Source organism: Podarcis liolepis (assembly GCF_965112155.1).
Source record: "Podarcis liolepis genome assembly, chromosome: 14".
Lineage (NCBI taxonomy): Eukaryota > Metazoa > Chordata > Lepidosauria > Squamata > Lacertidae > Podarcis > Podarcis liolepis.
The window spans coordinates 37,279,270-37,401,165 of NC_139569.1; the positions used below are offsets into that span (position 1 = coordinate 37,279,270).

Below are 121,896 nucleotides of genomic sequence, written 5' to 3' on the forward strand. Positions count from 1 at the left end.
CAAGTCCGAGCCCAAGTCCTAGGCCATCACACTATTAATGGCAAGGCACAATCTTGCAGATGAGGAGAACCATGGATGCCACCTTGAGCTCCTTGCAGGGAATAAATGCAATAAATAATACAACACAACAATGCGCATGAACATCAGGATTGTAAACTGCTTTGTGTTCTTCCTTTAGCAGTGTGTCATATAAACCTATGCAATTGTGCGCATTTCTACATGTGAACGTGTCCATAAATCTGCTTGCGGAACACATGTCTTGGGCGTGCATTTGCAGGACTATTGAACCTGACGACACCAAACTACTTCAGGGTGTCAAGCAAGCCCACACTCCCTGGTTTTCTCCTGCAGTGGTGGCTCCTCTTTGCCAGGAAGGGAGAAGGAAGGAGAAGGGATAGGATAGAGAGGGGTTACACCACTCTGATGTCATAATACTTCTGCTGACATCACAGCCCTGCCGCTTAAGAGGAAGTCATTTGCCAGTCAGCAGAAAGAAGGAAAAGAACGTGAGAAGCAGAGAGGGAAGAAAGATGAAGAGGGGGAAGGGGCATGGAGAAGAAGAGAGGAGACGCTCTAAAGATCTGATGTTCTCAGATGCCTGACACACACCTTCAGCTGATAGCTGTGCAGTTTTCTTCGTGGCTCTTAAATGTTTCGGCAAGTGTGATGTTAAGGACAAGCGGTACCATCTCCACCCATCAAATTCCTCTCCTCTATGCTTCCTGCACATTTACATGCAAAGTCCAGGTGGGCATGCGTTGCGGATGGTTGATGTGAGAACGGTAAGTGTTCCCCCTGTTCTATTGATCGGCCATTCTATTGTAAGATAGGGTGGGGTGTTCAAAGACTGAACAGAGAGTTCTGAAGCAGACCTCCAAAGGCCACCCAAAGGCCAATGGTCTGTAGCCTGGAAATATGCAATAGGCTTGAAATGCTTGGTACATCTTCTGCGATATTTTAGCCCAGCTGTTGTGGGTTCGAATCCTACTCACTAGAGATCATACCATTTGGAAAGGCTTCAAAGTTTAGGCCTTGCCTGTACAGTGGTACCTTAGTTCTCAGACGCCTTGTTTCTCAGACGCCGAAAACCTGGAAGTAAGTGTTCTGGTTTTTGAATGTTTTTCAAAAGCCAAACATCCGATGTGGCTGTCGGCTATTGTTTCCGGGGCGCCTGCACCAATCAGAAGCCACACCTAGGTTTTTGAACATTTCGGAAGTCAAACGGACTTCCGGAATGGATTAAGTTTGAGAACCAAGGCGCCACTGTATTTGGTGCTTTTGTTTTTGCTATTTATTTTGCATTTTGGTTTTTGAGGCTTTTTCGGTTAATTTGTTGTTGTGACCGTGTGGAACCCAGTTCAGCTACTGATTGATTGATTGTGTGACTGCGGAAATGGATAAAAGCCTCCCATCCAAACAATGACTATCATCAGTGCAGGTAAGGGAAAAAAATATTTTTTATTTTTATCATCTACAATACTGTCTTGTTGATTTTATAGTACATTGATTATTGCTTTCATTTTATGGATCAGTTAGATAGTAGAATTCATGTTAAATTCATGTTAAAAGTCTGGAATGGATTAATCTGTTTTGCATTACTTTCTATGGGAAAGCACACCTTGGTTTTGGAACGCTTTGGTTTTGGAATGGACTTCTGGAACGGATTAAGTTTGAGAACCAAGGTACCACTTCATGGTGGGATCTGTGTCTGAGTTGCCGACTGAAGAGGCCCAGAGGGCTTTCAGGCAGAGCAAACGGTACAGGGTTAGATGTTAGATGCTCTGCTGATGGATCTTTAAATTAGCCTTTGGACCTAAGTTTATGGCAAGAGATGAAGAGGATTACTACTACTACTACTACTATTAAGGACGGCAGCTTAATTTTGCTTCTGGGGCAGCCATAGCTTTATGTTGCAGCATCTGTCTTTTGAACGTAAGCGCCCAGGTTCAAATCCCGCTGCCTCCAGATAAAGAAAATAATAATAATAATAATAATAATAATAATAATAATAATAATAATAATAATTTATACCCCGCCCTTCCCAGTTCAGAAAACTGGGCTCAGGGCGGCTAACAACAAATTTAAAACACTTAATTGATGCAACAACAAAACAACATAAAATACAGTATAAAACATGAATAACAATAAATTCGGAATTCAAAAATCAATTTAGGGGGGAAATCCATCCAATAAACATTAGATGATCACCAGGGCTAGCTGGTGGAATTAGTCCTATTTGAGCCAGTGAGGAAACCAGGGGAGAATTAGCTGTGGGATCCCATAGCGGGTAATCTTCATAAAAAGGGGAGGGAAGGAAGGGGGGGGGGAGATCAGACTAAGTTCAAAATTGAAAGCCAGGTGGAATAGCTCTGTCTTACAGGCCCTGCGGAAGGAAGTTAAATCCTGCAGAGTCCTGGCCTCATGGGACAGAGCATTCCACCAGGTCAGAGCCATCACTGAGAAGGTCCTGGCCCTGGTAGAGGATAATCTGACTTCCTTAGGGCCCGGGACCTCTAAACTATGATTATTCATGGACCTTAAGGTCCTCTGTGGGGCTTACCAGGAGAGGCAGTCCCATAAATACGAGGGCCCTAAGGTATCAGGATCGGGAAAGTAGTGGGTTATGTGGACTAACAGAATTATTCTGCATTAAATAACTTCAGCTATCAGCGTTCAGCAATAAGGGTCAGCCCCAAAACAGGTTGCCACCAAGTCCCATTGACACAACCGCTACCCCTTCCACATATTCTCCTGCTTCTAAGCTGGCAGCTGGAGGAGGGGGGTAGCTGGTGCTTCTCAAGAGCATAGCTGTCAACCGTCCCTTATTTGGCGGGAAAGTCCCTTATCCCAGCGCCGTGTCCCACTGCTGTCCCTTATTGATGATGTCCCTTAAATTTCCAGGGTTTCAAAGGAAGCAGCTCCTCTCCCTCCCTCCCTGCCGGCCAGGGAGGAGGGAGGCTCCAACTGTGTTGCTTGGCTGTGTTGCTCACCCAATAAGGAGTCTAAGAACGACTGGGGGGTGGAGCTTGCATGCCTTGTGCCGATCAAATCGGCCACGTTGCCTGGGGACTCGCCTTTGCTCAGCGCTTCCCAGCGGAGAGGTGATGGTGGTTTTCCTTGCTGCATCCCCTTTGCTGGGTTGCTGCGCTGTGGGAACCACTGCTTGAGGCTTCATTTCTGCTTTTGGCTTGGAGGGGCTCAGAAGTCGAACATACCTGTGCTCTGAAAATCCCTTATTTTGGCTGCTGGTCCCTTATTTCCGAGGCTGCTGGTCCCTTATTCTCAAATCTGTAAGTTGACAGCTATGCTCAAGAGGGTTGGATTTGGCCCTGGGACTTCCAGTTGCTGATCCTCGCCTTACAAGGATATGATGTGCTGGTTCAGCACAGAAGAAGCAATAAATGACACAGCCTTCCGGGCACACCTTTCCGGGAGTTATGTTAATAGGGGTCCTATAGGGGAGGTGATGCTGACCCCCATCATTGTATTTCAGGCCAGATGTTATTTTCCCGGAGAACATCTCTATCTCTGAGCAGCTCACAGGTGAACCCCCTGGTGCCTCTGTAAACAATACAAAATATGCTAGGTATGAGCAAAGGCAGGAATAGTTGTCCTTCGGGAGCCAAATTGCTTTTAAAACAACAGTTGTGTGTCAGCAATGTTGCTACAGTTTGATTGCAAAGTCTAATAAAAGAAAAATTTGCAACGAATGTTCTTAAAATTTGCACTCTCAACCTTGAATGTATCCAAGAGCTAGACTTTCAATGCTGCAGAATTTAACCTTCCTGGCTCCAAACTAGTCTGAAATGGAACTGGGGCTACGTTAGAGTGGGACAAACCTTGTCAGTTGCAGGTTTTCATATTTCAGTTTGTGACGTTTCTGGATTTGTTTGCAATTTAAGCAAATAAGTCCTCATGAGTGTCTGTCAGCATTTTGGGGGAGCAATGTTATGCATAAGAAGCTGGAGGAAAGCAAGCCGGTAAAAGCTAGGGTTGCCATATGTCTGAAATTTTCTGTACATGGCCAATATTCAGCCATTGGAAATAGTGTCAAGAAGGAATTACAGTGGTACCTTGGGTTACATACGCTTCAGGTTACAGACTCCGCTAACCCAGAAATAGTGCTTCAGGTTAAGAACTTTGCTTCAGGATGAGAACAGAAATTGTGTGGCAAAGGCGCGGCAGCAGCAGGAGGCCCATTAGCTAAAGTGGTGCTTCAGGTTAAGAACAGTTTCAGGTTAAGTACAGACATCCGGAACGAATTAAGTACTTAACCCGAGGTACCACTGTAGCTGAAATCCAGATGTATGGCAAACCATGTCAGAAGTGTAGAGTATTCATCAACTTTGGGCAAAACTTTAAAAAGCTCAAAAAAATTGACCAAAAGGGGGGGGGATAATCTTCTGTGTCCACATTTTCACTTTTTGAATTTTGAAACTTGCCAACCCTAGATAGAGTTAGGTAAAGGTAAAGGGACCTCTGACCATTAGGTCCAGTTGTGGCCGACTCTGGTGTTGCGGCACTCATCTCGCTTTATTGGCCGAGGGAGCCGGCATACAGCTTCCAGGTCATGTGGCGAGCATGACTAAGCCACTTCTGGTGAACCAGAGCAGCACATGGAAACACCGTTTACCTTCCCGCCAGAGCGGTACCTATTTATCTACTTGCACTTTGACGTGCTTTCGAACTGCTAGGTTGGCAGGAGCAGGGACCGAGCAACGGGAGCTCACCCCGTCGCGGGGATTCAAACCGCTGACCTTCTGATCGGCAAGTCCTAGGCTCTGTGGTTTAACCCACAGCGCCACCCGCGTCCCTTAAGCCAGTGTAAATTTACATCAGCTCCAAACTCTGTTCAGCAGAGTTTATATAAATATCTGTATAAATATATTTGCAGAGCAATTTCCCCTGATATATCACATTTTCATATGCTGTTTTCACTAATATATGCATTTTCATGCAGACTGTACTTCAGTATATACATATATGTGCACATTGCTTGGCTGGAGAACTGCATTGCAAAATTCAGAGAATTCAAAATTTTAAAGATGGCTGAGTTTGGGGAAGAGCTCTGTGGCTCAGCATCTGCTTTGCATGCAGAAGGTCCCAGCTTTGATCTCTGGCTTCTCCAGGTAGAAATGGAAAGTTCCCCTGCCCCAAACTCCAGAGAGCGGCTGCCAGCTAGTGCAGACAATTCTGAGCTAGATGGACCAATAGGCTGACTTAGTATTAAGGCATCTTCTGTGTTATGCTATGCTATGTTTCAGTTCGCTGATCATTTCAGAGAGCGCAAAACAGGTAGGCTCACCTTTAAAAGATGTGGAAATGCGGAGAACCGAATTTAAGATTGGCAAAATGAGAAACTTGATATATTTGCCTATCCCTATAGCCTATAGGTGCTGGAGGAGACTCTTGAGAGTCCCATGGACTGAAAGAAGATCAAACCTGTCCATTCTGAAGGAAATCAGCCCTGAGTGCTCACTGGAAGGACAGATCCTGAAGCTGTGGCTTCAGTACTTTGGCCACCTCATGAGAAGAGAAGACTCCCTGGAAAAGACCCTGATGCTGGGAAAGATGGAGGGCACAAGGAGAAGGGGACGACAGAGGACAAGATGGTTGGACAGTGTTCTCGAAGCTACCAGCATGAATTTGACCAAACTGCGGGAGGCAGTGGAAGACAGGAGTGCCTGGCGTGCTCTGGTCCATGGGGTCACGAAGAGTCGGACACAACTAAACGACTAAACAACAATAGCCTGCATAGGATCCATAACGACATAGGTGCAGGGTTCCACCAAACTTGGGGGATTCGAACCACCAACCTTCTGATCGGCAAGCCCAAGAGACTCAGTGGTTTAGACGTAAAAGGGGAAAGGGGAAAGGAAGCAAGCTCAATTCTTTAAAGGTTATTTGTTTGAGCCTGCTAACATCAGATGCAATTTTATGTTTCACCTCACAGTAGGTTTGCAACTAACGGTGGGTTTTTATTTTACTTTTTCGGGAGAGTGAGGTAGTAGCAGGATGGCTGGCATGAAAACGGAAAACTGCAAATGAGTTGAGCAGACAAATGAAGCAAGCAGGGACATTCACTGGATCAGAACCAGAAAATGGCCAGCACAGAGCGTAACAAATCGGCAATACAGCTGTGCCCCAGGGCATTCAGACAGGAATCTAGCAGCTGATGATAAGAAAACAAAGGCAAAACAGAATTGGAGGAGATGGCCTGTGCAATTCGGAGATTTTTTCCCTTTGCATTCCTACATGGAGTCAATTTAAATATTAAGAACATACGAAGGTTAGCATAGCCTCCTTGCTGGACCACACCAAGGTCACATGAGACTGGCATTCTGTTTTCAACTGCAGATGCCTCTGAAACAGAGGTGTTGACTGACCAGGAGAACCAAACCAGTTTGTCCTGCTCCTGTGCTTTTTAAATAGCAGCTTGATCTACACAAATCAGTAGGTGGAGCATGTTTACCTACTAATAATTGCAGATCATGTCTGCTTAGAATCAGTAATGGACTGAGTGAGGACTAGAGAACTGAAGCTTCGTCCGGATAAGGCAGAGGAATTGCTGGCAAGCTGTTCATCTTCCCAGGGCAGGAGGGTTCAACCACTTCTGGGTGGTGTGTTCTTCTTTGGCGATCACTCATAGCTGAGTAATATTGTCTTCCATGAACACGGTCTTAGTACTGTGTCCAGTGGCGTAGCGTGGGTTGTCAGCACCCGGGGCAAGGCAAGTAATTTGCACCCCCTAACCCGTGGATTTGCGCCCCCTAACCCCCAGATGTTGCGCCCGGTGCGGCCGGCCCCCACTGCACCCCCCACGCTACGCCACTGACTGTGTCCGAGGTGACTGTGGAGGTCAATTCTGGATCCACACATCCTTCCACAGTGGGGGCGTAGCTTTCTGGGTGGGAGTTGATCATGGTGAGGGTTTGCCAAAATTGCCTTCCTCTTAGCTCGTTTCTCCCTCGTGTCCTGAGTCCCCATGTCTTCAAAGTCCATGACACTTTTGGTAAAGGCTGTTCTCCAACTGGAGCACTCGCAGGCCAGTGTTTCCCAGTTATCGGTGTTTATACTACATTTTCTTAGATTTGCCTTGAGAGAGCCTTTAAACCTCTTTTGTTGATCACCAGCATTACGCTTTCCATTTTTAAGTTTGTAATAGAGTAGTTGCTTTGGGAGACGATAATCAGGCATCTGAACAACATGACCAGTCCAACAAAGTTGATGTTGAAGAATCATTGCTTCAACACTAGTGATCTTTGCTTCTTCCCGTACACTGATGTTAGTTTGTCTGTCTTCCCAAGTGATATGTACAATTTTTCAGAGACACTGTTGATGGAATCTTTCAAGGAGTTGGAGATGGCATTTATAAGTGGTCCATGTTTCACAAGCGTACAGTAAGGTTGGCAGTACAATAGCTGTGTAAGCAAGCATTTTGGTTTCCCTGCGAATGTCCCAGTTCTCAAACACTCTGCACTCTCCTTAAATCAGGAATGGGGAATCTGTCACCCTCCGGATATTGCTGGACTTCAGCACATCATTCTTGGCCATTGCTGATTGTCTCAATACTGATTGCAAATCTCTACCACAACTCCCCATTTAAAAAAACAAAACAAACAAAGAAGCCCTAAACTTTGCACGTAGCAAAGGCACTGCAGCCCTTGGATCATTTTGGGGTTTTTGGTGCATTTTTTAGATAGCACAGCTGGAACTGGCCAGATCATTGCCTCAGTCTCAGCCTTGCTCCGCCTATTGCCAGGATGTGAAAGATTGGAATAACGCAAGTAACCACCAGTCTGATTACAAGGCAGTAAAACATTTGAGTCTATTGAAGTGCTGTTTGAATGATAAATAATAACACTGGAGAGGATGATTACAAAAACAAAGGACAAATGAAATAACGAAGTAGATAAACTCATAAAAATGACTCTGATATCATGCGTGGATATTTTATGAACCCAACTAAAGTTAACTGCACATTTTTAACGTCCAAAACACAATAAAGAACAAACAGAGAGTTGCTTCTCATTTTAATAAGACACAATTATCCTTGTTTCTGGTAAATGCCAATGTCTTCCTAGACAGAAGTGTGCAGAGTGAAAAGCTGAAAGTCCGGAATGATATAAAAATCTATGGAGCTGCTCTTCTATAAATTATGGATGTAAAAGGGAAAACAGAGCATACTGATGTAAAATGAGCAATCATTTCTTTTTACTCTGAGGGACTTCAGAGGCAATGCTAGAGGAATCTGGTCTCCTCTACTGACAACAACCAGGTAACGCTTAGGTATCTTGATTTGCAGAGAAGATAAGTAACACCTTGACATGAGGTCAAGCTATTTGTCTGTCCAGCTCAGCACTGTCTACTCCATATGCCGCAAGTGTCCTGGAAAAAACGAGACATCCCATTTCTCGCCCGAGAGCACAGCAGCCATTTTCGGTGCCATGATCTCACCTGATTTCACACCAAACTCTCCCCCTCAAAGCATTTTTTCAGCACCATGATCTCATGTGGTGCCCCCAAATATGCCTTTTTGGGGCACAGCTCCCCCCCCCCCCAAAAAATCTTTTGAGCTCCATGATCTTGTGCAGGAGAGCACGGGAGGAAGATGCATGTCCCAGTTTGGGGACTCAAGACGTTGGAGGGTGTGTTGCTTTGACAACCAGCAGCATTAAGGATAATGTTTTAATTTCCTGAAATGAAAATGTTTGCTTATGTTGAATTGCTGTGTATTTTTAGTATGGGGTTTTCCCTTTAGCAATAGCTCTCATCTGATTGGCGAACTGTGAGTCACACGAGAGAGGCATTCCATTCTGTTGTGACTATTATTCAAGTCACTGTCGTTTTTAACTGTTCTCAGTTTTTTCTCTGTGTTTGAGGGAGAATTGATGCTGAGAGACTTCTCAGGATACTGCAGGGGACAGAGTTTCAGGAAGAGGCCCAAGAGAAAGGGTAGCTTGTTTGAAGGCCCCCTCAAACCTAGAGCCAGCCCTGAAACCAGATGCAGTTATTGAAGCTATTGAAGCTATTCTTTTAAATCACATCTGAAGCACATTCTTCCCCTCAAAGGATTCTGGGCACTGTTGTTTACCCCTTGCAGATTTACTATACCATGCAACACTCAACAAACTACAGTGCCATATCCCACAACTGTCCCAACAAAACTGGAACATCCCGTGTTTTCCTGCAAGAGCACGGCGGCCATTTTGGGCACTGGCGTCTCATGCAATTTTGGGATGCAATCTTGTTTTCTTTGGGGTTGAGGTCTTGCATGGCACCCCAAAACACATTTTTGTGGGGTGCCATGCAAGAAAAGTGTTTTCTGGGGTGCACGTGATCTCACGTGGGTCATGTGACCCAACATGGGAGTGCAACCCCAGAAGATGGTCTCCAAGTTTCCCCCCGTGTTGCAATGGAGGATATGTCGTGCCCAGCCTTAGGCCACCTTCACACCAAATATTTAAAGCACTATAATACCACTTTAAACAGTCCAGAATCTTGAGAGTTGTTAAGAAACTCCTCTTTCTTTCCCAGACCTGCAATTCCCAGTGTGGAGTGACAACCAATCCCCCTTCACAGGGCATAGCTGTCAACTTTTCCCTTTCTTAAAGGGAACTTTTCCCTTTTTTAAAGGATCTGATTTCTTTCCGCAGGGCCTGTATGACAGAGTTGTTCTGCCTGGCCTTTGGCTTGGAGCCAATTTGATTCCCTCCCCCTCTTTCTTTTTCCTTTCTCCTCCTGTGATAAGGCTGCATTTTAATATTTTAATGTTTCAATATTTTAATGTTGTATTTTAATCTTGTTTTTAAGTTGCATTCATTCAACTTGTTTTTATTATTGCTTGTTAGCCGCCCTGAGCCCGGCCTTGGCTGGGGAGGGCGGGGTATAAATAAAAATTATTGTTATTATTATTAAATTCCCTTATTCCGAATAGGATTTCTCGCAAGAAAAGGGGAGAGTTGACAGCAATTAAGGTCTCCTAAAAACTCTCAGCGCCCTTAAGAAATCCCAGGATTCTTTGGGGGAACGCATGACTGTTTAAAGTGGTATTGCTTTAACTCTGGTGTGAATCCTCATTCAGAATCTGATAACAAGCCACCTTTGTTGAGGAAAACCCATATTGCTGAGAACATCATAAAATAGTTCTCACACCACTGACCGGAAAGGGAAGGTGAGTCACACACACTGACTGGAAAGGCATTACTGGCTGCTGAGAGACCATTTCTTATTTTATTTTGCGCAGCTGTACCCTTCTTTTTGGAGAAGGGCTGGTAACTTTAATTAATTAACCTGGGGATCTAAAATGTTCCTTGTAAAAATGCAAGCTGATTAATATGAGGCAGACTGCTGTACTGTTTTTGACACCTCCAAACCCATTTTATTTATTATGTTCAGTGAAACACTATTGCATTCAAATAATTACAGAGTTACCTGTCAATTACTGATTATTAACTTGACGAGCCTTTCCGTTTTTACCTCAAAAGCACAAAAGACAATAGCGAGTTGTAAAAATTAATACTATTGCAATACTAAAATATATGTATATATTTGAAACATACTGATATCTTACCACAGTTGGTTTTGACGTACGAAGGGGGGGGGGAGAGAAAGAAAACAAACATAAGTCATCTCTAGCTGAAGTAAGAGTTTATTAACTTGAAACATTTCAAAACCATGCTGAGAAAAATTCATTTGACAATAAACTGTAAAAGGGGACTAAATTTCTCTAAACACTCTTTGGCCATATCCTTTTTGTTTACTTGTTTGGGGCAGGCATACCCAAAAGCTCTGCCACTATGGCCCTATCCCATAATAAGCAGCAGGTCCCAGGAGTTTGGAGCCCAAGGGTTGAAGGGCTATTGGGCAATAAATAGGAAAGGGAAATATAGGTAAACGTATCTTCTTGATTGGGTGATTGCATTTATATCCCACCAATTTTTCTCTGAGGAGATCAAGTTGGTTCTCCCCCTCCTCATTTAATCCTCACAACAACCCTGAGAGGTTCCAGGTTCGATCCCCAACATCTCCAGAAAAAGACTTGAAACCCTGAAAAGCAGCTGCTGACCAGTGCAGACCATATTGAACCTGATGGGCCAGTGGGCTGGTTCAGTATATATGGTGGCTTCCTAAATGAGGCAGAGAAGCAGGGACTGGCCCAAGGTCATCCAGTGAGCTTCACGGCTGAGTGGGGAATCGAACCCTGTTCTCCCAGGTCCTAGTCTGACACTCTAACCACTACACCACACTGGCTCTTCTATGCTATATGGGGTTGTTGTTAGGCTGTGGATTAGCTCCTCTCTAATAGCTACTGCTCTAATGAACAATGAAGTCAGCTAGGTAGTCATTCAGCTGGACAGGGGTGTGTGCCTGTGTCACTAGGTAGGTCAATGAAATGTCTTCTATTAGGACAGCAACGTAAAATGGAAGAAGTGCTATTGAACAACACAGGACTTGACTTCCATTTGCAGTAGATTGTATAGGATTGCACTGTGAGGCAATGAAGGAAGCCCAGTGATGTGCAATGGGGCGTACGCCCAAGTAAATGGATCTAGGATTGCAGCCTTTTTGACTCATAAAAAGTGACCCAGTTAAGCGGGTAGCAGTTAATTCAAAAAATGAACTATAAATTCAATACAATTGCACTTGGGATGGCAGGTGCCTTTGTTGGACTGACACACAACAGAGAATTTCTCTTGCAATTTTTTGTTTTGTTTTGGTATTATATTTGGATGTGCGTTTTCCTCCAAGGAGCTCAGTGTGGCTTGTCTTCCCTCGTAATTTCATCCTGTGTTACACTGGGTGTGACTCACCCAATGAACCTCATAGCCTAGTGGGGAACTAAACCCAGGCCTCTCAGGTCTTAGCCCAACACTATAACTACTATGCCACACAGCCTCTGATGATTAATTTGCATGTGTCATCTTATGTTTCCCCACTTCAGAATGATTGCTTTTATTCCTTTGTGAAGGCTTGCCGTTTAAACCAATTAATTCATCGATGAATCAATTAAAAATCATCTGATGAATGACTAATGTTTCTTTTGTCATGCGGCAGCCTTATTTTCTCATGCTTAGTGTCTAAAAAAAACTCCCACTGAACCTTGTGGCACCGGAAAAATGAATGGCATGAGCTTTTGTTAAGTATGCTACCATCTTGTCCCGCTGTATGCTTTTGAATGTGGACATGATAGGTTAGTGGGAGACTCTAATTTCCCTTATAGAGCTTGCTTTGTTTATTGAATATATTTCTTCCCCAAGTCTGGATTCAGACTTCTCTATGAAGAATTGGTTGTTAAACCACTCTGAGAATTGTAGCTCTGTGTGGGGAATAGTGGGTCTTTTAACAACTATCAGTGCCCTTAACAAACTACATGTACTGTAAACGTATGAATTGTATGTGCTGTAAACGTATGAATTGTAGAGTTGGATGGGACCATTAGGGTCATCTAGTCTAACCTCCCGCAGTGCAAGAAGCTTTTGCCCAACAGGTGTCAATGAGACCTCACCCTTCTCCAGAATGGAGATTAAATGGCAGGAAAAACCCCACCTATTAAATAGCTGCCAGACTAACACACAGGTGATAAATACACAGGAAAGCAATGCAGGCACAGAGGAAGACTATTGGCACTTCTAGTAAGGGTAGGCTGTAGCGTCTCAAGGGGGTGGGGATGGGGGAAAACATATTTTGCACATACTCAGAGATAAAAAAAAATTCCATTATTATTTTGCATAGTCAGCCAGGATCAGTATTTGGTATAAAAAACGATCTCAGGCAAAGCTCAAAAGTAACCTCCACACCATACATCAAAGCATTTTGATAACACATCAACGATCATGTCGGCCCCCCCCCCAAAGCCTGGGAACTGTAGTTTGTCTCGGAACTACAATTCCCAGCACCCTCCACCAAACTACAGTTCCCCAGGATTATTGGCAGGAAGCCGTGACTTTTAGCTTCGGTTCCAGGCAAGAGTGCAGCCCCAGCTTAACCGGGAGATGTCGGCATTTGAATCGGGGACCTTCTCGGGAAGCCTTGCCTCTGAGCGACAGCCGTTCCCTTATCTGTCCAGAGCATAGCTGTCAACTTTTCCCTTTTCTTGCGAGGAATCCTATTCGGAATAAGGGAATTTCCCTTTAAAAAAAGGGAAACGTTGACAGCTATGGTCCAGAGCCTAGTTGCTTGCAGCTCGCTTGTTTTCAAGAAACATTTAAGTCCCTTAAAAATAAACAAAGATCCCAGAAAACGCTGCTTCAATCAAGCGTTGGACTCCAAGTCCCATCAGCCTCCCTCCAGCGCGGCCGCTACTCAGGGCTGATGGGAGTTGTAGTCCAACGAGCATCTGGAGGGCATTAAAGCTGGCTTTCAAGCCTTCCCTTCTTCCCATTCAGCCCGCCCCACTCGCTCTTATTAGTTTGGTTCGCGTCGCGCGCCGTCCCCGGCAGTCGCTGCCAGTCACCAGGAAGGGAAGAGGAGGCGGAGGCAGCAGCCGTGTCAGAAAGCAGCGACAGCGCCGCCTTTCTCCCTCCCTCCCGGGTTTTCTTTACCCCGTCCCCGCCCCCTCCTTTTCCTTTCCGCCCGCCCGCCCGGCTTCCGCCAATCAGCGCCCGCCCGCGTCGGTTTCTGTCGGACAGGGCGGGGCCGGGGAGGAGAGGAAGGGAAAGGAGGAAAAGGGGGAGAGAGGGAAAAAAAAGTTTATTGAAGACTCGGAGGAGCCAAGCGGCGGCTGGAACTCTGCGGCGCGAGGACCCTCGCGAGCCCCCCTCCCCTCCCGCGGAGTCAGGTGAGAGAGCGAGAGCGCGTGCGCGGGCCCGTGGGCTAGTGGCCGCCTTTTCTCCTCACTCCCCCCCCCTCCGTGTGTGTGGGGGTTGGGGGAAAGAGTGGGTCCCCCCCTTTTTCTCTCTCTCCTCCCTACCCAACACGCATGGGGTGGGGCTCTTCTCTCTGCCCCCCATCCCCTCCCCAAATTACCCCCCCCCCCATATTTACTTAAGCTGCCCCACTTTCCCTGGGGGCGAATTCAGTGGGGCTTACTCCCGAGGAGGCTTGGTTAGGGTCGTGTAGGAGAGGGAGGGGGGGGTCTCTTCACATTATTCTTCTCACTGCCTCTCCCCCCACACCCTGTCCCCCACTTACATAACCTGGGAGAGGGGCGAGGAAAAGGGGGAGAAATGATATGGGAGACCACCCCCCTCTTTTTGCCTACAGCCCCACCTTAGGAAAGAGTTGGGGCGAGCTCCCCCCCCCCTACAAAGAAAAAGGCTCTTTGGGCCCAACTTGAAGGAAGGAAAGGGGAATTCTATGGGGATGTAACAGGCTCTAGGGAGGGGTGCATGTGTTCCTGCCCCCCACCAGGGGACCTTACTCTTTTTGGTGGGGGGGGATAGGGGTCTTAGGCAGCCCCTCTTCCCTTTACTTCCCCCAGAAGGAGGGTTAGAGGAATATGTGGGGAGGGTGAAATATTGGTGGGGGGGTATAATCCCCTTCAGAGGACTTTGCCCTATGGAGGGCACAGGGCTCTAAAATTGCTTGTTTATTTGTCCCCTTCACACACAGGAAAGGAGGGTGAAAGAATGACAAGGGAAGCTTTTGCTTAAATACTTTTAGTTCCCTTCAGAGCACTTTACACTAGAGGAGGAAGGGGGTTGGGGAATGCTTCCTCTTCTTACACCGCCCCCCCCCCCAAAGGGTAAAGTTTTATGCTCCAAGTGGTAGACTTCAAGGAAGATAAGAAGGAAAAGGGTATTGGGAGAGGGGAAAGATCTTAGCAGTGCCTTCTTTTTCTTCTTTGACACCCCCTCCCCAAAGCTGAAGGAAGGGTTAGGGGTTATATGGACAGCTGCCACTTAAAGACTGAAAGGTTTTTGGCTGGGTAAGAGGAAAAGGGAAGACCAAGAACCTTCTCTCTCTCTCTCAAATAGGGACCGACCCCAGTTCACACACTCATGGGGTAATTGAGAGGCAGGGGGTTCACTGGGAAACCTCCGCTTAAAGGCAAGGGTGGGTATCAGAAAGACCACAGGGCAATTTCTGGTGGGCCCCTTATTTGTTATTTTAACTTGCCTGCTAGTTGCTGCAGTTCCTTACTAAAGAGCCCAGGCTAGATGGGCCTTGATATCATCTGGCAAAACTCTTTCTAGCCTCTTAAAATGGAGAGCGCAGATTTGGGATACCTGGTTAGTTGTACCTTAACCCTTTGGAGATCCTGAAAGTGCACTCCTATTCTTCAACTTAGAACACATCATGGAAAGGTAGGGTTTCTAGTTTAAAAAAAAGTATGCTATGAAAGGCTAAAGTCAACTTAACCTATACTGTATGTAGGGGAATGTTTACCCCTTCCTCATTTTCAGAAGATTGTACATACCCCTGTGGTAGATTAAGAGAAACTGCAGCAGGGGCATGAAGAGACATCTTCCTTTGCCTTCTAGGTAATATTAAATATCTCGTAAGGAAGAAAATGGAATCTTCGTTGTATCAGGGAAGGTAATTCCCTGTTTATTATTTGTGCCTGTGTTCAGAGATCTCAGCTGGTGGAGTCTTTTACAAAAAACAAAAGCTTCACAACAGCCCTGTGAGGGCATTTAGGCTGTCAGAGAGAATGACTGCTTCAACGTCTGTCAGTGAGCTCCAAGTGCGGGAATTAGATTCCGAGTTCAGTCCTTATGCAAACCTTAAGGAAATAGAACGAGGTTCTTCTATAGCAGGCTTCCTCAACCTTGGCCCTCCAGGTGTTTTTGGCCTACAGCTCCCATGATCCCTAGCTAGCAGGACCAATGGTCTGGGATGCGGGGAATTGTAGTCTCAAAACATCTGGAAGGCTGAGGTTGAGGAAGCCTGTTCTATAGCCTGTGGTCCTCCTTATGCTGTTGAACTACAACTCCCATCAGCCCCAGCCAGCATGATCAATGGCCAGGGCTAATGGGAATTGTGCAGCAACATCTCAAGAACCACAGGTTCCCCATCCATGTACTATATAGGGTACATTAACTCCTTGAAGTTCTCTGACAGTTGTTCCAGCATGGGGCCTTCAGTCATCCTAAAACTGCTATGGGAAACCTTTGGCATTTTGGCCCTCCAGGTGTTGCTGAACTGCAGTTCCCATCAGTCCCTGCTAGCAAGACCAATGGCCAAGGATGATGGGAATTGTAGTTAAGCAGCATCTGGAGGGCGGAAGGTTCGCAATGCCTGTCCCAAGGAACTGAGGAAGAAGACATTAGGATGGGGAATGAAATGTGATGTGACGTTACACTCTTCAGTAGCTTCTGAGCAGGCAGAGAACTCTGCTCGACATTTGGGACAGGCAAAAACAAAACAAAACAAAATGCTGCCAGAAGGGAAAGGGTGCTAGGTGATTGGTATCTTCTTGGAAATGGGTTGGGGACAAATTGTCCTTTCTTAGGCCTGCCTACTGGATGTATAGAGGAATCTTACAAAACGGGTGGACTAGATTCATGGGAGGACAAGTATTTTTTGTGTGTGTGTGTGTGTGTATGTGTTTGTGTGGCAGTGGTGGTTATCAGCACACCAAGGGACCTATTAGAGCCCTGGAAGGAAGTAGCAAAGGAATACAGAGACCTTATCATGGGATGTGGGAGGCTTGGTAGAGTTTTAGGAGAAACAGGAAATAGCAGCTCCTGCCTCCAGCAGGTTCTGGAAGGCAGGGGCATTCCCCAATGGGGAAGAGTTGGTATGTGATTTGGGAAGAGGGGAGGTGATGTGGGCTGATGTGCAGCCTCACTGCCCCCAACATGTAAACATGCTGAGGGATGTGAGTTTAACCTCAAGCAGCTGTTGTTTTTGTCCCCAGCTGCCTTGCCCTGTGGAGTATGAGTCAATCAGGTGACGGGATATCCAGGAAATAAATAGACCAGTTAGAAGTGCCTGTGGTTTGGGGTGCTTTGGTTAGAGCTGTGGGGCTCTGAGCTGGCCTGGGGGCCCCACAGACTTTGGCAAAGAGACCACCTGTAGGGTTTGTTTGCGGTCACTGTTCATTGTATTTACTTCTGGGCTGATTTTTCTTCTGTTAACCTGCACCCTGGTTCTAAACTTTTCATTTGATCTCAAGAGAATTAGATTCTAGGTAAGTCTGCTTTGGATTGTATAGCCTTCCTTAATGCCTTTCATGAGGTGTATCATGTTCTGCATTATATGTTTAATCTTGTTAGAACTGGGAGCTTTGTCTTTGGCTACAAATTCCCTTTTTTGTCCAGGTGGTTATTAAACTCATGGCAATGCTAGACAATGTGATTTAATTTTATTAATGTTTAGCCTATTACAGGAAAGATCAGAATACAAGCTCTTGGGCAGAAGAAGGTCAAAAGTGATTTAACTTGCCTGGAGCTGTCGACTGGGACATTTTTTTAAAGTGAATTTCTGCAGGTTACTGTTCCCTGTTGTCTTAGACCTAAATATGGCAATGAATTGAGCCCCCCCCCCCACCCGCAAAGTCTATCCAATGAGAACACATTTGTGTCTACTTTTCCAGACAGCTGCAGTTTATTTCAAGCAGTAAAGTTCTTCATTTTTGCCATTTTTGCACTGTTAGCACTACCACTTTTGTTGTGGGATGTATGCTTAGCCTGTTCCTTCTGCTTTGCCTTCAGGCTGAGAGGAAAACTAGTGACTTGTATAGTATTAGTCTTTTGTATTGCATTGGGGTTAGAGTGGATGGAGAATTGTGCCTCCAGCCAGCTGTTTCTGCCCAGGAGGGCAGAAGAGTACACTACTCCTCACTTTTTTTCACATTGGTTCGGTGTGCACATTGCACTAAGCTACCCTATGGCTTAGCATGAGTGTGCGAGCTCCCAAAGAGGATAATATATCTGCTTAGCTGGATCTCTTTTGGTCCTGCTGATGCTGTACTGCTGGGAGCTAAGCCATGGTTTGGCTTAGTACCTCCGAAACCGTGATTTCCCTCTTCCAGAGTTCATGGTTAGGGTTCATGGTTTGCCTGGGAGACTAGGAGTGGGCTCCCTGCAGGGTTGTGGGAGCTTACAATTGCAAGCCTGATGTTGACCTCGTTTCCACCTTCACAAGAACTCAGTCATAATTGGGTTTGTGTGTTTTTTCACTCTTGTTTTGAGTGCTGTTTGTGAACGTGTGCCATAGATTTGTGCCTTGAATTTGGACCTGGAGAACCTTTTAGTTGTTCTTAATGATCTTCTGACACGTGCGTACGGTGTGCTGTTTATTGTTTCGTTGAGAAAAGAATGGGTGGCTGGCAACCGTATCCAAAGTTTACAAGTGTGCCATGCACAGTTTTTTTTTTTTTAAAAAAATAAATAAATCTGTGCCTGGACTTGTTTCTGTCTGCAACCTTGCCCACGAGGTATGAGAGCAGAGAAGACACCCAGAGCCGAGGGTGATTTGCTTCCTGTAAAGAATCATTGTGGTACTGTGCCATTGCTGACTCCCATTTAATGTTAGTAGGTGACTCCTGTGGTTTAAGGCTGGTACATAATCAGACTTCGTAACTTTTGCTCGGAAGCCTTAAGCAGAACAGTAAAACTCCTTGTGTAATCCCTATAAGAAACTGCATTTAAATAACTTAGTTCCTTTCTTGAATTGTAGATGCTTATTGAACCTTGGGTACTTTTAAAAAATGTGCTTTATTTTTAGGCCTTATAATTTATTCCTCACTGTCTTTTGGCTTTCAACTCATTGATGGCTTTTATTGCTGCTCTTTGAATTTTCTCTCGTTTGACAATGTTTTTCGGTTGTGGAGACACCCAGAAATGTAAAAATGCTTCTAGGGTACAAAATATCAGCCATAAAGGTGGGGGAATATCTTTCTGCCTCATAGTGACTGTTAAGAATGCTTTGTTTGTACATATCTCATGTAATGTTCATCCCTCACTTGCAAGGAATTGATAATTCATTATGGCAGCACCTGGAACTCCCTACCTATTGATATCAGGCAGGCAATTTTGCTGTATTGTGTTTGGCACCTGCTAAAAAGATATGTTTCAACAAGCCTGCACTGGCATGCATTCCCGCCCCCCTTATAATAGTTTGTAAATTGCTGGTTTTGTTTAGTTTTTGATACAATTTCATGTCAATTTGTTTTTAATGTTTGCTTTCATTGGTGTTTTAAGGAATAGTTTAGATTGCCCTTTGTAAACCATTTAGAGACTTTCTGAGTAAATGTATAAATTTTGTTAAGTAATGCAGAAGTTCTAAGTCTAGAGAGCTTGGTGCTTATCCCCTTGAAAGTTTTGCTTAGGGTAGCAGCCTTGAAACAAAATGGAGAATTTTGACACTTTACAAAATACCTGGTTTATTTATAGCTTTACTTTATTTCTGATAAATATTTTGATATGTCGTTCAGCCATGCTCCCGAGACTGTAGTGTCAGAAGTTTTTCTAGAATAAGTGATTTGGGTTTCTTGCTGCCTCAACTCAATGGCTTATCTCTGTCCAAAAGATGTTCTTTCGGGCCTCTGTTGCTACTCCCTCCTTTCCTTCCAAAGAACTATTATTTCTCAACTGTTTGCTTCACCATTTGATTGCAGTAGAAACAAATCTTTCACAGATCCCACAGACATGAATTTCAACCTTAACATCTTCACTAATTCCTTTCATTACGTCTTCCTAAAATTTTCAGTATGCAAATTGCCACAAAACTTCTTGTAATAAGCAGAGTGCTATGTCTTTGAAAATAGACAGCACTTCGTATTAAGACCACTTGCTGCACAGTATAACTTTTGGGTCTCTCCCCCCCCCCCTTTTAATTGAGTGACTTCTTGTATGAAAAGGGGCCAAGGTGGTGAAAGCATGTTGTTAGAAGCCGTTTTTACTTGGATGGTGCCTTGACCTGGATGGTGTTATTAGATCAGGGGTGGGGAATGTTTTTCAGCCTGAGGGTGGCATTCCCTCATGATCAACATTCTGGGAGCTGCATACCGAATGCTGAGCAGGTCAGGGACAAAAGTGGTTGGAGCAATGAATTGTTATTATTTTATTACATTTACACCCCACTTTGCCTCCTCCAAGGAGCTCAAGGTGGTGCCTACCATTCCTCCCTTTCCCATGTTTTCCTCACAACAACCCTGTGAGGTAGGTTAGGCTGAGAGATGGTGACTAGCACAAGGTTGCCCAGCGAGGTTTGTGGCGGAATGGGGATTTGAACCCTGGTCTCCCAGTTTGTAGTCCAATGCTCGGACCATTACTCCACAATGGGTGTGACCATTACCCTTGTGCAGTAGGCTATATTCCATCTGCGCAGAAGTCAGAGGTTTATGTATGTACCCACTTATCTTCACAGCCCATCCAAACAAGAAGGTTAGTTATCACAGTCCGAGGAAACAGCCCGCCAGACAAAAGCAGTTGAGCAGATCCAGTCCATCAGGGGCATGGCCCAAAGAGTGTCCTGGGGGCTAGATTGAGAGGCTGGAATCTGAGGTCCCTCAACGCTGTATTAGATCTTGCTCACAGAATTGTCCGCGAACAAGGTGGATTATATGTTGCATCATATCCATTCGTATTGATAACTGAAAAAGTCATCCCGTTTGAAATGTACCTTAAATGAAATCTTGGGCCCTATCTGCACTATACATTTAAAGCTGTATCATAGTGCTTTAAATGGCCACAACTTCCCCTAAAGAATCCTGTAGCTCATTATGTGTGCTGAGAGTTGTTAGGAGGGCCCTATTTCCCTTACAGAGCTACAGTTCCCTGATTAGTTTAGCATTCATTCCATCTTCACAGGGAATTTTGGGCAGTGTTACTTTAAAGGAATAGTGGAGGAGGGGTCTCCTAACAACTCTCAGCACCCTTAAACTAGGTTTCTGTGGAAGAAACCATGACTGTTTAAAGTGATATGATACGGCCTTGAAATTATAGTGCAGGTGGGGCTTAGCTGTTTTTAAAACACATTATTCCACTTAAAGAGATTCGAAAGAGGGCATGGCTAGTTATCAGCAGGACAGTAGTATTATGGATTTAAACCAAAGAACTGAAGAATTCTTAATCTCTCTGGCTGTTAAAGCAATTGCCCAGTTGATTAGGCAACAGTTAAAATTGTTGGAGGCAAAGTATTTTTAATTAAGAAAAAGCTTAATTACAGGGCAGTGTTTAATAATAATAATAAATTTATTGTTTATACCCCAACCATCTGGCTGGGTTTTCCCAGTGTGGAATGAAACTCCTAAGTTATCTGATAATGATAGGTATGAATACCTTTTTAAAAGTCATTTTATTGTTTCTGTTCCATTGAATTTAGGTCAGAGAATGAAGCATCTATGATTTTTTGCTTTTTATTTTTTATTAATGTATGAATTGCTTTTTACATTTGTATTTAATAAATACAGGGGTGTTTTTTCCAGTTACCAACGAAACCCCAACTAAATGCAAGTTTAAGAAGCCCAAAGTGAAGATCTTTCACACACACCCAGCTTGTTGAAACAAAAATGCCTTCATTTGTTTCTGTAAAGTACAGCTAGTGGGCACTTGTCTTATCTCATTCTGGATGTTATTCCACAAAACAGGAGCAGCCACACTGAAAGCCCTGCTCTGAATTACAGTGTTGGAGCAGACTTCTGATATTTGAGGGACTTTAAAAAGAAATACTCTTGCAGAACACAGTGACCTGCTGGAAAAGGGCAGTCTCTCAGGCTGCAGGCCTCCTTGACTCAAGCTATCAAACCTAGACCCCAGGTAGTCAACACAAGAGATTTGTGATTGTATTCCTGCCTCTTAAAAATAGTAGCTGTAGGGCACTTGGTCCAAACACATAGTAGCTTTTTTCTGTTGAGGGTGGGGGGATATTTATCAGCAAAGTGGCAGGAAGGGAAGCTTAAACTCCTCCCTCCACACCGTGGTACAAAAACCCAGACAAATCAGAAGTGCAGTCATGCATTTTCTTGTCACTTCTAGTGTTGTTACGTGCCCCATATACCCTCCAGTTTGTTTCTTAAAGTCTTTTCCTAATGGTATTTTCAAAAAACGTAAATGCATTGCTTTTGAATCCCTTGACATCTGCTTTTGACATCTAGAAAATGCTGCTTAAAAATTGGACGCTATATTCCATGCCAAAGTGGAGACATAGATCTCCAAAACTTCTCTTTTCATTGTAGTGGTGAGAGACCTGCACCTCTCCTTGAACCTTGAACACTGATTTATATGCCTGGTGTACAACAGGGTATATTATGTCACCTGTCAAAGATCACAAGGGTCAAGGGGTGCTCCAAAATGTTTTGAATTCTTCAAATATTGCATGTGAAAGGTACTGATGAACAGCCCCTTTTGTAACTTCCTGGTTCAGGGAAACTCTTAATGCATAAGGAAATGTTGGTTAAAGATGTAATTGAAGGCACCTTAAGAGATGGAAATGTGGAGGTAATGTTTAGATTTGCCATTGTTGTATTTGGCTTGTGAGCCTCAGGAAAAGTTCTTGGCATCCTTATGTCTCAAGAGACAATGGTGTGTGTGTGTGTGTGTGTGTGTGAAGCCAAGCCAAACCAAGCCGCTGTTAGCAGCATGGAAGTGACCTCCCTGGAAGTGTGGGCATCATATATGGAAGTCCTGGGCTGCCCAGACAACAAGACCTCTCTCTCAGCCTCGCTGATTTGATCCAAAGGAAAGCAGAACAATTTTTTTGGAACCAGCTTGGCTGGAAAAGTAGTGATCCAAATTCTTCAGAGTTGTGACTTCTAATAGTGGTAAACAAATGCCATCTCATCTGATACTTCATTTGCTGGGTCTTTGACCTGTTGGAACAATTCAGTCCCTATTCTGAAGAATGGGTAGGACGTGGGCTATCTGAAAGAGTGTCTTAACCTCGGGGAATGCGAAACCTTAATCCTATTAAGGTATAAACATCATCAGCACAGAAGATGAAGATGAGGATCAAGTTTGAACATACCTGTAGAAATTCAGCTCAGCCAACAGGACAGTGCAATTCTGTGGATCAGAAGAAGATCTGAACTGCAGCTGGATTTTTCTGCATCCCGTATAGCTAGTCCTAGCCCTATATGCAGCTGTTAAGGTGTGGGTATGGGATGTGACATTTTTGTTCTTCCCACCATCTCTACCCATTGGCCATGCTTGCTAAGGTTGATGGGAGTGGGAGTCCCAACAATAGCTGAGAGTTGCAGGTCTCCCCTCACTTAAGGCTACAGATTGATAATGTCATTTATCTGAGCTTGGTTATAAATAATGTGTCCTCCTGGCTTATGCATATAAATATTTTTATCCTGCTCTTGTTATCATTAATTCCTAGGGTGGCAAAAACCATGTAAAGCCGCCTTCATGTATTTGTCATTTCTGGTTATTCTGATGCAGGTTCCCTGTGCATGTGGGATTCTGAAATATGAAGCAAAACTTGCTAGGTAGGGCACCTGGGGTTGCCAAGGGAGAGGCCAACCATTCTCTGCCATCACCCTCAAGCCCAGTTTCTGTTTTGGCTTGGCTGGGCCACAGTGCAGTGTGCCAAGAAACTTTGTGCCTGTTGGGTTAATTTCAGAGCTCAGAAGTAATGGAGCAGCTTGCTGGGATTCCTACCCCCACCCCACCGGCCACTATTGTTCTTGTTTGTGTGAGGATCTGCTGCCTAGTCTGAAGCTTGTCTTGTTGTGCACTTGGGCTGTTGATTACTTAAAATAGGAGGGACCTACATCTGAAGACTCAGTCTGGCACCCTGCACAGCTCATGATTCTCCCTGCTCCCCACCTCGCCACACACAGCTGCTTTCCTTCCATGTCCAAGGCATCTGTGGACCTTGCCACAGGACCCTGTGGTCAGGCGCTCTCCCTCTGCTGCTAAATTACGGGCTGAAGATGAGAGCATGCGCTGCCAACTTTGTTCAGCCTTGCCTTAGGTGCCCCCAGAAAGGCATATTTGTTCCTGCTTTGGGAAAGTTTTGGCTTCCACACAGTTGTCAAATGAGAGAGCAGAGCTACGCTTTCCCCCTCTTCTTTGACTGGCAATGTCAGCAGCAGTAGCAGAGAATAGATTTATTTTTCTCTTTTGGTTTTCCCAGAGCACTATCTACAGATCATGGGGTTGCAGGCTCACCACTCACTTCATTTCGTTTGTGCATTTTAGTTTCACTTAGTGGTTGTATAATAATTCCTGAAAGCTTTTGAGAGGCTATGGGCTTAATGCCACACAAACTTTGCCTAAAATCCTAAGAAGTTGAGGAAGCTGCTCTATGCTGAGTCAGATGGTTGGTCGTTCTGTTTCAGCATTGTCTACATGCTCATGTTCCCAAACCATTTTTCCCCGTGGACAACTTGGAAATTTGCTGAGGGTCTTCGCAGACCACATAATGATTTTTCTGCTCGTTGTAGCAATAGTAATGCAGTACGCCGTGCTAGGTGCTGTATGCTTGTTAATTGCTGCTTTTACAGTGGTACCTCGGGTTACAGGCGCTTCAGGTTACAGACGCTTCAAGTTACAGATTCCACTAACCCAGAAATAGTACCTCAAGTTAAGAACTTTGCTTCAGGATGAGAACAGAAATTGTGCGGTGGCGGCGCAGCGGGAGGCCCCATTAGTTAAAGTGGTACCTCAGGTTAAGAACAGTTTCAGGTTAAGAACGGACCTCCGGAACGAATTAAGTTCTTAACCTGAGGTACCACTGTATTTATTATACACTGCATTGTGTTCAAATGGTGATACTACGAAATAACTTACGAAATAAAAGAAGCAACAGAATGCAATTAAAAATAAATATGATTATTTAATGGGATGGAGGTGCTTCCTCTCATCTTCAACTACAGAAATGCCACAGACCACCTGAGTAAACTTCATGGGCCACTGATGGAGCACGGTTGGGAACCCCAGATCTACATGGTCTGGCAATGGCTCTCCAGGATTTCAGACAGGGGGCGTTCCCATCCTTACCTGAAGATTGAATTTGGGACCCTCTTTTAAGATGTAAAACATGTGCTATAGGGCCTCATTGAGCTATGGGCCCCACAAGGGTAATTCAGGGCTGAAGCGTGCGGGTTTTTTTTGCTTTGTGAGTTGAGATAAAATGACTTTTATGTTCTTGCTGGTCTCTGAGACTGGGCAGAAGACCAGATAGCCAATAAAAAATAGAAATCCAGTCTGTGCATTGTGTGGTCCTCGTGTGTATACTTCATCTGATCATTATAATGATAGGGAGCAGCTGTAAACTGGCTTGGAATCTAATTCCCACCTCCCTAATTCAGGGCCCTCTCTATCTTCAGATTGCACCACAAGACCAGTTAATCTTTGCAATAGCCTAAAATTACAGCGTGATTGGATAGCTTCCTCTCCCCCCCCTCCACAATCCTCTTGACCCTGTGCTTTATGCCAGTTGTGCGTCCATATGTTGCAGTTCGTTTGGAGGGATGAGGCAGCTACATTTCTAGTGCCATGTCTTCGGGAAAGGACTTCACGGAGCCAATCTCATTTTGGAGTATGATGCTTTGAAAAACTAATTTATTTAAATGTATAGCCTGCCCTTCCTTCCAAAGGAGCCCACTTTGCATTTTATTATATTGATTTATTTGAAGCATTTCTATACTTCCCATCAAGTCACCCAGACGACGGAGCAGTCACTTCGAAATAAACAAGCAGCAGCTTTAAATTGGCAGTGTATAAAATCCAGCATGCCTTAAGGTGCTTATAAGTCAAAGTTAGCCCTGTGCTGTGCCCAGGTTATCATTTACTTAATTTGGGTTGGGATAGGCCACTGGGCTTTCAAAGAGGACAGAGAGGTATTTTGATGGCATCCATCTGTCTGTCTCGAGAGACAATGGAGTACATCTCCAGGGGTGAAGTGTTAACAGCACCAAAGTGACCTCCCCAGGGCATAAGCCTGGGTAGTGTGTTCGGAGGTCCTGGGCTGCCCAGACGACAAGACCCCCCTCTTGGCCTCGCTGATGTGGTGCAAAGGAAAGCATTACAAGACACTTAGCACCAGCTTGGCTGCAGGAGTTGCACAGAAGGAGGCGTACAAGGCACCATCCAACTGTCTTAGGGGCTCCACTCCAGATTTGTGTAAGGTTTACTCCTTAGCCTTTTCTTCTCCTGAAAATGTCCCACCAGATAGCAGAGGTTTAGGGTCAGAGTTTTCCTTGTCCTAGGTGGGCTTCCTTCCCAGGTTGACGAGCCCCATTTGCCCCTGCTACAAAGAGGTATATGAGTGCAGAAACTAGCTTACTGTACAAAGGTAAAGGTTGCATCCATTGCTGTTCTTCCTTTTACCCCTGGCTTACCCAGCACGGGCATGTGGTCCCTGAGAGGTTGGCCAGAAGGGGAGGCATCCCTAGGACTGAAAAAGGCCCCCCTCCCCTACTGTGTACAGCTGTAAAAACTACGTAGGGGGGTTCCTTGTAATGTACCTCAGCTGCCTCATCTCATCCATGAGCCAAGGCAAATGGAATTGAGCAGCTGCAGTTTATAAGGGGAGGATTCTGAAGAGCAGCAGAGGCCCTAGCACATTGGAGAAAGGAGGAATAAAGAGTCTTATGTCACTCACAGCTATGAATCAAGACAGCTGAAGTGCACCATGGGGGCTACTGCTGCTTTTTCTTTATTTATATTCCACCTTTCTCCAAGGAGCAGCTAAAGGTGCCTTGCATAGTTCACCCAGTGTGATCCTCACAACAGTTCTATAAGGTAGGCTAGGCTGAGAGAGAGAGAGAGAGAGAGAGAGAGAGAGAGAGAGAGAGACTGCTCGCAGGTCACCCAGTGAGTTTTTATGGCTAGGATTTTAACAGGGGTCTCCCCAGCTCTGAGACAAAACACTCTAACCACTGTACCATACTGCCTGTCAATCAGGATTTGCACTCTGGATTGAGTTGGGACAGGCAACTGTGGGTATCTGACTCTGATACGTACGACTTGGCAGGGCAGCCAATGTGATGCCCTCCAGATGTTCAGGGCTCCAACTCTCATCTGCCACAGCCAGCATGGTGAAAGGGTTTGCTGTCACTTCAGCCTCTGGAAGTCACAAAGGCCACAGTGTCTCTCTCGCTCCCTCCCTCCCCTCCCCATCTAGCTGAACATGGCATACCAACCTCTGAAGACAGCTTAGAGGAAGTCCAATGATATCACAACTGGTGCTTGAGCTTGCTTGTTTTCCTCTTTCCTCCCCACCCCATTTTTCCTTTTGTGACATGTCTTTTCCCCCTTTTAGATTTGGCACAGGGAATGTCCTGTCTTTTATTGATCTTTTCTGCTGAATAGCTGGGTAAAAATGCTTTAAGCGAATAAAACAAAATTGACCCTGTAACTTAAAATAAGCAGGAACAGATGCACTTACAGTGCTTTTTCACTTGGCAAAGTTTCACATAACCTCTCTCTCTTTCTCTAATAATAGACTGACCTCATTTTTCACACCACTGTTTTGTAAGGCTTCTTCACGTTCCTTGCTTAAGTGTTGTGCTTCTTGAGTAAGTGTGTAATTACTACGTTCAGGTTCCCCAGTGATGATCGCGGTTTCATTTGCGTAGTTTTCCTGCAAAGGCTGCCTGATCTGTGTGTCTGTGCTGTTTTGGCACCCAGTTTCATTGAAAGCTGCCCTTTGCCTCTCTACGAAATCTGCGCATTGTTCCTTTAAGAAACCAGCTTGCTCAGGGTGTCTTAACCTGCTTAACCTACCCTGCTAGCAAGGAAAAAGTTCTTTAAATAATGGATATTAGCTTTTACCAATTAGGATTATAAGCTTCACAAACAGGGTGGAGTTTCCCCAGTTCAGCCAGTCACATTTGGAGAAGGTGGGGCGTAATGTTCAGGGTAGGTTGCACGGGAGCACAGCTTCAAGTGAAGTTAATCTGGGGTGAAGCAAACAGAAAATTGTGCAGATCTTGTTGGTAGGTCTTTTTTTGTTGCTCTGAGAGTGTCTGTGTTTTTTCCACTTTGACTCCGAGACTGTTTGGTCAGCGTGCTTTCGGCTGATTTTGCCATTGTTCGTTTTGTGGTGCTGGCAGGATATTAAAATTTATGCAGGGAAGCAGAACAAAAGGGGTCTTTGGACAGGAAATCAGGTGTCGAGACACAAACTTGACTTGAGTTTATTTTTTCACCAATCTCCAATTTAAACCACCTCCTTTATACAGAAAAGTGATTTTTCTGTGTATGTGGCTATTTCTACAGTGTTGTGGGCTGTGTTTTAATTTTAATGTGGCACTGCAGCTCTTAAATCTCCTTGGTCTGTGTTTAACCTCTTAATTTCTTTTGAACTGATGATTATTGTTATTGCTCAGTTGGGGGGGAGAGAATGACATTTTTTTCCTTACAAAATAGAATCAACTGCTTTTAAATGCTTTCTCCTTTTCACCTGCATCTTCAAGATCGTATTTATACAGATAAATATATTATTTTGGCATGTTTATTTACAAGAGGATGGAGGAGAAATTTTCACAAAGGTTCCTGTGTATTTTGGGGGGTTTGGGATGGGTTCAAAGTTGACATTCCTGAGTGTGTGCCTCTTTTTAATGCTGATTTCCCAGAATGAGGCTTACCCAGGCTATCATCCTACCTTTTCAGTGTAAGAATAGAATTTCTCACAAGCATTGGTCAATATCAGCCGCACATGAACCTCAGAAACACTGTTGTTCTACATATTCAGGTTCTCTCTGTTTGTGGTGTGTAATGTGTGCCTGTGCTTTGTTTTTGTTTTTCACCAGTTGGTTTTGACTTGAAGAGTGGGTGTTAAATGTCTCTTCCTTGGCCTGACTGCATGATTAGTGCCCCAAAGACAACAGGATATTTGTGCTTCTGTAGTGTGACCAGGACAGATTAGGCAAATATCAGACCTTTTGCCTGCCCTAAGCAGCATAAAACTTTTTAAAAATTATTTTAACCCGAGGTACCACTGTATGAAGGGACGCGGGTGGCGCTGTGGGTAAAACCTCAGTGCCTAGGACTTGCCGATCGTATGGTCGGTGGTTCGAATCCCCGCGGCGGGGTGAGCTCCCGTCGTTCGGTCCCAGCTCCTGCCCACCTAGCAGTTCTTAAGTGCAAGTAGATAAATAGGGACCGCTTTATAGCGGGAAGGTAAACGGCGTTTCCGTGTACTGCGCTGGTGCTGGCTCGCCAGCTGCAGCTTCGTCACGCTGGCCACAGTGCCCGGAAGTGTCTTCGGACGGCGCCGGCTCACGGCCTCTAGAGCGAGATGAGCACGCAACCCCAGAGTTGGACACGACTGGCCAGTACGGGCAGGGGTACCTTTACCTTTACCACTGTATGACTTAAAACTGAAGGGAAAGCTGAAATGGGCCATTCTCACTTACTTGGAGCAGACATTTCTGTATTTAGGATTAGTGTTTGGATGTTCCTTGGAAGTGCCTTGGAAGTTCCAGAGTTTTGGAAGGGGCTTGTTGTTATTGTAGCAAAGGGTCAAGTAGAGAGGGCTTTGGCATGCTACACTCTACCCCTCCTCAAAAAGGCATGCCCATAAAGTTAGTGGCTGTCACCATAATCTTAGGGGCATTCACAGGTGTGCACAATAGTTAAACTGTGCAAATCAACAAGTGTGTGCATTCTCACACCAACACTTGTTTTCTGAAGTCTCTCGGCCTCACTCACCTCACAGAGTGTTTGTTGTGGGGGAGGAAGGGAAGGAGAATGTTAGCTGCTTTGAGACTCCTTAGGATAGTGATAAAGCTGGATATCAAATCCAAACTCCTCCTCCTCCTCCTCCTCCTCCTCCTCCTCCTCCTCCTCCTCTTCTTCTACATGCATAGAGCCAACTTGTACCTGTGTTCATTGTAAGCTGTGAATGAGCCGATTGAGTTAGACTAAACATGCAACTGTTAGCCTTGAAACTCAGACTTTCCCCCTCTATTCACTTGGTGCTGCTGGAATCTTCCTATGCATGGGTAGAGTTCAAGCTCAAACTACTTGTGGAAGCAAAATATGCCCTGAAAAATAAACTTAGTCTGCTGGCATGGATGGAGAGCATCTCTCTGAGATAGGGCCAGCCTTCCTGCCCCTCTTCACACAGAGCTGGTATTACTCCACCATGCCAATATACCAGTAGTCCCAGAGGGATGCGCTACAACACTGTTTGCCAACCTGGTGCCCCCCAGATACTTTGGACGGCAACATTCTTCCCTTACATTTTCAGTGCATTGGGGAAATTTTGAGAAGCAATCTCCATATATGTTTTTTTTCAGAAATCATGCTTCCGTGGGGCAGGCGGGCTTTGAAATGAATGGAATCTTGAACCTTTTTTAAAAAATGCAAGTCCACATTGGTGAACACAGGGCTATTTTAATCTGTTTCCTAGCCATTAGTGGAGAATGCAAGTGGTGGAAGAAATTGCCCCCAAGGGACAGGCAGTTTGGGTTTGCCTCCTCTGCAAGGGGTCTCCGGGGTGGGGGTGTTCTCTGGTGGGATCCACACAATTAAGGCCCTCTTGTTAGAAACAGAAAATGAGATGGTAAGCCTAGGTCTGGGCCATACAAGAACATAAGAAAATCCTGGTTGGCTTAGGCAAAAGATTTTGTGGTTGGGGGAGGCTTGCATGACTGAATGTTCATCCCTCCAAAACTCCAGGTTCTTCTAAAACAACTTTGTCCAGGAGAAGGATTTGCTGATTTTCTGTGTGCAAAGAATTGTGTGCTGTCAAATTTTCTTAAATGGAGGAACATTCAGTCATAGGAGTCCCCATCCTGCGTCCCATGCAGTCTGATATGGTGCGGCTCAGACCAACTCATCTGCTTTCTTGGGAGAACTAGCTCTGGTTTTGTGTAGATGTGGTATGTAGTGTCAGAACTGGACTGGGCAGATCTGGGTTCAGATTGCCACTAAAGATGTATGATTTCTGGAAATTGTGAAGCAGCAGAAAAACAACAACTTTTTTTTTAAGGGAGATGAACATTTTGTGGAAAATTGTTGCTTCCCTATCTAACCTAAACCCTACTTAACCACTTTAACAGCACGTATATAATTTAGTTGGTATATAAAATTGTATTATTTGGCAGTCATGAAAACAGAGCAGACCTACTTTGACTTGGAAATAATATCCATTCAGTTTGTTGGTGCTTACCTCCCAGGTTTGAACACATAGGATTACTGCCCATGAAGTGTAACAGCAGCGCCTTCTGTCTCAACTTTCAAAAGCTGCTGAAAACTTTTCATTCCTTCAGGCATGTGCAAGCAATGAAGAACACATCCATCCATAACAGTTAGCTGATTTTTTTAAAAAAAAATTGTATGGTTGTACAATTGTACAATGGTTGTAAACCACTCTGGGGTTTGTTTTTTTTAATAACTAGCTGTGCAGGCATTCCCGTCCCCCCTTACATGCATTTTACTAATGCGTGACTATAGACATGTGGCACCAGAAAATAAATAAATGAATAAATGGAATCACACCAGGAAATGGTGGAAGAGAGCTAGGTAGTAATCAGTGACTTGTGAGAAGGCCCTTCCTGGAGCCCAAAAAGGATGTCAGTGAGGGTGGAGGAAGTCCCAAAGAGACCATAGGAGTAGCAGGGCTTAGTTTAGGCTGCTCAGCTTCCTCGCCTAGCAGCTGATGCATGCAGTAGCGCAGCAGAAGCCACTGTCCTGTGCATCCTCCAGCCAACCCCAGAACTTTGACTCTAGTTGAAGAGAGAGCTGGAGCGCAGGAAAAAAGGAGCGTTTGGAGACTTTTTAGGGAGTGCTTCCCAATTTACGCACTTGTGTGCATGAGGGCCCGTAATGTAAACCCCAGGTAAAGGGGGGGGGGTGCTGTATATAGATAACTTTAATAAATAAATACAGTAAAACTCCATTAGGCTGCAATCTCACACTACAACCCTGCAAAGAGGAGAGGGTTAGAACTGTGTATGCATGCTTTCCCTGCAGGAAAGGCAGGATATAAATGTAGTTTTAAAACTGTCACATGGGAAATCACTTACCAAACAAACAGAGCTTTTCAAAAACAGTTTGTGAGATGCCATGCATGAGGGGCTGCCGTTTAAAGATGGAAGAAGTACAATAGCTTGGGCATATCTTGAAATTTATCTTAGGCACATATATAATATACGTGTGGGTACTCTCTTAGAATGGTTTGTTGAAGAGGGTGACATCCAGAGCTGGAAAAACTGCAAGCAGCAAGTTGCTTAGGAGTTTGAAATTTGTCTGGCAACTGTTTCTAGATCTACTTATTCACAGTGCACCTGGGTTCCTTGTCCTGAATTTGTACGTAATTGTGAGACTGTTGTCCATAGGACTTTAGATGGTTGATATTGGGGAAAGGCGCTCTTTTAGATACCCGAGTCCCAAGTCATTTAGGATTTTGTATTTGTAATGTGTTCTTTTCATTGCAAGCAAATAAATATTTTGGTGATTATTACAAGTAAAGACATAACAGTCATTATGGAAACAAAAGTAACACTCCAGGTCTCTAGCTGCCCACAACACACTGAAATCAAAACTGCAAGAATTAACTAAGAACATTTTGCCAAAGGTTATCTTGCCTTTCCAGCAGTTGTATATCTGCTTATTATTTTTCACTGTGAGCAATAAATATGCACCAAATCTTAATGAAATCATTATCTGTTTGCAGCAAGTCTCTGTTCTCCCTATCAAAAATCATTAACAGAGCTAATTGTGGGGTACAAAGAATGGACTATTCAGTAATGAAAGATTGTCTTCCAAAAAACGGTTGCAGAGTCACATAACCACCACATGTGGTAGGAAGTTCCAAGATGGCTGCATTTTTAACATTGAAGGAGTGCTTGATGTGTTCCAGTTCACATGAATCTGCAGATTAGACCTTGAGGCAACCGAGGCCTTAGATTTCTGATGGGCTTTTCTCACGCCTAATCTGTGTTTGAGTTTGTTCTAAATAAGGGTCATCAGCCTTCACGTACAGAGCACATCTTACATGACTAACACATTGAATTGGGCCCAGTAGCTCACTGTTGTCTAGTACAGCACTTTCAAGACAGGAGGCACATGATTCCATTAGGCCAGTGTTTCTCAAATTTGGGTCTCCAGGTTGTTGGGACTCCAACTCCCACCATTCCTGACCACTGGTCCTACTAGCTAGGGATGATGGGAGTTGTAGTCCAACAACAGCTGGAGACCCAAGTTTGAGAAACACTGCATTGGGCTGTCGCACTCCTAGCCACAGAAGCTGCTTCAGACTCCAGTGCCAGATGGGAATCTAGGAATACTCCCAGACAACTGCAGAGTGAGCTGGGTTGGGTGAGGAGCAAAGTTCGGTTCCAAATGTGGTAGTGAAGTTTTTTCCTCAGGTACATATTGTCAGACGCTCGTCCTACTCTCGAGTAGGACCCTGGCAGAGACACATGCCTGACTGGCATGTTCCCTCCCTCCTGGTCGATCGTTTGGGAGCTTCAAAAGCTTTCTTCTGCCCGAACATCACAGCGACCGATGCCAACAGACATCGGCACACTTAGGGATCCCCAGAGTCTTCGCAGCTTGCGTTACAGACCTCAGCAACTCAGCATTTTGGCTAATCTACTTTATTTACATATAAACACACACGGAGCACTGCAACGTGGCTCCCTCTCTCTCTAGCATCAGACAGCAAAGAGAAAAAACAAAGGACAAAAAACAAAGGTCCCAGTTCACAGACCACAGTAACACAAACATCCTGTCTCCATCACTTCCCACTTTGTGGAGTCAAAACATACACCGTCATGTGAAAGACAACAATCCCATGACTGCAATCATGGAGCAGGAATTCTAACACATGCACAAACCCTTGATGCACAAACCCTGAAATGCCCTTGCCCCTCCAGCATCAGCTGTCACTGATGACCACTAGAAAAAGTCCTGTCTGCGGGGAACCAAATTTAACTCCCAATTGCCCTGTGAACTTTCTAGGATCCTATGCACATCCATTTTTCATGTTTCAGTTCCTATCTGTGAAATGGGAATAATAATTGTCGGCAGCAGAGGACGACAGAACAAATGAAAGGACTGTGAAACACTACACTTGTTAAAACTAACTGAGTGATATAGTTTAAGAGGTGTGGATAAGCAAGAGCTAAATTGTGGACCTATAGATGCTGTTGGAATGTAACTCCCATCATCTCCAACCCAGCATAGCCCATAGTAATGGACAAAGGGAGTTCAACAGCAACTGGAGGACTGGAGGTTAACCACTCCTGCTAGAAAACAAAATTTTCAGTATGGGCACCATATTATTTTAAAAATCTCTTAGATGATGGTGGTGTTTGTTCCTTGCGTTGCCATCACCTATCTGAATGAACGCTCTAAAAGCATGGCTTGAATTCTGAAAGTTGCAAAACTGCATTTCTTTATGGACTTCAAAAGTACTGAACAGTCACCTTCCTTGTAACTTTAAAAACACCTTAAAGTAGGGTTAGGCCAACAGGGTTCCCATCAGATGCTGTCGGAATCCAACTTGCCTCAGCCAGCCTGGCAATGGTAGAGGATGATGGGATTTGTAGTCCTACAGCATCTGGAGGTCATCTTAAACACCAACAAATTTAGTGTTTATTATTATAAACAAATTATATTTATTAAAAGCTCAACAACTTTGGGGTTTTTGTAAAGAAAGCTCAGCAATTGGGGGGGTTTCCTTAAAAAAGACAGTTTTGGGGTCTTCCTGAAAAAAAGCTGAACAATTTCTGTAGTGTCCTGGCTTTTACTTTTGGAAATATGGCAACCCTAACTAATACTTCATCCTATAGAATTCTATCCATGGTATTTTAACTTCACAATCAGAATGAATTTCAGGAACCAAAATCCTTTTTCTGTGCGGCTTGAGCAGGAGCCATAATTATAGTTAATTGTTGTCACTTGCCTTCACTTACCCAACCCCACTGCCCTGCTCACAATTGTGAAGAATATTATTACTTTATGAATGGTCTGTGTCACCGTTATGAAAAAGAGGTCGGAATAGGCCAATATATATGTGGGCTGTCCCTGGATCAAGTGACTTTTCTTCAAGTTCTCAAAGCTCTTAACCTAGATCAAGGTTGTCATCTGAACTAGCCAAATATTTAACAGATAATCAATCATAGACAGTCCATAAGACTTTAGAGCCATCTTGTCCAAAAATGGCAACTAGACATTCTGTTTTGGTAACTGTAACCTTGGTTAAAGAAGCCATTTGGTGTCTAGTTTATATATCTGAGCTTCTAACACTGCACAGGACACCTAGTCTGTTGCAACAAAACCAGGAAACTCAACTACCCCTCTGGAAGTTCTTTAAATGAGTAGACGGAGGAGAGGAGGAATCAGGTTTTCCTTGCTGCTTGTATCTGCTGACCTTGCTTGCCTTGTTTTTCCTGAATTTCGATTGTTTAGAAATGGAGAAGCAAAGGTCTATTAGTCGGTTATTGCAGAGAAGTGAAAAACCTCCTCCTTCCTCCACTCCCTTTAGCTCTCCTCCAAAGCGGCTTTGTGAGTCTGTTCTCTTGTGTCCACAAACAATTGAAATCTTGAACTTTGTGTTCGGATCAAAGTGTAGGGACTGGAATCCTCTGTGTTGCTAGGAGAGGGGTGGGGGGCGGCCCAGCCCTTTGGAGTGTGTTCTGCTCTGCCAAAACAAACACCTAGAACAAAAGGAGTTCCTTTGCTAGCACAAAGCCATGTCTGAATAGCTTAAAACAGCTATCCTCAAACTATGGCCACACTGACATTATACGTTGAAAGCAGTATAATGCCCCTTCAAAGTCACCTTTTCCTCCAAAGCATTCTGGGAAGTGTGATTTGTTAAGGGTGCTGAGAGTGGTTAGGAAACCCCAGTACTCTCACAGAGCTACAGTTCCCAAGGAAGAGGGAGGTTCTTCTGGCGCCTTCATTATACGCAGGTGGCGCTGTGGTTTAAACCACCGAGCCTCTTGGGCTTGCCGATCGGAAGGTCAGCAGTTCAAATCTGCGACAGAGTGAGCTCCCGTTGCTCTGTCCCAGCTCCTGCCAACCTAGCAGTTCAAAAGCAGCACCGTGCAAGTAGATAAATAGGTACCGCTGCAGTGGGAAGGTAAACGTGTTTCCGTGTGCTCTGGCTTCTGTCATGGTGTTCCATTGCATCAGAAGCATTTTAGTCATGCTAAACATGACCCAGAAGGCTGCCTGTGGACAAACGCCGGCTCCCTCAGCCTGAAATGTGAGATGAGCACTGCAACCCCATAGTTGACTTTGACTGGACTTAACAGTCCAGGGGTCCTTTAACTTTTTGACCTATAAAGCCTTAAACGGCTCAGGACTGCAATACCTCAAGGACTGCTTCTTTCCATATGAACCTACCTGGACCCTGAGATCATCTTCTGAGACCCTTCTTTGTGTGTCACCTCTACTAATAGTAGTACAGTCATACCTCGGGTTGAAGTAGCTTCAGGTTAAGCATTTTGGGGTTGCGCTCTGCAGCGACCCGGAAGTAACGGAGTGCGTTACTTCTGGGTTTCACCGCATGCGCAGAGGCTCAAAATGACGTCACGCACATGCACAGAAGTGGCGAAACACGACACGCACAGATGCGCAGTCGCATGTTATGTTCTACTCAGGATGCGAACGGGGCTCTGAAATGGATCCCGTTCACACCCAGAGGTACTACTGTAGTGGTAATAATAATAATAACTATAATAATAATATAATACTGTAATAATATAACAATAATAAAATAATACACCGTTAGGTACCAGGCAAAAACATTTCTCTTTAACCAGGCCTTTGGCTGATTGACATCCAGTGCCCTTTTAAAATGTGTTGGCGGGGGGTTATTGGGTTGTTTTTGGTTTTTATTTTGATTACGTATTTTTTGTTTTGGTTTTGTGGACCACCCTGAGACCTGAGGGCATAGGGCAGTATACAAATTGAATAAATAAATGAAATAATAAAAAGAGGGATCGATAGTTAAACCACTCTGAGAATTGTAGCCCTTTGAAGAGAATTGGGGGGGGGGGGAGTCTCCTAACAACTGTCAGCATCCGTAACAAACTACACTTCCTAGCATTCCTTGTGGGAAGCCATGACTGTTTAAAGTGGTGTGATACTGCTTTGAATGTATAGTGCAGATAGGACATATGTGTTTAGGGGGCTGCCAGGGTGATGTGAATGGGGCTGAACTGCCCTTGAAAAATGAATGTCATCATCCGTGGACTAGAAAACCCCCGAGAACCATAAGGAGAGCCCTGCAGGGTCAGACTATAGGTTCATGTGGTATGCAACCAAGTTTTACTCAGAGCAAACCTGTTGAAATTAATGGACCCAACTCCAGTCATGTTCATTAATTTAAGTGAGTCTACCACCACAGCAGTGGTCTCTCATGCAGTGCAGCTGATGGACATAGGAGAATCCCAGAAGCACCATCATTGCCTTGAGAGATGGGTCACAGGTTGGGGCCCCCATAATTAATATTAACTATCCTGCAATAACAAGGAAAGTTGGGACCATCACTTAGTGGTAGAGCATTTGCCTTTGCTGAAGATTCTCTGCCTGAAACCCCTGTAGAGCCACTTCCACTCATTGTAGGCAGTACGGAGGTAGATGTGCCAATGCGTCCGGCAGCTTCCTGTGTTCCTAAGAAGAATGCTTGTTCATTGTGTGAAGTGTGTCCAATTTCAGTCTGGGAGTCTGTGTTGGTGCTTTGGGTATCAAAAGCTTGGGAAACACCAGCATAAAAGCTTTGCCAATGCACCTCAAACTTGTGATATAAATAGGGCCTGCTTGTTTTGGCAATCGGGTCTGCACTTGGTAGGAACCATGATAATGCAAGGTTGTCCTCCACCACTTATTTTCAGTTTAAGGGATGATGACTTGTCTCCTGTGGCTTGGAACTGGTTCAGAGACATGGGAAATTAACTTCATGATGTGGTACAGTCCTTCCAAGACTGAGGTTTTTGGGGGGTTGTAAATGGAGGGAATAAGTGTTTGGATGTTCCCTTGTGTTTTGAAATGACGACTCATTATCCCTGGAGGGCTAGTGTGTCAAGAGAAAGCAATTGTAATTGAGGGAAGACTGGATGACACTTAAGCCACAGCCATTCTCAAGGAATTAGTTATGTTAGAGTCTCAGTTGTGTGTGTTACCAATAGCTACTTGTTCATTTATTGATTGAACAAAATAAATACAGTCGTACTTTGGTTGTCGAACGCCTTGGTACTCGTACGTTTTGGCTCCCGAACGGCGAAAACCTGGAAGTGTGTGTTCCGCTTTTTGAACGTTCTTTGGAACCTGAACGTCCAACACGGCTTCTGCGGCTTCCGATTGAGTGCAGGAAGCTCCTGCAGCCAATCGGAAGCCGTGCCTTGGTTTTCGAACATTTTCAGAAGTCGAACGGACTTCCGGAACGGTTTGAGAACCAAGGTATGACTGTATCCTGCTTGCTTGAAGAGCCATAGTGCAGCAGCTTCCTTGTTGCTGCATGGATTGGGTTTGAATTGGCACAAAATAATTTCGGGCAGAAGCAGGAGACTGGGCAGGCAGCCTCTGAATTCGCAGAACCTGGAATTGGGACTTCTGATCATTAAAGGTTATTCATTTTATATAATGAGACATTTGTAGCATGTAGTTCAAGGTTAGAAAAGACCTAGTGGGAATGATCAGCTGCTTCCTGGGAATCTCAGCACTTTTATTCAGAGGCCCAAATCCAGACCTAATACCTAAAACATTATTATGCATTTTATGAGTGGATCTTTGGAATGTAGTGGGTTGATTCAGAGGTAACACATGATCTCTGGTTGCGCAAACCACAGTTTAGACTCCAAACCATGACACAAATTGCAGACATGTAGGCGGACAATGATTTGTGCAGTGGTTTGCCCGGGATCCTATAAGGCCAAGCAACTTCCCATGGTTTGCACTTTGGGTGCAAGGCCAAACCACAGTTTCCTCAAACTGTGGTTTGCAAATCAGCTTCAAACTGTAGTTTCAGTTCCTAGTTTGATTTGGCCACTCAAAACCATGGTTTGTCAGATGTTGGTTATGTCACAACAAAACATGGTTTGATATTGTGTCTGAAGTCAGGGTAGGAATATCCTATTCAGTGTTCTCACGCTGGCCTAATTCTCACTAAAGTTGTAAACCTCTCTCTTGGCTGGTTCAGATAGAAGAGGTGCCCAGTTTGGGGAAGGTCTTTCCTCCCCGTTGCAGTGCTGCCATAGGAAGAGGCTTTCTTCCTAGCCCAGTACTGGAATGAGGAGCTAAAACACAAGCATATTTAACAGCTTCTGCAAAGTAACAGGCTTGCTGGCTTGAGTTCTAGTGGCTGTGTTGCTCCTCTGTTAAAAGTATATCGTGATTGTGAATTTTGATGTCTGTTTCGAAATGTTTTTATTTTACATTTGTATGGTACTTTTGGGAAATATTTATACTTTGCAAGGTGGCTCAAAAGTGCCTTTAAATAATTAAATTACCTGTTTTGGTGTTTGGAATAACCAAAAATTTGCACGAGTTCACCAAGCTTGCCATTCACTGTAATGTATAAAATGACCTTTTTAAACAATCCATTTTGTGTTAACTTATTATCATAGGTCTGTTTAGCGCCGAGAGATAGAAGGTTTGATACCAGACAGCACAAAATGTCTTTTCAGCTGTGTGTGTGTGTGTGTGTGTGTGTGGAGCAGAAGCCGCCAGAACAAAAAAATCCTTCCTTCTTCCTAGCACAATCTCATAGTCTTATCGTCGTATTATCTGTCATACTATTCAAAGCAGCTTAAGCTGGACAGAATGGAAAACATACTGGGGACACTTCTTTTCATTAATGAAAGCTTTTTTATGTCTCACTGTCTCTGCTGGTGAAAAGGCAAAATGAGCAGTAAAAGGCCTGCTTTTCTTGTCTTGCCTCTTTCACCTCGGCCTCTTGACACCTGAGCTGCGTATTTTTTGAACCCACCCTAGTTTTTGTGACTTTGTCTGGTTTTTAAATTGTTTTTAATGTTGCATTTTTAAATGGTGGCAACCCTCCCCATAGGGCCTTAGGGTGAAGGGCTGGTAATAAATTAAAATTAAATCTTAATATCAAATCAGGTAAACAGTTTGTGTGATGGCTTGTGTCATTAGTACAAAAAGTTTGTCCTGTTGTTGTTTTTAATTGAAGCAAGTACTCTCCAAGGCTGTGTTAGCTAGGGGTGTTCTGTGATGTTTGTTGATTGGGTTCAGCCTTTCCAGCAACTGCTTTTGAATCATCTGTTCAAACTTTTTGCTAAGGGTCAGATGACTTGTTATGGCAGGTCGTGGGACGGATTCCCAGTGCTGTGTTTTCTTTCTTTCTCCATGTTACACATAACCTCACTTACCTGTGACATGATTGGGCCCTTCCGGATGTCCTTTTTTGCCAATTTTTTAAATTGATTTTTCAATTTTCTATTGTGCATTCATGATAATTTGTGCTGAGTGGCATTGGGGACAGGTGTATGTGATTCCCCCCTTTCAATCCTGTTTGCAGCTCCCAAAGTTTCAGGGTGTTCGTGCTGCTTTGTTTTCGGTCTGCGCCCATCCTGTAGCTCCCTGCTGAAATCCTGCAACTTTTTAATACCACAAATGTTCTGGACATGGTGGGAGGGTGGTTGTCCCACTTCAGTTGCACTGTAGTGCCAGAGTGCCCCTCCAGACTGCAATATTGTGTTAGCATTGGAGGGGCACTGCAGAGCAACTAATGAAGCAGAATTATCCGGTGTAAATCCAGCACGACTCTACTACTACAGTGTCAGTTTCTTGTTGCAGAATACTCCAGCAGAAGCCACTGCAAACAGTGGTGGCACCCACCCTGACTTTTCCCAATTCACAGCATTTGCCTTTAGGGGTGTATGTGGGGGGAAGAACAGGGAAACTCATAATGCAACATTATAGGCAAATGAACCATTAATTATAGAGGAGAAGGTGACATAAGGAGACATTTAGCAGCTACTCTGTGTCTTCTACAGGGTGTAATTTGGCACCATTGTAAAGTTTAAGAGGAGAAAACATGTCAATTGGTTGCACTAAAATCTCTCTCTCTTTCTCTCTTTCTCTTAAAAAAAGTTAAGAAATTACCATCTCTTGGGGTGGAGGAATCAGGCTTCAAGGAAGGCATTGTATTCTGTATCACCTTCTATAAACTCACTAAGATATATATTCATTTCTCTTTTTTAGAGTTATCCGGTACTAGCAGCGTTGTATCCAGTGTTGCTCAGGATATCAAACAAACAAACAAACAAACATCAGTGCAGTTTTGAAAAGTTCAGTCCGCCATCTTGAGTCAAAATGGCAGCCAACTGTATCCAAACATAGACAAAAACCTGCTTCTAAATCTCAGGAAGCATCATGCAATATTTGGTTATGATATCTTAAGAGGTGTCCAAATGTCTAACAAACAGAGCAACAGTTTCCCGAAATATTTAGTAGATGGGTTTGGATAATTTATTGCCCTCCAAATGTTGTTGGACTCCCAGCTGGGAGAGCCAGTGTGGTGTAGTGGTTAAGAGCGGTAGATTCGTATCTGGGGAACCGGGTTCGCGTCTCCGCTCTTCCACATGCAGCTGCTGGGTGACCTTGGGCTAGTCACACTTTTCTGAAGTCTCTCAGTCCCACTCACCTCACAGAGTGTTTGTTGTGGGGGAGGAAGGAAAAGGAGAATGTGAGCCGCTTTGAGACTCCTTCGGGTAGTGATAAAGCGGGATATCAAATCCAAACTCTTCTTCTTCTTCTTCTTCTTCTTCTTCTTCTTCTTCTTCTTCTTCTTCAGCAGCCCCAGTCAGCAATGGCCAATGGTAAGGCACAATGCAAATTGTAAGAATATCTGGATGGCTACAGGATAGCCACCTTGTTCCAGGAGGCCAATCATAAGATTTTAAAATTAGATGTCTGCTGGTTGACATGGACAAGTTTGTTACCAAAAGGGTAGCTTTATATGCTGCTAGCAGTGCAGAACATACGGATTACAGGGGTAGTTCAGTTGGTATAACATGAGATTCTTAATCTCAGGGTTGTGGATTTAATTCCCACATTGGGCAAAATATTCCTTCATTACTGGGGGTTGGATTGGATGACCCTTGTGGTCCCTTCCAGCTTTACAATCCTATGATTCTACTTTTTTAAGGCCCAAAACCATGTAGGCTGCCATGCAGACTTGTTAACTTAAATGATACAGGATATTTTTTATTGTCTTAGGTTTTAACTATTTGTATTTCTGATATTTTATGTTAATGTCCTCCTGGATTATCATCATCATCATTCTTTCACTTTACTTACAGTTTGTTTAGTGGTTTGTATTGTGATGGCCATTGGCTATAAGCAATACAAATCTTGACTTTTTGTGACAGGCGAAGGAAAAGCTGAGTTGGCGAAGATAGGTTTTTGTGGGTTTTTAAGGTACTTTGAAGTAAAGCTAGACTGCAGTGCTGAATTTCTTTCCTGGAGAGTAAGCCCAACACAGTGGGACTTCCAACTAAACATGCATGGGGCTGCAGAACACACACAAGCTTGATATATTGCCTCAGAGTCCTATTGCCAGCTAACGTCATGCAAATATTTGAAAGCACCTGCTTTATTTGGCACACACACTTTTGGCTTCCTTTTGAGGAAAAGAGATACGATAATGACATATTCATAGGTTTTTCTCTGGAAAACAACAACAACAACCTCCTTGATTCATTTTGGTACAACCCCCTCCCCATTGTATGCTCACAACAGCCCTGTGAGGTAGGTCAGGGTGAGAATGGCTAGCTGTCCTAGAGTCCCTAAATGAGCTTCATGGTAAAGATTTGAATCCAGGTCTCCCTGGTCTTAGTCCAAGACTCTAGCTATTACGTCCCACTGCCTCTATAAACTTCTCTCTCTGTTGTGAAAATCCTAGTAATTTCACTATTGGGTGGATTAGAATCGAAAGGCTTATCACATGAAACTGAAGTGCTAAATTGCACAAGGATTTTACCACCTAGGAGGCCAGCATATGAATCAACTGTAGGACATAATTTTGTTTCACAGCTTCAGGAATTCTGGCCCGTTCATGACCCCTTAAAGACAACAGGCCAGTTGACAGGTTTTATTGTGCCTCAGTGCTTGTTATATTGGAAAAAAACAACTTTTCTTTTTTTGGTATCGTTTCAGTACTGGAGCAAATCCTCTCCGCCTCTTTCATTATCTGACGTGGCGCTTTGCTTTTTCAGATGGTGACTAATTTAAAAGCTGCAGAGTCATGTGCAACTTTTGACCTATTTGTGGGTTGTGTCAGTCAGTGTTAGCAAGTTCTTGCAGGATGCCACTCATTCCCTGCTTAAGATTATTTTCCCCACCTACCCTCATCATTGACAAACCTCCCTCCATCTATCTTTGTCACACTGCTAAAGCTATGCATCCTGCAATTAAGAATTGATTGAACCCTGTTTATCAGATGATGCGTCTTGGAATAAAACTGCATTGCCTTACTTGCATTATTCATGCTTGGCATTTATAAAGTGCTTTGATCGCTCAGCAGCATTATCACATAAACGTTGATCAGTACGGGAATGTGCTTAGGTCAGTCTCCAGCTCATGCAGAACTCTTTCTCCTTCTCATCCTGGAGACCGGTTAGATTCATCAATTTAAAACTTTCAGTCAACTAAAAAGATGTCCCATATTAATTGGGCAACAATTTTTTTAAAAAAATACACTGAATAGATGTCCCAGACCCTCCAAGTGTCCCAATTTTCCAGAGACAGTCCCAGATTTACAGAAGTCATCCCAGGTGTCCCTATTTTCCGTGGAGTAATGTTGGAGGGTAGGGAATTATCTGACCCCCGAGCCATCTGAAGGCAGCCCTGTATAGGGAAGTTTTAAAACATTAAATGCTTTATTTATTTTGTTTTTATATATGTTGAAAGCCACCCAGAGTGGCTGGGCCAACTCAGTCATATGGGTGGGGTATAAATAGTAAAATTATTATTATGGAATAGGATGCCACTATTTTCATCGGAAAAATGTTGGAGGATATGGATCTCCCGGTACTTTGCCAGGGTATATATCTTAGGCCATAGGGTGCATTCACCTGCTAAAGCAAAGCAGCTTTAAGTCTGGATGGGAGACACATGGCAACCCCATGAACATTGCCTTGAGCATATGGCAGGAAAAGGACAATATGTAAATGTATGAAATGCTGATGATACAGCTATTTACCCTGGCCGTTTGAGATATATATATTTTAGGGCCCACCCTATTCCTGTGATTGCAGTTTGTTTTAACTGCTTTTGAATGTTGTACTTCTAATTGACCCACCCTAGGACCTTAGTGTGAAGGGCGGGTAAACATTGCTAATGATAATAATAATAATGAGATTACGATATCTAGTTTATTCATTCATGATACTGTCTTTGGCCAACACTTTGTGTGTATTCTGCTATTTAGGCATTTCTTCAGTTGGATAACAATGACTCTGGAAAGCTAAGTGAATGATATGCCAAGATGTTCTCATAGTAATGACATCTTAGACTTGTGAATTGGTACTTGCCTTGTCACTTGCTTCAGGGATTCACATTACATCAGGCAGAAGGGTTTCAGTAAATGGGAGCAATATTGACTAGATTTCTCTTTCTTTCAGTATTAGCAGGAAATAACTAGTGTAGATTTCTGAAACTGTTGTTTCAGAACAACTAGTCCATGTTGTGGACTAGTAACCTGAGAGTGCATGGCTTCACTTCTTCAGTAAGAATGGACCTGGTGTGTGTGTTTAAGTACATCTCATTTTGGCAGACTGATTCCTTCCTTAAGTAGGAACGCTTGAGGAAATTAAACTAAACTCATCTGCATCTGCATCTCCTGCACGAATTGTAATTTAGTTTGTGCAGATTGTAATTTAGTTATCTACTGGCTTTTAGGCTTCCTAAAACCGCCAACATGGTTCCTTGTTTCAAAAATATATTAACATGCATTTATCAGAAATATTTATCTCGAGAGCAAATATGTTGAAAGGGGTATATTTAAATGTTGATTTGTGTGCTTTGTGTTTGGAAAATGTCAACACACTGACAGAGAAACATTGATTGTTGTTGTTGTTGTTGTTCTTTTGAACTTATCATACAAACCCTGGTTGAAGACTGTGCTGCTTGGGGTTCAAACAGCTACTTCAGGCATGCTTATTATGTCTTGGGCACGCTCAGTGGAATTATTGGCCCTCTAGAGCAAGGTTTCCCAAACTTGGGTCACCAGCTGTTTTTGGACTACAAGTCCCATCATCCCTGACCCCTGCTCCTGCTAGGTAGGAATGATGGGAGTTGTAGTCCCCAAACATCTGGAGACCAAAGTTTGGGAAAGCCTGCTGTGCCACAAACTGCTTTTGTAAAACAAATTCCTAGGCTGCAAAAGTGGTTTGCCATGTGTTGTGACGAGGCTGGTCCAAATACATAAATAAATACAAACATTCATACACTGCCGAAGACTCCCTTCGACCTACAGAAATAGCTGGGCTGTTCATTGCCTGTCTTTCTCTTTCAAGATAGGGTGGTCAGAATCCATAGGGTGGTGATCTCCAAATGAAGAGTTGTGTAAACTCAGCTCAGTTCCCCATCTGTCTCTCAGCCAGCCTTCCCTTCTAAAAATAGCACCCCCTTTCTCCCTCCCTATTCTTAGACGGTGCATTAAGTTCAGAGTGTCAAAGCAGGAAGTAGCGGTCAAGTAGGGAAGCAGCCACGGGTACTTCCTTGGGGTTAAAAGTAAGATAGACGTCACGTGTTGGCTAGCGTCTAATCTCGCCTTCCTGCAAAGCCAGTGATTCTTCTCTCCTTGCAATATTAATCGTCCTTGCTAACGCGTGCGCACACTCCTGTTCAATCCGTATTCATCCAGGCAGCTTGATTTTTGTGACAAGATGACACAATAGGAAATTGGCATCCTGCCACATAGTGTGTATAAATCATTGTGCTCTTTCTTTGGTTGGAAAGAGGGTGTGAATGCAGTTGTCAGGAGTATCTGTCTTTCTTCCTGTATACGGATTCTTTCCACGGTTTGTTTGTTTTTTCTAGTGTGCAGTTGGACACAGAATGTACAACTGGGAGGGAAATGTGCAGTTGGAAAGCTGATTATGTGCACTTGGAAAGGGGGGGTATAACTGGACATACATCAGGTCTATGTGCTCATTAACCCCTTAAACAACAGGCAATGCCAGGGACAGCGTATACACATTATTTGGTAAAGTGCACTCAGTTTCCATACTTAAACTGCCCAAACCATATTAAAATGCCTTCCTTTTTCAGCAGAACCACTTCTTCTTAATCTTCAAGCAGGCAACACTTTGTTGCATCCTTGCAACTAAGCTTTAAAGTTAACCTTGGACCTGTCTTGCATCCCGTTCCTTCTTTGGCAGCCAAGTAGCTGGTCTGGGGCAATGTTAGAAACTCAGATATATATATAAACTAGGCGCCAAATGGCTCCTTAAACCAAGGTTGCAGTCACCAAAATGGAATGCCTTGGGCAAGATGGCTCTAAAGTCTTACTTTTCAAATGATGGACTGTGATTGATTCTCAGTTGGCGAGTTCAGATGACAACCTTGAGCTAGGTTAAGAGCTCTGAGAAAGAAGAAAAGTCACTTGATCCAGGTGTACATTGGCAAAATCCAACCTCTCTGTCTTAATGGTGACTCCTCCTGCTCAGGCTGCACAGAAAAAACAATATGGTTCCAGAAATTCATCTGATTGTGCAAATAAAATATAAGTGATAGAATTCTACAGGATGGGGTATTAGTGTGTGAAAACAGTCCTAATCCAATGATCCCCAGATGGTGGAAAGGCCAGGTGCCATCCTGGCACCTGGGCATCTTCACTTGGTTGCAAGTGGTTGAAAGCCAGGTGCAAAATGTGCCTGGTGCCTAAAGGTAAAGGGACCCCTGACCATTAGGTCCAGTCGTGGCCGACTCTGGGGTTGCAGCGCTCATCTCGCTTTATTGGCCAAGGGAGCCGGCGTACAGCTTCCGGGTCATGTGGCCAGCGTGACTAAGCCACTTCTGGCGAACCAGAGCAGCGCGTGGAAACGACGTTTACCTTGCCGCTGGAGCGGTACCTATTTATCTACTTGCACTTTGACGTGCTTTCGAACTGCTAGGTTGGCAGGAGCAGGGACCGAGCAACGGGAGCTCACCCCGTTGTGGATATTCGAACTGCTAACCTTCTGATTGGCAAGTCCTGGGCTCTGTGGTTTAACCCACAGCAACACCCACTTCCCTCCACAGCACCACCCATGTCTAGCACGTTTCAAACACTGTCTGGGCTCCCATTCAGCCAATGGTGGCATATTATAATAGGTGCAAAGATAGAAGTTTCCTGTTTCTGCAAGTAGTCGGGCCGTGCTTTTATTTTTTAGTACAACACTTGCACTTATGAGTCTCTTGATGTTGGATAATGGGGTTTGGCAGCAAACACGCAGCCAAGCACCTGCACAGTGTTTATGTAATTTGGCGACCCTGAAAATAATTTGACCTTGTCCTCAAAGGCACACTCTCAACACACTCAGTGCCCAGAATTTGATCAATGAAAACAGTTGTTGTCATTTGCTTTCCTGAAGGAGTGTTACAGTCACCATTTTTTTATGTCCTTCCTTCTCCCCCAAACTCCGTGAGAGACAGGGAGAGAACTTCAGCTTGGTATGAGAGGCAGAGGAGATCCGGACAGCCACTACTAATATATTTTAATCCCCTCTGGGTTTGCTGAGTTAACTCCTCTGTTTCCTAGTCAGTTTTTTCAGATCGCCCAGGTGAGTCTGAAATAAACCATATAGAAACCCTCTGGGAAAAGCTTTCATTTGTTGGCAACTTGATTCTGCAGACCATCCTTAGAAATAGGAATAATTAAGCGGCGTGTCTTAAATAAAATAAATAAACCCTTCTGTTTGCAGAGCGCACTGAAGACAACTGCTAAGCTGATTCTGGCTCTGCCTTGACTCCACTGAGTCACCTGGCTGAAGGAGCAACTTGTGCAGAGTTTATTCCTGCTTTGGTGCGGGCTTGTTTGTTTTTGAATTCACATGAGACTAAATATCATTTTTCTCATTTGAAAGTATTTTTTGGACCATGATCAGGCTATAGTTCAGAAAATCTGTTGAGATTTTAGCAGGCCTGGCAGTATCGGAATAGGCCCAGGCCACAAACTTGTATCTCACTGGCCTTCAGTTTCTCTAGAGGTCTGGTGTTAATTGGCCTACCTAGTTTGGTCTGTGGGGCCTGGTAGATGTCAATCTGGGAGTCTCTTTAAGCTTGTGCTGCAGCTGCTATATATAAACTGAGAGGAGAAGAGCTGGAGTAGGGAAGATGAAGAACTGGCAAGTGGTTGTCTCCTTCCTTCCTTCCTTCCTTCCTTCCTTCCTTCCTTCCTTCCTTCCTCTCTCTCTCTCTCTCTCTCTCTCTCTCTCTTCAAACTTCAGTTGTTGAATGTAATACGTCCCGGAAGCCCATTCAGTTTCCGAAATGTTTGACAACCGATGCACGGCTTCCAATTGGTTGCAAGAGCTTGCTGTACTCAGCAGAAGCTGCGTTGGACGTTGGCTTCCGAAAAATGTTCAAAAGCCGGAGCATTTACTTCCGGGTTTTAGGCATTTGGGAGCTGAAACATTCCAAAATGGAGCAGTTTGGGAACTGAGGTTTGACACTGTGTGTGTGTATGTGTGATATACATATACATATACACCCCTGATCTCACAAGCACCCAAGCAATAATACCATAAGCAAGGAGCAAAGCACACCTTGTTCATTTGGCTTTTTACACTTGTTATTTTGGGATGTCCAACAGGGAATTTGTGCAACTGGAAAATCTCATTTAAAAAACCAAAAACCTGTTTCTTTGATGTGAAATCCTAAATCTATAGATTTCCCCCCTCTTTTTGAAAGTGCTTTTTGCGAAACATCTGAGGCTTTGGTCTAAAAATAGTAAAACCTGCCATTTGCTGAGACAAATGTGGCAATGTCCCCTTTTTAAAGAAGAAAATGTTTTTCATATCCTCTGGGCAGAACTGTTTTTTCGTGCTTTGCTGTTTACGTGCATAGTTTGAACAAGCAGAAAGCAGAAGTATCAGAGCAACTTCAGACGAAGTGTTCTACCTGGGGACAGAGAACTCTGATAAAACATGCTCTGCGGGTAGGCAATTCCAGACCTGCTTCCTGACCTCTCCACGCAAAGGCAGAAGAACTGGGAAAGACATCTTCTGACCTGAGGCCAATGAAAGCTGCTGACAGTCAAAGATAGTACTAGGCTACTGGATCAATGATCTGGCACAGGATAAGGGCGGGTTGTGTTGTGGAGTTTTGTTTCTTTTGCTGTAGAACTGAGTTGGCTGAAATTAATTTTCAAGGGCATTGACTTGGATTGAGCCAGAAATTTACTCTTGAATGGCCAGTTCTGAAATCATAGAGTGGAAATTAAATATTAACCGTGTTCCCTTTTGCTTCTGGATGCCCCAAACTGCATACCAACAAGCAGGATACACTCACATTTTGTGTGTTTCATCTTTGAACAGGGTGTACTAAAGGAAAGGGATTAGTGCCTTTGCTTACCATACGAAAGACAGACAGACACAAGGCATTTTGTTCGGAAGTTAAACCTTGCAATATATCCCAATACAATGGTACCTCTGGTTGCGAACGGGATCCGTTCTGGAGCCCCGTTCGCAACCTGAGCAGAACGCAACCCGAGTCTGCGTGTGTCGTGATTCGCCACTTCTGTGCATGCGCGTGACATCATTTTGAGTGCATGTGCAAGCAGTGAAACCCGGAAGTAACCCTTTCCGGTATTTCCGGGTCGCTATGGGACACAACCTGAAGCAAACACAACACGAGGTATGACTGTATATCACGGTGTCGGAAAGGTGGGAGGAAGAAGGCGGTTGCCCCCCCGCCCTCGGCAACTGGCCACACAGACAATCAGCAGCATCATGCGCAGCTTCTGCCGCTTCATGGTGAGGGTGGGCTGCACAGCCCCGGGCAGAGCGCATCTGCAAGGGCACCTCATGGCAACGCAAACACGGACCCCTGGAGCGCCGCCAGCCTCCCTGGAGCTCTCATCTTGCAAGTGGTGGCTACCAGGAGCTACCCTCTGGAATGTCACGCAAGGCACAGGAGGCAGCTCTGTTCCACCTGGGTGTAGCTCAGCACCTGGCATGAGGAGAAAGGGAGTGAGGAAGCAGCCGCTTGCAGGACCAGAGAAAGAAGCAGAGGTGCTGGCTGGCTGGCAAGCCTTACTTGAGTCTTGGGCTCCCAAGGCTGGCGGCTGGGCTGAGGGAGGAGTTGGCAATCATTGGGCAGCCTTGCATGGCGCCTGGGAGCGAAGTGCGCAATGCTGGCTGCGCCCAGGGGGAGCGGGGGTTCGCGACACATTGCCTGCCCCAAAACTCTGAAATCGCGATCTCAACTTTAGATCAGTTTTGGACGATGAATCGATACATGACTCAGCTCTACTCGTAGCACTAGAAGTCGGGGAGATCCAACAGAGATTCAGGACAGACAAATGAAAGTCATTATTCACACAGCTCTTGGTTTTAATTCTCTCCCACAAGCGGCAGTGATAGCCACCAGCCCAGATGGCTGGGTTATTTTAAAGGATTAGACAAAGTCATGGAGGAGAAGGCTCTCAGTAGCTGCTACCCCTGATGGTAATTTGCTTCTGAATACCATTTGCTGAAAACCGCAGAAGGAGAGGGTTCTCTTTCACCTGGGTCCTGCTTGCAGCCTTCCCATAGGCATCTGGTTGGCCACTGTGAAAAAAGGATGCTGGACTGTATTGGCCAGGGGTCAGCAAAATTTTTCGGCAGGGGCCGGTCCACTGTCCCTCAGACCTTGTAGGGGGCCAGACTATATTTTGGAAAAAAAAATATGAATTCCTATGCCCCACAGATAACCCAGAGATGCATTTTAAATAAAAGCACACATTCTACTCATGTAAAAACACACTGATTCACGAACTGTCCGCGGGCCAGATTTAGAAGGCGATTGGGCCGCATCCGGCCCCCGGGCCTTAGTTTGTCTACCCATGGCATTGGCCATTGGCCTGATCCAGCAAGCTCTTCTTATGTTCTTAAGTGAGGCTTATTAGGGCAGTATAAAAGAACTGAAACAGCTAGCCCTGCCCATATTTTATTCTTGGAGTTCGCTGAAAGATCAGCATATGAGAATGATTCCCTACAGTTGTTATATACTGCCCAGTCTGTGACACTAATCAGAATTATTCTCCAGTCAGAAGTTTTTTAAAACTTTTCCGCGCTCATGAATGACTGTGGCCCGATTTCTAAGAGATAATTTCTCATCTTCTCAAAGGAAGAAGCGTTGTCATTTGACGGCCATCTAAAGAATTTTTTTTGTTGGGCTGTTTCATTTAGTCTTTTCTGCCCTCACAGGCACGTTAAGACACTTTGGCGTAAAGTGGTACATTCAAAACAATTAAAAACCAGTCAATAGCTTCTTAATAAATCACTTTGCTTCTGGAATTGACACTTCTGTGAAATGCTCTCCTTTCAGTCCACGCTCAGAGAGCCTGAGCTTTGTTTACTGCTCCTTTTCTTAAGTCGATATTGAAATGGCGTGCTGTAAAATAAAAGCTGGTGTCATGGCACTTCTTTATAAATCATGTTCAGAGTGGCATATTTCTGATAATTACTGTGATAGGACTTGAGGACCCGCGCAGTAGGATGCTGTGAAAGCTTTTTACTTAGGAAAGGGTGACTTTTCTCCTCCTCCCCACTTGCTGCTTGTCAGGAATGTTTCGTGTAAACGAAGTTTTTCCTGCTGTTTGCGTCTTCTTCGCCCTGAGATTAACCAGAGTTATTGGCGTGTTCCACTTTATAGCCCATTATAATCTTTGATCCTCAAGCCGGTGTTCCACTAATCCGTATCACAGCTGCACTCAGCCTTTCTTGTAAGTAGTAATTACTGTTTCCGTGTAACTAAGCTATTCACGCCGTACTATAGACTCAAAGGCCTGCTCTGAAGATGAAACTTCCTAAAATTATTGATTGAATTTGTTTCCCATTCTTCCTCCCAAAGGAGTCCAAGGCAGCAAATGTATATACAGTTTTAAAACAAAACCAAAATGCTCTAAAAACACCTGAAAGCAGTTGCAATTGAAAACAGACTTCCAGCAAATGATTTCAAGATTCCCAGGAATCGTAGTCTTCAACCACCAAATGTCTATTTTTCTAAACAAATCACATGTCTCAGGGCGATAAAATCACAATATAAAAACACAGAATGTAAACAAGAATGTTTTCAAATTCCTCCTGAAAGTTAATAATGATGGAGACAGGCACACCTCACTAGGGAAGGCATTCCACAACCATGGGACCACCAATGAAAAGGCCCTGTCGTGGGGCAGTTCCAACCAGGCAGCTCTGGTGGCCCCACATCACAGAATTGTAGAGTTGGGAGGGACTGTGAGGATCATCTAGTCCAATCCCCTGCAATGCAGGGATCTTTCACCCATAGTTGGGCTCAAACCAACAACCCTGAGATTGAGAGTCTCATGTTCTACCAACTGAGCTGTCCCAGGCCTCACCTGCTGATCATAGAGGCCATGACAGTTGGCATAGAAAAAGGTACACTATTGGGTCCCAAGCCATTTGCGGCTTTATATTCTAGGATTAACACGTTTCATGTGGCCTGGTAAGACATTGGTTGAAGGCATTTCAAATGTTCTTGCAATCCGCCTCCCCGAGGGTGGTGGAAATAGAGCAAAGATGGAACTCTGGTTTCTCCTGATAGGAGTTTAGACAAACACAACCCAAATACTATCAACTCTTCAGCTCTTTGCCTCCCGCTCTCTTCCTGGCCTAAGTTCCTGCCTTGGATACCTGTTTCAGTTTCATAAGTTTGTGTCCACGTAGTGTTGCATATTTGCATTTAGTAAATCTTGATTTGGGGGAGGTGGGGGTTGAAAATGATGTAACATTTTGGTGGCCATACTTATAAATATTGTGTTCTCTCCAACTAAGTCCTACTCGGAGAGGACACACTGAAATGAATGAACCTAAGTTAGTCATGTTCATTAACTTCAATATGAGCACGCTTGATTGGAGCCAAATCCTTCCTCATCAAAGCTCGGCACGTAAACATTGGTTATCTTGCAGCCAACATGGTGCCCTCCAGGAGTTACTGGACTACAAATCCCACCATCCATGACCATTGGCCGTACTGGCTGGGGCTGATGGAAGTTGGAGTTCAACAACATTATGCTGGCTCAGTGCTGTCCCCCCTGGCTCAGGATATACCTGTTGACTTCTGCTCTTGCTTTCCTGTGACTTAACAGTATTAGCAGACTGCCACTGGGTATTTCTTTCTGCACCTTTCTCTCCTAGCTGTGTTTGATGGGCACCCTTGTTTTCTTGATCAAAATTATTTGAAAGTTGCAGTCTTTCTGAGCCAGTCTTGCTTAGGAGTTGATTGGGGCCACAGTGGCCACTGAAGACACTACACAGGTTGGGGTACAGCATGTGCCTGGATAGCTCAGTTGGTTAGAGCATGGCGTTGATAACGCCAAGGTTGCAGGTTTGATCCCTGTATGGGACAGCTGCATATTCCTGCATTGCAGTGAGTTGGATTAGATGGTTTTCAGAGTCCCTTCCTACTCTGATTTTATGATTTCTATGTTTACACTGTAACAAACAGTTGGTTAAGCTGTGACTCAAGATCCTGATTCCTCCTCACTCACCCTAGTTGAAATTGGCTCTTTGTATAGGAGGATTAAAAGCCTGAGATTTGGGGGCTAATCCTACTAAATGCAGCTGTCTCTGATCCTATTAATTGGCTTCTGTAGCCTGGGAATGCTAACAGGTATGCAAGGTTTCGAGGCTGGAGTAGTAATATTAAATAACAACTCCTGGCTTTGCTTTCTTGCATCCTCATGCTCCACAGTCATCAGCAATTGTTCAGCTGTTGTTTCTTGGTAGTGTTAAGCTGAATGAGATCACTTGCGCCTTGGTAGGTTTATTGAATCACACACTCTCTCGCCTCCAACCCTGTTGGAGGTGATCATTCATTTCCCTCACCGCTTAAGACCCGCTTGATGCTCTTCCAGATGTTGTTGGACTACAACTTCCATCATCTGTTGGCTGGGGCTGATGGGAATTGTAGTCTTGAAACATCTGGAGGGCAGCGGAGAAGACAGCTCAAGACCATGTGATCCCTTCAAACCCTTCACTAGCTGCTGCCTTGCCCTCTTAATTTTTAAAGCTAATCACAGCCCAGCTCTCACAGCCCAATATTTATTCATCCACAGTCTGTGCTCTTCAGACTCATCTACCTTTGTTGGACTAGACGGGTCTCTGGTAGGGCGGTTCCTATGACAGGGTGGGTGATTGAGGAGAAGGCTATCAATGACTACAACTCATGACGGCTGAGATTATCTCCATTGTTGGCGACATTGAGTCTCTGAATGATAGTTGCGCAGGGTCACAAGTGGAAGGGGGGTGTCGTTGCATCAGGTTGGCCACTGTGTGAACTTGGGTGCTGGACTAGAGGGACCTTTGACATGAATCCAGCAGGGCTCGTCTTAGGTTCTTACCTTTCCCCTTGTTTCTCCATATGGCTCCTCACCTCTTTCAAAGTCTGTTCTTCCATAAAGCCTCGCCTTACCCAAAAGTCTTAATCACCACCTGAAACAAAAGCTGACATCTCCCAACCTCTCCAGGCACCACTAGCAGATCTAGATTGTACACTCTTTGGCACAGCACCCTGTTACTACTACTACAAAGCGGCCCTGTATGTCAAAGGGCTGGTATGAAGTTCTTTGTATTGTTAATAGAGCATTTTCCACCTGCATTGTTGATTTCAGGACCAAACTAGGCTGTGTCTACATAGGGGGAGCATACATGGCTCTTCCCCCAACCCCCATGGAAAAGCAATCTTTGAGGAGACAAATAGCGGGAAGAGAAAGGGTTAAATATCCTTCTCACCCCTCCCTCCACAGCTGCTTTTTGTCAGGGGTCAGGAAAGGAACCCAGTACTGTACACTTAACTGATAAGCTTGCTGCATAATGTCCCCTTCTGCTCTCACTAACATGGCGAAATCTTGATCGGCTTTTAAGTTCAGCTTAATTTTTTTTTTTTTCATTTTCATCTGGGGTTTTTTCCCTGATTCTTGAGGAACTCAGGTTTATTTACATCTTCAATATTTTGTAAGTGTTGACAGTGTGCAGAATGCTTTTTCAAGAGTCCTTATCCTAGATGCTGTCTCCTGCCTTCATCCTCCAGCTACAAAATTGGGGAGCTGGCTCAGCTAGAACTGGATCTGGTTTTTCTTGTTCTTCTTCAGAGGTTTACTCATCCTCCTATACTACTTCCTGTTTTTGTCTATTTGACAGTGTTGGTTTCCCCCCCTCCCCCAACCTTCCTACACTGCCACTCATGGTTTTAATAAAATCACTCAAGTCAAACTTTCAGATTTCAGGGAATTGTTTCTGCATGCACTGAGCTGCCATGGATTTTCCTCCTGGCACCTCTGTTCTGGTATATGTTCTAGTCCAAGCACAGGCCCCATTTGCTCCATATATTTAAATCAGTCTCTAACCACTTTAAATAGTTACGACTTTCCCCAAAGAACTCTGGGAACTGTAGTTTTGTTAATGGTGTTGGAGGTTGCTAGGAGACCCCTATTCCCCTCACAGAACTACAATTCCCAGAGTTCCCTGGGAAGAGGACTTGAGTGTTAAACCACTCTGAGAATTAGAACCTGCACCCTGTTTGTTAACAGCTTTAATAATATTAATGACTGAAAATTGTAAAGTTTCATTACTCACTTCTCAGAAAGATTGGCTTAATAAAGTTTGGGATTTGGCTATAACGTCAAAAAACAAATTATCTAAGTATAAGAATTCCAAGTGATATGGAAGTCAATTATGGGAAAACTGGTTGCACCTCATACATTTTTGTCAAGAAAATAATTACCTCCCGCAATGCAAATTCAAGTAGGCTTTGAGTTTTGTTTCATTTTTGTTAATGGTAATTTTATGTTAAGGGATATTTCCTTGTAGAGTATTATTTCTGAAGTATTTTTCTCTGGAGCAGTTTTCCTTATAATTGTTAAGAATTGTCAAATGGTTGGGTAAAAATGTAAAAATACAGATTCAAGCTACAAAAGCTGAGGCGGCCAGAGACCATCTTGGCTTTAAGACCTGGAAGACCTGCCCCCTGCCTTGTGGCTTTCCCCCTTCTGGCCTAGAAAGGCCCTGACATACTCCAACTGCAAAAGCTGAACAGATGCTTAAACTGCAGTATTGTTTAGTGGGGTGCTGTTGGGTTTTTTGTTGTTGCTGGTGCTGCTGTTGATTTTTTTTTTTTATCTTTCTTTTCAGCTCTTATTTTGATTTATGTGGCAATTGTCCAGTTTTGTCAATTTTTATATTTATTGTTTATAGCTTCTGCAATTATGTATCCCCCCCGTAAGCTGCTTTGACCATGGTTTTAACTGTGGAAATACAGTGTACAAATACAGTGGTACCTCAGGTTACATACGCTTCAGGTTACAGACTCTGCTAACCCAGAAATAGTACCTCGGGTTAAGAACTTTGCTTCAGGATGAGAACAGAAATTGTGCTGCGGCGGCAGCGGGAGGCCCCATTAGCTAAAGTGGTGCTTCAGGTTAAGAACAGTTTCAGGTTAAGAACGGACCTCCAGAACGAATTAAGTACTTAACCCGAGATACCACTGTAAAATGATTGTGATGATAATGAGAGGCACTACAGTGGCTAGCCCTGGTCAAAGAACAAGCTTTTAGCTACAGCTCATAGTTTGCCCAGAGTAAGATATGTCACAATATTGCAATTATACCATCCTCTGCATTGCTGTTGTAAGCCAACTTGAATAAAAACGTCTTGCACCACCAGTGAAAGATGCATAGGCTGCAGCTTTGGCAAGTCTCCAGAGAAGAGAATTTCAATGGAGAGGGGCAGCCACTGACCACCTCTTTCTGCAAACTTCTTATGACTCGGTGTATAGATCCCGATGGTATACTTGAACTTAAAGGTCATGCTGGTCTCAGGTTGGTAGGGGCTTCATGATGACTTTGTGGAATGTCTCGAATGCAAAAAACTTAAGGGCGGGTCTGAACTCCTTGACTAACCCGACTCTCTTGTTTTCCCAGGTCACTAGAAAAAGAGTATGGCTCAAGAAACCAACCATAGCCAAGTGCCTATGCTTTGTTCTACTGGGTGCGGATTTTACGGAAACCCTCGTACGAATGGCATGTGTTCGGTATGCTATAAAGAACATCTTCAACGGCAGAATGGTAGTAATGGTAGAATTAGCCCACCAGGTGAGTTCAGATCTCCAAAATGTGTCAGGGTTGACTTCTAGATGCACAAGCCCATGTGGCTGCGGTAGGGAACCTCCAGTTTGCTGGTCAGTTTGGTCCATAAAGCCATCTCTCTCCCCCCCCCCCACTCTCCCAAACCAATCAGCTGACGTCACTGGGTGACATCAGGCGATGGGCAGGTTGTGGGGTTCACTCCTGCCAGGTGCTGCAGGTAACATAGAGGAACTTTAGCCACATCGTGGTGTTTCCGTGTGCTTTGGCTTCCATCACGGTGTTCTGTTGCACCAGAAGCTGTTTAGACATGCTGGAAAAATAATAATAATAATAATAATAATTATTATTATTATTATTATTATTTATTATTATTTTGTATCCCGCCCATCTGGCTGGGTTTCCCCAGTTACTCTGGGCAGCTTCCAACAAAATTAAAAGCACAATGAAACATTAAACATTAAAAACTTCCCTAAACAGGGCTGCTTTCAGATGTCTTTTTAAAGTCAGGTAGTTTTATTGCCTTGACATCTGCTGACATCACAGGGCAGGCGTCACTACCAAGAAGGCCCTCTGCCTGGTTCCCTGTCATGGCAAAATAATGGGGGTGGAGGCACTGTCTGTGGGCAAACGCCGGCTCCCTCAACCTGAAAGCGTGATGAGCACTGCAACCCCATAGTCGCCTTTGACTGGACTTAATCGTCCAGGGGTCCTTTCAGGATATAAGTGCATGGGTCAGATAATTGACAGGTGGGTGATCCCTACCAACTTGTCAGAGTTGGCCCACAGGGTGGCGGCAAGATAAAAATCTGGCCCACCAAGGCCCAAAAGATTCCGCACTCCTGCAAAGATCTCGTGACCTGTCCAAGACAGCTGGGATTTCCGCTTGGCCTGTGTATGTCGAATGGGCCATGCTAAGACTGCCTTCCTTTGTGTTGCAGCAGGCAGTTGCTAATTGTAGAACGGGAGAGAAAGAGAGAAGGAAAAGAAGAACTGTGACTAATTGTGTGTGGCCTGTAGTATCACCAAACAGATTATGATTCAGCTTCAAATGGAACATTAGGCCTACACAGTTTTAACAGGGGGGTTTTTTTGTCAGTATAGTCTAAGGGTCATTCTTGCAGCTCGTATTTTACTTGTGGTAAAGTATTGCAAGCTTAGTCTGCCCGGCACTGCCGTAAATAGCTGTAGAGCAGGAGCGGGGAGAAGTGTTCAGCCTGAGGGCTGCTTTCCCTTCTGTGCAGTCTTCCAGGGGCCACATGCCAATAGTGGGCAGAGTCAGAGGCAAAAGTGACCTGAGTGTGAATCTTACCTTTGTACAGCAGGCTCATAGGAACCAACTCCTAGGGGGCAAGGTCTCTTCAGCCCCTAAAAAAATATATTTGAGGGGGCCAGCCAGTCGTCCTCCCCCCCCCCAGTTGATGGTCATTGCCATTCAGCTGGTGTGCATGTACTGCGTCTTGGCGATCGATTATGTGGGTTACCTGCTCCCCCAATATTTTATTCAAGTTGGCACCCTGTCCTCCATCCAGGCCAACTGCATTATTAGAGTATTAAGTGCACATTCCAGACTGGCAGGAAGGCTGCAAGGTGGGGCTGGTGAGAGAGGTCTTGAGGGCCAGGTACAGAGGTCTAAGGGGCCGCATTTGGCCTCTGGTTCCAAAGTTTCCCATCCCTGCCATATTGAGGGACTGGTTTGTTTGTGAGCCAAAACCGGCCAATGTAGGAAGGGATAGCTATGTTGAGGAGAGAGAGAAAAACAGGTGATCTGGAAACAGCTGCTGCCAAATTAAAACGGCAACACGCGACTTGCAGAACCTCCCATTACACTGTTGACCTTCCTGCCAAATAGCATGTTGCACATCATTTAGGATAGTGCAACTTTTCCAGGAAGCGACCATGAATACTTTCTTAACTTAGGCCACATCCACACCACCTGTTTAAAGCTCTATGATTCATTAGTGCAAAGCCATGTCAGAATTACTTAAAACAGCAGCCCTAAAAGTATGGCCTTATCTGCACTATTCACTTAAAGCAGTATCGTAAAGCCAATCCCCCATGAATTTGTCTGATCCTCTTTTAAAACCGTCCAAGCTGTTGGCCATCGCTGCAGTAAATTCCGTTGTTTAGCTATGTGTAGTGTGGATTGATTATCGTCCCCCGAAGAGGTATTCTTTGTGTTTTTAAAATATCAAATTTTATCTTACTTGAATTTTAAAAACACATTAAATTCAAAGGCACAATTGCCATCTCTTGTAGTTGGGCATATATAATTGAATTGTAGTCCAACCCCTGCAATGCAGAAATATGCAGCTGTCCCATAGGGGGATCGAACCTGCAACGTTGGCATTATCGGCACCCTGCTCTAAGCAACTGAGGTGTGGTTAATAACTTAGGTGTAGATTTCATTCTGTCCTGAAATCATCACAGCCTAAAGTCTCCCCCAGCCCTAAGATTGCAACATCAAGCCTATGGTGTCCAGTTGTCTTCTAGCGTGGCCAATTGCTGTCTTAACACGAGTGCCTCTTCTTTCAGCAACTTCTGTTAGTAGCCTAACTGAGTCTTTACCAGTTCAATGCACTGAAGGCAGCATCCAGGAAACTTCATCAACACTAGATTCTACACCTGTACCACCTATGCAGCCAAGGTAAACGTTGCCATCCTGTGTATGTGTGTGTCAAAGGCCTATGTGGAATTGTTACCATAATGTTAATTGCGGCATTTTCTATTTTGGGGACAGAATGGTATCTGCATGAATGAGAGCATTCTCCCTTTTTTGGATTGGGAGTGCTGCACTATAGCTGTCTGTGATAGTTTCGTTAATGTATCTGGGGACAGAGCAGGAGCCCGTCTTTCTACTCCCTATAATAGCAAAACTCAGGTGCTGAGTGCTGATAGTTACTTAGACGGAACAGGAAAATGTGAGGGAGGCATTGCCATACTCAGGTGTGCTTTGAGGTTTGTAAAAGTACCCAGATTTGCCGGGGTGCTCCCCAAAGATGGCCCCATACAGATGTTGACTGGGGAAGATCTCAGCTTAAAACTTGTTGGAATGGGCAATGGCACAGCAAAATCTGCACCTCAATGTATGACCTAAATGCTTGTAAGATAAGCATTTGCACTTTGAATTGGAAGCATGCCAGTGAATCTGCTTTGGAGCTGGCAGCTCTGGTCCCAGTACCTGTCCCCAGTTTCTGAACAGTCTTTCAAAGACAGTTATATTATTTTCAGAGCTCTGTGCTAAATATACAAGATAAACACAGTGGAGGCTAGTCCGTGGGGGTAAATGTGACACTGCCTTCATCCACCCATCAGCTGACCATCTTCTTAAATTACAAGCAGTCCAATGGGTGGCAGCACTTGTCTTTGGACAAATACTTTGCTTCTGATGATTTTATTCGTTTTGTAATTTTGTTTCTGCCCTGCCTTTCCTTCGAGGAGCTTAAGATGACAACCGTGGCTCCCTTTCCCTGTTTATCCTCACGCCAGCAGAGAGAGAGAGAGGAACTGACTCCAGGTCACTTAGCAGCATCATGGCCCAGTAGCATCTCGAACCCTGGTGTCTATAATATCAAGTTGCCTTTATAAGCAGTTGAAACAGTTGCCTGCCATAAGCAAATATTTCATGTGCTAGTTATGGCAAAGCCTGTACCACTTTCTAAAGAAATTCTCTCCCTGCCACCCCGCTTCTAGCCCTGTGTCAAGCCCATCATCACTCTTAGCAGAATCTGTAGCAACATGTGAAGTGGAAAGTACAGACATAGTGGACAAGGCAGGACCTGAAAGAGAAGATGTCCAAGGTTAGTATATGAACTAGTTGGATGCCTTCACTGTCTTTGTTTATGCTTTTTTGGAATGCCTTGAAACACGAAGAGAAAACATACATTGTTGTCCTATTTGATCTACTGCTGGTTATCAATAACTCTGCAATGCCAATTGTCAAAAACTGTAGAGGCCAGAACTGAAAAGAAGAGACTTGAATTGTACACTGGCATTTCCCAGTGAGCTTGCTGACAATTGCATCTCCTTGAGAGTGGAGAGAATCTGTAAGCACTTAATAATTTGTCACAGAAGTATAAGGCAACATGAATGTGCCAGGATTTCTCACCTCCCCCCCCCCGAAAAAAATACTACTGTTTAAGCATTTTGGAAAGAGGTAAATAAAGCAGTTGGGTGAGCAGCTCTGCATGACCAGAAATTTAATCTTACTGGTTTCGGACTCCAGTAAATCCCATCTTTTGTCTACCAGCCCCTTTTGATTCCAAAGCTTGAGTGTGTTTGTTTATCTTGCTATATTCAGTCATATACTGCATATCCAGATTAATGCCATGGACATGAATATTTCAGCCATCCAGTTCTTATCTCGCTTAATTTGAATCCACCCTGTGGCTTTGCAAAGAAATCACCTATATGTGTGAAGCTGAATTTCACTGCAACAAGCCTAACAGACTTTAAAGTTTCTTGTCAGTTGTGTGGCAAGTAATGCAGTTATGCAAAAGTACCTGTGTTAGTCTTTTGCTGAAAGAGAGTCCTGGGACTTATTATGACATGAGCTTATGCAGGAAAAAAATAAAAATCTTGCCACAATAGATTTTTTTTTAAATCAGCATGGTAACATATAACTCCTTTGCATGTGGGTTTTTTAAAGTGACATTCAAGGAGATTCCCCTTTAAAATTGCTATATGTATTGTTCATGGAACTGAGCTTTCATTGACAGATGTTGGGGCATCCTTGTGCCCTTTGGGCACAGATAACAGTGGAGAGTCTGGGCCCCCAAAACCTGCCTTTGAGCATTCTAAAAACAGATTGTGCTCAGTTTCATCTTTTAGGGGGTTTTTTTTGCACAGTGACTCTAAACCATGTCATTAATACAGTTAACAATGTGATCCTTCCTACCTAGAAGTGAGTCTCACTGTGTTCAGGGAGACTTACCCCCACGTGAAGCGTGCCTAAGATTATTTGAGTGTTCCTGAAATTCAGAAACACAAGCAGCAGTGCTCTTTCTCACACACATTCTGGGAAGACGCAGTGAAATGACATAAGCACAGCATTACTCAGCTCATGCACCCATCTCTGTGTACTCATTTCTGCCATGGGGGTAGCTGTTGCAGATGGCTTGCCAGTTAAGCTGGATCTCAGACACACACTTGACAGCTAGGGCCTTGAGATAAGAAAAGGGGTATTAGACGAGTGCTGTGTGTACTAGAGTAAGCGAAAGCTTTATCTGTATTTTCCTTTGGTCCACTCCCAGTATAACATAGCAGGGTTTCTTCCTTTCTTAAGAGAAGCCCTTGTGGGCTCCCCCTTGTGCTCATTGGGCTACTGATCACATCTTCTGCCTTTGGTGGGGGTTTTTTTTTGTTTGTTTCATTGTCCTTCTTTTAGCTAAGCAATACCTGCCCTTTTGGTTCTGTGGTCTGGGCTCTGATTTGCTGCATATTCAAAACAGAGCACTGGTGTGGGGTTTTAAAAGAAAACACTACACTGAGGTCAGAGGAAGGGGCCTTCTACCAGGTCTAATAATTTGTCCCCAAGAGCCTGCCATTGTCTGTTCTGACTGGCAGTGACTCCAGGATCCCAGGCAGGGATTTTCTCATTTTTGACTGAAGAGTCCATGGATTGAACTTGGGAGCTTCTTGATGCAAAGCATGTACTCCACTACTGAGCAGTGGTCTCTTGCCTGTATAGAAATGTGGCCACTCACTGGCTTGAGCCACTTCTGGGTGGGCAGGGGGAAGAGCCTTAGCTGCAGCTGAGCTTTCTTCCTTGCTAAAACCAGCTGTGTTTGTCTATGTGAATGTGGCATAACCCCCTTTTCTGTTTGGAGCCATCTAATTCTCAGGGTGTTGTATTGTGTGATACCACATCTGTAAAAGAGATGTGAGCTGGGTCTCCTAGCCATAGAACGGATGGTGCACTGTGAGCATGACCACTGACCAAGGGTGATGGAAGTTGTAGTCTGACTACATCTAGAAAGCACCACATTGAGTGATGCTGCTCCAGACCCTCTCGTGTGCTTGCCAGTTTCTCGCGGAGTGAAGGTGGGATGTAAACCCTGATGTGAAATATAAATGAAGGGGGCACAAAGCCTAAACAGAATGGAACAAAGTTGCTAAAATGCAGTGCCGTATATATATATTCTTTGTTTATATCGGGGATCGGCAAGGTCTATCTTGCCTGGGTCAGATTGGTCCCGCGGAGATTCCTCCGTGGGCTGGATTATGTCCGTGCCTGCGATTTTCAGCATCTGTGTGTGCACAGACGTGATTTCCAGCGCCGCGGAAGCAAGTCCCTGCGCTGCGCTGTGCCGGTATAGCGCAGCGCGAGAGCGGGCTCCTCGGTTCGGGGGTGGCTCGTGGGCCGGTCAAACAACCTCCATGGGCCACTTCCGGTCCATTGGCCTTAGGTTACTGACCCCTGGTTATATGTTAATCCAAGTCATGACTAGTCAAGTCTCTGTTGGTGAACAGAGAAACCATAAAATGGACTGTATCTCAAGATAAATAGATGATTTGAAGATGTAATGCGATTCCAAGACATCTGCTGAACCCTTTAGTTGGTGGAAAGCTCGCCTGTATGAAATTTTGGTATGCCAGGAGTTCTCTCCACAATCCACGAAAGGACACTACAGGGTATGAATCTATGCTTTCCCATTAGAATATATTCCCCCAGTGGCTGGTTTCTCCTATTATATTTTAAAGATACAACTCATGCGTAGCATCAAGAACTGAAAGTACTGATAATGTGTTTTACTTGGGGAGCAAATGCTCACATGAGTTGGAATCGTATATTTGAGCAACTCTTTTACGAATTAGAAAAGAGAGGTATAAGTTTTAAAAATATAAATATATATTCAAATTTATTTGCCTGTAATGCTTGGATATATCTGTGGATCTAAAGCTACATAGTTTGGTGCAGTGAAATGTGGATTGTGTGAGTCTGTGTAAAATTCAATATGTGGGAAATAGCTTGGACTGCAGTTCCGTCCATACTTACTGCTATGAGCTTTCTGCGGTTGCAGTTTGGGATAGCACAAGGCTCCTTCTCCTAACCATAGCTCAATGGTAGAGCACATGTTTTGCGTTCAGAAGGTCCTAATTTCAATCCCTGGTATCTCCAGTAAAAACAGGGGATCAAGGAAGAAAGATCTCTTTATCTCCCTGAGACCCTAAATAACCCGTGGCCTGGCTAAAATGTTCTACTAAGCCAAACCACAGTTTAGCACGAATGTGTGGACTCTTGGAGGTTGTGACTGCTTTGCTTTTTCCCAGTTGTTCTGTTCTGATGTGCCTTGCTAAACTGTGGCTTGGTGACCCAGCTGAGCCTTTGCTCATAGTTCAGTTCTCTCTAGACTACCAAGCCGTCACCAGGGTTTGTCCTGTGGTTTACGGCTCATGGACAATTCCAGGAGAATTAAACCATGAACCTGGTGGGGACAGAATGCTAAGCCAAATCATGGCTTAGTGCAGCAGCAGAATCACCAGGGGGAGGAGCAAAGCAACCTCAGTTTCCCTTCTGAGAACCTGTACATTTCTGCTAAACCATGGTTAGCCACATGCCACTGGCAATTGAAGTAGATAATACTAGCCTAGATTGACCAATGGTTGGACCTGGTAAAAGGCACCTTCTTTCACACAGTTGGACCCTCTAGCCCTGTGCTGACTGACTGGTGAGTAATCACTCTCCAAGGTCTCAGAGATATTTGCCTGCCTTCCTACCTGTAATTTCTTTAGCTGGAGTTGGTAAGGATCAGAGCTTGGGCTTATGCATCCCCTAATCAACTGCCCCCACCCTCACCCAAAATCCCCGAAGTTCGGCACTTAGGAATCCTCATCCTTAATATGCATGAATTGATAGATATCCTTGGCTATGGCCCCGGTGTGGATTTTCTGAAAGGGAAATTTATTGTCTTTCCCCCAACCCCAGTTAGCACAAAGCAATTTCTCACATGCAGCTGACCTTCGAGCTGCACATATTGGGGATTTTGCTTTGGATAGGAAGCCATTACAGTCATACCTTGGTTGGCGAACGCCTTGCGACTTGGAGCGTTTTGGCTCCTGAACGCTGCAAACCCGGAAGTGAGTGTTCCGGTTTGTGAACATTCTTTGGAACCCAAATGTCTGATGGGGCTTCCTATTGGCAACAGGAGCTTCCTGCAGCCAATCAGAATGTTGGTTTCTGAACGTTTTGGAAGTCGAACAGACTTCCAGAACAGATTACGTTTGACTTCCGAGGTACCACTGTACTAACTTTCCAGTGTGTGTCCATGCATTTATTCAGCACTTATAGGGACAGGTAAAATAGGAAAATCTGAAAGCCACGTGTAGATTTAGCCATGGAGAATAGCTTTCTGTGTAGTGGGGATGAAGAGAAATATTTTTTGTGTCATTTAAAATATTTGTATGCCGCAATTTATCAAGGGGATTTAATGCATGAAGAAGAGCAGGAAGGACTTTTTGCATACCTCCAGACCACAAGAGCTGTCTGCCTGAGGGCCCCCATGTTGCTTCATGACATTCATGCGTATTGCATTTCTGATATCCTCCCCAGTTTCCATTGCTCATTCAGTTGCAATTACCTCTTTGCTAGAAGAATTGTCCTTCTGAATCCCTGCACAAAGGAATTGATCCTACTGTAGTTCAGAAAGGAGGCAGGGGGGACCACTTGATCAAACTACAGGGTGGGAAAACTTCGTTCATATTTTTATGTTTAACTTTCTCCCATCTACACTCCCAACACTTTTCGTGTCCTCTGTTCCCAGCGGTAACCAAGCAGATCAAAATTGCATCCCTTGCTAAGCAGTCCTCGCTCGCCACCCTCACCCTTGATGGCTTTGCACGCAGAGTCGATCAGCCCTGCGCTGCTGTAGCCCTCGGGTGCAAGGAACTGTAGGAGTGGGTGGGTCCATTCTGAACAATAAACGAATGAAAACCACTTTCAAAACTGACTACGCAGCATGTTTGTGTGCGTGTGTGTGTTTTCTAAAGAATAAAAATACATACCTAAAATACATGTCCCGTTGAATAAATAGAACCAACATCAGTGGACCTTGCCGAAACAATTTCAATAGACAGTACCGGAGAGGAATTGTCGATGGATAACTCAGATTTACCTGACACTACCAGGGGCTCAGAAACAGAGTGTGATTATGATGCAAGCATAGAAACTAATATAGATGATCCCGATTTCCCGGATGAGAACTCGAGAGTGAAAACGAAGAGGCGCGATACAGATTTAACACTAAACACAGTAGGTAAGTGAGTTTCCTTGTTAACGTAGGTTATAGCAGTGATTCCCAAACTGGGCTGGGGCAGGAAGCAAGTGTGTGCCACGAGAGGGGCTGGAAAATGAACCTTGGTTAAAACGAGTGCCCAAACCAGGTGCATTCGCTCTGTAGGGATGCCCTCTTCCCCAGCAATGACCTCTATCAGGGGTGGGGAACCTCACCTTTGCCCTTTCCCCAGGTTGCACCCCTTGCCCCGTGCTTTCCCCCGGCTGATATGTGTTCCGAAACTGTGATGGTGTCTCTGCTTGTCTAAATGGAGAAGAGGCGGTGCATGGCTGGGATTCGCACTGCCGCACTAAGATCACATCCATTACTCTATCCACTTTTGCCTGTGGCCTCACCCACTGTCAGCATGCGACTCCCAGAAGGTTCCTCACCCCAATCTACACCCCCACACTGTTTCTGCCACTCTTATTGGCAGAGATATCATCCGAAAGAGAGGGTATAAGGAAACACCAAAATTCCCTGACAGCACCTTGCAATGCAGCAGAGAAGGCAACAGGTGAATCATAGAAATGTCACAGCTGCCAAGACAGCATCCTGGGTCCCTACCCTGCATCCGGGGTGAAAGGGGGCGCTGGGTGCAATTTTAGCTGTGCTCTCTGGCAGTCATGAAAAAGAGGCCCGCACTGTTCGTCTAAAACAGGTGTGGGATGAACCTCTGGCCCTCCAGATGTTACTGAACTACAACTTCCATCAGCCTCAGCCAGGGATGATGGGAGGTATAGTTCAGGAGCATCTTAGACCACACCTGGTCTAAAAGCTGCATGAGAAAAGGAAGCAGCAAAAGAATGAGACTTCTCTCCATTCTACACTCAAAAATGGGCCAAGGGAACTGTGCCCCAGATACTAAAAGTTTTGGAAACGCTGGATTAGGTAAAATGGAGCACAGAGAGAAATAAGCATCTAGTTCTGATAGTATGTAGATGGACCCGATCTAGTACTCTTTTTAAACCTGTTCATTTCAAAGGCGGGGAGATCTCACCCTGTGTGTAATTCTCCTGTTGGAATGCATGGGAATTCAAAAGGGCTAAGCTGTCTAGATTGTGCCCAGTCTTAGCACCTGGCAGTGAGTCAGACCTCAAACACTTTTTATCCCATCCTTTCCCCCCAGTCTTGGTCTAGACATTGTCCTCTATTTGCTAATGTCTTTTAACATGGTTCTGCTACTAACTTTGTTATATGCATGGCATAGTTGCTAATTTAAAAAGCTGCTCTTTTTAAGCTACCTTTGAGAAAGAGTAAGCTTACCATAGCAGTTTTCCACCTTTTTTCTGCATGTTTCTGCATTCAAATGTCTGTATATCTTTATTCTGTGTCCTAATCCTGCTCTAATAACCTCTCTTTCTTTCTCTTTCTCTTTTAAATTCATACTTCCATTTGCAGCTCCAGCTCTTTCAACTTCATGCTGTTCTGTAAAGAGCAAGGGTGTAGCAGGAAAAACAAAAGCTTTAACCATTAAGTGCACCCTTCCTGATGTCCAGGCTTTTCATTTGCCTCTGATGTGCTTGCTGGTGGCTGTGTGTATCAAGCACCAGCCTCCCCTTTCCTTATAAAATATCATTTTTCTGTTCATATGTTCATATAAGGTACAAAGAGATCAGTGGCCAGCTCCAAAGGAAATGTGCACCCAGTGGCTTGTATTAGATCTTTTTGACTTCTGCTGTGGCTAAGGGCAACCTCAAACCCCCATTGCCATATCTCAGAATGCTTCTAACTCTCCCCGTTCGAGATGTAGTCTGCAGTGCAGCAGAGGAGTGTAAGCTGCTGCTGTACGGCAGGTCAGGCATCTTCTCCATCTAACCTAAGTTTTACTTCTCCCAGCATATTTCCTCCTCCCTTTAAACTGAAGATTTAACTGAAGGTACAGTGGAACCTCGGTTGTCGAACGTAATCCATTCTGGAAGACCATTCTACTTCCAAAAACGTTCGACAACCCAAGCGCAATTGCCGGCCGGCAAAATCCATTGAAAAAATAGAGGGGGGAACTGGAGAAACGCGACGCGGAAGCCATTCGACTTCCAAGGCGTGATCGAAAATGGAAGCATTCACTTCCGGGTTTTCGGCGTTCAGGTTCCTAATTGTTCGGCTTCCAAAGCGTTCAACAACCTAGGTTCCACTGTGCAAAGGATGGAGCTTTGGGATCTTCTGCATGCAGGACATATGCTCTTCCACTGAGCACTGCTTCCTCCTCATTTGGGAAGAAAGAACATCTAAATTCTCTTTTCAGCTGCGCAGAACTCATTGCACGGTTCCTTGGATCCTGGCCAGTGCGTAAAATGTTCTTGTGTGTTAACCTACAGTTGTCCAGGATAGTCCTGAGTTCATCTGTCACCCCCTCCAATATCATCTTGATTCAAGTATATTGTCTGTAAACAGTGAGAGTCTGGCATAAGGCAGGGGTGGGTAGCTTGTGGCCCTCTAGATGTTGAAGGACTCCAGCTCCCATCAGCCTCTGCCAGCATGGTCAATAGCCAGGAGCGAGAGGAATTGTGGTCCAGCAGCACCCAGAGAGAACCTCTGCGCTCTCTTTGGAACTGGGGAGCTGGTGCAGTTTTAGTAGCTAAGACCATCAGGAGAAAACCACAGTGGTGGGAATTGTAAGACAAAAACATCTCCAGAGGGCACCTGTTTGGCAATGGCTGCTGTAAATTTTTGAGCAATGTGCCCCAAACTTCTAGTACTTAGAGCAGATTTAAATTATTATTTCCTCCCTGAGTTGAAACTGGATGCACATTGTTCGCCAGATACCTTGAGCAGGCTTGGCATCTCCATTGATACTGTCTGCTGTCCTTCGCCCTGTGCATTGTGCAGTTGTCTGTAACTCAGGTACAGGCTGGCGCTGTCTAGCCATGGGATTCCCTCCTCTATTAGCAAAAGGCTGCATCAGGGAACAGACACATCCTTACTCCCTCCTGCCAGATTGCATCTCAGTCTTGTCCGTATTATTGGGAGAGAGAGGGAAGATAAGTGCTAGGCATGGTCTTCGCCTCCGCCAATATGATATTGCTCCTTGCTCATTCAACAGGTTACCTTAATGTTCAATGCTTTCGCTCCACTGTTGTGGAGACACTGTTGTGGTCTTAGCTACACTGTTGTGGCACAGAGTTTGGTCTTTGAATTTTTTGGCTGTTCTGGAAACTGAGTCCTGCCCAAATTGCTCCTCTATTCCCTGTTCCTCCTTGTGGGCTCTGGTATAATAAAACTCCTCAATCAAAGCCTTGTAACTCCAACCAGTTGCCATATTTCATCTAACTTTGCAGTTAGGTTTTCAACACTTCCCCCTCCCCTTTCTGTATTTGTCTGTCTGTCCTGGAGCTGACTTTTATGTACATTCGTCCTCCGGCAGTATTCTGCCGGGGACAATCAGTTTGTTTCGTGGCGTCCAAAGGTCAGAGAAGGGAATTCTAAAAAAGTTCTTTATTAACTCAGCTGCCTAGCAGTTTCTTGTCTCTTAGGAGAAGTGTGTTGAATTCTGAATGGCTTCTCATAACAACAAAATCTCAAAGTGGTCTACAACAAGAATAAAATACAGTAATCAAATAAAATGTATTAAAAACATAAGGGTAAAAACACCCAGCCGCTGATGCTGCAAAAATGAAACTACTTCTCAGGGAAGTTGGTTGCCCATCCACAATGATCACCTGCAAGCATGCAGGTCACATGGCCACACTCTTCCCCCACTAGGGCGAGGTGCTTTCTTATCTCCTTTAAAAAACAAGCGAATTCATTTTAAATTTGCATCTAAATTAGCACATGCAAATATGTGCCTTTTTGTTGTTGTTGGCAGTTAACTTTCTCTTATTTTGGGGGTGTTGCACAAGTGCCCCCTCTAGCTGTTGCTGGATACGTCAGCATCGTTTAAGTTCAGGCACAAGCCAATCTTTTGGGGAGTGTGGAATAATAGGGCATAAAAAGTCACAGTACTGCTTGGATTCGGGTCAGTCTCCCCCTGAGGATCTCTCCTCAAAACCCACCTCTTCCATGAAGGTGTTGACTTTATCCCTTGGTCCCTCACCCTGGTCCAAAACTAAGCAGACATTTTAATTGTTGCTGATATACACACACATTACGTCTCCATTTGTTGTCTCGCCGCACAATTGATGGCATGTTCCTGGAGCTTTGGTCCAAAGGCAGACGATGTAGCCACCTTTCGGAAGCCAAGCAAACCCGGGTCTGGCTCTTGGGGATCCTTGCAGGATATAGCAATGCAATTAAATGTATTTAAGGCTGTAAGCTCCTCAATGCAAGAGGCTGAGAGTTCTGTTTGATTTTTCTCCTTTATTTACTCTTTAAGTTTACCCCGTTTATTCCCCCTCGACCACTTTGTTGCAGGGACCACATAATACTCGCTCCACATTTGTAAGGAATCAATTTTTTAGCATTGCACTTCGGAACTCCCTGCCTCTTGATATCAGGCAGGAGGCTTCACTATACGTTTTGGCACCAGATAAAAACATTTTATGCAAGTGGTCAAGTGGGTATATATGGGGTATGCGAGTAAACTGTTCCCAAACTGTGAAGGGTTGTTACCTTGAACTTGTCCCAGTAGCGAATTGGCAACCAGCACAGGCCTCTGAGCAAAAGTGTTATATGCTGACAAAATCTCGTTCCTGGCAGCAGTTACGCTGCAGAACTCTGCACTCCCTGCAGCTTCCAGATCAAGCTCAAGGAAAGCCCCACAAAGAGCACATTGCAGTAGTCTAATCTCAAAGTAACCAATGCATGAACTACTGTTAAGGCATCAGATGTTGGGAGGGCAGGGTTATTATTGTAAAACATTCTACCTAATCTCTGTCTTGTTTCGATCAATGACTTGCAACATGAATTTATCTCGCTTGAATAGTGATGCGCTTAGGTAATTTTAGACTCTGGTTTCTGGCACCTCTCGGGCGTGTGCCACTGCGGGCCGGCAATCTCCCTGCCCGCTTCTTGCCTTTACATACTTCTGAGAAAGAATGAAAACGAACATTTCATGTCAAAATGGGTGGTGGCCAGTGTGTGCGAGTCTACACTTTTTTTTTAGATCTATGACTCCACCTAGCTCCTAGCCGCTCCTGGGTGCAATTGCTCATGCTATGGGACAGAGCCAATTTGGATTTCCTTTTCTTCAATCCGTCTCCCATGTAGTGGTAGTGGGCCTTAAGCTTTTAAGCCAGGCCTTTACCGTTGCACAAAAATATTTTCTCAAGGGCCCGTCTGAGCTGCCCTCGCCATCTGCCTAAATCTATGAGAACAAGGGAGGCAGAGGTGTGTTTATTTGACCAGCACCAGAACCAGGGGCAACCCCCAAACCAACTAGGGAGACAGCTTGCCATAGTTTTTAGCACCTCCTCAAGCACTGAATGCAGCTGTTGTCAAACCGGCATCCGTTCAGGGCTGCCCCAAGTCACCTGGTGACTTGCTGTAACAACTTCATGGTGAGTTCCGGCACCTATTTTTTCTTGGGGGGGGGGGAGCACTGGCTGTAAGTAAAATGTATTGCCTTCTTTGCTGGCTCTGGGAGCTGCAACTGCTTAAGTGGTTCTAGACCAGGCAACTTAAGCCTTTTCAGAGACCCAAGACCCAAACATGCATTTGGGGACCCATTTCTCAATCTTTCACCATACATTTGCATGGTGGTAGTATGCCTGTTGCAACCTGCCTTGGATCAGACCACAGCACACTAGTGAGTCCTCGCCCAGCAATTGGAAGACCTAGGCAATCTTCAAAGATTATATTGAGGAGTTCTATGTTAGAGTTCTGTGTCTCAAGTGACTTTTAAGGCTGTCTGCAAAGACATGTTTTCAGTCTTATATAACCCCCTATTTCAGCCGTCAGTGGCCCACTTCAGATGTCATTATTTCAGTCTTATTTCAGACTAAGTGGTATTTAAGCCAATTCATGAAGACAGCTAAAACTAAAGGCGCACATTTCCAGCCTTATTGAACTGAAGTTCACACTTCTCTCTCCCTGTTTTAAAGGTGTGTGATGATTTCAGGATTATTATTATTATACTTTTATGGCATGGAGCAGATCTCCCAATGGGGTTGCATCCGCAGGAATCCCTCTCTTGCGGAGCACAGTGATCAGTCAGGGCGTAGACATAAATTACTGGCATGGTAATTATTATTTATGTCAGCCACTTTGTGAGGCTTGCCCGAAAAATGAAAATGTTTCATATGTTGGGAGCTAGCTGAGGCTCGGTGGGTATTCTTTAGTTGTGATTCCTGTTGGGGTGCTCCCCTTCTTCACCCTCCCCTTTGCAGTCCCCTGCACACCCCCAAATTCTGTTCCAGGGGGCTTCCAACTTCCCCCCTTCTTTTCTGCAGTGTGCTCCCAAAACAAGACCCTTAACAGCTTGGGCCCAGGATATCTTATTCCTCAGATCCCTACCTGATCACTCCCCTAGAGTGTCGCTGCTATTGGTCCCTTGTGGCTTAGATGCACAGCTTGCGTCCACCAGGAGCCGTGAAGTCAGTAATGTGGGGCTGACTCTGTGGACATCTCTCCTGGCTGAGGTCAGACAGATCCCCTCCCTTTTTAACTTTGGGTGCTTTGTGAAGACCTTTTTAGTTCAGCAGGCTTTTTAAGTAGGGCCCTCCCCCCCCCCCAATTTTATGGATAATTTAACTTGTATCTTTTGTATCTGTTTTGTACCTCATTGTACACTGCTTAGAAACTATAGTGCTTTTTAAATTTGTCATTATCGATACATATCCTGTATATCAAAGATTTCAGCATAAAATTAATTGTGTTGCAAGAAACCCACAACCATGCATAAGGCTGCACATTTTCTGGAGCTCTGTTGCTCCACTGCATAAGAAACATACCCCATTTCACCGTAAAAAATATTCTTCTGTTGCCCTCCCTCCCCTAACCCTTGCTATATTCATTTATTTAGCCGTATTACAATTTCCTATCTTTGCACAATCCGTTCTTCAACAATTGGCGTTTCTTTTTTGTTTATGTTTTTCTTTTTAAAAAAACCAACATAGGTTGTTTGCCCTTAGAATGTCCAGCTTCTCCGCAATGGAAAACAATACCTGTATTGTTTCATCTTCTGTATGAGAAATAAATGAAAAACGTGATGTTAATGTGCATTGGACTGAGGGTGAGCGAGGAGTTAAACGATGGAACACCCTCCTACAGGATTCAGCGATGGCCACCAATCTAGATGGCTTTAAAAGAGGCTGGGACAAATTCATGGCAGAGGAGGAAGAGGTTTTGTTCTACTTCCATGGTCAGAGGCAGTCATGCTTCTGAATACCAGTTACTGGAAACTGCAGGAGGGAGAGAGCGCTGTTGTGCATCTGGGCACAACATCTGGTTGGTCTCTGGGAGAACAGAATGCTGGACTAGATGAGCCATTGGCCTGATCCACCAGGGATCTTCTTTTGTTTCTGGGAGGAGATAAAACTTACGTAATTAAACACACCCACATACAAACACCCTGGTGTTAATCAGTATATGAATTGTTAAAAGACCTACTCCAAAGCAGTGGCTTAGCATGGGTTGCTGGTGCCCAGGGCAGGGCAAGTGTTGCACCCCTCTGGTGGACTGGGCAGCTGGGGGGAGGAAAGGGCGAGCTGGCCCAACCTCATTGGGGCATCAGCTTCACGGAGGAGGCGCTGTCCCAGCCCTGAAGGCTTGGACCGGGTGCAGCTTGCCTCCCTGCAGCTCCGGAAGGTTGCAGGAGCTCAGCCATGCTGAGGGAGCCTGCTGTGGGTTGTCTGGTTGTGCCCATCTCATAATTTTGCACCTGAGGCCACCACCCCTCGGACCCCCGCCCACTACACCACTGCTCCAGAGGAGCCCCAAACCCTCTAGAGCAGAGTTTCTGGGGCTGCACAGGGGAGGGAGAGGAAGAGGAAGGCTTGTTGGGTGAGCAGAAGTCTGTTGTGCTTGGGCAAAGGCAGTGTTGCACACATCCCCTTATACTCCCCAAACAAGGCTGTGTATTGAGCCTCTCTGCTGGGTTTCCAGCGCATGAAGTGCTCTGTGTGCATCCAGGGGAGCAAGCGGGGTGCAGGCTTCCTGTCGAGTAACCCCTTTGGCATGGGAGATTTTCATGTGAGCAGCATAGGGCCATCATTTCCCTCTGCAAATAAATGTCCAACTGCCTCTGTATACGAAGCTAAATCTCAGTCCTCAGCTTGATTTCCACCTCTCGTGACCGGCAGAGAGATTAAACAAGGTGGTGAGTGTACGATGGAGCCTTCTGGAGTATCTGAACGATGAAGGAATCTGATTAAAGTTCTGAACATGGCCAGATTTGGGTCTTCGAGGGAGGAATTTAAACCCCAAGGGCGCAGGACCCGAAACTGCAAAATTCAGATTTTTGCCTTGTCTTTATCTCTCTCGCATCTTTTTGCTCTCTTTCCCTGCAGCTTCAGCATCAGATAGCGCAGAGCCATCCTCTGAAGAACAAGAGAAATCACTCGACAAACCAAAACAGAAAAAAACTCGCTGCTTCATGTGCCGGAAGAAGGTTGGGCTTACCGGTAAGTTCCTTTTCAGTAACTTGAAATGCGAGCTGTAGATCAACAGTAAGAGCTTACTTCTGCCTTTGAAATACAGTGGTACCTTGGGTTACATACGCTTCAGGTTACAGACTCTGTTAACCCAGAAATAGTACCTCGGGTTAAGAACTTTGATTCAGGATGAGAACAGAAATCGGGCTCTGGTGGCGCGGCAGCAGCAGGAGGCCCCATTAGCTAAAGTGGTGCTTCAGGTTAAGAACAGTTTCAGGTTAAGAACGGACCTCTGGAACGAATTAAGTACTTAACCCGAGGTACCACTGTAGACACGTCTGGATCCTCTAACATTGAGCTCAAACCAGCTCCTGCCTTTTACTCCCCCGTTTAGAGGAGGTGGTGCAAAGCTTGGTGATTTTGTGTGTGTCTTTTAAACTACAGTAGTACCTTGGTTTACGAACATAATCCGTTCCAGAAGTCCGTTCTTAAGGCAAAGCATTCTTAAACCATAGCGTGCTTTCCTATAGCAGCAGGGGACTCAGTTTAGAAATGGAACACACTGAACATGTTCTGCTTCCAAGGCAAAGTTCACAAGCCAAAACACCTACTTCCGGGTTTGCAGCATTCTTAATCCAAGTTGTTCATAAACTAAGTTGTTCTTAAACCAAGGTACCACTGTATCTTTATAGCAGCTGCTATTTGATGCATCTTATTATTACTGCTAATTAGGGTCGGTAGCCTGCTCTTAATTGTTAAATTGGGTTTTTATAAGACTTGTGTTTTTTTAATGCAAGTTTTATAAGACTTGTGTTTTCTTTATGTAAGTTGCACATAACTTGGCAATCCACCAAGCTGAAGGGCAAGTTGTGAAGGTTCTGTGCAAGGAATAATGAAATGGTGTATTTATTATTAACATTACTGGTGTCACGTTGTCACTGTGCCCTTCAACTTGCGATGAGCTGACAAGCAGCCTTTCAACCAGTCTGATCTGAAATGTTGTGCAGAAAATTACTTTGGGGGTCCCTGCAGCACAATATACACCCAGAAGGATTTGTTTGGCCAGTATTGAGTCTACACTTCCAGAACTGATGCTTAAATACATTACTTCTTGCAAATGAACCACCATAGCCAGTAGAGGCCCGTGAAAATTTGTGTCCTGGGCTTTTTAGACTCGTCTATTCATGTACTGGGACATGGGTGGCACTGTGGGTTAAACCACAGAACCTAGGGCTTGCCGATCAGAAGGTCGGCGGTTCGAATCCCTGCGATGGGGTGAGCTCCCATTGCTCGGTCCCTGCTCCTGCCAACCTAGCAGGTCGAAAGCATACAGTGCAAGTAGATAAATAGGTACCACTCCGGCGGGAAGGTAAACGGCGTTTCTGTGCGCTGCTCTGGTTTGCCAGAAGTGGCTTAGTCATGCTGGCCACATGACCCGGAAGCTGTATGACGGCTCCCTTGGCCAATAAAGCAAGATGAGTTTTGCAACCCCAGAGTCATCCGCGACTGGACCTAACAATCAGGGGTCCCGTTGCCTTTTACCCATGTACTATCTGAAACCAAAGGGGCACACATTGCTTTGTACCCAGGTGTGTGGCTGAAAGGACTCCCTTGGAAGGGGGTTGACTCTCCTTCCTTGGCGATTTTTAAATTGGATGGATGGCCATCTGCCCTGGATTCTGCAGTTGAGATCCCTGCATTGCCAGATGCGAAATACATAGACATTAAATTCAGCTCTCCTGCCCCGCTAAGCGCTTTGAGCAAAGGAAGTGCACCCCACTCTCCTCCTGACCCCCAGGCCTCTTACAGCCTCCCTGTCTTCTCTCCTCCGCAGGATTTGAATGCAGGTGCGGCCACGTTTACTGCGGCGTCCACCGCTACTCAGACGTCCACAGTTGCTCTTACAATTACAAAGCGGACGCAGCCGAGAAGATCAGAAAAGAGAATCCTGTAGTCGTCGGGGAAAAGATCCAGAAGATTTGAACTGCTACACTCTAGCTGGAATATTAAACAAAAACGAAAAAACACACAAAAAATATATGACCATCTGCAGATGAAATTGACTTGAGCTTCTTCCCCTCGCCCACCCCCTTCCCATTCTTCCTCCCCTCCTGCTTTAGTCATGCCGAATCATGCATGTCATCCGAAAGCATAGGTTCCCCCCTTTCCCTTTTAGAACATGACTAAACTTTATTGCAATGCCCCCACCACCACCACAACAGCTGAAGAGTTAAGCAACCTTTACACTTGTGAGATTCACTATAGGAGTCCCTGTGGGGCCCCTGAATAAATACGATGGCTATTCAAGTATTATCCTTTTGAAATAATTTTTAATTTTAGTTGAGTGCAGAGGGCTTTTTATAATACCGACACAGAGATATATCGGAAGGCAGCAGCGCTTTTGTTTGTATTTCTCTCTCTTCTGTTGTACTCAAACATGCATGCATTAACCTGGCCGTTTTTGTTTTCCGGGGATTTCCCCATCTCTCTCTTTTTTTGTATATAGCTTTCCTTTCCTTTTCTCTGCAGCACGATTTCCCTCCCTCCCCCCCCCCAATAACGCCTCGTACGGCACAACTAGCGATCAGTAACTGAATGTATTTTAATCATTGCGGCTGCTTGGGTTTTTGTTTTTGTTTTGTTTTCCGTTCTCCTCCCCCATTAACAAAGGTTTATACATATGTTAGCATAATAGCTTGTTTGCACCCCCCACTACCTATTTATGTATGAATCATTTGTAATGCGTGAGTCTGAGCGTGTGATTGAGAGAGAGAGAGAGAGAGAGAGAGAGAGAATTCTGAGATCCTAAAGTTTGTGTGTGGGATTTTTGTTTTTCCTTTTCAAAGATAACTTCTAGGATATTTCTTCCCACCCCTTTCTCCCCTGTGTGTGTGTGTTCTGGGACGGGGGGGAGGGCGGGGGGGTTGTCTGCACTTCCTTGCCGACTGCAGGTTTTCTTGGGGTTTATGTTATTGGGTCCTTTATGTACACCAATATGAAGAATGATGAAGTTTTAACTGTATTGTATTTATGTTCATCCACGTCTTTAACTTTGATTAAAATAAAATTTTAAAAAATTGGGATTTGGAGGCGATGGTACGCGTTGCTTTGTATCCGGAAGGTCTCCCTCAGAATGGGGTGGACTCTCCTTCCTTGGAGATTTTTAAGCAGAGGTTGGAGGGCCATCTGTCATGAATGCTGCAGATCAGATTCCTGCATAGCAGAGGACTGGACTAGATGACTCTTGGAGACCCTTCCCACTCCACAACTCTGTGGATGGACCGTAGCTCAAGTGGTAGAGTATCGGATTTGCACCAGGAGGTCCCAGGTTTAATCCCCAGCACCTCCAGGTAGGACGGAGAGGGTCTGGAATCGTCATACAGAGCATCATCTCCCCGCACTGAGCTATGGCTCAGTCTGCTTCAGTCACTCATACAGAATCTCTCTACCCTCATCACCACCACACCAAACTCACTTAAAGTGCGTGGCTTCCCCCCCTCCCCAAGAATTCTGGGAACAGCAGTTTGTTAGGGATGCTGGGAATTGTAGCTCTGTTGCAGCAGTTCTCAACCTGTGGGTCCCCAGATCTTGTTGGACTAGAACTCCCATCATCCCTAAGCTCTGGCCTTGCTAGCTAGGGGTGATGGGAGTTGTAGTTCAACATCTGGGGACCCACAGGTTGAGAAAGGCTGGTTTAGGGGGTCAACAAGAGAAGCCATGTGTTTTAAATGTCTGGGGTGGAGCATTGGTCCAGGAGCCTAGGTGGATGGACCCAGACAGTGTGTGGTCCTCAGACACACTGCCTTTGGCCTGCCAAGCCCTAACACATTGGTAGGCAAGCTAAGGGCTGGGGGCCGGATGCGGCCCAATCGCCTTCTAGATCCGGCCCACGGATGGTCCAGGAATCAGCATGTTTTTACATGAGTAGAATGTGTCCTTTTATTCAAAATGCATCTCTGGGTTATTTGTGGGGCATAGGAATTCAGTTTTTTTCCAAAATATAGTCCAGCCCCCCACAAAGTCTGAGGGACAGTGGACCGGCCCCCTGCTGAAAACGTTTGCTAACCCCTGCTCTAACGCTTTCCCCGCCGTGTCCAGCTGATCAGCTATCACTTGGATGACGCGGAAAATGTCACTGTTCTCAAGACTGCGAAGCAGCTTAGGGTCCACAATCTTGCTGAACTGAAGCTCTGGGGAGCGGAGGGGGGAGGTTTTAAATAAGTGGGCGTGGAATAAGTGTGTTACTCCGTGTGCCCCCTGCGTGGTCTCACAGCAGGTGGCAGCAATTTAAAGCACAACATGAAAAACTAAAAACAACTTGCAGGAATAGGGCAGGTCCTAATCTCAGATTTTCAAAGCTAGGGTTAGAGGCTGAGGTGCATCTTCAGCATTCACAGAAAACACTAGTGAAATTGCCACACTGCCATTATTCAATTTAATTTTTCAGTATTAAAAGACTGTTAAAAGTGATTTTAAATGTGGTGCAAGCCTATGCATGTTTACTCTGAAGCCGGTCCCGCTGAGCTAAATAGAGCTTCCCGGAAGGGTGTGTTTGGTAGTGCCAGAGTGTCCAAGCTGTTCCAAATATGTTTATCAGTTATCCTGACAACCCTGCTTGTAGTACTGCAGTGCAGTATTGCCCCCATACTGCAGATAGGAAGACTGACGCCCCGGAATGCCTTGCCTACTGCAACCTAATGTTTTTTGTGCCTTTCCTCCCAAAGAACTCATTTGCTTGAAGGAGCTTCCCAAAGTGTTTGCCTAAACGCAACTACCAAAGATCCTGTGCGTTTAAGGAATTCTTTCTGAGCTGCAATTGAGAGACAGTCGCGCTGAGACTTTGGGCTTTGCCCTGCCAATATAGACAACGTTCAGGGCTGCTGGAGGGCTACAGCTTCCCCCGTCCTGGATTAGGCCCTGCGTGGTTCAAAGGAAATTCAGGCAGCATCAAAGATGATTGGGAAAGAGACTCTCTTTTTGCCTGTGATTCCATGTCTCATGCCAGCAGCCTTCCCTCAACCTGGTGTCATCCAGATGTTTTGAAAGCTGCTGGCTGATGGGAGTTGTAGTCCAAAACATCTGGGAGACACCCGGTTGAGGGAGGCGCAGTCCAAAGTTCATGAAGTTTGGGGAAAGTGTGCCTGCCCTCCCTCAACTGCTTTTGTTATATTCTCTCCAGCCTGGATCTGGTTAGCAAATGTTTGGAAAGGGCTGGGCTGGTGGGGAGGGTGGGCAAAGGGGGATGAAGGTTGCTGTCGAGTCACGCCAAACTCTGGGATTCATTAGTTTCCTGGGCTGCCGGCAGCAACCTTCGGAAGGGGTGGTCTGCGGTTAAGGGCTCTGATTGGCTCTTTCGTACAGGGAGGGGAGGGACTTGTCAGAAGTGCAGAGGCGAATGCCACAGCTGCCGAGTCTCTTTTGACTTTCTGTGTCTGCAAGAAGGAGGTGAAATGTCGTTTATCGCTGTGGACAAGGATTCGGACTTCCCCATTCAGAATCTACCTTACGGGGTCTTCTCCACCAAGGAGCAGGTAAGGAGGAGGCTGGCTTTGCAGGTAAATTTTGGGCTATTTGTCTCTGCTCTGAGGAAACAAAGATCTGTTTGTGAGAGAGACGCCATAAAGTTAAAGCACACAGAATCCTGGGAACTATAGCTTGTTAAGGGAGGGATAAACTACAGTTCCTAAGATACTTTAGGGGAAACTGCTAAATATGTGCTTGGGTGTGACCATAGCTAGCAAAGCTGGGAACTTTGCTTGATGATTGCTTAGTTATAACACTGTCTATATTGCTACATTTATATGTCTATATTGCTACATTTATATATCTCTCCCGGGAGATATACATATAGTTCTTCCTGTTTTAGCCTCACAACAACCCCTTGAGGAATGACGATAAGCAAAGGCTGTTTTATTTTGTTTTTTTATATATATAAATATTTATTAAGTTTTCACAAATTTTAAAAACACATACAATATACACAATACAAAAATATACATACAATAACAAACAAACACGTATAATTTCAACTCCTTTTTTTCCTTAAACTTACTTCATCGACTTCCCCATACCTCCCCTTTCTGCATTCCAATTCCCAAAATTATTTCAGCAAATCCTTCCCCTTAATTTTATCCGATTTTTTCCTTTTCTTTTCTTTTACTTAATCTTTAACAGCTGTAATTCCTTACTTTATATAACCACAACATTTTAACATTCATTGATTTTGCAATATTTCTTAAGATAAATTTTAAATTTCTTCCAGTCTTCTTCCGCCGTCTCTTTCCCCTGGTCTCGGATTCTGTCAGTCATTTCAGCAAGGCTGTTTTATTTTGACCCTTCTCTGTGCACACACTTTTAAAAGAATCACAGGGTTGTAGAGTTGGAAGGGGATCTGAGGGTCATCTAATCCAACCCGCTGCTGCAAAACTCTTGCCCAACATGGGGCTCAAACCCACAACCCTGAGATTAAGAGTCTTGACGCTCTACAACTGAGCTATCACTGGTCATATGGCAATGGATGTGTGGTGGTAGCTTCAATTATAAGCTGAGCAACAACCCAAGTAGTATGTAATGGTACCAAGAGACACTCTGTGCAGGTGGTGATTTTATCAAGAAAGACTTCATTTTGTGCCAATTAATAGATGCTCTGATTTTCTTGCTCTTCCTTCCTGCTGCTTTCCAAACATTCTTTCCGAAATTAACCTTTCCTTCCTGACTTTTTGGCAAAGATCGGTGCCTCATTTTTACCTTAATTGAGTCCTAATTTTCTGAACTTTCAAACACTGTTGGGAAAAACTGGGAGCATTTCCAGAAGAGACATTTATTGAGCATTGTTTGCAGGAATGTTAGGCAATGTAAGTTTATTTCATGAACATTTTTATTCTGATTTGTTTGTGGGGAGGTTAGATGACGATGCATCAACACTATTGTTATCCCACATTTTCCGGGGCATTTTCTTGTCCCTTTCTTTATTGCAAAACATCTTAACTTTTGGGGAAGCATTTGTCCGGCTGGGAAAGCCTGTCATAACAAAAATGTTTTCAAGTGTTTCCAGAGGGCAGATGTCTTCTGTATCTTGACAGGAATGCCGTTTCAGGGGCAGCCAAACAAAAAGCTCTGCTCCACGTCAGTGGCGTAGCGTGGGGGGTGCAGGGGGGGCCGGCCGCACCGGGCGCAACATCTGGGGGGGGGACACGCTCCACGGGTTAGGGGGCGCAAAATCCACGGGTTAGGGGGCTCAAATTACTTGCCTTGCCCCGGGTGCTGACAACCCACGCTACGCCACTGCTCCACGTTACTGCAGCACAGGCTTCTGAGATCTTTGGAACTTGCAAGAGAAACTTTCCTACAGAGTTTAGAGTGTTGGAAGGTTTGGATCACACAAAAGAAAATACTTCTTCATACAGTACAGAGTTAAACCATGGAACTCGCTCCCACTGGAGGCAGTGGCGGCACCAACTTAGATGGCTTTAAAAGAGGATTAGACAAATTCATGGGGGGGGGGAGCTCCTCAGCAGGCTCTTTTCAGGTTAAGATAGGATATTTAAAGTTTTCCCAAAAGACAACATGGGGACTGTGGTTACCCAGAGGCAGCTATCAGAAAAAAATCAGGGCAGTTGGCACATATGGTTTAGCCCTCTAAGCTTCAGGTCATGCATTAACTTGTCCGTTTGCAGAAAGTCCTGCTAAGCAAACATTTTGGGATGTGTTTGTGAATATTTAGATAGAGCTAGATTTGTCTCCTGCTCTCCCCTGTCCTATGCATGTTTGGGGGAAAGGGCTGTAGCTTACCTGCCCACAGAGTGTCTCACCAGAGTGGTGCATGCTCTGGTTATCTCCCACTTGGACTACTGCAGTGTGCTCTACGTGGGGCTACCTTTGAAGGTGACTCGGAAACTACAACTAATCCAAAATGCGGCAGCTAGACTGGTGGCCGCTGAGACCATATAACACCGGTCTTGAAAGACCTGCACGGGCTCCCAGTACGTTTCCGAGCACAATTCAAAGTGTTGGTGGTGACCTTTAAAGCCCTAAACGGCCTCAGCCCAGTATCCCCAAAGGAGCATCTCCACCCCCATCGTTCAGCCCAGACACTGAGGTCCAGCACCAAGGGCCTTCTGGCGGTTCCCTCCCTGCGAGAAGTGAGGTTACAGGGAACCAGGCAGAGGGCCTTCTTGGTAGTGGCGTCTGCCCTGTGGAACGCCTTCCCATCAGATGTCAAGGAAATAAACAACTATCTGACTTTTAGAAGACATCTGAAGGCAGCCCTGTTTAGGGAAGTTTTTAATGTTTGAACTTTTATCTTGTTTTTAATATTCTGTTGGGAGCCACCCAGAGTGGCTGGGGAGGCCCAGCCAGATAGGCGGGGTATAAGTTATTATTATTATTATTATTATTATTATTATTATTATTATTATTAGAACCTCCCTGAGACCTTATGATTAAGGGCTGTATATAAATTAATAAATAAAAATAAACTGTTGGAAGGTTACAGCACCTGCTGCATCTGGGGCAGACGAAGGCATCTGGTTGTCCTGTTGCAGGTGTACGGTACTTTGGTGTTTCCACTTTCTACACTCCTCCCAACAGCCACCCCTCCTCTGGTCACTGCTATGAATGCACAACCTGACTGACTGCCTCCAGACACTGTAGTCATCTGCAAGGGATTCCCACATAGCAGGACTAATGTTGCCAGCCTTCCTATCACAATTGCAGACATCTTTGTAGCACCGACAAGACTGGTGCTGGAAGCCAGCTTCCCACAGACCATCCAGTCTGCAACCAGCTGATTCCAGGTTCAATTACCAAGTAGGGCTGGGAATGACCCCTGCCTGAAATCTAGCTCATTATTGTCGACACTGACTGGCAGCCTCCTTCCCAAAGCCTAGTTAGCTCTTGCCCTGCTTTGGGAAGCAGGTGTGAGGGGTCTAGGACCATAGCTGTCAACCATCCCTTATTTGGCAGCGCCATGTCCCGCTGCTGTCCCTTATTGATGATGTCCCTTAAATTTCCGGGGTTTCAAAGGAAGCAGCTCCTCTCCCTCCCTCCCTGTCGGCCAGGGAGGAGGGAGGCTCCAACTGTGTTGCTTGGCTGCGTTGCTCACCCAATAAGAACGACTGGGGGGTGGAGCTTGCATGCCTTGTGCCGATCAAGTCGGCCGCGTTGCCTGGGGACTCGCCTTTGCTCAGCGCTTCCCAGCGGAGAGGTGACGGTGGTTTTCCTTGCTGCATCCCCTTTGCCGGGTTGCTGCGCTGTGGGAACCGCTGCTTGAGGCTTCATTTGGCTGTTGGCTGGGCTTTCTGCCTTTGGCTCGGAGGGGCTCAGAAGTTGAACATACCTGTACTCGGAATTGGATGGATACGTCATCGACGGCCCACTCACCCTTGCCGGGGAAAAGGTCTGTCTGGAGTGGGGGCACATGGTGGGGGGAAAGGAAAGGAGCTGGTTGAGCACAATGGTGGGTGGCAATCTTGTGGGGGGGGGGCTTGTTGACTAAAACCCCTTATTTTGGCTGCTGATCCCTTATTTTCGCGGCTGCTGGTCCCTTATTTTCAAATCTGTAAGTTGACAGCTATGTCTAGGACCATACCGGAGCCATGGCTGCTCCTTCCCCAAGCGTGGCGTGGCACGAGGGGTGTGGGGTGTGTGCCAAATTTTGGCTTAGCTCAGGGTGCCATAGTACAAAGTACACCCCTGCTAGAGCCGCTCAATCAGCAGGAAAGGGGAGCTCTTTTAGCCACTGAGAAGAAGCCTTTCTCCCCCTTTGTGCTGACTGGAGCCAATCAGAGTGAAAGGAGGTGTGTCAGCGACGGAGGATTGGCTCCTAGGGTCACTCTGGAGAAGGCTTGTGGGAGAACACTGAAGACTTGCTCTGTATACTAAGCATTTAGGAACACTGAAAACAACAAGGTGCTTCCGTTTCAAGAGAATGGGGCGCAGGTTCTATTACATACAACAGAAAAGTCTTGGCATTCGTACCACAGGCCAGTATACCTGAAGGATCGTCTCCACCCCTATCATTCTGCCCGGACACAGGTCCAGCTCCAAGGGCCTTCTGGTGGTTCCCCCCCTGCGAGAAGTGAGGTTACAGGGAACCAGGCAGAGGGCCTTCTCAGTAGTGGCGCCTGCCTGTGGAACGCCCTCCCATCAGATGTCAAGGAAATAAACAACTAGCCGACTTTTAGAAGACATCTGAAAGCAGCCCTGTTTAGGAAAGCTTTTAATGTTTGATGTTTTATGGTGCTTTTAATATCCTGGTAGAGGCCCAGCCAGATGAGCAGGGTATAAGTAATAAATTATTATTATTATTATTATTATTATTATTATTATTACTTAAGTCCAAAATAATTAGCCCCTGTACGTGCACAGAAAAAAGTAGATCTAACATAAAGGCAGCACATGGAGTTCTGCATTGATCATTTCAATGCATCCCTTCTTATTAATATTATTGCAGAATTATCAGATCACTATATAATCTTAGAAGGGTGTAGCTGTGACAGTGTGTGGCTGTGGCCATCATGAAGAGACCCTCAGCTTCTGAATTTACCGCTACACTACTGGTTGCAGCTCTATTATTTGCTCTGTGTTTACCGCTGGCTAGCGTCACATCTGGAAAGTATGGATCAGGGGTAGGCAACCTAAGGCCCAGGGGCCGGATGCGACCCAATTGCCTTCTCAATCTAGCCCGCAGACGGTCCGGGAATCAGCGTGTTTTTACATGAGTAGAATGTGTGCTTTTATTTAAAATGCATCTCTAGGTTATTTGTGGCGAATAGGAATTCGTTGTTGTTTTTTCAAAATATAGTCCGGCCCACCACATGGTCTGAGGGACAGTGGACTGGCCTCCTGCTGGAAAAGGTTGCTGACCCCTGGTATAGATGCTTATCTCATTCTATCTTCTCTCGCAGCCCAGACCCAGAATTGGAGTTGCCATTGGTGACCAAGTGCTGGACCTCAGCGCCATTAAGCATCTGTTTGATGGGCCTATCCTTTCTAAGCAGCATCATGTCTTTGATCAGGTATTTTGCCAGGGTGACCTTGAGCCCCCAAACCTGAGGTTCTCCACCCCCGATGTAAACCATACTGAGCTGAACGAAACAATGGCCTGACTCTTTATAATGCTGATTTCTATGTTGCTGTGAGCTCCCGTTGCTCAGTCCCTGCTCCTGCCAACCTAGCAGTTTGAAAGTACGTCAAAGTGCAAGTAGATAAATAGGTACCACTCTGGCGGGAAGGTAAATGGCGTTTCCGTGCGCTGCTCTGGTTCGCCAGAAGCGGCTTAGTCATGCCGGCCACATGACCCGGAAGCTGTACGCCGGCTCCCTCGGCCAGAAAAGTAAGATGAGCGCCGCAACCCCAGAGTCGGCCACTACTGGACGTAATGGCTAGGGGTCCCTTTACCTTTACCTATGTTCCTAATGACCTGCCAAAAGCTTGGAGGTGGCAGGACGTCAGTATGACATTTCACAAGATTACCTGTAATTCAATGCTCTGCCATTGCAATTTGCCATTGCATTTGGAGGTGGGCAGAAGATGACTTGGGGTTTGTTGTGCATCCATGTGCTCTTTCCTTCATATCACAATATGCCTCATGTGCTGTGTGCTCAGAAAAACATGTCCGCCCTCCTTTGCAGCCAACCCTTAACCGTTTCATGGCGCTGGGCTGGGAAGCATGGACAGAAGCCAGAGCGCTTCTCCAAAAGCTGCTGTCTCACAAAGAGCCGACGCTGAGAGATAACGTGGAATTACGCAAAAGGTAAATAAAAAATAACTAAAAACTGGGGAGAGACTAAGTGGCTAGGACTCTGTAGGTGTGCGTGCTGCTATTTTATGGGAGCCCAGAAAAGCTGCAAAATGTGCTAGTGGCCAATAGAGTCCATTTCCTAAGATTCCAAGATTTTTTTCTTTTAAAAATATGTAAGTTTCTAGTCCCTGTGGTTTCTTTGCTCTCTTTGTGCCACACAGTGATGTTGAGGGCTGTTAAGTTGCAAAGCTAAGCTTGTGTGCAAATGCTTGTTTGGAATGTCAAGAGCCAAAGAGATTACTGAATAATATTATTGATCCTCTGGGATTCCTAGTCTTCTGAGGCTGGCTGTGCTAGAAAGTTCTCAGCTGGGAGCTCCATAATGTCCAAAGCAGGGCTTGCTGTCAGCTCTGATCAGCTGTCTTCTGGGCAGGCCTTCTTAAAAACATGACATCACAATTTGCAAACAGACAAACAATGCAATTCAAAGTTAGCACTTCTGAGGGGAAAACAATCAATATGACAAAAACAGTGACAATTCTTAGTCACTTACAGGATTTGGTAGGTGAGTAAGAATTTATTTATTTTTTTATTCTATTGGAAGATGCCAAAAACATGTTTGCTCTACTAACGATTTATAGCAACGCCTGCCTGCATACAAGACATTGATTAGATTGTAATGTACACAGGCCTAAGATAGTTGGTACTGGGGGAGGTGCTCTTTTAAGTGTGCTGCAGTAAACATTCGAAGATTGGCAAATGCTGACATTGACCAGTTGTAATATCGTAAGAAGCCAGAGAGAGAGAGAGAGAGAGAGAGAGGGGGGGGGAGGGAGGGAGGGAGGAATGTCAGAAAATTCACCTTGAGTGAATTACATGCGTTGGCAGGATTCACAGAAAACTTGTAGTAAAAAATTTGCACAATGGACTGACAAAGGATTTATAAGAATAGAGATACGAAAGAGACGCAGAGGGGGAAATCATTATATTAAAATCCAGAATGGGGGGGGGAGTCAAAAGGGATTATATGTTTATGTATTTAATTCATATGTTTATGTAAAATAGAAAATGCAAAAATAAAATTTATTTTTTTTAAAAAAAGAAATTCACCTTAGTGTTTGAGAACTAAACATTATTTTTGTTTGTTTCTTTGTTTGCCTTCTAGAGCATTTGTACCACAGGCTTCGGCAATAATGCACCTTCCTGCTGAAATTGGTGAGTTCCTTTTACTGTCAACAAGATCCATTTAACCCTTGTTCATTTCCTCCAGAAGCAGAGTTCTATTCTCCGAATTACTGGGAATGTCAGATCCCGTCTCTTGATTTAGCTGTAGTGTATGCTAGAAAAGTGGGTTAAACCACAGAGCCTAGGACTTGCCGATCAGAAGGTTGGTGGTTCGAATCCCCGTGACGGGGTGAGCTCCTGTTGTTCGGTCCCTGCTCCTGCCCACCTAGCAGTTTGAAAGCACGTCAAAGTGCAAGTAGATAAATAGGTACCACTCCAGCGGGAAGGTAAACGGCGTTTCCATGCACTCCTCTGGTTTGCCAGAAGCTGCTTAGTCATGCTGGCAACATGACCCGGAAGCTGTACGCTGGCTCCCTCGGCCAATAAAGTGAGATGAGCGCTGCAACCCCAGAGTCGGCCACGACTGGACCTAATGGTCAGGGGTCCCTTTACCTTTACCTTTATGCTAGAAAAGGGGTAGAAATTTGATTCCATTGACAGTTAAAGGCGAACCCACCTAATAACCCTCGCTTTCCGAACCAACACACAGCTGCCCTTAAAAATCCACACTTCTCTCAGTTTTTCAGTGCCATTCTCCAGCTCAAGTGATTTATTCATTCATTTATTTTTATTAAATTTGTGTACCGCCCTATATCCGCAGGTCTCAGGGCGGTTCACAAGATAAAATCACAAAATACATTATCGAAATAAAAAAACAAGAACAACCCAATAACCCCACTTTAAGTAATGTGTACAAAGAAGCATTTCTGCCCCCAACAGTGAAGGTAAAACAGTAACCGTGGATAGCCTTATCCTCTGTGAATTTGACTAGTCCTCTTATAAGAAGAGAATAGGCAGGACTAGTGCGAAGGGACTGACGCCTCAGTTACCACTCGCGCCAACTCACCTGCTCTCTCTTACATATATTTCCCCCACCTCCCTGAACAACCCTTAAAACAAATGCTAACTATCCCAGAGTATCCTGTGGGAGACCTTGGTGTGGGGGACAACCAATAAGCTGGAGTCCCAAGCGGATGTTTTTAAAATAACAATAAAGATTTATTTTAAAACAAGGTATTATAATACAAGTGGAGAAACTTAGGTTACTTCAGAATTAATAAGCTAGTTTGGTGAATTCGTTTCACAGAGGTTTCGGCTTCTTAGTTTGGTTCCTTTCTGAGGTGGCACTTTCCTTCAGGTTGTTGTTGTCGTTTAGTCGCGTCCGACTCTTCGGGACCCCATGGACCAGAGCACGCCAGGCACTCCTGTTTTCCACTGCCTCCCGCAGTTTGCTCAAACTCATGCTGGTAGCTTCGAGAACACTGTCCAGCCATCTCGTCCTCTGTCGTCCCCTTCTCCTTGTGCCCTCCATCTTTCCCAACATCAGGGTCTTTTCCAGGGAGTCTTCTCTTCTCATGAGGTGGCCAAAGTATTGGAGCCTCAGCTTCAGGATCTGTCCTTCCAGTGAGCACTCAGGGCTGATTTCCTTAAGAATGGAGAGGTTTGATCTTCTTGCAGTCCATGGGACTCTCAAGAGTCTCCTCCAGCACCATAATTCAAAAGCATCAATTCTTCGGCAATCAGCCTTCTTTATGGTCCAGCTCTCACTTCCATACATCACTACTGGGAAAACCATAGCTTTAACTATACGGACCTTCAGGTACCCACTCCTTTAACAAATCCAACTCCTGAGGTAACTTTCAGTAATAGTCTTAAGGGCTCACAACCCCCCCTTCCTTAACTGGGTTTTGGGAGTCTCTTCCTTCCACAGAAGAGTATCTCCCCTCCAGAATAGTGAGAGACCTAAGTAGACTGATCCTTTTTCAGCTCCTCCTTCTCCTGTCTCTCCCTCATTCGCCCAGCAAGATTCGGTCCTATTACTCCTGCAGGACACTATACTCTGTCCTTCTGTTTTCTCCTGAACCAACGCTCCCTCCTCAGCACTCTGTATATTTCATCCTGTCTCCTAACCTAACTCCCAACCTCTCCAACCTCAATTCCTACCCCCTCCACAACCACAACTCAAACCCAACCTAACTAACTCTCTCCCTCCAAACACAGCCTTTCTCAGCCTGTGGGTCCCCAGATGTTGTTGGACCATAGCTGTCAAGTGTCCCTTATTTGAAGGAACAGTCCCTTATTCCAGGACCATGTCCCGCTGCTGTCCCTTATTGATGGATGTCCCTTAAATGTCCCTTAAATGATGTCCCTTAAATTTCAAATGAAGCAGCTCCTCTCCCTCCCTCCCTGCCGGTCAGGGAGGAGGGAGGCTCCAACTGTGTTGCTTGGCTGTGTTGCTCACCCAATAAGAAGTCTAAGAATGACTGGTGGGTGGAGCTTGCATGCCTTGTGTGTGGTTAGTTAATGCAAGCTGAGGAGGTTTTTGAATGCTGGACGCCACTTTGTTGCACATGCTGCTGCAAACTTTCCAGTGCAAAGCCAGGCCGGGGAGCCATCTTAAGTTGAGGCTGCATAGGCCTTGTGGTGCATGTGATTCAGATTCTATTCAGTTGAACCTCTGGTTACAAAGTTGGTTGGACAGTGTTCTTGAAGCTACCAGCATGAGTTTGACCAGACTGCAGGAGGACAGGAAGACTGGAGTGCCTGGAACAGGTGAGGCTGCAGGTTCCTTATTTTGGCTGCTGGTCCCTTATTTTCAAGGCTGCTGGTCCCTTATTTTCAAATCTGTAAGTTGGCAGCTATGTGTTGGGCTACAACTCCCATCATCCCTGAGCTCTGGCCTTGCTAGCTAGGGGTGATGGGAGTTGTAGTTCAAAAACATCTGGGGACCCATAGGTTGAGAAAGGCTGCTCCAAAGTCTCTCCTTTTAAATTCTCCCTCCTGGAACCTCGGCCAATCAGAGGCTGCCGTTCTTTAACCATTTGCTGGCAGGAGATAAAAGTAAAAAAGAAATACTTGTGGAACCAACTTTTCTGTCACAGACTAGTCCTGTCAGCTGTGTTGGAATCATAGAGTTGGAAGGGACCACAAGGGTCTGTTGAATGGTTTCTTTAAATGTAAAGGTTCATCATTGTTCCACTCCATGTGTATGTCTTTAAGGGGCCAGAGCAAGGGCCAGAGCAAGATAACGAGACCCAGCTTTACAGCTGTGTAACATAGCAGGTGCTGCTGAGTTGTATTTGATTAAGGTGTGTCAGCATCTGGGTGTAGTATATAAGGAGCAGCACCTAGCTCTCCCATTACCCTGGGGGATGGGTTGGTGGTTGGGTCATGTTTGTTTGGTAATATATTTAGTGTTAAAGGAGTTTTTGTTTTTCTTATTAAAACCTTCTTTAAGTTATTTTTGAGTCCCTTCTTTTTAATGCATGATCTCCCCAGCAAGCTCTCTGCAGCGTCACTATACTGCAAAAAGCCAACATCTTTGGTTATGGGCCCAGCTGCTGAGTGGATGACTGCATATTTTTGGACTCTGAGAAAGGTTTGAAAACTCCTTATCCTGTTAGCGTAGTTTTTGTGGGTCTGGAAGAGTTCCAGAATGGTTGACCGGGTTCCTGAAGCTGAGAAGGCTCTGGTCTTCCCACAGCTAACAGATGAGAACTATAGTTTATGGTCTTTTCGGGTGGAGGCGCTTTTGACCTCTAGAGAAGTATGGACCTATGTAACTGATGACCCTCCTGACCCTGTAACTAATGCTTGGTCGAAAGGAGATGCAAAAGCCAGGGCGATAATTAATTTGGCAGTCAGCGACCAGCAAGTAGTCTATATAAGAAATAAGAAAACTGCCAAAGAAATGTGGGACAGTCTTGCAGCAGTGCATGTTAGAAAAGAGTCAGCGTCTGCATTGACGTTTTTCAAGCAGTTGTACCAGACGAAGTTGCAGCCTGGTGGTGATTTGGCAGCACACTTGAGACGTCTGGAGGCAATACGCGGCGAGTTAATTCGAAGGGACATGGAGATACCTGATATTCAGTATGTTTTTATCATCCTTTGTTCCCTTAATGAGGACTTTGATGGTATAGCTAGCCAGATATCTGCCGTTCCACCAGCACAATTAACTGCGGAAGGGGTAACGGCAAGATTAATGGGCGAGTTGGATAGAAGGGAGGCTTGTGCCATAAGCACTCCTGTTTCCAGAAAGAATGAGGAACGCCATATGCAAACCTGTGGTGATACAACTGCATTTAAAGCTGCAAAGCGTTGTTGGTTCTGCAATAAGCAAGGACATTTTGCAAAGGACTGCAGAGCCAAAAGAAAGCAAAGTACTCCCAAGCCTGTTTCTGTTCATCAATCACGGTCGTCAGCCCAGCAGCCGGCATCGTATAGTAGAGACAGAAACGAGCCGCGAGCTTTTCACGCTCGGACTAAAGATCGTAAAAGAATTAAAGGTGCCAAGTGGAAGTCTTTTGTTGTCGACTCAGGTGCATCCCAGCACGTCTGCAACAATCAAAGCTTGTTTATTTCTTTCGAAGAGGAAATTGGTAATGTACATTTAGCCAATTCACAAGTCCTGCAGTCACTTGGCAGGGGTACCATTAAACTTGACTCTTTAAACATTACAATAGTGAACTGCATTTACTGCCCGTCAGTGGACAATTTATTGTCAGTAAGGTGCTTTGCCCGTCAAGGCATAACTGTGCGTTTCTTAAAGTCTATGTGTGAGTTTTTCGAGGGGAACAAACGTCTATTGTATGCCCGGGAATCTGATGGTTTATATAGACTGTATTTTCGCACCTACTCACAATCGCATATAAATTGCAGAGTAGCACAGTCAAGCCAGGGGTTGAGGAATGTAAGGCCACATTCTGGGTGTATCCACGTGGCGCACAGAATTCTGGGACACCTGAATTTTGCTGATGTAATTAAGACAAAGAATATTGTCAATGGCCTCAACTTAAAACCATGTAAATTCTTTATGCAATGTCTATCCTGTTGCAAGAATAAGATTAAGGTGGCACGCAAGGGTAGGTGCTCAGATAGGAAAGTAACTGAGCCATTTGAGCGTGTACATTGTGATTTAGTTGGGCCACTCCCACCATCATTAGGAGGTTCGAAGTACTGGCTTACCCTCATAGACCAGTATAGTAGATACTGTTGGACTTATGCAATAGCTGAGAAGTCCCAAGCATTTGAGAAGTACAAGGTTTTTTGCAACTGGGTAAAAACACACTTTAACAAACCAATTAAGAACCTGTTTTCTGACCGGGGCGGAGAATTTGTTTCTGAGGATTTTGAGAAATTCCTGGAAGCGCAGGGGACTACTCATGAGTTATCTTGCCCCCGAAGTCCCTGGCAAAATGGGCTTGTTGAAGTTGTGCAGCGTGACTTGCAGGCAGGGGTTAAAACTTATCTGCATGATGCTAATCTGCCCAAAGCGTTTTGGGCTGAAGCACTCCATGCTTTTTGTTATGTTAGAAATCGCAGTTATCATTCTGGTTTAGATGTCACCCCCTATGAGAAGTTATTTAAAAAACGTCCTAATCTGAAATACCTACGTATTTGGGGTTCAGATGTAATTATGCATTATCCTGCTAAGCAGAAATTGGGTGAACGTAGTGTTCAGGGAAAATTAATGGGCTACCAGCAGGGGGCGTACAGAATTTACATACCAGCAACTGGCAAATTTCATATTACCAAAAGCATGATACAAACTGTAAATTGGAATGGAGTTGCTGTTTTCCAAGATACTGATGGTATAAATGATACTGAGGAAGAAGAGGAAGAAGCAGCAGCAGCAGCAGCAGCAGGAGAAAATGGTGCTTCTGAATTAATAGAAAAAGACAAAAAGCCTGTTGAATCTGATAATTTGTTTGACTTAAAGTCACAGGCATCTGAGGGGAGGTTAGATTCTCTTGAGTTTTCTGACCGTGAGCTTAGCCTACAGGCACCTCTTCAGTCTGACAATGATAATTTACAACCTGAAACTAGTAGTTCATTGAGTCCCATTAAGTCTGAGGAGTCTGACTCTCCTTCCGGACTGAGACGTTCAGATAGAAAGAGGCAGAAGCCACAACGTTTTGCAGATGAACATTTTAATACTGTGTATGCCAATAAGGTGGTTTTTGAGCCAAAAAGCTACAGTGATGTTCAGAATTTACCTATGCACCAAGCTGTAAATTGGTATAAAGCTATGAACTCTGAGATAGCTTCTTTAAAAGAGCATAACACTTGGTCTCTTGTACCACAAACCCCAGATATGAGACTTATTGATTCAAAATGGGTTTATAGAGTTAAAATGAATGACAAAAATGAAGTTGTAAGGTACAAGGCAAGACTAGTTGCTAAGGGTTTTCAACAAATTCCAGGCGAAGATTATGATTTGTGCTATTCACCAAGTGTAAAATATGAAACAGTTAAGCTTTTGTTAAAAGATGCATCACAACGTGGACATTCTGTTTATCACCTAGATATAAAAACTGCATATTTGTTTGCAGATTTAAAAGAACAAATTTTTATGCGTGTCCCTGAAGGCATAGACGCTGCTGAAGGTTTGGTATGCAAATTAAATAAATCCCTTTATGGTCTGCACCAAAGTGGAAGGAATTGGCACCAAACTTTAGCAAAAGAATTGCTAGATATTGGTTTTTCACAAGGAAAGGCAGACAATTGTGTGTTTATAAAAGAAAGGGCAAACTCTGTAACAAAAATATGTGTGTATGTAGATGACGTGTTAATTTCTACAAAAACTAAACAGGAATATGAACAGGTAGTTTCACAGTTACAGAAGAAATTTGATGTGGTGGAATTAGGCATAACTAAAAACTACTTATCCATGCAAATTGAGAAAGGCAAAAATGGATCTTTTCTGGTTCATCAAACTGCAAAAATTGATGATCTAGTTGAAATGCTACGTCTAGAAAATGCAAATGGGAAGGAAACACCTATGGTGTGTGGTTTCACCTTTACAGGTGAAGATAAGCCATTTCCTAACAAAACTTTGTATCGTTCTGCTATAGGCAAGCTAAATTTCATTCAAAGAATCTCAAGACCAGATATAACTTATGCTTTTCACTTTCTAGCAAAATTTGTGGAAAAGCCCACTACACAATGTTTCTCTGCTCTTAAGAGAGTGGTAGTGTACCTTAAAGATACCAAACATTATAGGTTGCAGTTTACACCCAGTATTGATAAAGGTTTTGAAATTTTCTGTGATGCATCTCATGCAGTGGAACAAAATAATTGCAGGGGTGTGTCTGGTATGGTGTTTTGTTATAACGGTTGTCCATTTGAATGGAAGTCCCAGACACAAACCATTATTTGTCTCTCCACAACAGAGAGTGAATTATGTGCATGCGTTCAGGCCACTCGTGATGTAGAATGGTATCTGCAATTATTTGCAGACCTACAGATGCAAGTAACACTACCAGTAAAAGTTTACCTTGATTCCCAGAGTGGACTTGCTATCCTGTGTTCAGAGACCAATACGCAGCGCACCAGAGTCTTAAGATTACGTTTAGAATTTGTAAAGAAACTAAATGCTGATGAAATGGTTGTATTTAAATATGTTCCAGGTGACAATCAAATTGCGGACATTTTTACTAAAGCACTTCCAAAGGTTACACATGAAAAACATGTACAAAGTATGCTTTATGTTTTTGTTCCACAATGATGAACCGCAGGGGAAATGTTGAATGGTTTCTTTAAATGTAAAGGTTCATCATTGTTCCACTCCATGTGTATGTCTTTAAGGGGCCAGAGCAAGGGCCAGAGCAAGATAACGAGACCCAGCTTTACAGCTGTGTAACATAGCAGGTGCTGCTGAGTTGTATTTGATTAAGGTGTGTCAGCATCTGGGTGTAGTATATAAGGAGCAGCACCTAGCTCTCCCATTACCCTGGGGGATGGGTTGGTGGTTGGGTCATGTTTGTTTGGTAATATATTTAGTGTTAAAGGAGTTTTTGTTTTTCTTATTAAAACCTTCTTTAAGTTATTTTTGAGTCCCTTCTTTTTAATGCATGATCTCCCCAGCAAGCTCTCTGCAGCGTCACTATACTGCAAAAAGCCAACAGGGTCATCTAGCTCAACCCGCTGGAATGCAGAGAACTTTTGCCCAGAGCGGCACTTGAACCCACAACCCTGAGATTAAGCATCCCATGCTCTACTGACTGTGTTGCCCCTCCGCTTCCTGCACAACTGACATGCCCACAAATGTGGACACGAAAGGAGGAAAGTCAGAGTAAAGTGAATGGAAAGTTTAGCCATGCTGTTTCCTATCACAGACACCAGAGGGCAGTAAGTGAATTGTATTTGAAATAATTCACTGTGTTGTACTTGTGTTTTTGGTTTTTTTAACAGAAAAAAACAAAGGAAGCAGGATTTTGCTTTCTGTGCTTTGGAGGGCAAGCAGATGAAAGTCAAACACTAGTTTCCAAGTCATGAGAAGCAACAGCTCCATTTCATTCTGCACTAGTCAGAGCTCATCTACTCTCTAGTACTGTGTCCAGTTGTGGTTTGTTTTTTTTTAAGACAGTATGGTGTAATGGTTAGAGAGGTGAACTAGGACCTCAGAGACTCGGGTTCCAATCCCTTACTCAGCCATGAAGTTCACTGGGTGACCTTGAGCCAGTCTCTCGACTTGTCCTACCTCACAGGGCTGTTGTGAGGTAGGTCAGGCTGGGAAGAGGGGAGACACATGGAGAGCTCCTTAAAGGAAAATTGGGATATAAATGTAGTGATAATAAAGAATAGTAAGGAAGAAAGATGTAAAATTGGAATGGGTTCAGAGTCAGGCAACGGAGATGGTATAGAGAACAAGTCCAGTGAGGGAAGGATGAAGGAATTGCTTTGTTAAACCTGGAGCAGAGAAGACTGAAGGGAAATGTAATATATAAAAAGCTATCATTGAGGAAAAAGTAAAAGCTGCATTCACGGTTGAACCACATGATTCCCAACCCAAGAATGCCAGGAACTTTTCTCCTCACAGAGCTAATATTCCCAGCACTCTTGGCAAACTACAGTTCCCAGGGTTGTTTGCTGGGAGTTGTGTACCTCAGATATGCACTTTAAATGTTTACATGCAGCCTTTTCCCTTTCTGCCCCAGAAGGCAAACACAAATGTGTCATGGGAGAGTAGATCAGATGAGATCAGACCCTCGCAAAACAAAATGTTGTGAAGATAAGATATGGCAACCTCAGCAGAGATTACCTCACACCACGATAAAAACGCAACACAGGCAAGCTTAAAATGACCACAGATTTCCTCAGAAGTTCACAAAATGCCCCATTAAAATGCTAAAAAAAGATCCCTCTTTTGACATATATTAAAATAAAATATCATTTATTATCTATTGCACTTAATTATTACGTTGCTTTGAGTTAATTTGTGTGTGTGTATATAGTCGTTTAGTTGTGTCTGACTCTTCGTGACCCCATGGACCAGAGCACGCCAGGCACTCCTGTCTTCCACTGCCTCCCACAGTTTGGTCAGGCTCATGTTTGTAGCTTCGAGAACACTGTCCAACCATCTCGTCCTCTGTCGTCCCCTTCTCCTTGTGCCCTCCATCTTTCCCAACATCAGGGTCTTTTCCAGGGAGTCTTCTCTTCTCATGAGGTGGCCAAAGTATTGGAGCCTCAACTTCAGGATCTGTCCTTCCAATGTGCACTCAGGGCTGATTTCCTTCAGAATGTAAGGTTGTATCTTCTTGCAGTCCATGGGACTCTCAAGAGTCTCCTCCAGCACTATAATTCAAAAGCATCAATTCTTCGGCGATCAGCCTTCTTTATGGTCCAGCTCTCACTTCCATGCATCACTTAGTCGTGTCACGAAGAGTCGGACACAACTAAACGACTAAACAACAACAATATATATAGTAACTCAAAGTGACTAACCAAAAAGCACAGGCATTAAAACCAAGGCCTTTTTCCGGCACCTCTCAGGTGAGCTCCATTGCCATTACAGTAGTACCTTGGGTTACATATGCTTCAGGTTACAGACTCCGTTAACCCAGAAATATCACCTCGGGTTAAGAACTTTGCTTCAGGATGAGAACAGAAATCGTGTGGCGGTGGCACAGCAGCAGCGGGAGGCCTCATTAGCTTAAGTGGTGCTTCAGGTTAAGAACAGTTTCAGGTTAAGAACAGACCTCCAGAATGAATTAAGTTCTTAACCCGAGGTACCACTGTATAAGAGAATAAGGGAGGTGTTCATGGTGAGTCCTGGCACCTCTTCTTTTCTATATAAAAAAGCAGTGATTAAAACCAACATAAAACTAACACAGAGTAAAAAGCTAAAAGCCTATTCGTAGTAAAAAGACTTTGAAGGAGACCACAAATAAGAAAAGCCCCCCCCCCATTAAATGCCATTCATGGTTGGTGGCACCACAGGTCTGTCATCCTTCACCATGAAGGCAATAAAGTATTGCTGCTGGTATCCAAAGTCGTTGCCAAGTTCTGCAGCTTCTTTCAGTTCATTTCTCTAACACCGCTCTTTGCCAAATTCTCATCCCTACAGGAGACTATACGGACTTCTATTCCTCCCGGCAACATGCTACAAATGTCGGGGTGATGTTCCGAGGAAAGGAAAATGCTCTGATGCCCAACTGGTCAGTAGTTGTGTTCTAAGAATTCTAAGGTCTCAAATATAAAATAAATGTTCCTAAATGTACTAGGCAAACACATACATAAGTATATAAGCCATGGGTCTGAAATAACACAGGACAACAATCCTGAAGCCATTTTGACTCTCCCAAATTGACCTCAAATATTTCTATGCAAGGAAGAAGGAAATGGGAAAAGCTTTCTGATTGTCTTTTGACTGTAGGGGCTTATACCTCCCATATTAAATACAGTCTCCCATATCAAATACAGTCTATGTTAAGCTGAGCACACTCTCAAATTTCTGCTGAAGACCGCCTTCTTCTGTGATGTATGCATGATGTTTGGGCTGGTGGTCTTGGGCTACAGGGTGGGAAATTTCAAAAGTATATATAGGGGCCTGCACACCATTGTTCGGGGTTCCACTCCCTCCTGTGTGTGGGGAGTGGGACCCCGTTGCAACAGTTCCTAGAATAAAGATAAGGCTTACTAGCCGCTTTGCTTCTCAATTTACTCTGGTTGGCCTCTGTTATTTTCTCCTACCAATAGGGAACCCACTTAAGGACTCTCTCTATGGGCTCCAGAATACCCCAAAAGGGAAAGGGAGCAGTTTTTCTTATAACAGTTGCTTCTCCAACGACGTTTGGGAGGGGTTGAGTGGGGAGAAGCATCATTTGGGTGTCCATTCGAGGATAAAGCATTATCTGGATGTGATGAGTGAGAGGATACTCATGAAGCGATTTGAACCCTTGTAGACTTGGGGACGCAGGTGGCGCTGTGGGTTAAACCACAGAGCATAAGACTTGCCGATCAGAAGGTCGGCAGTTCGAATCCCTGCGACGGGGTGAGCTCGCGTTGCTTGGTCCCTGCTCCTGCCAACCTAGCAGTTCGAAAGCACGTCCAAGTGCAAGTAGATAAATAGGTACCGCTCCGGCGGGAAGGTAAACGGTGTTTCCATGCGCTGCTCTGGTTTGGCAGAAGTGGCTTAGTCATGCTGGACACATGACCTGGAAGCTGTACGCCGGCTCCCTCGGCCAATAAAGCGAGATGAGCACCGCAACCCCAGAGTCGGCCACGACTGGACCTAATGGTCAGGGGTCCCTTTAGATTTTCCATAGGCATCTCGTTGGCCACTGTGAAAACAGGATGCTGGACTAGATGGGCCACTGGCCTGATCCAGCTCTTCTTATGTTCTTATGCGTTGACCACATTCTCCTTTTAGTTAATGATCACAACCCCCTGTAATTATTCCTCTTTTCAAGGTTGCACTTGCCAGTTGGGTACCACGGACGTGCCTCTTCCGTCGTCGTATCTGGGACGCCGATCAGGAGGCCATTGGGACAAATGCGACCTGATGACGGTAAGCCTTTTGGCCTTCCATTCACCATCTGGTTTCATGTTTATAAACGGAATTAATATATAAGCGGTGGTGTCAAATTAAAAGAGAGAGGTTCCTTTCTGTTTGGTACGATTTTAGTATACAGTCGTACCTTGGTTTTCGAACAGCTTAGTTCTTGAACGTTTTGGCTCCCGAATGCCGCAAACCCAGAAGCGAGTTTTCCGGTTTGCGAACTGTTATTGGAAGCTGAACGTCGGAGAGAGCTTCCACGGCTTCCGATTGGCTGCAGGAGCTTCCTGCAGCCAATCAGAAGCCGCGCTTTGGTTTCTGAACATTTTGTAAGTCGAACGGACTTCCATAACGGATTCAGTTCAAATTCCAAGGTATGACTGTATTTGTCAGCCATGATGAACATGGTCAATTGCCCCTGAGGGATTTCCAAAGATTTCAGTTGATAGAATAATTCTTCCTTTCTTATGTCTGTCTCCCCTGAACAAGTGAGGGGTACACATATATTGTATTATTAATATGGTGAGGTTAATGTAAATAGATTTGGTTATTATTACTCCCCTCTTTTTTCTTCTGTAAGTACATTCATCTTGTTTCTACAGCTTTGGACTGATTTGGATGTTTATTTATTGTTTCTTAGCCCCTTCATGGTGAGAGGCTTTGTCTCATATTCTGTACTGCAGAATAGTCTCTCTCCCTTTTCCTGACTTGTTTAAATAAGTACAGGTATTCTCTTTTAAAAAAGCAGTTGATCCAGTGAGGTGGCATTGTCAAGCTTGCAAACACCATCGCTTTCCCTATTAAAAGAAACAGCATGCTTACTTTTTGTGTGTGTTTGTTCTGTTTAAATCACAGCAAAACCCCCGGTGTTCGGTGCTTGCAAACTTTTGGATATTGAACTGGAAATGGTAGGATTTTATTTGCTTATGTTGTTCCCTTCATCTCTCTATCCCTGGTTTTAAGAACCCTGACCAAAAAAGGGGGGGCAAACAAGACAACCCATTATTATTATTATTTTAAGAATAATTTTTTTATTAACCGACCAATCACATCAAATCAAACCAAATTACATAAATTCCAAATTACACAGCCGAATTTTAAATTTTTGTTGGGGGTACCCATATTTCAAGTTCCAAAGGGATCCAATCAACTTCTTGCTTCTTACTGCTGTTTAAATGTCCACAAATCTAACCTTATGATGTTCACAGTACTATCCAGTCCTTTCTTATTATTTTTCCACATCTCTTGTTGTTATTTTCATATATTTTTCCTTTCTCTTTGTGACCTCTGATAGTCTCCGCAAGCTGGTTAGAACAGTTTGTAATCCTGCGTGGATATTTTTTTTTTTATCCAGTAGCCATATCCAGACGTTTTCCATATAACATCACTTCCATACATCAAAACAGTCTTAGCGTCATTAATCTTCACCAATCTGCCTCCTTTCTCAAAACCTCTGAGGAGATTCACTAGGAATGCAGTCTGAAAACAAATCCGTTCTTCCTCCCGGCTATAAATCCTTTGGCAAGATGGCGACTCCGAATTAATTGCTGTGCCATTCCCAAAAGCTCTTATTGCTTCTCAGTCTCCATAAAGCATACTTTTGGTTAAAGTTTATCTCCACACAGACCTTAATCATCCTGCTTGGGTCAGTTCAACTGACGGTTCTAATGAGGAGGGGTTCTTGTAAATCACATAGAAGGAAAGTAAATAAGGTCGTCCCCCCCCCCCATTCAGCCCCGTTGTCAACATACCCCGCCTTTGGTGTATCTTCATTGTAAAATATTCCTGTTTCTTCAGCCCGTCGTCTTCTTTCGCAGAGGTCACTTAAATTAGCAGACTTCACTCCCCTTCTTCCCTTAAAATATGTGCATTTGCTTCTTTTGTAATTAATTATTCCACATTGCTGCAACTAGTGTGTGATCAGAGACAGCGTCCAGGAGAGCCGAAGTCCACACGGGGGCATTCTGCCTAGGGCCCTCACCCCCTTCTTTCGAATTAGGGGGTGATTTATGGGCACAGCAGGCAAGGGCAGTGTTCCCCATTTCCTTGGGGCAACAAGGGAGGCTGCCTACTCCCATAACAGCCTCTTAATAACCCCGTGTGGGTCGGAGAGATGGTATTGTCGGCCATCTTCCAATGCGCCTCCTAGTGGCCCCCCAAGACAACCCATTATTAAAAGAAAATATAAAATTTCAGAAATGCGAATTCTCAAAATTGAAACGGTCAGAACTCCCCCAAACCATTTAGATCTTTTCACAAAAGAAAAAAAAACAGCCCTAACTAGTTGACACTATTTTGGATTTTTAAAAATTTGGCTGCAATTGTCTCTCTACTAGTGCTTATAAAGCAACAAACTTGTCTATAAGGAGAAAGATGAAATTAATTGATGAGGAAACAATTTTCAAATTCTCTTCACTTAAAAATGCTTTTGTTGTGGTTTTTTTTAATCTAGTGAATTTCTGTCTGCCTTTAAACAACAGCAACACCAATAAACCTCTGAGGCCAGAGCATGATCAAATCAAAAACCATTAAGTTGTTTACAACTTAATTATATTCAGAATAAACCTACTGAAATTAATAAGTCCAAGTTAGCCATACCCATCAGTTTCAGTGTAGGACCAACGCTTCAATTGGATTGGGCCAATTAAAGGAGCGGGGGGGGGGCGCAGGGAACATAACAATAAAACCACAATTAGAAATTAAAGCAGCAGGAAAATAGGGCATATATCTAGGAGCAAGTTAATGTTAGGAAGGATCTAGGAAAATAAGTACTACAATGTTGTTGTTGTCGTCGTCATTGTTTTACTGCAACTACTATTAATTCAATTTCTTATGCACCCTTCACCATAAGGTCCCGGGGTGAGTTAACGACCATTTAAAATACATTATTAAAACAGTTTAAAACAAATTGCACTCACAAGAGTAGGGTAGGTCATACAAACACCATCTCAGGTGTCAAAGTTGAGGGAAAGAGGAGCATTATGATGGGAACTGCATGATGATTTGATTTCCTCTCATAAGAGCCCTGAGGCAACTCATCAATGAAAACGCAACCATTTAAGCAGAGTTAAAACCACAGTTCAAAATAAGACCAGATGCTCAGCAATCAAACAAATAAACTTGCATTGTGCTCCAAATCCTGTCCTGTTTGCACCGAAAGGGCCATGTAAGAATCGAGGAATTGGATGGGATAAGCTGAGATGAGTGCATGTTGGTTACCATGTTGGTTCTATTGTATAAAATGGCATATTTCCATTTCTGGAGGATACACCCTAACAAAACCACCTCCTGTATTTTCCCAGGCTTTCTTTGTAGGCCCCGGAAACAAACCTGGAGAGGCGGTTCCCATCACCGAAGCTCACAAGCACATCTTTGGGATGGTCCTTATGAATGACTGGAGCGGTAATGAGCCCTGCTGATGTTCCCCACGGCAGGAAACCTCTTGCTATGCTTTTGTATTAGACAATGTAGTGAAATGAGGCAGACTTCTGAAGATTCCTTCAGGAGAGCAAAGATATAGGAAGCGGCCTTATGCTGAATCAGACCATTGGTCAATTGAGCTCAGTATCGTCTCTACTGACTGCCAGTGGCTCTTAAGGATTTCAGATAGCAGCCTTGAACCTATGACCTCCTGTACGCAAAGCAGATGTTCTGCTTCAGAGCTAGTGTTCTTCTCCAGTTAAACATTGGAACCTGTCATATATCATGTCAGACCATTGATCTGTCTAACACAGTATTGTCGTCAACGTCGTCTTCTTCTTCGGAGACCACTCGTAGCCGAGTAAGATTGTCTTCCATGAACACAGTTTGAACAGTGAGTCCATAAGTGACTGTGGAGGCCAATTCTGGATCCACACGTCCTTCCACAGTGGGGAGATTGGTTTCTGGGTGGAAGGTTTGCCAAGTGTGCCTTCCTCTTAGCGCATTTCTCCCTTTCATCCTAAGTTTGAGCATCTTCAAAGCCCATGGCACCTTTGGGAAAGGCTGTTCTCCAATTGGAGCGCTTGGAGCCCAGTGTTTCCCAGTTTTCAGTGTTTCTACTACATTTTTTTAGATTTGCCTTGAGAGAGTATTTGAACCTCTTTTGTTGACCACCAGTATTACACTTTCCATTTTTAAGCTCGGAATAGAGTAGTTGCTTTGGAAGGCGATAATCAGACATCTGAACAATGTGACTGGTCAAACGAAGTTGATGTTGAAGAGTCATGGCTTCAACACTGGTGATCTTTGCTGCTTCTAGTATACTGGCATTAGTTTGCCTGTCTTCCCAAGTAAACTTTTTTGGAGTATTGTATGCACAGTATTGTATGCTCCAGCTGGTAGCAGCTGTCTAGGTCTTTCCCAGCAAGGGAGGAAGCTTGTGTCAGGCATAGGCAAACTCCAGCCCTCCAGATGTTTGGGACTACAATTCCCATCTTCCCTAGCTAACAGGATCAGTGGTCAGGGATGATGGGAATTGTAGTCCCAAACATCTGGAGGGCCAGAGTTTGCCTATGCCTGACTTGGGTAATATTTCGTAATATTGCACCCTGTGTGAGGCCAAAATTTGGCACCCTAAAAATTGATATTCCCAATTATGGATCTTCTCAATTTTGTGCCCCTTCATTTGGGCATCCTGTGCAGTGGAACCGCCTTCACTGCCCTAAATTGTTCCCAGTCCTGCCTGGACATGCCAGGATTTGACCCTGGGTCCTCCTGCATGCAAAATAGATTCTCTTCCACTGAGCTACAGCCCCTTCCCTGAGATGCAGAGCCTAAAACTTATATATACAGTGGTACCTCAGGTTAAGAACTTAATTCATTCTGGAAGTCCATTCTTAACCTGAAACTGTTCTTAACCTGAGGTGCAGTCATACCTCATGTTGTGAATGCTGCAGGTTACGTCTTTTCAGGTTGCATCCCGTGGCGACCCAGAAGTACCAGAAAGGGTTACTTCCAGGTTTCGTCGTTCGCGCATGCGCAGACGTGCAAAATGACGTCGTGTGCATGCACAGAAGCGGCAAATCACAACCTGCGCGTGCACAGGCGCGGGTTGCGTTCCATCAGTGGCGTAGCGTGGGGGGTGCAGAGGGGGCCGGCCGCACCGGGCGCAACATCTGGGGGTTAGGGTTAGGGGGTGCAAATCCACGGGTTAGGGGGCGCAAATCCATGGGTTAGGGGGCGCAAATTACTTGCCTTGCCCCGGGTGCTGACAACCCACGCTACGCCACTGCGTTCCATTGAGGTTGCGAATGGGGCTCCAGAACGGATCCCATTCGCAACCAGAGGTACCACTGTACCACTTTAGCTAATGGAGCCTCCTGCTGCTGCCACACCGCCACCACACGATTTCTGTTCTCAACCTGAAGCAAAGTTCTTAACCCAAGGTACTATTTCTGGGTTAGCGGAGTCTGTAACCTGAAGCATCACTAACCTGAAGCGTCTGTAACCTGAGGTACCACTGTGTATCTATATCTATATATATGTCTATATCATCTATATCTATATCTCTATATCATCTCTTTCCTTGCCTCCTAGCACGTGACATTCAGAAATGGGAATATGTCCCCCTGGGTCCATTTCTGGGCAAGAGTTTTGGCACCACCATCTCTCCGTGGGTGGTGACTATGGAAGCTCTGATGCCGTTTGCACTGCCAAATCCTATCCAGGTTAGCAAAAAGTGATCAGATGTATCCCATGTGACTTACGGGGAAATATATTCTACATGACTTATGTGGAAACAAGGCTACTTGTCAGGTGGGTGGGGCGTACATAAATAACAGAGATGAGCATGATTCCCTACCCCCAATCCAAATTTTGTCCCGACCCAGCACTTCAGAGCACCCAGGGTTGGATGAAGCATTAAGCAAAATGAGCACATGCTTAGGGCATCAAGGGAAGAGGGGGGGGCACCACAGAAATTTTCCTTTGCCAGATTCTCTATGGTGCATTTGAACCAGGTTCCACAAAAAATGATCCCACAATATGTGCATTGTAAGTTCAGTGCAACAACAACAAAAAAATAGAAAAACGAGATTCAGTCGTGCTGAACTTTGTAAAATAATTGCAGAAGGCAGTATTTTATGGTTTATTGTTGTGTGTATATATATATATATATATATATATATATATATATATATATATATGCAGGTTTTGGTGTCTTCGGGTGTCTTCCCGTGTAAGAGTTGGGGTGTCTAGGCGACGTTTCGACGAGGTCTCACTCGTCATCTTCAGGCGAGTGAGACCTTGTCGAAACGTCGCCTAGACACCCCAACTCTTACACGGGAAGACACCCGAAGACACCAAAACCTGCATTCCTGTACCCGTGAAAATCTACGAAAGCATATATATATATATATATATATATATATATATATATATATATATGGGCATCAAAATCTTTTTAAGTGCTGGGGGGCTCTAAAGGATTTAAATCCAGCACTGGGAGAGGCCTTGATCTGACCTGGGGACAACCCGAGTAAGATCCTGGCTCCACCACCTTTGGGGTAGTAGATGGCAGAATTTAAAGATTGAACAATGAAGGAATCCAGTGCAACTTTTGTGCTAGCAGAAGCTTGGTGCACAACAGCTGGTTCTTGTGCAACAGTGGATTTAGTTGTGAAACAGCTTGCACTTGTGTTTTTCCTTGCGCAACATCATCCAGCCAGAGCAACAGGTGTACCACAAAGGGACTATAACCTAGCAGTATGTTGGATGCAGCCCTCTGTTTTCACTTCAAAACCGATAGACACTCAACCACTTGAGTCTGCTATTATAGAGGGGTATATGACGCTTCTTTTGCTTCTTCAAGGATCCCAGGCCACTGCCCTACCTCTGCGATGATCAGCCTTATACTTTTGACATCAACCTTTTTGTTGCTATTAAAGGTACAGTACTCCCTCCTATGATACATTTTAATTTTATTCAGGCTTGCGGAGCTCCAAAATAAGAAAAAAAATTGGGAGGCCATAAGTAAATGATGTATTAAAAGAATCAAAACGCCAACAGTACTCTGTTAAGCTACTAATGCCCTTCTATTCAGCCTTGTTTGTAAACTCTAAGAAACCCAAAAAACACTGCAATTGTGTAAGGTTCATTCTCTATTTTGATTCAAAATGGTGTCTAACTGTATCCTAACATAGACAAAAATATTCCCCTTGATTTTCGGAACCATCATGCAAAACGTGGTTAAAATCAGTGCAATTTTGGAATGGTTTAGTCTTCCATTTTGATTCAAAATGGTGTCCACTGATATTCAAACATAGGTGAAAACCTCCTCCTTGATATCAGGAGGCCCTAGGTAAAAGTAAAGGGACCCCTGACCATTAGGTCCAGTCGTGACTGACTCTGGGGTTGCGGTGCTCATCTCGCTTTATTGGCCAAGGGAGCTGGCATACAGCTTCCGGGTCATGTGGCCAGCATGACCAAGCCGCTTCTGGCAAACCAGAGCAGCACACGGAAACGCCGTTTACCTTCCCGCCAGAGCGGTACCTATTTATCTACTTGCACATTGACGTGCTTTTGCACTGCTAGGTTGGCAGGAGCAGGGACTGAGCAATGGGAGCTCACCCTATCGCGGGGATTCGAACCACCGACCTTCTGATCGGCAGGTCCTAGGCTCTGTGGTTTAACCCACAGCGCCACCCACGTCCCTCTATCAGGAGGTCCTAGAGGTGCCCAAATGCAGAGTGAAGAAAACCTCTCAAAAGATATAGCAGAAGATAGTATCTTGATAATACTTTAAAGTTGTCTTTAACCAGGCATAGGCAAACTCGGCCCTCCAGATGTTTTGGGACTACAACTCCCATCATCCCTGACCACTGGCCTAGCTAGGGATGATGGGAGTTGTAGTCCCAAAACATCTGGCGTGCCGAGTTTGCCTATGCCTGCCTTTAACCGTTATGCTACATCTCACAAATAAATGAGGAAGCCTTCCTTGAAATAAGAAACAAATGGCAACTCTAGCAGAGTCCTAATGTGAGAAGTGTACTCCATACACAAAGGTTTCTTCATTTAAGTCCTATTTCACCATCATAAAATTCCTGCATGGACAAAACTCCCCTGCAGGAATTAAGATGCAGTTGATACGCAAAAGTTCCACGTGGCAATTGCATCTCTCAGTTTTTCAATCTGTATACCCTTGTGCAATGGCTGTTTTTGGTGGTGGAGCAACAGCAGACATTAAGCCCTCCAGCACACCAAATAGATGTTGGGACTACAACTCCCATCATCCCTGAACATTAGCCATGCATGCTTACTGGAGCTGATGGGATTTGGAGTCCCAGAATATCTGGAAAGCCACAGGCTCCCCATCCTTTATCCAAGCCATCTGTGATGATCAGCGTTTTGTGCAAAAGGCTGTTATACGCAGCTTTCCAATTTGCACTCTCCAGTTTTTCCCTCCCGGCTGGGTTAATTACTTTTACCCTGCTTTTTTCCTGCAAGAAGTATCCAAAGCAGCTGATGAACTGAAGATAAGGCATAACAGAAAATGTTAGCAGAGTTAAAAGAAACAAGAATATTAGATCAGGCATTTGAACCAGAGAGCAATAAAAACTAAGAGGAGCTACCAATTAAAGCTACATTAAACTCTCACACCGGCTGAGGGTTTTCTTTAGATCTCCCTTCTCAGTACGCACTCCTAAGATATCTTTGCAAGGACAGTTTCTACCTTGGAACAGAAATAGGGAGTAAATTCTATGGCAAATCCCAGAGGAAAAGGTTTATGGTTTTGTTGAAATGCACAAGACTCTCTCTCTGTGTGTAAAAGGAGTCAAACTCCCTTGCCTGAGCAGTTTTATGACAGGAACTGTAAACACCTCAGTCTGTATTCTGCTGGAGTTGCACATTGCCTTACTGTAAATTTGGATTCTTGCTCTCATACTTCCACCACGGTGAAAAGATTATGGACAAAATGAGCAAGTGAAACCTCCTCTATAAGGTAAAGTAAAGAACCCCTGGATGGTTGAGTCCAGTCAAAGACAACTATGGGGTTGCGGTGCTCATCTCACTTTCAGGCTGAGGGAGCTGGTGTTTGTCCACAGACAGCTTTCCAGGTTATGTGGCCAGCAAGACTAAACCGCTTCTGGTGTAATAGAACACCGTGACAGAAATCAGAGCGCACGGAAATGCCGTTTACCTTCCTGCCACAGCGGTACCTATTTATCTACTTGCTGTGGTGTGCTTTTGAACTGCTAGGTTGGCAGGAGCTGGGACAAAGCAACAGGATCTCACCCTGTTGCGGGGATTTGAACCGCCAATCTTCCGATGGGCAAGCCCAAGAGGCTCAGTGGTTTAGACGCCAGTGCCACCAGTGTCCTCCTCTATAGTACTGAGATCGGAAAAGTAGGTATAAAGTTGCACCTAAAGCTTACAGTGGTACCTCAGGTTAAGTACTTAATTCGTTCTGGATGTCTGTTCTTAACCTGAAACTGTTCTTAACCTGAAGCACCACTTTAGCTAATGGGGCCTCCTGCTGCCGCCACACCGCCGGAGCCCAATTTCTGTTCTCATCCTGAAGCAAAGTTCTTAACCTGAAGCACTATTTCTGGGTTAGCGGAGTCTGTAACCTGAAGCGTATGTAACCTGAGGTACCACTGTATTGTCCAGAAAGCCGCCATCCAAACCTAGGGATTGCCCATCCCTACGAATATCAGACACAGAACAACTCTCACACATTTGCTGCATCCATATTTATGTTGACTGCAGTTACTTGGACACAGGTGATGGTATTTAAAACACTGAGTCCTCACAATCCTCCTTACTGCAAACTTATCGATTTGTTTTCAGGAGATGGAATGAGCAAGCCTGCTAATATTTGCCGCTCAAACTTTAAGGTAAGAAATGTTTTCTCTCCCGTGTTCATGGTGTTTTTGGCTGAGACAGGATTTGAAGTGGGCACTGCTACAAACCTCACGCCAGCCATTGAGCCACATTGTCACCTATTGAGTGCCTAAGTACATATGGTATGAATGGTGTAAAAGCAGAAAGGGGAGGCTTCTGAGAATCTCAGTTAGTTAGTGGAAGTAAAATTCTGTTTTCTGCGTGTGTGTTTTCACAAATGTTAGATATGCATGCATGTTATGTGTGCATATTATATTATATTATAATGTTATAATGCCTGTTACTTTAATAAATATATGCATTTATATGCACGCTTTACCCTAGTTATAAGCATTTTGGTACACATTACCTGGCTGGGGAATTGCATTACAAAATCCAGAAAGTACAAATTTTGAAGGATGGCCGTGTTTTGGTTCGTGCATTGTTTTGGAGAATGCCAGTTATATAGGTTTATCTCTAAATGCAAACTGAATCTAATTTCTCCCCGTCTTCCGGAGGCGGCGCGTTCGGTAATGGCTGCCTGCTCCTTGTAAGGAGAGGGGAGCTCCGCTGAAAACGGGTCGTCCGCTACGGCGAAGCGGAGACCCACTTAGGAAAACCACAGGTGGTAGAAGCCTGTGGTCCCGAGACCCGGCGGGTGCCAGAAGCAGCCCCTAAAACGTTGAAGGGACCCCGTAACGGGGCTCCGGATCGCGGAGGGGGTAGCGGCACTGAGGGTCGTTTCGCAGTCAACGGAGCGAAGCCGCGCTGCTGTTGCCGATCAGCGCTGACCTTTCTTCCTGAAACCATCAAATTTGGAAAATTACAATCCGTGAGTAATTGGGACTTTACAATTTTAAGACTTTTAAGACTTTCAAGACTCTGAATTTGGCTGAAAGCGGAGTGACGAGAAACAGGAAGTCCGTCTTCCGGCAAAGCTTACAGATTAAAGGCAAAGGAACTGACAGGCTGGACGCAGTGAAAAAGGATTTTAAAGTGGAAGCACTATGCGTCTGACAGTACTGAGGTTTGAAATGAAAGGCAAGTTTTCTTACTAATTTACTTTATAGTGTGGAAGCAGTTTGGGAACCTTCTCCTCTGGTGGACTTTAAAGTTCAAGACCCAGCCTCGGGGTGGCAGGGGAAAAGAATGTCTTTTGCTGATACAATCTATAAAATTGAAACAGATACATAGAGGCAACTTTGGACTATATAACTAAGTAACTGTATCCTGCGCCTTGAGAGGTGATACTTGTGGCAACTTTGGAAGGGCTCTGCCAGTGGAAAAAGTTTTAAGGACTATTGGAAAATTATTTAGCTGCAGGAACTTTAATGGCGACCATAACTTTTTTCCTTCCTTCCTGAACTCCAACTGTACTCCCTACAACTGTACTCCCTCTAGTGGAGACTGGGATTTACAATTCCTTGGGAACTAACTTTGTTTTGTCTCTCTGCTGTTGTTATCTACACTGAGGCCTGTCCTTCCCATGGAACTTTTGACAGCTTGACCTTGACTCATAGACAGGTGGGGAATGAGTGGCCAACCGAAAACAAGATCTGCAAAAGCGAAAGCAACAAAAGGCCAGCTTGTGCAAACAACTCTGACTTCTCAGTCACGTAGATCATCAGTCCCCGCTGTACTGAAGGGAATTGAACTTCTAACAGTAGCTGAATTGAAGGGAACTGAACCTTCAACAACAGCTGAACTTAAGGAAGCTGAACAAACAGCAACAGAGGATATGGCTGCAGGTGGATCCGATGCACTTCTGAAGGAGATGCTACAACAATTTGCAATCTTAAATAAGAAGGTTGATGACCAAACAGCAAAAATTGACTTAGCCACATCCTCCATTACAAAGCTATCTGAACAAGTGGCACAGCACTCACAAACAATTGGGAATCTAAAAGACGCTACGTCTGAGAACCGGAAACTGGCTGAAGCTGCGAACGAAAAAGCTGACCAAGCGATTCAAAAAGTGGATGAACTGAAAGGAGAGGTAAGGCCACTACACAAGCACATCAGTGACCAGCAGGCCTACCTGTCTATGGTGGAGTTGAGAAACAGGGAAAATAATTTAAGATTACGTTCTATCCCAGAGATTGAAAAAGAAGATTTGATTGGCTTTTTGACAGTAGAATTCTCCAAATTCTGGGGAATAAAGGAAGACGAAGACTTTAAAATAACAACGGCATTTAGACTGGGAAGTGTTACCAGAAAGGACAGACCCAGAGACTGCCTGATCATCCTAAAGACTAAACAGGAGAGAGACAAAATACTTGACCTTCATTTTAATAAATCACTTGAGATCCAGGATAGAAGAGCGGAAATTTATAAGGATATACCAAAACAACTACTGGATCTCAGAGCCATCTACACTGACCTAGCAAGACTCTTGAGAGGCAACGGAATACCTTACAGGTGGGAGTTCCCACAAGGCTTATCATTTAAATACAAAGGAAAGAAGGTTAGAATTAAGTCAAAAGAGGACAACCAGAAGTTCCTGCACGACAACGGAGAAGATCTTCAGAAGGGAATAGCAGTCCCTTGGCCTCTGCCACAGCCTGGACCGGAACCAACACCACCTCCCTCGGACTCGGACAAAAAGGAGGACACCCCATAAAGAGCAACAACAGATTGATACAGGATGTCTCTGCAGCTGTACAGTTGGAACATTAATGGCGCAAATTCCCCGGAAAAACGAAAAAGGATCTTTCATATTTTGAAAAAGGAAAATTTGGATATAATTTGCTTGCAAGAAACGCACGTGACTAGGCTCCATAGGAAAGTACTAATTAACAAAAGACTAGGCCAAAAATTTATTTCATCAGACAAAGTAAAAAAGAGGGGCCTGGTGATCTACGCAAAGGAGAACCTAGCACCGAAATTTTTGTTTAAAGATGAGCAAGGGAGAATCTTGGCAATTGAAATACAATCTCAAGGAGAAAAAGTTTTGATATTAGGAATTTATGCACCAAATGAGGGGAAAGCAGAATTTTACAAGAAGCTACATGAGACACTACTGGACTATCTGGACTATTCGAACATCATTATGATGGGAGACATGAATGGGGTGGTCTCCACTTTGATGGATAAGTCACAAAACCAAATAACTAAGGACGGCAGACTACCGAAAACCTTCTTTGAACTGACAGACAATATGGATTTGATTGACATTTGGCGGACAAGGAACCCCCTTGGTAGAGAGGGAACTTTCTTTTCTGAGGCCCACTCATCATGGACGAGAATCGACCAAATTTGGACAACTAGAGGGCTGGCACCGAAGACTACAAGAGTGGAAATCTGCCCAAAGACTTGCTCCGACCACAATGCCCTGAAAATGGAATTGAGACTTACTCCAGCCGGTTCCTTCAGATGGAAAATGAATGACACCCTCTTTAGAGATCAAGAGATCGTAAAGAAGGCCCAAAAAACTTTAAAGGACTATTTTGAAATCAACTTGAACACTTCAGTGGAAAAAAGAACAATCTGGGACGCCAGTAAAGCTGTAATGAGGGGGTTTCTGATACAACAAAACACAATTAAGAAAAAACTCTGGAATGGGAAAAAGGATAAAATATTAGAGAAGATAAGAGATGGAGAGAAAAGGTTGAGATCTAAACCAAAATCCAAAGAGATCTTGCGAGAAATTAAATTCCACCAGGCACAATATTTGAAATTGATAAATCAAGAAGTGGAATGGAAAATTAAACAAATGAGACAAAGATCCTTTGAGTCAGCAAACAAATGTGGGAAACTGCTGGCATGGCAGTTGAAAAAAAGACAGAAACTTAATTACGTTACCAATCTAGAGGTGGAAGGGAAAAATATTCAGAAACCAGGTGAAATTAGAAAGTGTTTCCAGAAATACTTCAAAAAGTTGTATACACAAGGGCCTGAGGAAGTGTCTGAGATGGAACGATTTTTGAAACTCAATGGCTTACCAGAACTGTCTCAGGAGAAGAGATCAATCTTGAACTGTAAAATAACACAACAGGAAATTGAGGATGCCATTCAGAACATGCAGCTGGGCAAATCTCCAGGCCCAGATGGGCTTACCTCCAAATACTATAAGACATTAAAAGACTATTTGATTCTACCACTAATGGAGGTTTGCAATCAGATTATGGGGGGAGGAAGGGCACCGGAAACGTGGAAAGAAGCTTTCATCACATTGATACCCAAAGTGGAAACTGAAAAGACTCAACTTAGGAACTACCGTCCCATCTCACTCCTAAATGTGGATTACAAAATATTTGCAGACATTTTGGCAAGTAGATTGAAAAAGGTTTTAAATGAAGTAATTCATAAGGACCAAGCAGGCTTTCTTCCTGGCAGGCATTTGTTTGACAATACTCGGAATATTATCGATATTCTGGAACTTTTACAAACAAATATTAACACTAAAGCAGTGTTAATCTTTATAGATGCTGAGAAGGCCTTTGACAATATTTCTTGGAAATTTATGAAGAAAAATTTGGAAGGGATGGGAGTGGGACGAGGGTTTGAAAATGGTATAGAAGCAATTTATTCAGAACAAAAAGCTAAGTTGATAGTGAACAATGTGGTGACAGAGGAGTTCCATATTGAAAAAGGAACACGCCAGGGGTGCCCCCTATCCCCCCTGCTATTTATATCAGTCCTGGAGGTTTTGCTGAACATGATTAGGAGGGACCGGCAAATACAGGGGATCACGGTCGGAGTGAAACAATATAAACTGAAAGCATTTGCAGATGACTTAGTAATAACATTACAGGAGCCAGAATCTAGTACAAAAAGAGTTCTGGAACTGATACAAGAATTTGGTCGGGTGGCAGGATTTAAGTTGAACAAACAAAAAACTAAAGTTTTGGGGGAAAACTTGACGCCTTTAGAAATAGAGGGGTTTCAGAAGGAAACAGAGTTAGTTGTGGTTAAGAAGGTGAAATACCTGGGGGTAAACTTGACGCCTAAAAATTTGAACTTGTTTAAGGATAACTATGAGAAATGCTGGTCAGAAGTTAAGAAAGATTTGGAAACATGGTCGAGACTGAAGCTCTCCTTGCTGGGCCGAATTGCTGCTGTTAAGATGAATGTTTTGCCAAAAATGTTGTTTCTATTTCAAACCTTGCAGGTCGTGGACAGAGTGGAATGTTTTGGAAAGTGGCAGAGGGATATCTCAAAGTTTGTCTGGCAGGGCAAAAAGCCCCGAATAAAGTTTAAAATACTAACTGACGCAAAAGAAAGAGGGGGGTTTGCCCTGCCAGACTTAAGGTTATACTACGAGGCGGCAGCCTTCTGCTGGTTGAAAGATTGGATTTTATTAGAGAATACAGATGTCCTAGACCTGGAAGGTTTTAACAATTCGTTAGGATGGCATGCGTATCTGTGGTACGGCAAGGCAAAAACACATGGAATGTTCAAAAACCATATTGTCAGGAAAGCAATTTTTATGGTCTGGCTGAAATACAAAGACTTACTTGAAAGTAAGACTCCGAGGTGGTTATCACCAGTGGAGGCTAAGGCGTGGAAAAAACCCAATATGGAGGCCGGCTGGCCGAAATATTGGGAACTAATAGAAAAAGTTGGTGATAATTGGAGGTTGCGGAGCTTTGAAAACTTAAAAGATAAGGTGCAGGATTGGTTCCATTATGCCCAAATTAACGAGGTTGTTAAGTTGGATAAAAAAACAGGATTCCAGGTGGAAAAATCGAAACTTGAGACAGAGTTGTTAGAACCAAAGACCAAGGTTTTATCGAGAATGTATAACTTGCTGCTTAAGTGGAATACACAGGACGAGACAGTTAAATCAGCCATGATAAAGTGGGCTCAAGACATTGGTTACAATATCATGTCTGAAGACTGGGAAAGGTTATGGACCACCGGTATGAAATTTACGGCATGTAATGCCCTGAAAGAAAACATTATGAAAATGGTATACAGGTGGTACATGACCCCAGTCAAGCTTGCTAAGATATACCATTTGTCTGATAACAAATGTTGGAAGTGCAAGGAGGCTGAAGGAACATTCTTTCACCTTTGGTGGACTTGCCCAAGAGTGAAGGCCTTCTGGGAAATGATCTACAATGAGTTAAAAAAGGTGTTTAAGTACACCTTCCCTAAAAAACCGGAGGCCTTCCTCTTGGGTATTGTCGGCCAAAAGGTTTTAAAGAAGGATAGAACGTTTTTTATGTATGCTACCACTGCAGCAAGAATTCTGATCGCCAAATATTGGAAGACTCAAGATTTACCCACGCTGGAAGAGTGGCAAACGCAACTGATTGACTACATGGAGTTGGCCGAAATGACTGCCAGAATCCGAGATCTGGGAGAAGAAGCAATGGAGGAGGACTGGAAAAAATTTAAGAATTATTTGCAAAAACTTTATAAGTTATATGAACTATAAAATGATGCATAATCTGAAATGCTAGCCCCAGCAATGAGAGTGCAATATTTATGAAATTTGATAACAATATTGAAGGGATCAAAGTTTAAATGTTAAAAAGGATAATACACTTTGTTTTTAGAGTAAATGGACGATAAGGGATTTAAACTTAAATTGCAATTGAAAGTACCAAAGAAACACACGAAACAAGGTTATAATTTGCTGATAAATTTATTATTAAGAATGCATTGTGCGGGAGATGTGGGGAAGTTCGATGGAAAGTTGGAATAAGTTGTTGAAGGGTTATGATCTTTTTTATTTTCTTTTATATTTTTCTTTCTTTTTTTCTTCTTCTGTTTTCTGTCTGTGTCTGAAAAAATGCAATAAAAACTATTTAAAAAAATAATAATAATAATTTCTCCCCCATCCCTAATTTCTCCCCCATTAGTGAGGAGCTCACTAACAGAGCAGGTGGTTTGCATGTAAAAGGTTTCCCGGTTCAATCCAAGACACCTCTATTTTAAAAGGACCCAGTGGTGGGGAAGATCTCTGGCTGAGTCCCTGGAGAGAGCTGCTGACAATAAGAGGCAGTCATGGGCTAGATGGAGAAACAGCTTGACCTTGTATAGGGCAACACCCCATGTATCTCCAACACTCTAAAACCCTCTCCTCTCTTTTATCTTGCAGCACATGTACTGGACCATGAAACAGCAACTGGCCCACCATACCGTCAATGGCTGCAACCTCAGACCTGGAGACCTCCTGGCCTCTGGAACTATTAGCGGGCCTGTAAGCATTTAATTAACCATACCCTGATTGCAATGCATTGTATTTGCAGTAGAGATGATGGGGAGCTCCACCAAATCTAGATTTTAAATCCGAATATAGGGAGTCCAGTACCTGTGGGTCCACTGGGTCCCAGGCCATGTCTGATCTGAAACAGATCCAGATAAGACCTTCTGATGTTTCCATGCCCAGGATGACATAGGCACACCGGGGTTTAGAAGTGCCCCCTTCAATATTAAAAACAGCTTCCTCCTGACCCATCCAGTATGAATTACTGGAAGTAAGGCAGCTGGGTGATAGCTGTAAGGTAAAGGTAAAGGGGGGGTGGCGGGTGGGACGCAGGTGGCGCTGTGGGTAAAACCTCAGTGCCTAGGACTTGCCGATCGCATGGTCGGCGGTTCGAATCCCCGCGGTGGGGTGAGCTCCCGTCATTCAGTCCCAGCTCCTGCCCACCTAGCAGTTTGAAAGCACCCTTAAGTGCAAGTAGATAAATAGGTACCACTTTATAGCGGGAAGGTAAACGGCGTTTCCGTGTGCTGCGCTGCTGCTGGCTCGCCAGAACAGCTTCGTCACGCTGGCCACGTGACCCAGAAGTGTCTTTGGACAGCGCTGGCTCCCGGCCTCTTAAGTGAGATGAGCGCACAACCCTAGAGTCGGACACGACTGGCCCATACGGGCAGGGGTACCTTTACCTTTTTAAAGGTAAAGGGACCCCTGAGCATTAGGTCCAGTCGTGACCAACTCTGGGGTTGTGGCGCTCATCTCGCTTTATCGGCCAAGGGAGCTGGCGTACAGCTTCCGGGTCATGTGGCCAGCATGACTAAGCCGCTTCTGGCGAACCAGAGCAGCGCACGGAAATGACATTTACCTTCCCGCCGGATCGGTACCTATTTATCTACATGCACTTTGACGTACTTTCGAACTGCTAGGTTGGCAGGAGCAGGTACCGAGCAACGGGAGCTCACTCCATCGCGGGGATTCAAACCGCCGACCTTCTGATCAGCAAGTCCTAGGCTCTGTGGTTTAACCCACAGCGCCGCTGAAGCAGGTACCAAAGCCATAAATTGTTGCACATTCATAGCATATCAGGAAAGCTGGGAGCCGTGGGAAATGCAGTTTTCATATTTCCCGGTGCCCCTGGACGTAGTGTTTGTGTAGTCCAGGCTGTAAGTGTCATAATCAAAACTAGATCCCTCCTTGCTACCCACCACCACCTGCCTCTAGTGCAGCGGTTCTCAACCTGTGGGTCCCCAGATATTGTTGGACTACAACTCCCATCATCCCCGACCACTGGTCATGCTGGCTAGGAATGATGGGAGTTGTAGTCCAACAACATCTGGGGACCCACAGATTGAGAAACACTGCTCTAGTGGGAGAGGGAAAAGGGTGGAAGCTGTTTTTCTTGCACAGTGAGAGAAAAATGCTGAAATAGGTTTGCCTCCTGTTTTGTACTTGATCAGGCACCTTTGTGGAAGGCTTTGCTCTGTGTTGTTTTAACAGACTGTTCAGAGATTTTAAAGGCATTAGCTCTAAAAAAAACAAAACACCCCCACAAACGCTCTGTAAGCAATTGCATCTCCCAGAGAATAAAGGATTACATTATAGCCAAGTGACTAAGCCGTAGCACGTCAGCGGACTGGATCAATCGCTGTTTCTGGCAGAGATCCACTCTTTAGGATCCAAGAATATCCTTGATTTCCTTTAGCCCAAGGTTAGGGAACCTCAGATCTAAGGGGCAAATGCAGCACTCCAGGGTCATCTTGCCAGGCCACATTCTTTGCCAGCCTTACTTTGCATTATCCTGGAGTATTTTGCCTGGTTGGAATATATTGGTAATGGATCTTCCTTGCCTGGATGAAGGATAGGTGTGTGGGTGGGTGTTTGTAAGTGTGTAGAAACTAGCTTACTCTCAGGCACCAGGGACTCGACTTCCTCCCCCCCACTTTGGCCATAGATAAGCAGGACAAAGTGAAAAGAGTCGCTTACCATTTAAAGAGTCTTTAATGATCACAGCAAAAGAACAAAGCAGCCTTTCTCAGAGTGAAGGTGCTCCCCATTAAGGTTTCCACCCGCTTCCCTGATCAAGCAATCATTGTGCTTTTTGTGTAGCCACCTTATCTGCTCTACGTAACCTTGGACTGATAGGCTGGGCACTTTCCAGTGAGAGAGAGAGTCTGTTAGCTCTCTCTCTCCCAGTTCTTCTTCACTTTGCTGTTCAACCCCCAGTTCATCCCAACTTTTGTCTTCGGAACTATGCCCCTCTGCAAGCCACTGTTCCAAATCTATACTGCTCCACTGCGCCTGGGTAGCTTCAGGATCCTGGTCAGGAGCAGGGAGAAGGGGAGGCGCCCACCATTCCTCATCAGAGCAGTACTCCTCAGCTTGGTCTCTGACACTTACTACACCTAGGTAAAACTTGCATTTGTTGCTCCATCCCTTTTTGTCCATCCCTCTTGGAAGGTTGCCCTCAGAGGATTGCAACCATGGATCTGAAATTAGTTCCCCACCCCTCCTTCAACCAGTGGGTCCAAGATGTACAGCAGCAGGACATCCACACGCAGAGCTGATGCTAAGTACCTGTTTTCAATTTCTGCTTGAAGGATCCCGAGAACTTTGGTTCCATGTTGGAATTGTCGTGGAAAGGAACAAAAGCCATTGACCTTGGTCATGGCCAGTCTCGTAAATTTCTGCAGGATGGAGATGAAGTCGTTATAACAGGTGAGTGCATTTGCGGGGTAGGATGAGATAGAGTACATGTCAGGGTCAGCATGAGACTCCTTAGAGTAGTGATAAAGCGGGATATCAAATCCAAACTACTCTTCTTCTTCCTCACACCCACACATACCCCACTCACACACAAAAACAAATCTCGCTACAGCCAACGAAAGACAAGAAAATACAACAAGAAAATACAGTAGTGAGAGAACCCGTGCTGTGACGCTGACAGAAAACCCCACACATACACTAAGAAGAAGAATAGAGGCATTGCCACCCCACCCCACCCCACTCACCATTCCCCCCTCCCCCTCTTTTCTTCCTAACCTAACACTGTATGCAACACTAATGTCTCACAACAAATGAAACTGATCTGTAGAAAACGCTACTTGAAAAAAAGAGAGAACACATGTATCTTTGTAAACTAAGAAATCTTTAATAATAATAAAAATTATTATTTTTTAAATGTTCCATATCTGAGATGTAGAGCCAAATAGCGAATGCAGCTAAGCGACGCCAGTTAATCTCAGGCTGCTGGCTGCTGACCTGCTTATGTGAATTCGTCCTGCAATCTCCTTCAGTCCATCGCTTGCTGTGATATCTGTGATGCCTCTGGCACAACCAAGAGTGATCCTTTGCTCCTTGGCTGCCAAAATCATCACAGTCTGCTTCCTACTGGTGCTATTTTTAGCACACCTGGAAGCATTGATGGAGGAGGCGAACAGGACGTTTTCGGGAGTGCTCTGAAGCCCTGGTGCATAGGAAACCATTGAATATGGGTTAAAAAATACCAGGTGTCAGGATTTGCCATGGACATGCTGCAAGCCCCTGCAGGCCACCCCAAAGTGTCGGCCACAGGCAAGGACAAATCTAGTACAGTGGTACCTCGGGTTACACACGCTTCAGGTTACATACGCTTCAGGTTACAGACTCTGCTAACCCAGAAATAGTGCTTCAGGTTAAGAACTTTGCTTCAGGATGAGAACAGAAATCGTGCTCCAGTGGCACGGCAGCAGCAGGAGGCCCCATTAGCTAAAGTGGTGCTTCAGGTTAAGAACAGTTTCAGGTTAAGTAAGGACCTCCGGAACAAATTAAGTACTTAACCTGAGGTACCACTGTATGAAACTAATGAAGCTTAAGCTTAAGGACCCCTAATTCCTCTCTCTCTCTCTCTCACACACACACATCCCATAACTTGAAAACTATAAAGCATAGGAAGTATTTGTTCACACTGGTGACTTTGACATGTGAGACAAATCCAGTACAGCAATTTTAATCAAATTCTGAGATGCAGTAGTTAATTTAAAAAAATAAAATGGGATGATCTATCATGAGACAACCACATTGAAAAAGATAACTGTGTTTACCCTGACCTGGAGTTCCTAATAGTTTTTAAAAGACATTCTTTAACTTTCCAAAAAAGGACACAACAAGGACAGTAGGAGTATGAGAACTGCCTTCAGCCAGGCCTGACTCTTTGCCCGGCAAGTTCAGTAATGTCCACTCTGACTGGCTTTTGCACATATGATGGTTTGATTAATGGCCTTGATAGCTGGTGCCAACTAGCAAGTGCACATGTCCGGTTAGGAGGAAACACTGGCAATTCTGAATGCGGCAAGAAAATGCTAATTCATGTTTGCGCTCAGAGAAGGTGGGAGCTACATGCAGCTGCCAGGCCTGAGCTTGCCTGCCCCTGGTGTAAGGGAAATTGCCCATAAGCACATATGGAACACAGTTGGTGCCCAGATGCATTGCTTAAGTCAGTTAGCAATAAAATAGAATTGTTGCCAGAAGAGCCTTTCTGAGAAGAACAAAAACAAAATAAGCACTCTGGCAGACAACCTTGGGAAATTCCTTCCTCGGCGGTGGGGCCACGATCAAAAAGGCTCTGCTTTGCCTTTTGGATGACTTCTTTCCATCATTGGGCTACTTATCTTAACAAGTGAGGGAGTTTTTTGTGTGTCATATGTTCAGCAGTTTTGCTCAATCATTTTAGTACATTTTCCTCAATCTGCTTTTAACAGTTATCGTTTCCTGTGTATGTGCTTTCTCATCCCACAGGCTACTGTCAGGGAAACGGTTATCGCGTTGGCTTTGGTGAATGTTCCGGAAAAGTGCTCCCAGCCAGACCTGTCTGATTGTTTTCTTTGGAGGACATCCCAGAGGGGAGAAAGAGGAAGAAGGGACCCTAAATGTTCTCTCTTTTGTTTTAAAAAATATATATTTCTGACTTTGCTGTTTGTGGGCATAGAGAAATTGAAGATAACACTGTTGCGGATCTCTCCATATTTCTAAAATGCTGTGGAGGTTTCAAAATCTATGGAGAATGCTTAATTGTTGACATTTTTACTAACAGTATTTTTTAAACAATAAACAGTGAATCTAGTTGTCTTCAGTGCTGCATTCCATTAATATCAATGTGAATTTATTTGAGAGGCAATTTTTGTGGCAGAGAGTGGCATTTTCTGTACTGCAAATTACCACATAGCTCCAGTGACCGTTTTTATCTGTAAACTGGCTAGAAGAGGTGGTGCTTCTGAGCATTTACTGACTGCCTCTGTAAATAAGAATGCTAATGTGGTTTTTTTTTTACATGTTTCCCTCTTGCATATCCATGTATA

The 121,896-nt window shown here is 44.5% G+C and overlaps 2 protein-coding genes across 7 annotated transcripts; both read left to right on the forward strand.

Moving 5' to 3' along the window:
* The first annotated feature begins 476 nt into the window (after nucleotides 1-476).
* Nucleotides 477-77,889, forward strand: ZFAND6 (zinc finger AN1-type containing 6). Of its 6 annotated transcripts, none has more exons than XM_083475372.1 (7): nucleotides 477-782; nucleotides 56,905-57,075; nucleotides 59,602-59,713; nucleotides 60,760-60,866; nucleotides 66,099-66,320; nucleotides 74,723-74,836; nucleotides 76,641-77,889. In XM_083475372.1, the coding sequence occupies exons 2-7, from the start codon at nucleotides 56,922-56,924 to the stop codon at nucleotides 76,787-76,789; spliced, it is 858 nt and encodes a 285-aa protein (XP_083331498.1). In that variant the 5' UTR covers nucleotides 477-782; nucleotides 56,905-56,921; the 3' UTR covers nucleotides 76,790-77,889. The 6 variants fall into 6 exon arrangements, with proteins under 6 accessions (XP_083331498.1, XP_083331502.1, XP_083331497.1 ...); XM_083475371.1 differs by lacking the exon at nucleotides 477-782 and adding an exon at nucleotides 13,624-13,780; XM_083475374.1 differs by lacking the exon at nucleotides 477-782 and adding an exon at nucleotides 13,624-13,780 and having other exon boundaries at nucleotides 66,099-66,316.
* Nucleotides 77,890-80,177: 2,288 nt separating this feature from the next.
* Nucleotides 80,178-121,670, forward strand: FAH (fumarylacetoacetate hydrolase). The gene is made up of 14 exons (XM_083475363.1): nucleotides 80,178-80,337; nucleotides 85,714-85,824; nucleotides 86,440-86,561; nucleotides 87,715-87,764; nucleotides 98,182-98,272; nucleotides 99,527-99,624; nucleotides 100,468-100,520; nucleotides 102,915-103,014; nucleotides 105,130-105,260; nucleotides 106,403-106,478; nucleotides 109,381-109,427; nucleotides 116,462-116,563; nucleotides 119,161-119,278; nucleotides 121,337-121,670. The coding sequence occupies exons 1-14, from the start codon at nucleotides 80,257-80,259 to the stop codon at nucleotides 121,411-121,413; spliced, it is 1,257 nt and encodes a 418-aa protein (XP_083331489.1). The 5' UTR covers nucleotides 80,178-80,256; the 3' UTR covers nucleotides 121,414-121,670.
* The last annotated feature ends 226 nt before the right edge of the window (nucleotides 121,671-121,896 follow it).

Excerpts from the sequence above, each read along its gene's own strand:
- ZFAND6 (XM_083475372.1), top strand. The coding sequence starts at position 56,922 with ATGGCTCAAGAAACCAACCATAGCCAAGTGCCTATGCTTTGTTCTACT. Across the intron at positions 59,714-60,759 it reads GTACCACCTATGCAGCCAAG|CCCTGTGTCAAGCCCATCAT; the intron begins GTAAACGTTGCC and ends CCCCGCTTCTAG. Across the intron at positions 74,837-76,640 it reads GAAGAAGGTTGGGCTTACCG|GATTTGAATGCAGGTGCGGC; the intron begins GTAAGTTCCTTT and ends TCTCCTCCGCAG.
- FAH (XM_083475363.1), top strand. The coding sequence starts at position 80,257 with ATGTCGTTTATCGCTGTGGACAAGGATTCGGACTTCCCCATTCAGAAT. Across the intron at positions 98,273-99,526 it reads AATGCTCTGATGCCCAACTG|GTTGCACTTGCCAGTTGGGT; the intron begins GTCAGTAGTTGT and ends CCTCTTTTCAAG. Across the intron at positions 109,428-116,461 it reads TTTGCCGCTCAAACTTTAAG|CACATGTACTGGACCATGAA; the intron begins GTAAGAAATGTT and ends TTTATCTTGCAG.